General features: G+C 37.6%; 9 protein-coding genes across 19 annotated transcripts in view; 5 read left to right on the plus strand and 4 right to left on the minus strand.

Moving 5' to 3' along the window:
* Nucleotides 1–3,865: 3,865 nt before the first annotated feature.
* On the minus strand, nt 3,866–35,567 carry usp13 (ubiquitin specific peptidase 13). Of its 3 annotated transcripts, none has more exons than XM_044129474.1 (21): nt 35,240–35,567; nt 33,328–33,453; nt 31,828–31,888; nt 28,676–28,797; nt 27,217–27,359; nt 26,174–26,358; nt 25,551–25,648; nt 25,175–25,365; nt 24,190–24,261; nt 22,872–22,944; nt 21,516–21,641; nt 19,429–19,582; nt 18,832–19,006; nt 18,648–18,736; nt 18,170–18,292; nt 13,093–13,116; nt 12,584–12,727; nt 9,668–9,837; nt 7,501–7,690; nt 7,126–7,210; nt 3,866–6,993 (listed from the first exon to the last, which is right to left on the minus strand). In XM_044129474.1, the coding sequence occupies exons 1-21, from the start codon at nt 35,348–35,350 to the stop codon at nt 6,897–6,899; spliced, it is 2,559 nt and encodes an 852-aa protein (XP_043985409.1). In that variant the 5' UTR covers nt 35,351–35,567; the 3' UTR covers nt 3,866–6,896. The 3 variants fall into 3 exon arrangements, with proteins under 3 accessions (XP_043985409.1, XP_043985407.1, XP_043985406.1); XM_044129472.1 differs by having other exon boundaries at nt 22,851–22,944; XM_044129471.1 differs by having other exon boundaries at nt 22,839–22,944; nt 35,240–35,566.
* A 902-nt stretch (nt 35,568–36,469) lies between these two features.
* ndufb5 (NADH:ubiquinone oxidoreductase subunit B5) lies at nt 36,470–40,293 on the minus strand. Its single transcript, XM_044129481.1, has 6 exons — nt 40,136–40,293; nt 38,710–38,792; nt 38,064–38,130; nt 37,882–37,943; nt 37,359–37,465; nt 36,470–36,679 (listed from the first exon to the last, which is right to left on the minus strand). The coding sequence occupies exons 1-6, from the start codon at nt 40,251–40,253 to the stop codon at nt 36,559–36,561; spliced, it is 558 nt and encodes a 185-aa protein (XP_043985416.1). The 5' UTR covers nt 40,254–40,293; the 3' UTR covers nt 36,470–36,558.
* A 163-nt stretch (nt 40,294–40,456) lies between these two features.
* Nucleotides 40,457–43,094, plus strand: mrpl47 (mitochondrial ribosomal protein L47). The gene is made up of 7 exons (XM_044129480.1): nt 40,457–40,602; nt 41,391–41,539; nt 41,769–41,829; nt 42,076–42,172; nt 42,312–42,442; nt 42,621–42,716; nt 42,811–43,094. Exons 1-7 carry the CDS (start codon nt 40,469–40,471, stop codon nt 42,920–42,922), a joined length of 780 nt encoding a protein of 259 aa, XP_043985415.1. The 5' UTR covers nt 40,457–40,468; the 3' UTR covers nt 42,923–43,094.
* A 66-nt stretch (nt 43,095–43,160) lies between these two features.
* Nucleotides 43,161–51,331, minus strand: actl6a (actin-like 6A). The gene is made up of 14 exons (XM_044129479.1): nt 51,127–51,331; nt 49,370–49,446; nt 48,565–48,739; nt 47,108–47,208; nt 46,731–46,828; nt 46,463–46,557; nt 45,451–45,557; nt 45,260–45,349; nt 45,104–45,165; nt 44,826–44,940; nt 44,556–44,636; nt 44,093–44,188; nt 43,891–43,977; nt 43,161–43,800 (listed from the first exon to the last, which is right to left on the minus strand). Exons 1-14 carry the CDS (start codon nt 51,149–51,151, stop codon nt 43,720–43,722), a joined length of 1,290 nt encoding a protein of 429 aa, XP_043985414.1. The 5' UTR covers nt 51,152–51,331; the 3' UTR covers nt 43,161–43,719.
* On the plus strand, nt 51,297–54,612 carry aldh7a1 (aldehyde dehydrogenase 7 family, member A1). 4 transcript variants are annotated; one of them, XM_044129478.1, is made up of 3 exons: nt 51,315–51,401; nt 52,368–52,400; nt 52,506–54,612. In XM_044129478.1, the coding sequence occupies exon 3, from the start codon at nt 52,511–52,513 to the stop codon at nt 54,137–54,139; it is 1,629 nt and encodes a 542-aa protein (XP_043985413.1). In that variant the 5' UTR covers nt 51,315–51,401; nt 52,368–52,400; nt 52,506–52,510; the 3' UTR covers nt 54,140–54,612. The 4 variants fall into 4 exon arrangements, with proteins under 4 accessions (XP_043985411.1, XP_043985413.1, XP_043985412.1 ...); XM_044129477.1 differs by having other exon boundaries at nt 51,326–51,413; XM_044129476.1 differs by lacking the exon at nt 52,368–52,400 and having other exon boundaries at nt 51,297–51,401.
* Nucleotides 54,613–61,132: 6,520 nt separating this feature from the next.
* On the plus strand, nt 61,133–78,232 carry LOC122838672 (guanine nucleotide-binding protein subunit beta-4). Its single transcript, XM_044129483.1, has 10 exons — nt 61,133–61,378; nt 66,080–66,261; nt 66,362–66,400; nt 68,369–68,475; nt 70,249–70,312; nt 71,191–71,353; nt 71,521–71,587; nt 71,794–71,995; nt 72,140–72,356; nt 73,226–78,232. The coding sequence occupies exons 2-10, from the start codon at nt 66,205–66,207 to the stop codon at nt 73,330–73,332; spliced, it is 1,023 nt and encodes a 340-aa protein (XP_043985418.1). The 5' UTR covers nt 61,133–61,378; nt 66,080–66,204; the 3' UTR covers nt 73,333–78,232.
* Nucleotides 78,233–79,247: 1,015 nt separating this feature from the next.
* Nucleotides 79,248–91,656, minus strand: mfn1b (mitofusin 1b). Of its 3 annotated transcripts, none has more exons than XM_044129484.1 (18): nt 91,495–91,656; nt 90,929–91,086; nt 90,720–90,855; nt 89,376–89,538; nt 88,621–88,745; nt 88,395–88,503; nt 87,424–87,531; nt 86,912–87,065; nt 86,525–86,592; nt 83,891–84,012; nt 83,487–83,613; nt 83,288–83,392; nt 82,710–82,812; nt 82,106–82,332; nt 81,848–82,021; nt 81,138–81,334; nt 80,807–80,941; nt 79,248–80,148 (listed from the first exon to the last, which is right to left on the minus strand). In XM_044129484.1, the coding sequence occupies exons 2-18, from the start codon at nt 91,074–91,076 to the stop codon at nt 80,079–80,081; spliced, it is 2,271 nt and encodes a 756-aa protein (XP_043985419.1). In that variant the 5' UTR covers nt 91,077–91,086; nt 91,495–91,656; the 3' UTR covers nt 79,248–80,078. The 3 variants fall into 3 exon arrangements, with proteins under 3 accessions (XP_043985419.1, XP_043985421.1, XP_043985420.1); XM_044129486.1 differs by having other exon boundaries at nt 91,610–91,654; XM_044129485.1 differs by lacking the exon at nt 91,495–91,656 and adding an exon at nt 91,328–91,381.
* A 5,382-nt stretch (nt 91,657–97,038) lies between these two features.
* The window catches only part of LOC122838677 (chloride channel CLIC-like protein 1), a 71,472-nt gene continuing 25,713 nt past the window's right edge, over nt 97,039–142,797 (plus strand). For both annotated transcript variants that reach the window (XM_044129494.1, XM_044129495.1), the window contains exons 1-6: nt 97,039–97,495; nt 99,451–99,545; nt 111,570–111,657; nt 111,733–111,786; nt 112,612–112,758; nt 112,845–112,944. In XM_044129494.1, the coding sequence (XP_043985429.1) occupies nt 99,451–99,545; nt 111,570–111,657; nt 111,733–111,786; nt 112,612–112,758; nt 112,845–112,944 (484 nt within the window). In that variant the 5' untranslated portion in view covers nt 97,039–97,495. The remainder of the gene's footprint in view (nt 97,496–99,450; nt 99,546–111,569; nt 111,658–111,732; nt 111,787–112,611; nt 112,759–112,844; nt 112,945–142,797) is intronic.
* On the plus strand, nt 113,353–132,076 carry LOC122838676 (phospholipase A and acyltransferase 1-like). Of its 3 annotated transcripts, XM_044129492.1 has the most exons (8): nt 113,353–113,418; nt 113,581–113,727; nt 113,817–117,536; nt 123,762–123,823; nt 124,539–124,588; nt 125,134–125,290; nt 126,027–126,295; nt 127,169–132,076. In XM_044129492.1, exons 5-8 carry the CDS (start codon nt 124,562–124,564, stop codon nt 127,268–127,270), a joined length of 555 nt encoding a protein of 184 aa, XP_043985427.1. In that variant the 5' UTR covers nt 113,353–113,418; nt 113,581–113,727; nt 113,817–117,536; nt 123,762–123,823; nt 124,539–124,561; the 3' UTR covers nt 127,271–132,076. The 3 variants fall into 3 exon arrangements, with proteins under 3 accessions (XP_043985427.1, XP_043985425.1, XP_043985428.1); XM_044129493.1 differs by lacking the exons at nt 113,353–113,418; nt 113,581–113,727; nt 113,817–117,536; nt 123,762–123,823 and adding an exon at nt 123,465–123,701; XM_044129490.1 differs by lacking the exons at nt 123,762–123,823; nt 124,539–124,588; nt 125,134–125,290; nt 126,027–126,295; nt 127,169–132,076 and having other exon boundaries at nt 113,817–116,538.

Raw genomic sequence — 142,797 nt, forward strand, 5'->3', positions numbered from 1 at the left:
AATAGCTTTACTTACTTTTAGAAAAGACAAATATGTTCTTTGTAATCATTTTATACACACAACTTGTTTCCATTTGTCCTCTTTCTCAGCAGAACTGTAGAAAAACTCCATGTTTTGGAATTTTGTTTCATTTTTCAAATCACACCTTGGGCCTTGACTTTTTTATCCTGTAACTTTGAAACAAAAAAAAAGGAGAAAGCTTTAAGGTCTACCCTTAAAATCAAGATTTTTGTAGAATTAGGTAACTCCTCAGGTGAACTGAAGTAGCATAGCGCATGCTTCTCAGAAACATCATGAGGAGATAGCATGTTAATTATGGCACAGTATTATACCTTCATTTTAATGCATGTAGGTGCTTGCTTTTGCTATCACTAATATATGTAACATTTAGGCTTATGAAGAGGCTCCCTTGCAATATTTCTACAATGTACTACAATCTTAGCATTAAACAATATCTATATATTCAGTATTTATTCAACACATGGTATGTTTTATGGCATAAAAGAAGAAGTGCAGGGCTCACGCAGAATAATGAGGGTACAAAAAACATTTTTATAAAAATCTAGACCAACATCATTTCCCTGCAGTAGCAGGTGATCAGAGTTATCCCATTGAAATTTTTAAACTGCATCAGGGAGTAATTGATGTAGTGAACCCAACCTATAAAACTTTGCTTTTTGCCTCCATTACTTTCTTATCTTGCCATGTTTGTTGCCGTATTTAAAAACACTTTTTGCTTTGCTATAAAGTTTGCATGCTGCTTTTGCTGTGACCTCTTTCAGTGCAGTGCAAGCACATCGGGACGAAGGGTGTAAATTACTACTGTTATTTATTTTTATTTTTCCTACTTAGCTCTTGTTTGAGGAAGCCCATTCCTGCCTCTGATGAAAAAGCAAATAAACTTGTATCTCATTATATTGAAATGCCTTGAACTGGCTCTGTGACATTATAAAGAAATGAGTGAAACACGTCTGGCTTAATATAAAGAAATTGATGTTGCAACATCATGGAGTAATACTTGAGAAGTGATTTTATAAATCTCATAATCCCACAATGTCAAAAAAAAAAAAATTAAATGAATGTTTGGCAGTTTGGCAGAGAAAAAAAAAACAATTAGGTGATAAAGTTGTTGTTTTTTTTGTTTTTTTTATCAAAGTGACAGAAATGGGCTTCCCTGCTTGTCAATCCCTCTGGGAGTAAAAGTTAAATTCTCTACACCAATATGTGACTGACTCGAAGTGGCCAAATAATTATTAGCTGATTTTTTTCTGAAAATAGGTCATACCATTTAGCTGTTGGAGCCACTTGAACCATTATGCATGCTGTAGCATAGTATCACTAACATTATCTTGCTGAAACCTTTAAGCAGCATTTATGTCAAGTTTGTAGCACTAGTGCCTATGTGTGTCATATATGGCATCTCTTAGTTGCAAGGTTCATGTGAAAGATTTTTTTTTTTTTTTTTTACTTTTTCAAAAGCTTTCTGACATTTCTTTGTTTAACTGGAGATGAAATTACACTTTACGGTATCAGACGGGCAGGAAGCCACCAGTTGGAAAAACAAGGCAGATATGCCATAGTGTGACAGGGATTAGGGATTTTAAAATTGTTGTACTAAATGTAAAGTAAAACTGCAGAGCAGTTTATTACAACTATTTGAAATAATTTTACATTCTTACATTTACACCTAACATCATTGTTGCTTATTCTACTTAAGAGATTTAGCACTTTTAAACACCTCTGTTTATGCTTTTCACAGAAAGAACAAAAGTTCACACATGTAACTAGAATAAAATTAAATGTCCAGAAAAACATTTAAAAAGCACCTACTTTAAGAAAGAATGCATTATAGTACAAGATTAAGTTATTTTTTTACCTTTATTAAATAATGCATTTTCTCATCTTAAATGTTTATTCTATATTTTATTAAGGCTCAAATGGATTTTATGTCTCCATAGATGTGAAGAATCTGTACTTTACAGATGTAATAATGTATTTGCTGGTTTTGTTGCAAAGTAACTTTAAAGCATTTAAAAACAACTTAAAGCTGCCTGTAGGCCGGGGCTCATGAACGTCATTAACCCATGCTGTTACTTTGTTGCAACATGTATAGTGATAGTTTGCTTTAGCAAATTTAATAGAAGCATCACATTTGAATAAAAACTATATTTTGATGACTGAAACTAGAAATTATATACTTTCTATACATGCATCCATTTATTAAACCACTTATTATAATGCTTGTTACTGAACTTGTATAATCACAAGGAAAGCATTAGCACCTTTAACAACAAAGTATGGAAGTAACCTTTTAAAATAAACTATTGTTATATATTTTCTGCTTGTCTGTCTTTTTTGGGGTACCTGAAGAACCTGTTATAGGGCTACCTTTAATCTAACATCATCTGATGTCCGGCTATCGGTCTGAATGTCCTCTAGCTAAATGCAGATCAGACAGAAATCATGTGAGGCTAGAAGCAGCCACAAAGTTTTGATGGACTAAAAGCTGAGTTTCAACAAAATTCAACAAAAAAATAGAGAAAAAAAAGAAATCAGCCTAGTACCATTTCAAAAATATCACCAAAAAATATGATTTCTTTAAGAAACAAGACTAAAAAATCTGGTTCAAGCTTTTCAGGTTGTTATTGTAATTGTGCATAGACTGTACAGGTCACTAAATAATCTTTGGTAACAGCTTGTTTGAAGGGGTGTGTAGAAGACTGACATGACACCGTCATAATCATGACATGACAACAATCTTGAAGATGAAGGAGTTCTCATCAATCTTTACAACTGTTGTCATGAAGTCTCATTTGGTAAAAAGTTACCATTATGCACGTTGATTTTGAAAAACATTAGAATATGAGCTCTTTACTCAAATCTTCATTGTGGTAAGATCATGTAAGAGTTTCTTATACCGATGAAAGCTCAACATTATGTATGGCCTGTTAGTTCAACTGGTCAGAGCCACTTGCTAAGAATGCCAAAGTCATGGGTTCAATCCCCAAACAGGTCAATGGAAACATAAAGTGTTTCATAAAGTCAACTCTTCAAAGTAGCAGGCAGCTTTAAATTAAACCATATTTCATGTTGATTTTGAGAAACTTTAGAATTTCGCTGCTTTTGTCAAGATCATGTAAGTTTTTTTACATCAATGAAAACTCACCATTATGTGTGGCTGGTTAGCACAACTGGTCAGAGTAGGGTACTTATAATGCTAAGGTCATGGGTTTCATGCCCCACTGGCCAACGGAAATATAAAGTCTTCAGGAGGCTGTATATTAAACCATGATGCACATTGAATTTGAAAAACAATAGAATATGAGCTCTTTACTCAAATCTTCATTGTGGTAAGATCATGCAAGTTTACTTAAATCCATGGAAACTCAACATTATGAGTCATCATGTATGTAGGAAAACTCTGTCCAGCTGAGATTAGCTCAGCTGCACAAGGTGTGGTGCTAATGCAACTTTGCATTAAAAGTGTCATTATTTACTGAATGACACTTCATAACAACAGTCGTAAACATTCATGAGGACTCCTTAATGTTTCAAATAAAGTGTTACCTGGTCTCTTGGGTAGCAGCAGTTTATTCAAAATGGTGCAGCCAGAGTCCTGAGCAACACTAGAAATTTGGATAACATTATCTAGTCCTTAAACTGCTGCACTGGTTCTCCATCAGTCAAATGGCTGGAGTTATTACTTGCCAAAATTGTAGTTTTACTTTGTATGTAGTTATGTTATCTTTATGTGATGATTCATGTTCTTAATGTGTATTTTTATTCTTATTTTTAATTTGAATTTCCCTCCGTTTGAAATGAACTTACAAGTAAAACTGCCCCGGTTTAAAATAAATAGAAGTTGTTTCAACAAATGTGGAGTTTATTAAATTACCCAAACATCATAAAGTAAACAGTGCCACTGGATATACTGTACGGTATTCACGTACATTAAAGCCACATTTGGATTAACAGCTACATTACAAAAGAAAAATAATCCGACGAATAAAAACTAAGGTGGTGGCACAGACCTTTTTGCAAAAAGGCAGCAGGGAGAAAAACAATTAACATGTTTGACATGGAAGTGAAAAACAAAATAGAATAAAAGCTGCAAAAGTACAATTGCACAGTCCAAATAACTACATGTTGACCTTTAGTGCACATGCTGAATATGAAACTTTTTCTTGTAACAAATTGAATAAGAAGAGAAGAAAGGAGAGAGCAGAGGAAAAGCTGAAACGAGACAAGAATAAAAAATAAATAAATAAAAATATCTATCCAGGAAACAGAAGGGGCAGAGAAAAGACAAACTTCAGAGCACAAGTGGACACATTTATAACTGACCACAGCTGAGCGAGACAACAACCTCATCAGTCATCTGTTGATGAAGAGCAGCAGAAATGCAGGACTTGCATAGAGACTTGGAGTAATATTTCTTGCTGCATAGACGAGAAACACAGCAGCAGTTTCATTGAGAGGTGGAGATTTGATACGAGTTAAGATTTGTCCAGGGAGGTTTAGGCACAGAGTTGTTAATGAGGAGCACAGTGAAAATTAAGTGTATCCAATAGATTGAGTATTTGCTAAAATAGCATTTAATCTGCAAAGACAGAATAGAAACATCCTTTAGGTGATTATGAATGAAAGAAGCGTTTTTGTTTTAATTCCGTCATATTCCAACTACCAGCTAAAAATAAGGTTTTTGTTGCTGTTCTTGTTCAAACTACCTTTTTTTTTTTTCTTTTTTACAAAACACTACTTAACATTGGTTAGTTGGCATCCACTTTTTTCATGGGAACCATTATGTCAACAATTAAATGTAAAGATGGACTTGAGTTTTGGAGGACAAAAAAAAACATTACAATCCACAGATGCCAAAGTGAAGTTCTGCAAAGCAAACAAAGACATGTGACCAGACAAGAAATACATTCACCACTAGTACGTCAAATAAAGAAGAAGAAAATTAGACCTTCCAAACTCTAAATACTGAATTATCTTTTTATATCCAGGATCAATTTGAGAGTAAACTTTGAATTCTCAAGACCTCCAGCTTCAGGAGCCACTGAGTTGCTGCTAATCATGTCACTGCACAAAACAAATGGCCAATGCTTTGAAATATTGCATTGTCTTTGGCGTGGATGCATCAAACAAAACCAGTTTACATTCCAGTCCAAACTAAAGTACAACAAACCAGCGTGAGCCGGCATGAGATTCTGCTGGTTTGAGAAGGTTGCGGTAAAACGTCATGGCTTCATGTGTTTAAAATAACAAAACATAAAATTATTACTAAAATAAATTATACTGATTTATCGTTAAATTATTTATTTACTGTCATTTTGATTCACAGCAAATTAAATTTAAAAGATGCCCCTTAAATGTAGTTTTTAAGTACTTATTGCACAACATATACCTTCTAAGCTGTTCTGCTCTTTATACTCTCTAAGTATAACAAGATGATATTAGCTGGAAACTAACCTTTTGAAACCTTGATATATAAATCCCATGTCTACCAGTCAGTGCATCCTGAATATTGAAGACATCCTAGTTGGATTAAAATGAGTTGAATGATTTTTGCTGGTTTATGGTTTTTGAAGAGGAGGTTCTGTCCACAATGAGCACCATAAAGATTTACATTCGGCAACGTAAAAGCGTGTGCAGCGTGTGCACTGCGGAGGAGACACAGATCAGTGTGCAGCCTTCATCCCGGATTTAGTTGCAGTGCATATTTCTCCAGATATGCTGCTCTGGAGTCTGGACAACAGTCCAAAAAATAACAACAAGAGTCCTGCAAATTGGCAACAACTCAATGAAAACATTCACATTCATTTCACCTTTTTGGGTCACAGTCTCAATCTGTCGGGGTGATAAAGAAACCAAACTGCTGCAGGTGCAGCTGGGTTCAAGTTTGCAGAGAAAGCAAATAATTTGCAATTTGGGCACAAACTGTTTAAAAAGTTCAGGACTGAGAACTTTTATACGAGATATAGCTGCAGCGCTGACCTGATATTAATTTATACAGGCTTATGCATGCTCCAGTTGGGTATTCACAATATTAAATACTGTCATGGTTTAAGGAATAATTTAACTTCACTTGTTGGTGAATAGATATGTTATTCCACTTCTTTTGCATCAAGTGCAAAACTTTTCTTTTTCTAATTTAAAAGTGCTTTTGGGGGTTTTGGAAATCAGTCAGCGCAGAAGGAAACAGAAACATCTCATTTCTGGGGCAGTTTTTAGCTGTAATCCAGCAACTAATTCTGTGTATTTACAGCCTAGATAACATTTTAACCGTCCTTGTGCTTTCCTGAATCTGAAAGCTTAAAAGGTGTTTGGGGCGTTCCCTCAGCATCCAGAGTTGCCCCACAGGGACACATTTGTGGTATTTCCTGGCAAAATGCAAAGCCACCAACAACACAGACATCACTTATGTTTTGTTGTAGAATCTGAGCATTTGTGGAGTGGAAGTGTAGCACTGCCATCTAAGGACACATTTATAAAATGTAGCAGTGTGAAAGTACAGCACAGCAGCTGAAGACAGAGAGGAGGAACAACCTGATTTGATATGTTGCGTCGTTTTGTTTCCAGACCACTCCAGAAGTACAAATTGCATTCATCCCTGTGTACTTACTTCCCCCCCCCCCTCTTTATCTCTCCCAACATAAACCATAAAATATACGTTCAAAGCACAACAAATGCACAGAAAATAAGCTCATCGCTTTCCTTTTTGGATCGTTATTCCTAATTACTCCTGTGTGTGATGAGGATAAGGCAAGAAGCTGGTCTGTGAGTTTTCTTCCATTGTTTCTGCTGTGGCTGTCGTTGCAGGTGTCTGCCAGTATTTCAGGGTAAAAGACTGAAGCTATTTAAAGACTGCAGGGAGGAGGGAGGCAGCGATTTTAACTGCTCGAGAGGCGACGGTAAAAGTAGATGTAGCCCAAGTCCTTTGGAGGCCTTTCTGACAAACACACTTTGTGGTCATTGTAGATCACCCACCTGAATGAAGAGGAGCGAAGATTATTCATTATACAGACTGTTCAGAGCCATGAATACCACAAGATTAAATAAAATAAATAGAAAAAGTGAATAGACTTTGTCTAATTTTCTGTGAGACAGGTTGCTACTGACCTTCCCTCTTTTTTGATGTGACAAACATAATGTCCAGACATTGTGGAGGCTCCCATGTGGCTGATGATGGCAAACACCTCATATCCTTAAGTGAAGAAAAGCCGCAAACATGATAAGAAACAAACTAGCACAGAAATGTTGCAACATTTTAATTTAAAAAAGCCATTTCAAGGGTCATTAATGTCAGATTTTCTTGTGTATGTAAAGGACGTCAGGAAAATGATCACATTACTCCTACTATGCCAGAAAGCTTTTGCAGAATTTTACAAAAGAAAAAATTAAGATTTCTTAAAAGATGCTTAAAAAGTCCAAAATTTGATGGCCTTTTCTTCACAGAAAGATCAAAAACAGACACAGTAAGTGTGAAGCGCTTACGTCCTGGTCCATCTTTGACTCTCGGGCCTGACGTTTCTCTGTCTGGGGACAACGTGGAGTCGCTGTGTGAGTTCATGTCAGAAAAGGCGTTGTCGTTGGGCTCCGTGTCCGCCATGTCAGAGAGCCCGTCGCTCTCCTCCTCCTCTGGGTGGGTGAAGATCCAGTCGAGCGCTCGCTCAAGATTATTATTCTAGAAAATCATAAAAGGAAGCCAAGCAAAGAAAAAAAAGTTGATATCAAGCTGTCTTTTTGTTAGCCAATTTCACGGTCGCTGCAAACAAAGCTGGTCATTGGATACAGATTTTTAAAACACTTTCTGCACAGAAACTGAGCTACCTCTAATACAAATATTAGCAGTAGCTAGCATTAGTATTCGTGGAGGGGTTAGAACCAGCAACCCTCTGGTCACAGGACCAACTCCTCCCTCCTGAACCACCATCACCCACATACTACTCTTACAAAGAGCTGCAATCTTAGAGCATGCTACAGAAACCAGGATTAGAAGTGTTTACCCTTCTAGTTTTGCCTATTTGTTGAATGCCCCATGATGAACACGATAAATGAGCAATCGTTCCCTAGAGAAGTGGGAGGCTTCCATCTGTGATAAACTTCCCCCTGTTTGTTTTGAATCCAAAGCAGAGGTGTGACAGGTGGGGAATGAGAGTCTGGGGAACACATGTGGAGACGGATTGGCTGATGGCATCTGTTTTTATCCCTTAGAGAGGTCTATGGGGTCAGATAAATGTGCCTCACGCTCAGTATGGTCCGACAACAATCCAGCAGTGAGACCCCTCGCTGTTTCACACCTCCCTCCATCACTCCATCCCTCCCTCCCTCGGGAGGAATATGCATTCTTTGTTTTCTCTCCACTTCAACAACAGCAGCAGCAGCAGCATGTCTGCCAGCGAGCTCTGTGGCTTTACTAATGATAAACAAGAAAGCCCAGCATCTATTTTTGCTTCCTACCAGCCGTCTGCTGGGCTATTTTTGCTGAGAGGGGCAGTTTGAAATATGAAACATGAAATGTGAGAATCAGAGGCCATTTGGAGGCTGGGGGAACTTGGAAATGGAGGTGGCATTCTCTTTGACCCATAAAAGAAGTAAAAACATTTAATTTATTTCACACCATTTGTGATTATGAACTGCTTTGCCAGTTGTCTGACATTATCATGTGTTTCTCAACCAGAAAGTCTGTGCAACATTGAGGTGAGGGGAGGGGGCATTTGTGTGATGTAGGGACTATTTGTAAACACCATGTAGAGCAGACATCTTTAATCACTCTGACATGTAGGACCGAATAAATCCGCACCTTGGAAAGTGAACAAGTAGGGCAGCCAGAGCCTTTTATGACTTACAGAGTTCGCTTTTCATTATCTTGCTCCGTCTTTGCCCTCTTTTCAAATGCCACTTCACTTCCTGCCCTCCTCCTGCTTTTTTCCTCTTTAACCTAAGCTCCAGTTTCTTTTAAGTTTCGGGAAAGTGTTTCCTTATGGTGCCAAAAAGTTGTTACAGATGTGCTTTTAGCCCTTTGTTTCCTTGAGACACTCAGCACACGGTGTAGGCGGTCCCTTTTCCATCCTCTCTCTTGCTCAAATCTGACTATTTCCACTTCCTTTTAAGCTATCAACAGTCTGCATGAGAGGCAGACGAAGGACCATCCACCTAAGATTTCTCCTCTTTAAGCAGGTCAGATGTGGCGGCTGTGTCTGCCCACGCTGAGACAGCTCAGCTCTGCGTGTTTCCAGCTAAAATAACTCACTTTTCACATCACACTGCAGAGATGTGTAAAGCTGATGGTCATAGCACAAAAGACTTACAGCTATTATCGCAGAGGAAAGTGGTTCTACAAAGTATTGCCAACTGAAGGCTGAATACATGCTTGAAACTTTTTAGAGATTTTTATTCTCAAAAATATATACGGTACTGGTCTATCACACAATATCCCAATAAAATACATTCGAGTTTGTGTTTGTAACATGAGGAAATAATGGATACAAAAACTTTTCTAATGCCCTGTATTCCCAAAGTGTGGCTAAGAATGTGTCATCAGTCTCTATGAGGTTTGTTTACAAACAATATTAGTCCAATATGTGCAAAGAAAGAATGTATTATTTAAGTCCAGTAGGAGCAAATGAAGGACAAGAAACACAGTAAGCAGATGACTGACCGTGGCTTTGAGAGCGCGGATGCTGTGATTGCGAGGAAAGCCCATCGAGGTGAGGATGGCGATGCTCTCCTCGGGAGGCAAGTTGTCCAGTGGCGTCGCCCCCATGGGGCTGTCACTGGTAGAGGGAAGAGGATCCATCATTGAGGGCAAAGTGAGAGGTTCAGCAAAGTCTGCAAAAACAGAGAAAGATCACTTCAAGTCCTTGATGAAAGCCTGCCAGAAGGAGGAATAAAATAAAGAAATAAAGAAGTAAAAGGAAGGTGGATAAAAAGTATCAGGAGGTAACAGTATAGGGAGAATAATCTGCTTTGTGAATCTGATGACAAATTAATCAGACAGCACACACAAAATGTGTGCATAAAACTGAGGTAACTGCGCTCTCCTGCATCATGATGAAATGACAAACAAAACATAAGGCCTGTCATTGCAATTTCCAATGAGACTGCATCTGGGCTGCACAGTGGCAGTGTTGCTAACAACTGGAAGCCAGGAAGTCAGAGACCCCACACATGCACACAGTCCAAAAACATGATAGGGAGGTTAATTGGTCTCTCTAAATTGATTTTAAGTCTGAGTGTGTGCATGATTGTTTGCCCTCTTTGTTGCTCTGTGAATAACTGGCAACCTGTCCAGGTTGTACCCCGCCTGTTGCTCAATGACTGGCAGAGAAAGCCACCAGTCCTGCAAAACAAGCAGGTGTAGAAGCTGGATGGATGGAGATTTCATGTTAGGAAATTAACATTTTCCTAATGTTAATGCGGCTCTTTGCGGCACCCATCATTTTTTTCCTGCCACTGTGACCCTTTGTGGTTGTTGTGCTTGTGTGTTGCTTGGAAACCAATCTGCAAAATGCTCTAGTGGTTATTTTTTAAATCAAATTATTTGTGAGGAAAAAGGCAGCGATTTGGCCCACCTGGAATAATCTGGTAACCATTTCAGATTTAACCCTGAAAAGAACAAATCATGGTTTCCAGGTCTTTTAAGCCAAATTAAATCACACCACAATATCCTTCAACCATAAAACAAGGACACTTCTAATAGATACTCTTGCACTGGTATTAGACAGAGCCTCTATTATAGTCATTGCCATGAATGAAAATGCAGAGCATTATCTTCCAGGACCATTTTTTATCTCGCCCTGGTAGTCCTGCGTCCACACAATAAGCAATAATCAAGTTGTTTTTATTCACATGAAAATGGGCATCTTCAAGATGTTATCATTATAACTGGATCAGGAAACCATACTTTAATGGCCCATTGTAAACATGCTTCAATATTTTCTAAAAACTAATTCAGGATAAATAAAATATAACAGACTGATCTTGGCTGAAAAATATTAGAAGATGTCACTTTTCTGTGACTCACAGAACAATCATTTAGTTATCTCTGAGGATTTGGTCATCCACTCCAAAATGTTAGTCAATAACTTGGATACTGCTTGCCTACTGATGCTCTTGCATTGTTTTGTTGAAACATCCATTTTGGCAGCATTTTTTTTTTTCAGGTATGAGGCAACGTGTATCATGATGTTTTCAAACTGATCCACGATACCTGCTGTGCGCAAAAAATAAGCCTCGACATTACAATCTGGAGAAAAAAAGTGTGTGGAAATAAAAGTTAATGTGATTAAGTATCTTGGTAACTAACAATGCTTTCAGGTTCTAAAAACTTGTAGAAAGATGTATAACTTCCTTCTGGCAAAACATTTAGAAGAATCTGAAGTAATAATAGTGAGAAAAGGCTAATCAAAAAAAAGAAAACTGAGTAAGAATAAAACTTTATGAAGCACACTTGAACAGCTGAGCCTGCTGATTTTACGGCATCTGAATGCAGCCATTTTGCAGATGCATTAGTCCCATTTAAAGACTAACTGGCAGGAGGCTGTTCTAATTTCCATCCACTGTACAAAGGCTCTTAACATCCAGCAAGGGAAATAAAAAGTGACACGCGTCGACGCCTTGGGGAACAGCTTCACTGCTGAGCGGCTCAGATACGCTGGGTCGATTTCCACTAAGTTTTTGTTGAGGATCAGTAATATACAGTCATGCACAGATAAACACTTGCAGCCCAGAACTGGAGATTGTCTGAAACAGTGTCGGGTTTCTATATATACAGAGCAGAAAAACATTAGATGTGACGTGTCTATCAGTTTAAATTACCTCTGTGCGCAAAAGGTCCCTAATAAATAAAGTTCTGCCTTTTTTTCTGCTCCTTTCTGCACCCTCTGAAACCCTGTAGACCCTGTTTAAAATTACTGCACAATAACTTCAAACAGAGTTTTAGATGCAGTTGTTTGGGTCTTTAGTTCCTCAGGCTTCAGTTTCCCTTCAATACTAACTCAAAAAGTACAGAGAGATCTTTTGCAGGCTTTTGATGTTATGATTTCTTATCTAATTTCGATGGTGTTTTTCCACATATTTTCTGGCAACAAACTGCATAAAGACTTTATTTCTTGAGTTGCTCTCAAACTTGGATGTTCATAGACCCCACAATATGAGGATAAAAGCAAATGCTATGTTATTAGTGTTCCATCACTTATAGTGCCTTTCATTAACAGAAGAATAAAATCTACAAAAAGATGGATGAGGTGGAGCCTTAATTTAAAACATAAGAGAGCTTATAAAAATCTATGCACAGACTTAGCAGAAAAGGAAATTCATTTTTTATAAAGTCAAAAATAAAGCAAAATTTCTTGTTTTTGTGTTCATGTATTTGTTTAATTAACTTGCCACCTTTAGAAAGGTTCCCTCTTAAAAATCTCATATATGAGCAATAATATCTAGGCTCACTAACTTTTGAATTATGTCAAAAGACTTTTTAAAAACTGCTTTCAGCCTAAAGGAGCTTGCTCAGTTTCTGTCCAACACCCCCCCTCAGCAGTAGGCTGCCAGGCTCTGTGAGACATTGCTGCCTTACCAGGCTCCTCCATGTGGGCTATGATCCAGTTGAAGGCCATCTCTGGGCCCATGTTTCCTGTGTAGTACACCGCCTTCCTGCAGGCCTCCAGTGGAAAACCCATCTCTGCCAGCTGCATAACGGCGCCTTCATCTATCTCTGGAGCTGTGGTCGAAATAAACCAACATCAACAACACCTTAGCATACACTCACCAATTCAGCAGTAACAGTAACCCTCTCTCTCTGGGACTCATTAGACAAAAGGACCAGAGGAGAATCGGGTCCGGCGAGGCATCTTTGCCCAGGTAAGATTTATCAGAGAGAGAAATGAGCCCGGCTAAAATAAGCAGAGCTACATTCAAAAAAAGTTAAGTGTGCCTGAAAGTACAGAGCACCTGCAGCACCTGCTCAGGTAGTGGAGGCATTCATCACAGCTGTCTAAAGGAAAATACACTTTCCAAAGCAATAACTTACATGCTTCTAACACATTTGTTCAAAGAGTGTGAGTCAAAAGAAAAATAAATACTCACAGTCAGTTGAGCTCATGGAGTTATCTGGAGAAAAGGAGAAGAATGATTGCTTAGAGGTAGCAGCATACAGTGAGATCAATAATCACAAGTTGTGCTTTTTGTTTCAGCTCAGACTATGCCGCTGGAAGAGTAAAGCTTTAAAGGATTTACAGACGTTCCCTAAACGCCTCACGTCCATAAAGCTGTGTAAGATCATCACAAACACGACTCCTAACTGCTTTAAACACTGCGTGTTGCATTAGATTTTAGTGCAAATATCTTATTACACTTATAATAAGACAAATTAAATTAAAAGTAACTTTTCAGTATAAGCTTGTTATATCTAAGCTTGTTTTAAGTAAATAATTCTTTACTATTGATGCAAACGTACCAATTCCAGTGGCAGATAATTTAACTGATAACATGAGGAAAATGTCTTGTTATAAGTTAAATAATCTAACAATGGAACAAGTTTGTTTTCATCAATATAAAATAATTATTTCATTAAAACAAGCTTATAGATCTCACTGAAAAGTTCTTAAGTTAGTTTTGTCTTATTTCAGGTTTGCCAACATATTTTTACTAGAAACTACAACAAATTTATTTGGTTAGATTTTGTGCCTTTGCGGTGAACGAGGCTACCTGTAAGAAAGCCAAAAGGAGCATGTCAGTGAGAGTTACTGCAAACACACAAAATTCCTTAAACAAACATTTAATGAGGAGCAGCCTGATTTTAAGCTGAGGTGATTTTTTTAAGCAAAATGTTATTTCCTAAAACCAACACAACCAAAGCATTATGTGATGAGAAGCAAATATGCTCAAATTCTGATGCAATGCTTCGTCTGCACAAAGCAGACGCTTTGCAGACGAAGCAGTCCCTGCCTTATTTTGTGTGATTTGTGCTCATTCACTCCAGAGAAAGTATTTACTTTGACAGTCATTTGTACAGTAAAGTACATGCACTCAATAGATTTTAGGAAGAACAGGTCCTTCAACTAGTCTTCTGCTTAGATTCTCTGAAGTTTAGCTCAGGCCAGCTTGGTGGCAAGCTAACGCTGGTGATGGTCATCAGTGCAGGCATTGGTACCTTTAGCACTTTTTGGCAGGTGCCAAGTCCTCCTGGAAAATGAACTCATGTTCTCCTCTAATGAAAAAGCCTTATGGAGATGCAGAAGTGCCCTAAAGTGCCCAGGTTGATTGTTCTGCTGACTTTGAAAATAACCCAGTGGACCAGCGCCAGCACATCAGATGGCTCCCTGAGTCATGACTGGATGTAGAAACCTCTCTCTGGACCTGAAACAGCTTGTACTACATGCCTCTCCGCTCTTCCTCCAGACTCTCAGACCTTTTCCAGTGAAATATAAAATGTACTTTCATGTGCCTTTTTCCTCTTAGCTCACGCAGAACTTCAGCTGTAGTCTACATTATTTTAATCTTCTCCCAATCTTCTTGGTTCAAAATCCGCTCCAGATTGTAGTTAACCTTTATGCTTTTGCAGCTCTTTCCACTTTTTCATTCAATCAACTTTCCATTAATATCCTAACACGCATCACTCTGAACAGCCAGTTTCTTTAGCAATGACCTTGTGTGACTTACAAGGTGTTGCTGACTTAAGCTGGCAGTCTTCCCAATAATTGCACGGCCCATCACATGATGCAAAATTTCTACATGAATTGTCTTTTTTTTTAACCAATATTTGTGTTTAAAATTGTAACTTTTAGAGAAACAGAATTTTGGGTTTTTGTTAGATGAAATATATAATGATTAAATTATCACAATAAACACTTAAAAATTATAAATTTATGTAATGACATTTTTCATTTTTAAACTAAATTACTGAAATAAAATAACTTTTTATCATCGTCACATATTTTCCTGTTATAACTCATTAAAAGAAATTAAGATTCCAAGACACATACAAAAAAACATTGATGTTTTGTTCCCATCTTCATGTGTAAACAAGTTGCTTTGTACATGTTCTTCCTGTGTTAAATCTACACAAGTAGAACACATTTTCCTTTTAAAAAGGAACTATTGTTCTCCTATCCTCTGCTACATTTTAATTTAGTTACAAATTAAATATTAGTTATAACAAAACAGTTTACATATTTATTCTTGTGGCTTATTTTCATATTTAAATGCAAAAGAAAAGGAAAAGGTGAACTCAGAAATCAATATCTTAAGTGTGTCCTATCCAAGGTGCTTCCATTAGTTTGATGTATTAACACAAAAAAATTGAAGCAAAACAACTCATTTCTGTTTTTCTGCCCCTAAATGGTCTGAAATATTTTATTACACTACTGATTATCAGATTGATGAGCAACATTGTGGCTCAGTCAGGCTACAAGAAAACACATTTGTGGGCTGCAGTGTAATCAGTGCGAAGCATTGATGCATTTGGAGACAAAAGGGTGACCAATCATTCATCACTGCCAACTCCAGCCAGATGGAATAACGAACCAGCGGTTCATTGGCAGCAAATAAAAATTCAAGATATTAATATGAACTAAGCAAATATAGGAGCAAATATAGGATTCAGAAACAGCAGGTTGGTTGCTCTGACCACTTTTCATTTCACAGTTTTAATCAGATTAAATGCAAGAAGAATGTTATTGTAACCATGCATAAACACATTTGAGCAGAAAACTCTGAGAAAATATCACTAAAATAAACTTAATCGAATGAGAAAAATGTTTTATAAGTGTGGTCACCATTTTTGTGGACCTGTTGTCAAACTGCGAGATTGGTTTCTGAATATGCATCCATTGAATTGTAAATTTGGTCAATGTGAGGCAAGTAAAGGCTGTATAAATATTGGCAAGAATTAAGGCTAAAAGTATTTTGTGTTTTTAAATCCAGCTCGGTGAGAAATTACGGTTTGTGCAAATCTACATTTTCTTTTTGAACACTTTGATTGGTCTCAATCAGTGCAACGCATAATAAGTGAGCCAAAATCTGCACTTAGACATGTGAAGGCTTTTAAACACATTCTGTTTCTACAGAGCTGTGAATAGAGAACAAATTTCTTCTGTTTTTGTTTTTTCATCACAAATATATTTTAAATAGTTATTATATCAGACAAACATAATCTGATTAAAAACATAAAGCCTGGTTCAAACCACTTAATTTATTAAGGGGAAAAATTATCCAACTTTCTTTGAAGAAAGCAACTAATAAATAAATTGCTAAAGGTTTAAATATTCATGGCAGTGGATCTCCAATTAGGTGTTGCAAAAAAAAATACCAAAAACTAGATCCTAAAAGAAGGATACGTTTTCTTTTCTTAGACATTTTACAACATTAGAAATCTTGATTAAGAAGTACACAACATTTTTGGCACAGTTTGGTGATCGAATATAATGACCAACATAGATATGTTTAATAGATTCTGAATCCAATTCAGTGTGTTCAGTACAAGTTGTTCAGTTCTGAAATATTCAGGCCCACTCAAAGAAAGTCCAATTAGTCGTTTTTGTTCTCCAAGTTTCCTTTACTGAGATGTAGTAATCTAAAGTATTTTTTTAAAATATCCTGGTTTTGTTCTTTCTATGAGTCCTGCAAGTGTTGCCGTCAGCTCTCCCTCTATCTGCTGTATTTCTTCTAAAATATTAGGAACACACCAACGATTTGAAGCAGATTAACTTTTCAACAGGATGTGGATTGAACAAAGACAGAAAAAAAGATTAAATTAAGTCTCACAAAGTAAAAGACTGGTTAAGCAAAGTTTCTAGAAAAGTGGAACCAGTATTTCCTCTAAAACATAGCGGCATATTTCAGTATCTGTTCTCCAAAAGCTCAATGATGTACATTTAAAAAGTCTCACATGAAATAAACACAACTTTCAGCACAACAACCTTAATTGACTGAGCATTTCCCTCCCCTGAGATTCTCACTGAATGTGTACTTAAGAGAGAACTGGGGTGGCTTTGAGCGATTATATTAAAGACAATTTCACAGATGACTGGGCTCAAAAAATACTCCACATGAAGAATCTATGGTATCTGCTTTTAACAACTCTCATTGACGTTTCTTCTCAAAACGACTGGAAGTTGTGACATTGTTGGACCAAAAAAGTCACAACGTGTGACTCAACAAAGCCACCTAAATTGGTTTGGCCAAACAGAAGCGCAGGCGCTCAGAGAAAACGCTGCCCTTTAACATCACGAACAGGACTGTGAAATTGAAAATGCAGGGCCAAAAATGCCCCAAGTTGTAAAGAATGCCATTTAGCATTTTCTTCAACGAGTTCATGCATCACCACCGACGCTGCTGTGGGCCACTGCTTATAAATCATGGGAGACCCCGGTCCGTGAAGTGAGGCCGAAAAAAATGGGCTACTATTCCACAACTCTGCTCCACGAAAAAACTGGTACATCGTAGGAGATGTATAAACTTGAACATAAAGAGTTATATATTTTTTATTGTTCAGTTTAAAACTTTTAAGCAGACTGTTGAATCACCCATCGCATGTTTAAATGTTTACATTCTGTTAAATGTAAATATAACAGAATGATAGAAATATTGGCTACTTCTACCCATTTAAAATAGACATCAGTAACAATAAAAACATTGAATAAAACACCTTAAAAATGTTTTTTAACTAATATATTGCAAAACCATATTCTGCTTGCTTTACAGAAGTTTCCAAAATGTCAAACTGTGGTCTACATGAATACATAAGGATATATTTTTCTAATATGCCTATTTTTTCAGCAATACTCTCTGTAATACAACAGGGCTCCGTTGGCTTTCTTTTTCTCTGAAGACAGTAGAAACAGGTAAATCTAAAATAAATATTACTCAGAATCTATCTCACTGCAATCATTTTTTCTGTTTTTCAACATTTTATCCACTACCACTGAAGTATTTTACCAAAAAAAATTTTTAAAAAGCATCTGAATGATCCAGAATTATATTTGTATCCTTGATTATTTGCATTCTGTACTTCATCTCATTTGTTTCTTGGTGAGAAGGTTTTAACTGAGCCAGGACCAAATACTAGAGTTTGTATTTATTGTAAGTGTACAAAGCAACTAAGAAAGGTTTTCTTAGCTCAAAACAGAGTAAAACCTTTTAGCCATATTGGTCAGTGTCATACCTCTGGTGTCTTCCGGTAAAACAATGGGAGGCATGAGATCCGGCAGCTCCTCTTCGCCCGCCTGCAGCCCTGTGGCTCGGAGCCGGCTCAGGTCCAAGAAGTCTGGAACATCGATGGCCAGGTCTGTAAAACCCAACATGCACACGTGTGTCAGCTGAGGAGATTCATTAACAACTATGCTTGGCAAGTCACTAAACACATTAAATAATTTCACACGATAACAATAACAAACATGTCTGTGTCTATAATAAAATTTATGCTTTCAACAGTGTTGATAAATATGGATGATGGGAAAAAAATGGTTTATCTTCAAACTGCAGGTGAATTATTTATGAATTTGCATTAGTTTGTCAGACATGTAAATGCTTTGCGAAATGCAGTTTGGTGCTGCCCTCCGCTGGTTATTTTTGGTATTACAGCACTTAAGGAATGTCAGTTTCAGCTCCCATTAATCACTACAAGGCTATAGCTTAATTACCAAGCTTCTTTGGCACCCAGTCAACACCGAAGGTGAATTTCTTGATCTGCACAACAAGATACTCTGGGAACGAGGAGAAGCGGGAAGTTCTGGGAACGAATGTTTAAAAAGATTTGGATTAAAAACTAGCAGTAAATGAAAGACAAAATAATGAAGTGATTTCATAAGATGCATGTCTGATTACTTGACTCCAGCTGATTTGGCCTGCAACGCTGAACTCCAGAAATCGGGGACGTTTTCAGGCTCTGTAAAGGCCTGAAGGCAGGCTGTGAAAGGGATCCGCGCTCGCACCGGTTCAGGAGGAGCCCGCGTGTTCTCCTCGGCTTCTTTCCGCTTGGCCTCATGTGCAAGCAACTCCTCTGGAAAAATCGGAGTTCAAAGTGAGAGGAATTGTTAGCAAATATATAACATAAACACAGAGATTCAAATATTGTAAAACAAAATTTGTTATTACAGTGGAAATTTGAAGTTAGTTACATAAAACGGCACATAAATGTCCGCCTCAATTCAGAACCAAAGATCTCTCAATCCTGCATGTCTGCATGTAAGTCTGTAAGACTTTGTATAGACCCTTCTGCTGTGAGATTCTTAAAATTTATATGCATCTTATACAGTATACACCTTTGGTTTATGACATCAATTTTCGAGTATAGTGTGAGTAATGAATTGCATAGGCAGTTCAAACCAGAACCAATCATTCCTTTTTGCTTACGTATTTTTGAAAGCCCAAATGAAGTTTGATGGAAGGGCTCATTGATGCAAAAACAGCCACTGTCTCTACCTCTATTTGTCGCTGCTTCTATGGGAGCCGGTAGCTGGATGCAGTAGTCGACCCGCTGAGTGTAACGAACCCGCCGAGTCTGACAGCACTGAATTCTCTCCTCCACCAAGAAACGAAACGAGTCGCTTGGATTCTCTGAGCCAGCACTGTTCCTCTGAAAAAAATAAATCAAGAAAAAAAATATAAACCCACTGAGACAAAGCTTTACTAATATGTAAAAGCTAATAAGCTGGAGTCGCAAAGGGAGCTGTTCAAAGCACTTTGCTTTGTTTTACCAATAATTGGCAAGATCATCTGGGGTTTTTTTCTCAGTTTCTGAACAATTAATTGACTTCAGAGGTTGCCTGATTATTTTGACTTCCTCCTTAGTTTGAAGTGACTTTTTTTAACAAAATGTTATCAGATTGATGTTTGACAGCTAGATGACAGAAGAGCAAGTTCCTCATGAGTAAAACCAGGTTGGATAATGCATAAAAAAGTGGCACAAATAACACGTGGCACCATAATATCAAGTATGCTAGTGACAGAGTTTGCAGAAAGTCAAAGGCTAATGAAAACAGAATTAGAAAACATGTATGAGAATGCTTCTGCTTCAAGTCAGTGTTTCCTTTCTGTAGTCATTCCTCATTGTGGTGAATTGCAGACAGACGCGTCTCACACAGAACACTTTTAAATCCTTCCATAGGTTGCCGGTTTGTTAAGTTTTCAGGGTACTGCACCCACACAGCATTTATCCTGACTTCCTCCTCTCTGGACAGATCTAAATTATGTTCTCAGAATGAAGTAAAATTTTAGCTAGAAACTTTGCAATTACAACACCTAACATCACACTTCTGCTCCTTTTGGCTTAATTCAATTTTCATGTCATGCTCCATCGCAGACGTAGAAATGACTATAATTATTGTCCACTACAAGTCTGGCCACAATTGAGAGGGAACAACTCCTTGTTCAGCACACCTGAATCAAATGAATAGTTCATTACCAGGCCTCCTCAGACTAATGACATGCTGAAGATGTAATTTATATTTCTGCTGTGCTGGACTAGGGGAACATCTAAAACATGCAGGTGTTTTAGATGTGCATGTAAATACTGTTAGTCTACTGTACTTAGATAACAGAGCAATATCACTTAATCTCAAATTTATTTTTAAATTTTGACAGACTTTTAGAAGCACCACCACATTAATTATTTTCCAGGTGCTGCTCACGTCTCCAGTGCCAACATGGGCTGGGGTCACTGGGGGTTTAATTTGAGGGCTGTATGAAAGGGAAACCAGTCTGCATGGCTGTGGACTATTGGCAATGCAAGCCTTCTATTCTAAGAATCTACAGAAGTACACAAGCTATAATTTCACCCAGGCCCAGCTTGTAGGGTGACTGATGGTTGTGGCTTTAGTCTGGTTATCTGCCTGCATAAACCAGGGAGTTGTTTACAGACAGCTTCAAAACATATCAGCAACTGAATTAAAAGGAGAGTTCAGGAATTGTTTAAGAAGTTCTGCATATACTGAGACAACATGAGGATTTTTAGCAAAGGGAGAAAAAAGTTGATGTATTTAATTAATGCAACAGGACAGAAGTGTCAGGTTCTTCTTGGGGGACTGATTATGTCTGATAAACAGGATATTTAAGAAAGCATTTTCTCACCACTACATGTAACTGATAGCACTGAACATAAATAAACCCTGCATCAGAAAAATCCATTTAAAGATTTTTGTACTGCATGTGTGAGCTGACTATGGAGGTTCTGAACTCTTTCGTTAAAACCAGCAAGAACCAGTCAAAAAGGTTTCAGACGTCGGAACAAAGTTTAGTTGAACAACTTTTTCAAAAAGAAGCATGTTTTTTGTTCAATTTGTGAAAAGAACAAAATGAAAAAAAAAAAAAATAGTGTATCTAGCCGACTAGATTTTGAACTGTTCATACCAACATAATTTTGCATCAAAACCTCTTTGTGGCGTCACTCTAGTGGCAGTTTCTGGTAATGCTTTGTTCCGTTTGTCCTCTACAGCGACGGACAGGAGGTTAAAATACGATTGCAAACACACTGTATATCCTGAATATGCAGAAGGGATTGATTCACTTACTTCCACCAAGTTGATAAGGTGCAGGAAGAACTCATGGGCATCTTGTTGTCTGTTGGAGGAAAACTCTGGGTGGCCCCTGCTGACCAGTGCCTTGAGCATTCGGGGAGAGATTCCCCTCTGTTGGTGCTGCAATGACAAAAAACTAAATAAAGAAAGAGTCATACACAACGACTATTTATGAGAAGTCACCTTTCTCAAAGGCGAAAGTATGACACCAAAACTAGCTAAAAAATAAAAAACAACCTAATTTGGTTAAACTGTTCTCAAATGAGATATAGTCTGGATAAGGTGACACCAACTTTTGTGTGGTAATTAAAATTCTGGTTTTGGATGCACTCACAACTAAGAAAATGTGACAGGATGCAAGTATTCAATCATAGCCTTAAAGGTGAAAACTGAGTTCAACCTTAGCTTCTATAGTAATCCTTAAATACTCTTTTCACCACATTAAAAAGGGTGAAAGTTTGAATAATCTTTTAAGTCAACCTGATAATGTCACAGGACATATGGTTCACTTGTCTTCTACTGTGGTGGGAGAGTACTTCTGCTACTCAGGTGGGTTACATTTATAGTACTGGTATATATTTTCTGAAAACAATTAAATACATTTCATTTGCGCTTATAATGTTGCTGCAGATTTAAAGTTAAATTGCTCACAGCTAGATTCTGTTTATTAATTCGGTGCCTCATGAAGGCATTGGCTGGGGTGTCAGACAGATTCTACACATTTCAGATTTTTATTTATAAAAACAAGTAAGGATATATACTTCCTTTATCTTCCACTTAATTTTACACTGGTTTATAAAACACATTGAAGTCTGGGGTTTCAAAGTGACAAACCAGTTCTTGGGGCATTGAACCCCGACAATCATTCTCACAGCAAAAAAGTCCATATCTCAGCATGTCAAAATTTCCCATCATCATCATCGTCATCAATAAAATTAGAAAGACAGCTTAATGATATATATGTGATTGCACTGGTTAAGAATCCCTCTGTGCAAACTGAGCACAGCGTGTCAGCACAAGTCCACTGCCGTTTCCTCTCAGCTGTCAAGACGTGTCCAAACTTGACTCCTCTGTCACATTTAAGTTCAGGATCACAGCTTTGCCCAGTCAGTTACTGGGAGCAATCAGGCTAAAAACAAGTCATGAGGTCACATAAAGTCCTGGTCTATGTAATACATCAATTCCTTTATGCTTCTCACATCAAGAAACTGCTACATTCATTATAAGGAAATTACTTTATAATGCCACGACCACTGATTCTGTCACATCTCATTTTCACCATTGGCCATGGTGACTCAGTTATGGAGCAGGACATACCCCGTTTAATACCTTGTGTTCTTCTTTCATCACCTGTTCAATGAGCTCAGATTTCATGGGTGGTTTGGAGTACTGGCCTGAGAGGAGCCCATGTCCCAGTTTAGCCCTGATGGACAAAAACAGGCAGAAAAACAGAGTCGGTCTCATTTCACATTCATTTGGCCTCATTTCCTGCCCATCACACTCTAAAGATACAGTAATTCTCACATGAAACAAAAATATGGTTTCTGCAGGAAGCTACTGTCAACATCAGCACAAATGAGTTTTAGTTAGCATACAAGTCTTTCTTAAGTGAGATTTTTAAAACATCTAATCATACTGAAAGTGTAGTGAAAGCCCCCTTTTCAACTCCTCTGAAATTTCGCAGTTGCAGTTCAGGTATTTTTGAGCTTTTGAGATGCTGATCAGTTGCTCCGAGTTGTAAAAGGAAAAAAAAAAAAAAACACCTTATGGCCATAGTTATACAGCATAACAATTATCTGAGGGTAAGAGATGAAAACCACAAATCTTTCCAGCCACACAACATTCAAAACCAGAGGGGATAATTGTTCAAACCTTTTATTTATGAAGATAAATATGCATGCTGATATCTCAAACATAATACATGTATTTGTTTTATATTACACCTTGTTCCACTGATTGCTGCTCTGATTCCTGTTGAGGCAGTGGAAATATGACACAGGGCAAATTAAGAAATTAAGAACCAAATTTTTATTTATCAGAGTCAACAATAAAACTAAGACTACATCTATAATTACTTTAAATCAAAATACCCCTTTGCACACAACACCAAAGTTAAAAAATGGGGATGAGGCAAACTTATAGTATTTTTTCATTATAATTATCTGTGCACACTGTGCATCCTCTTTATTGGGTACCACCACACAAATTATTCTTGTCATAAAAGGTAATCATAGCAAGAAATAGATTAATCTTTGAAATAAACATTAAAAAAAATAGATGATCCTTCTCATCTAGAGATGGGTTGGGTTTAACCATTACATTAAAGTAAGTAAACAACTTTTTCAAATTGCCAAATACCATTTGCCTTATGGTATAAACATGTTTATTTGGCCACCTGTCTGATAGCTGCTGTCAGGCTCTTGATGCCTATCTGCATCTGGCCTCTTGCAACACATGGACTTCAAGAACAAAATGGTGATGGTTTTATTAAAATAGAGATAAAATAAATGGGTTCTACGATATATACAAATTCTGCAATTTATGTTTATGTAATTTAGGTTATTTCTTAATGAATTTCTGTTTTTAAATATCAATAACAGTGACAGAGGGAGCTGAAAAACACCTTCTCTTCTGTCACTGCATTGCATAACTCTCAGGAGTCACTTACATCTGTGTGGCGAAATCCTGGGTGGGGTCCAGGGGTGAATAGTCAAATATCCTCTGAAGGTTACCTACATACCTAAGAGAGAAAACATATGGGGGTTGATATGTGGGGTGACACACAGACGTTGCCTCTAGAGAAACATGTGAGGAACTTAAAAGACCCGCTGCAGGTCAGCGAGTTATTTAATTATCATCTTTGATCATAGACAGCCAAATTTGTTTTGGAGCAGCCAAACAAAGTGTCGAGTGTCAAACCATGATCAGATATAGAATCTGCAGAGGAAGCTAAAGATTAGGGTGATGTTACATAGGCCTTTCAACTATAATGACCTGGAGTTAATCATCAACTACATAAAATCTGGTCGTATAGAAAAGAGCTTGACTGCTTTAAGTTTAAAAATAAAAACTTTTTTTTTTTAAATGATACTCCATTTACTCTATTATGTTACCATTTACAAATAATAACAAAAGTAAATTATGTTTGGAATGATATCAAAAGCAGTACCTATGCCATTGTGGAAGCCCAACTAGGAGTGTAACCATGCTGATGTGCCATGATAACACCATGGTATGTCAGAGAAGGAAAGTACTAAAAGGCAACAACACATTTTTTAATTTAAATTTAATATACCGTAGTAATGGACCACACCCATACCAGATACCTTGTAGTTGGAATCGTGTGTGTTTAAGTCACCAAATATTTCACACACTGATGTAGAGAACTACTTGACACAAAATATACAGAGATACCACCCTTATTTCCAATCAGAAATTAACTTCTTGGTTTAATGAAAATAATTTAAGATTTCCATCTGCTAAATGAGCATCATTACAATTAAAAAATGTTATTAGTTGATAAGGCTGTCAGGTTCAAGATTTTTAACATGACCAACAGTGTGAGTATGTCAAAAGTTATGTCATTAGGGATTGCTGTAGTTAAAAAAACAAAAACACTACGATATGAACGTGTCACAGTATACAACACTCACATCCTCTGGAAATCTGGGATGCTGAACAGGACCTGAAGCACTGTGCTGAGGTAGCAGCTGTTTCCCAAGTTTTTGATGCCAGTGTAACCTGAACCAAACACCGTCTTCAGCTTCATGCCCGACTCTTGGATCACTTCCCACTCACTGACTCGCGGTCGGGGGTTATTGTCTGTGTGGTGTCCATTTTCTGTCTGAAATGGGAGGAGATGGAGATGACAAGGACAGTTTTATGTGAAGAATTTTCTTTGCTGTGTAGAAATGTTGACAAAACGTCTAATATAGCGCTAATAAAATATATTTCTGACACATTTTCTGTAAACACTGCAGCTGTTTCAAATTAGATTGAGTTCATGTAAAGTGACATTAGTCCACTTACTCTCCTCTGCATTTGGAGCATGTCTATCCCAAAGTGTGATAAGTGCTCTGACAGGTGGGGGTCCAAAACAGCCTCTTCCTCCTCAAACGAATAAACATCTGTAATAAAAAAGGCGAGTAAATTAATGTGGCAAAATTACCAATAAATAAATAAATAAATTAAATTAACAATATGTAGCCATAGCCGTACAGACACAAAATCGGCTTCTAATAAAATATACTCATTATCAAAAAGCCTAGCTTAGTATATTTTATTATCATGTGCTATTTTATCAATAAACAGCACAATAATTGCCATTAGTCATATTTTTTACTATAATAATAGATATCAATGTTCACATGGCAGTGTAGAAAAAAATAATCAAAAGTAACAACTACACTTTTCTCCGGTTTGTAAACATCACTATTATTGTCATGGTAAAGATACGATAATTGCCCAACACTAAACATACTGGGACACTTCAGATTAGATAGCATAATGGTTATTGTACAATTAGTAATTGTACAATAATAATAAAAGTAACTATCATTACTTTTGCAAAATAATGATAGTTTTGGGATTTAAGACACACTGTAAGAACACATATCATACACCGTAGATGCTGTGTTGTGTTGTTCCCAGACCTGCTCCGTCTGGAGTGATGGTGTCCAGTTTAACAGCTAGTGGGTAGCTGGTCTCTCTGTAGTGCTCCAGAGCGTGTCCGTTGCCCCCACTCCCATCAAAGAACCACTTCCCACACAGAACCGAACCATCAGTCAGGTTCAGCCACAGGTTCTCTCTCATCTCGCACTTCTGACACTTCCAGCCACTGACAGCAAAAGCACAGAAACAAAAATCATCTAACAATTTCATCAACTTTAATAATAACTTGACAGCTGTTCATTTAGTGATACATGTGAAGTCAAGCATACTAAAAGCTGTAGCTACACTACAATCAGAATATAGCAATCAGAGTAAAACTAATCTGTTTCGATGGCTGGATCATCAAAATCAGAAATACGTTTATATTTTTTCAAATTAAATCTTTTTTTTACCTAAATACAACAGTACCAACTCATGCTTTTCACAACATTAAAATAAGATACAATACCATGTATAAAGGAAACATATTTAGAAATATAATTTTTAATGATTTCCATTATGTGCTTTTTTTAAAGAAACAAAGAATATCACAGAAATATTAGGCCATATGCTTTATTGATGTGTATTATTTATAAGCAACAAACACCAAGCTGACAAAAATTTGCTCAACACTTTCAGAAACAAAGATTGACCTGAATATCCAATGATAAATAAATTACAATATTATCTTTTTATCTTCCACTTTTAAACTCAGTGGACACGTTTCGCTCTGATTCGTTTTACAACAATTCTTCAGCAGTTTGATATATTTTATGACTGAGTAAGAAGAGCAGTCATCCTATAATTAATAAAGATTAGAAGTTTAACTCCAAAACTTCCAAAACCTTTATTATAATCGTCTTTATGCAAATGATGTTTGAGTATCGATTAAAACGGAGCATTTTCAAATTAAAGCCTTGCCAGCTAATAGTTTGTTTTCCACAAAAGTTGTAAAAAGTGTTAATAACATCAATTTCTAATTGAGAATATACATTAATTTGTATTTGTTGATTTGCACATGATTGCACTATGTTAGGTCTACTACCTGGGTGGGATCCGGACTCCATTATCCAGCTGTCTGAGGCTTCTGGCATGTCTTGACACCTGGATCTCTTCCTCCCAAGACTCAGGCTCCTGTTTCTTGTAAGCTGAAGGTGCATTAAGTACTGCATCACAGGCTATGGTCACCTGGCGTCAGACAGCACAGCAGAGCGTGGACACAAATTAATTCAGGCAGTACAAATAAACTACATCTCCACATGAAACAGTGCACACAACACATATTAGCCATGCAAGGTTTATGCTATAAGTGGTATAAATGTGATGCAGTGTGTTTGATACGGCGTGAAAACAGAAGGGGTCAAATCAAACTGAGGCAAAATTACAAATCTGATTTGACATCTACTTCAGACCTGTATAGAAAATTCAATCCTTTTGAAGGATTAAAATATAGGGAAAAGAATCTCACTTTTATGCAATTTACAGACAATTACAATTTACCACAAATAGACCCAGCTGGATACAAATCTGGATTCTCAGTGTTTATGCTCATCCTCAATCACACGCAAGTTGTTTCAAATTTATTTCTCCCGCAGATCCAGATTCAGATTAAAAATCAGTAACAATGCCTCTTTTAAACTACAACATATAACAGAATTCATCCGTAAATTCTATATCAGGTGTTCTTAGAAAAATAGCAACAAAACAAACAAATAGGCATGCCAAAGTGAAGCTTTAAGAAGAAAAACAAGTAGAGAAGTATCACAAAACAAGCAAAGAACCGTCCCCCAAAAAATTAAAGAATCAACATGTACAACTTGTGGTTCCCCAGAATCATGTTTTACTGAAAACACAATGTTTTATTAGATGCTGTTTTGTCAAAATGATTTGTTTTATTGAATCTAAAAGGTAACAGATTGTAGCTTCTCTAAAGGGATCATATAGATTTTTTTAATGAGGAACTTTAAGGTACTCTGTATCTCACCTGCAGCGCTCATCTTAAACACATTTGGAATAATCACATGAATGTAATCTGAAAAATCTATGTTAAAGGTCCTCAAAAACAGGTTTGGCATCTGGAGTAGATGTGTTTAATAAAAAAAATTATTGTTTTTGCTAGTATAGGCTTTTCCTTACAGTGACAACTCAGTCATCAAATGAATTAAACCATGTTTTGTTAGTTAATTCAGATCTCTCAAAGATATCTGAATTTACATTGAGGCAAGTATCAATAAACATTTTTCAAGACTATGCTTGTTTTTATATATTTAATTTATTTTTTAGTTGCTTACGGGTCGAAATTTAATGAAAAGGGAACATCTCATTCAACCAAAAATATTCAAAAGCTGCAGGTAAGACAGACACGGTTGTTTCACAATTCATTTCAAAAACGCTAACTATCCCTTTTTGCAATTCGTAGGCCTGCCTGTCCTGAAGCCAGGGAACCACTAAGTGGACGTTTCCCCTCCAACATGCACAGAAACACACAGAACCAACTCACTGACCAGAGCGGGCAGCTCCTCAATATTTGGTAAAGGGATCTCGAAGTGGTCTGGAAAAATGACGAGCTTTGCCTCATCCTCATACTCATAGTCCTCTCCGTTAAAATCTCGGTTTAGCTCTAAATCTTTAAGGGAGGAAGTAGGATTATTAGTTGTAAGAGTGATCACAAGTTTAAACTATTAAACAAAATTAAAATAGTCAGAGAATGATATTCAAGCATCACTATTAACTTAAATTAGATCTATAAGTGGAACCCTGTACAACACAGGTGTTAAACTCAAGATGTGGGGTCCAAATCTGGACCACCATAGCTTTTTATGTGGATGTCTACACCAAAAAGGGAGACATAAAAACAGTTGTGTGCTAAAACATTATTTTATTAATCACATCAAAGCAGTTTTTACCAGTATACTGCCAAATTACATCAACGTGAAAAGAGATTCGCTATTTTTTTAAGAAGCATTTATCAAATTCAGACAGTTATTTATCAACATTATGACCGCTTGTTAAAGGATTTTATCAATACAATTATGCACAATCATCTTTTTGAATGAGGACATATAGAATACGTTCGACACGCCTCCTGTACAACACGAAGAAAATTGTGATGACATTTTCTTACTGAAACCGTTTTTGTTTTTTTCTGGCTTGAATTTATAAATAAAGTTAGGTTAAATCAGAAGTGATGCATAGTTTTATATATATATTTTTTTTTTTAAAGTAATTGATTTAAATAAAAACAAAAAGAAATAAAATCATTAAACATTTTTAAGCAGTTCAGACTTATTTTATTATTGACCACAAAACAAAATACATTTCTTACCCAATAATCTATAAATTATTTTATAAATTTGTTTGATCAATCACATATTTCATCAATTAAAAACTTTTCCTTGACGTTGCTACTACTAATAATATTATGGCAACTGGTTGGTTAAATGGAAACACATGATGTTTGCAGCCAGCTGTCTGATTAGATCACAGAACCGGTATGGATACGTTGAACCGGGTCAAAGATCTTAAAGGGACAGCGAAAAATGTCACAAAGAGTAAAACGTCAGATGTTGGTCAGACAGGAGAAGAAACACATGGCAATTAACCAGAGGGGGAAAATATAAGTATAAAACAGAAATATGAATATAAAATGGAGTAAGAGGAGGTTATTCCTCAAACAGAGAGGTTGAAGGAAGCCAGACACCTGGGCTTTGCCGAGATGCGTCATCGCTTCAGTTTGATGTGTGTCTGCCTCAGCAGGACACTGACAGGTGGTAGCAGCTGAGAGGCCGGCACATGATTGGAGGAGGTGCCGGGGTACACTTGCCACCCCTCCCCAACCCAGAGGAAAATAAGAAGGAGGAGGAGTGGGTAGGCCAAGCTTTGATTTAGACCAGTTAGCAACCACATATACAAATAAATAGGCTATTATTAGAGGACAAGGATTGGTGGAGCGGGCTCGTCAGTGGAAATATCTAATGGTTATGGTTGAGGCTGGTTAGAACGGCAGCTGGCTGACAGCAAACAAACTTTAACAAAGTCGTAGTGGATGAACTTCCCAAGGTGACAGATGTCTCTAATTATCCTACTGACATAAAAATCACTGGTTCAATGAGAAAACTGTAATCAGACTGAAGCTGCACTACTTTTAACGATCTTCTGAAAGAAACACATCATCCAGCCCAAGCTGTTCCTAATAGGCTAACACAAATCTGGGTTGGACTTGTTTTAATGGTTCTTTGGGATGTTTCTCATTAACAGATGCTTTGCAGTTGTGGAACCAGGGATGGTGTGTACAGAAAACTACTTTAGACTGACGCAGAAAGTAATGTCAAAACAGTTATTAACTACTCTTTAATTATGCATGTCTGATAAGAAGCTTATAAGCAAAGTCTGGACTTGTCTCTGAACCCAGCAGCAAAAGCAAAGTACACACTCACTTTGAGCAGATGTCTGATAGAAAACAACAACTATGTGCTAATGCCAAGTACCAACTTATGCAAAGTGCCAGCAGCAGCTGATTGCTGGTGTACATCTTTTTTTGCCTTCTGTAGCATTTTTCACAATCTGACAGATTCCTTTTTCTTGAACATACAATAATCATCTACATGCACACACCATAGCCTCAATAACATCATTCATTAACAACAACAACAATAAATAATAATAATAATAATAATAATAAATGTGATCTGAAGGCCATGTAAGCCTTAAACAATTAAACTGAGCCAGTTTACGCAGTGTTACTATGGCACAAAAGATTTTACTACTGCTGAACCAGGCTGTGGTAAACAAGATATAGTCAAAAAATATATACTGTGTGAGAAATTATTTAATTTTTTCTGATTTTAATGGAAAAGAAAACAATTAGGGAAAATTACACAAAATATGAAAAAAAGCTTTAATCAGATTTGTGAAACAATTCTTCTGATACTGCATCTGTTTTGTTTTGTTTACGTTTCTTCCTATGATTTCACACCAGGAAGCCGTGTGTTTGAGGAGTTGCCTTAAAATACTGTCAGAAATATTCATCCTTTTTATCTCCAGAGTGGTGAAATCATCATTAAAATCAGAAACTTACAAAGTCAAATCAATAGGGGTTTTCCACATTGTACAAACCCAGTGTTTGCAACAAGGTTTTTGTAAAAACGTTTTAAAGAATAATATTTCCTCTGTCATTAACTTGAGCATTGAGCAAATATAAATTACCTAGGTAATTGTAACAAACCTTAACCTGACTGATTCTAAACAAACACACACACACACACACACACGTACCCGCACGCAAATGCACACAGGCAAATTCAAGACAGTTAGCGAAAATTTGAATATTCTAAAAACCGGGCATTCCTCAGATAGAAGCAGGCCAGTTAGGCTGCCAAAAGGTCAAAGATGATAGTAAAAAAACAACAACAATGTGCAAAATCAAAAGAACATTGAAGAGTTTTCTTTGTCACACTCCAGTGGGTGGAGATGATGAGAACGGAATAAGTTAAATTGTCCTCAGCAGCTGAAGACAATTTAACTGCTGAGCTAAATTGTCAATCTTCTCATTTTCTATTTGTTTGTCACAGCAAGCCAATAGATTTATTCAAAATATTTTTTCTAAGATTTTCACATTGCAGTGTAGAAGTATGTTACTCTAGTGAAAATAACGTACCCAGAAACACTTTTCCATTTCTTCGTCTGGGGATGGCACCACCAGCAGCACCTGTGGTTTTCTGCAAGAAACAAGTAGTAACAATATATATATGCAAAAAGATACATATAGAGTATCTTGTACATGTATCAAGATTGTTGGCCTGTATTTTTTTTAAACTAAAGCAAAGATTAACTTATATGCTCCCCTGAATCAGATCTAGCCTGCTGCTCTTGTAAAGGGAAAATTATTCATCTGGGTTTACCCTCAACTGCAAATGGCTTTTCTAGTGTGACAGCAAAGCAACTTTTTTAAAAAATAACTTAACAGATTAAAACAAAAAAGAAGACATTTTTATGAAAACATAAATACGCAGCCTTAGTCCCTTGTCAGCTAAACAACAAACTGTCGCCATGCAGATTTACGTCCGATTTGACTAGTTTTAGATTAATCTGACCAGACAAAGTTGAGAAACTGGAAATATTGACAGACACAGGAGCCTGCAGAATGTGCAGCAGCTGTTTGCGGTCAGATCCAGGCATGGAAATAGCAGCTCTTTCCAAAGCAGAGCTGATCTGATAGCAATTAGAGGTAGAGCGGAAACACACCACCAGCTTGAAGCAAAAAAAGGGGTTTGTTTGAGTTTGCTGTCCTTAGGAAGAATCGACTTGCTAGTTACAGTCAACAAAACCAAAAACTCAAACTGCGACACTGTCAATTTTAAAACCACCATAAAAATAAAAGACGTGCACAGATGACATCTAAATAAAAATGGAATCATAATACATCTTACAATTTGTGTTTATTTGTTGTTTAAAACAATAACAAAGCAACAAATCAACATTGTTCAAGGTATTACTTAAAATGTATTTAATAATATAAATAGAACATGCTTATTTGGACATTTTTCCTTAAAACCCCGAAAGACACATTTTTGTAAATGTATATTTCCACCATTGGGTGGTAATTTATTGTATGTATCCAGGCATGTATGTATATGGATACATAATATGTGCATCTTTTACTAATTTATCTATAAAGCACAAGGGTCATTTATTGAAATAATATGGAAAATAGGAATGGAAATAAAGTTTGGGCATGCAAATGTTTCTCCATATTTATGCACATATAAAAACATTTAAATAAATTGACAGTGTAGACACTTTATTTTAGAAACTGTTGGAAGAACAACAGTTTCTAAACTACTCTTTTTGAAAGATAATTATTTATTCATTATTTATTTATTTATTTTTGTTTAAAATTTAAAAAAAATTAAAAACTAAATTGAAAACTACGTATTCTTGAATATGATAAACATGACAAAATAAAATAAAACAGAGACAACAAAACATCATAATTGCATTATGGTTGTATTTGACCTTTCTTGATTGTCTATGGTGTTCAAATGTTTTGTCATTTTATATGTATGTTTGTATATATATGTATATATATATATATAAATAAAAACAGAATTATTGAAAGTGCATTTTTTAAATCTACAAGGCAGGGGACAAAACATACCACTTTAACATGTCGTTTGAGGTGCATGTAAACACTCTGTCCTGTTTTGCGATAATGTCTCTCCACATGTTCCCGTCCGAAGCCCAGGAATGTGTTCATACACACATACAGGCCTCCCTCAGACTCCTGCACACAAAAGGAAACAATAACAATCAGCTACAGCATGAGCTGAAGGCCAACAAGACCAGATGAGAGGACAGTCTGTGCAGCTTCACATGAATGTAAGAATTTGTTATTGTTTTGGTCAGCATAATAAGTTATATCATACTCTTTAGCTGTGCGTTTTTTATTATTTGTCAGCATATGGTTGGGTTACTCTGACCACACAAAAGAAATTACATTTTGCTGCATTGATGAAAGTAGAGTCAAATTGGTATTTGGTATTTTACCCACTTCCATGTTAGGACACCAGAGTGGAAAACTAAAGCCAAGAATCCATCTTCAAATTCTATTCTTTTTTGTTCAAATCAGCACAAGCTATAGAAATGACAACTAATATGTAGGAATAAGTTTAGAACTTAATCATCTGTATTCCAGCCAAATTTCAAAACATTTAAATGGAAAATCTGTTAATCAGCCAATAATCCATCCTGGAAATATATATTTTATTTGCAAAAACCTGCTTCTGAAGCAAATAATTTTGCTGTAGAGATTTTAAAAAGGATCAAATCATCTTCAATTATATGCAAGTCAAAGAAAGAAAGGAAGAAAAATTGTTGTGATCTTAAATCTTAAGTATGTAAAAAACATAGCATTTTTATGCTACAGTTTGCATATAGTATATAGCAACAACAATTTTTGGACCATCTATGTTTTCAGACCCTGCAGTGACTTTACTTAAAAAAATACTATTTTTAAACAGGATGTCATATATTAACATAGTTTATTTAATTTGATCCATGTATAGGTTGCAGCTAATAACTCTGGTTTAGTTTTAAATGTGCCTTTAAAAAGAAGCAAAAGAAAAAACATACTCCTACACCACACACATGGGCTCTAGGGACAAAGCACATGGAAAACACCTCCTTCATAAACTAACCTCAAATCTGTAATCAGTGTATAGGCTTTATAAACCCCAGTGTTAAACCTTTAAGTGGTTCAAAGTGACATATGAGCCTCAACAGTCCAAGATAAAAATAAACCAGTCTTCAGGCCAGCATGATGAACTCCAGACAGCTGAGTCACCTTTAAAAACGGTTTCAATCCAGATAGTCGTATAGGAAAGCTCTAGGAGCAAAGGGAACGCTACATTCAGGTTAATCACAGACGCTTTAGAAACACACACAAAAAAGAATCAAATCTATGCTTCAGTCAATATATTCTGACATTTACAAATGTAAACTTTGTAAATTTTGATTCGCCCACCAATTGTGAAAATAATAAATGAGGACTGGTTTAAAGAACTTAGTTTAAAACATTTAAATATTGGCCCTACTATTTGCTCCTAGGCATAAAAAAGAATAAATCTGGGTTTCAGATTGATGTGTTTTTTAAATATTTATTAATCCCCCACATTTTGAGCCTAATAGTGATTTGTATTAAAATGATTCAAACGGCTAAACAGTCCACCTATCATATTGAACAACCAGTCTGTTTAAAACAAAAGATGTAGTTAGGAGGAATTATTACCCTCATTATAAATATTAAATGGCTCACTTCAAGTGTAGTGTTTCTAAAACGACAATGAAAGCTTTTGGGAGGTGATTTGGACGTGAAAAGAAAAATAATAAGCTTGCATCTCTCTCCAAAGATGAAAACTGTTTTCCTTCACGTCTACAAACACATCAGGTTACAGCCGAAACACGTGTGATGTTCAGTCCGCCTGCGACGCACCTTTCCTACCCCTCATGTCCCTCATGTCCCGGTGTGTGCAGGCTGCGTGTGTGGGTGTCTGACAGGCGGACACACTTACGGGGGAGTCGAAGGAGAAGGCGCACTCGCTCTTGTAGACTCTGTCTCCTGTTTTGGGGACTCTGATGGTGGGCATGAAGGGGACCAGCAGCTCTCCCAGGTCTGCAGCCATCTTCGCATTCCTGCTTCTCCCTGCAGAGTGCCGCGGAGCCTCCGGAGCGGCGCTGTCAGAGCGGAGGATGCTATTTTTAAAGCTCCTCACTCTCTACATTCCTCCGGCCAGGCCAGGGGGGATGTGACGCTAGAAACGTAAAAATAAAATGACAGTGGGGGAGGAGGCTGGCCTCTTTGAGTCTGAGGGTAAGGGCACGGAGGGTAAAGAGCTGCTCTTTTGTTGTTGATTTTTTTTTTTTCCTTACTGAAGCATGGACCTGCGCAGAAATTACAGCGCTGCTGTTGACTGTAGTGACGTCCTTTCACATTTACCGGAAGGACCACTCCCACCTCTGAGGGAGGACCCAGAAACACATTTTTTTCTTCTTCCATCATTTAAATTAACGATTAACAGAAAAATAAAATAAAATACACGAGGGTTAAAAAGAAAGCAATGCATTGAATATGGAGAGTTTTTATTTTATTGTACGAATAAATAAAATTCTGGTTCATATCCACATGTATTTATTAACCTTTTATTTGTTAGACAGTAGTCAGTCTACGGAGCTCTGCCACCCAGTGGAGAATATGGTTCAGTGGATATATCAGCATACCCGTTTATGCAGTGGATATTCTTGCGTTTGACTATTAGCCTCTCCTCTCCTTCAGAGGAACTCTTGCAATAAAGCACATTGGGCTTTATTACAAAAGTTGTGCAATCAGACATGAGAGCACTAAATCAAGTGACAGAAATTGATGTAACAATGGATCTCGATGAATGCATTCTAATTTATCTAGAATGCATTCATCTATTTCATTTCAATTTGATTCCTTTGATTGAATGAAATTATTTGAGATGGATGGACAAAATCTAAATTAGTTTAAATACCTTCGGGTAAATTTGAGCTGTTTAAATATAACCAAAATTACTTTAAAATAACAAAATAAGGCAGTAAATATACAATACCTTCATGAAGTAAGAATTACTTCTTGTAGGGACACTGTCACTAAGCCAAACCAACAGATGGCAAGCCACACTGATGTAGTGGAGTCTATTCACTTTATGTTTCTGGATTGTGATAAAACTGAAGAATTACATTTTAATGTCAGATGTTCAGTAATTATACCCAAAACTGGCTATTAGACCACATAAAGATACTTTATTTAATCAACAAGGGAAAAATTTACAGTCAGACTGATGACCACATGTACTGCTAACACGGTTCGTTAATCGTCAGGTAATGACTTGGGGCTGTTGTCAATCAGCCCTTTGTCAAGCGTCGGCACCTGGAACCAGGGGCCGTCTCCGTGATGTCTCATCTGCCGACGAACCTCCAGCTGTGTCAGTCTGTTCAGGGTTACAAAACAGTAGTCAAGAAACAAGCTGTGAATTTGAGAAAAGTACATCTATGACTATTGAACTTAGTCACTGTAATCCTGATGATGGCTCATCTCTACAATAACACCACCAGCAGGAACAATATCTGCTTCTCTTAGAGGATGCAACATTTACATCCTACAAGAGAGGAGTGTAACAGCAGTGAAGATCCAACAATCCCTCAGAAAACATAAATACATGTGTCCAGACCTCCAGTTTCTTCTTAGAGTGACATCCATCCAACTAAAGTTAATTTACTAAGGATTCAAGAAGGGACCAACTAAACTCCACTATGAATGCATGGCCGAGATAAATTCAAAATCAGTAATAATAACTGCAAGGTCCAAACACAGCCATATCGACTCAGACATACCATCTTCTTTCTTCTTAAAAGCTCCATCCCTAGCCTCATAAGTATTCTCCATTTAGACAGTTTTCATGTTATTCTAAGTTAAACAGCTCAATAGTTGCTTTCAAACGACTTTGGGTTTCAGCTTTGAGAATCTCTTGAAATCTCACTCTTAATCGGTTTCATTCTGACATGTAAGTCAGACACTTTGCAGGAAATATTAAAGACCACACATTTTAGTTTCCCTTAGAGACTTCAACATTTTGGTCTTAAACCGGCGACAGAAACTCTAATAATCACCTCATGTCAGCTTTTTCCTTTTCAATTTGGATTGCAGCCATCACTTTTTCATAGTCCTTCACTGGGGAATCATAAATGTTCCGTACAATCCACCTGGTAATGGGGTGCTGAAATGAAAAGACCCAATAAATGATACAAAAAAAAATATTGCTTTCAAAAGAGCAATATGTTTGCTTGATTAGAAATTCTTAAAGAGTTTTTACAAGCAGCGCCTGTTTTTATTTGATTTTGTTGTGGAACAATAATGCCAATTCAGAACTTCAAAAAAATGAAAAAAAAAAACATGTGCAGATGGAGGAAAAAAAATTAAACTCCTTTGTGGAATATCATAATGTCTGTGTGTGGGTGCATCTTTATTTTACAGATGAAACCATCTGTAAAATAAATGTTAATCTGCCAAATGCAAAGCAATGTATGTGCTGTGACCTCAATACGTAAATATATGACAAGCCTGAACCTAATTATCCTGACAACATTGTTTAAGAGCTGACAACCCAATGACAAAATGAAAGAAGGAACGCACTTTGTAATATTCCCAATACTCAGGTTCATAGCCTTCAGGAATCTCAGCAAGCTCTGCCTCACCTAAAAAAGTAAAAGAAAAAAATAATAATAATTCATTTAATTATTCCTAAAATGATATCATGGACCAAAAGTATACATTAATATATAATACTTTAAAACACCAAGAACATGTGTACTTACCAATGAAGATATTCACAGCTGTGACCAACACAGCTACTGGAATACCAGTCAGCAGGATGTAATATCGCTGCAAGAATAACAAAAAGAAAAATGAAAAACTGACAGCTTTTACAGCTTTCAGTCTGCCACCAGCAGAACTAAAAATGCAATCAAGGCGCTCTTCACGAAATGTTTTGCTGGATGTACAAAATATGTAAATACTGTAGGGTTGCCACTTAATAGTATGGCTAAATCAAAATGCATTAGTGAATAGTAGCTTTTGAGAGCCACTCCATATTTCATTTATTTATTTCAAACAGGTTTTTAAAATCAAGAAAACAAGCAATCAGTAGGATTGCTTGATAATTATCTTATCACTGCTTTTCTGTTTGAGAAGGATTGGGAAGAAGTGAACATTTATGTAATCCTACCCCTTATCTGTTCTTGGTATTACATCAGCAAGCTTCAATGTATTTTGCAGGTACTTTATGTGACAGACCCACATAGATCAAAGCATATCTATAAACTGGCAGGAAAAGGATATTTGGTTTTCAAATGTTTTTCAGTTTCAAATGTAAATTTTTTGCCTCATATACTGCAACTATTTGCTTTCCTATTTTTGAAAATGACCTAAGCGCTGTAAACTGAATTTTGTTATGATACATACCAATAAATGCAAAAATCTTCTGTCGTAATATTGAGATGGGTTGACCACAAACATCTTCTTTCCATGGCCCCAACGGGTCGCCACTGAAGAAAAGAACAATAGTTGCTGTCACAATAAAGTCTCTGCCAATGGAATATTTACGACTGTGTTTTATGAGATCAAACAGAGTATTTCTTTATTTTAAATACATTTAAAATTTAACCATGTCATACAAAAGAGTATTATAGCCATCGAAAACAAAGAAAAATAATAATATGGTCACAGAGGAATAGATTTCTACCAGAATTTTTTGGGATTAATTTCGCAAATTTGCAAGAAAGGAAAAATTTGATATTCTCTGATGTTGAAAGTTTGGAAATGACAATTTTCCATGATTTCAAACATAGCTTTGTAATATTGAAAGCAACATATTTTCTGACGATATAAAGTCAGAAATTTGCAACAAAAATAGCAGAAGTCCTCTAAGATTGAAATGATAAATTAAAGGAAATGTGCATTGGGATAATTTCCAAAGTATAAATGGTAGATGTGGGGTGTAACCCAGTATCAGAATGAGATCTCCTGCAGATTCACCTTATCAATGAGGAAAAAGCTGCAACACAATTTTATCAAATCTGCACTCTGGAGATGTCAATCTGATACAAGAAAATAGTAATTCTTGTGTTAATAAATTTAAGTTATTTTTTTCTGTTAAATTTATGACTTCACAATTTTTTTATGGAAATTGTGTCCTCCAAGGCCACATTAAGGCCCTAGCAAAAACAAAGTTTTCTTATCCTTACACAATAGTGACAGCAATGCATGTTATTGCTAGTAAGCAGACTATAATAAATCTGAGATAAATTCGGTTTAAGAGCTTGATTACGAAATAAGAACTTTATAGAATTACCTTGTAAATTGTACAATGTGGACTCTTAAAGGTCTAGTAAGGTACTCCATTATATTAAAATACAGTGGGTAAATCATGTCTGCGACAGACTGGCGACCTGTCCAGGGTGTACCCCGCCTCTCGCCCGGGACGCAGCTGGAGATAGACACCAGCAACCCTCCCGACCCCATTAGGGACGAAGGGTGTAAAGGAAATGGATGGATGGATGGATGGATGGATGGATGGGTAAATCATGTGTCCATCCATTTATGCTAAATAACACTTATATCTCTATAGGATACAAATAAACGTATAGAGGATACAATATCATAACTACTCATTACACTCATAAGGTCAACAAATATGAAATTACAAGATCTAACATACAGAGTTTTCATCATTAAACTTGGAGTTGTTTCCTCTTTGTTGACACCAGGGCGAACGTTACCAGTTAGCTGATGTTAGCATGCTAACAAGCTCCGGCGCAAGGTCATAGCAGAAAGGAGCCGATTTTAGAGTCGAAGGTTGATCTGTCCGAACCAGCAGAGAAGCTCTCACCTTTATTTGTCCGTGGGATGTTTCGAGCAAGTATATTGGCAGCATTATTCCCAGCTTTCAGAGGACCTAACCTGGCTGCAAAGGCAGCAGCCGACCTGAGAAGGCTCATGCCCACCATAGCTGCTGAAGGGACAGTTCAACAAGCCGCGCTGTGATTGGTTCAAGGAAAAGTAACGCACCCTAAATTTATACTTATCTTGTCAACTTTTATGTTATTATTATGCCATCAATGCTAAAGGTGTTCCGATAGTTGTAAAATAAAAAAAATATTATTTTTTGGGGGAAAAAAATATTTTTTACACAAAATGCATGTTGGGTAATTCTAGGTAAAACATGGCGTCGTCCTCGTCGTTAGGACGTGTTTTGACTCTGTGCAAACAGTTACAGAGCGTCTTCAGGATATCTCCAGCGATAAGCGCTCAACACTGCGCTGTAAATCTGAAAAGATGCCAGAACAATCTTCTAAGGTAGGGCAGTGTAGCAGCAGACATGGAATTTTCTTGTTTTCGTCTGGTTAAACTACCACATAGCCATCGTCCCTTCAAATCGGCGGCAGTGCACTTCACTTTCTGGCCTCTGAGCCCAACCTCAGTATCTATAACCTTAAACATTTTACATAATTGTACATCTTGTAAGATGTAAAATGTGCTCGTGGTTCTTTCAGTTTAGTGAAAATGAAGCAATTGCACTATTATCTAATCTCTGCATCAAACCATGCGGCTGTAGTCTTTATCAGACTATTAGCCAAATTCAAATTGCATAAAAGTATTATAAGTCTATGTTTCTACTGATGGTGAAGGGTTTCTTATTTGAGATACATTTATTAAACAGAAAAAGTATTATTTTTTTTTCAGTGTTTGATTTATTGATCAGTCAGGGGCAAATGTGTCAATTGCCTTTAAAAAGGAAATTATTTAGTATTTTTACAAATAAAAACATCAATAATGAAGATAAATTATCTTCTGAAAATCCCAGTCCCAGTCACTGTTTTTTAATCCAGTCCAGTCCAGTTTGGTGTCCTTCACAACAAATTCATTATCATGTTGGTTCATGATTACTTAAACAGACCCATAATAAGGCTCTAGAAGGTAAATGTTTTGCAATCTATTTTTTCTTTACTGATTTGGAGGCTTGACATCCCAATAGAACAATCTGAGTGTTGGGACGTTTAATTAATTACATTCTCGAGTAAAATGAAATTATATGTATAAAATAATAATGCATGAATTAGATCTCTTTTTTTTTTTTCCTTCAGTGAAAAATCCTCCCAGTTTGCCTCTTCTTGGATCACTCCCATCAGCCTTGTGGGTCAGCATCGAGCTTTGCACACGACCATCAGCAGGAGAGGGTTGGAAGAGTTCTTTGATCAGCCTGAGAACTGGGGAGAGCCCCATGTGAAGTCTGGTAAAACATTACATTTATTAAATTGTATGTAAAAGTTGTTTAAACGTTGTTTAAATATCCAAGTGACTTTTAGAGTCAGAAAATAATTATTACATGCTTAAGTGATTCAGTATAGTTCACAGCAGATGTTAGGATTTTTTTTTTAAATTGCAGATTAGTAGCTACACAATGTTCATGATCATGCATAATGCATTTTAAATGTCGTATGTCAACATTTGTTTCATTACAGGAGCTCCATGGACAGCAAAACAGCTGAGAACAAAGAGCAACGAGGACTTACACAAACTCTGGTGAGCAATGTCAAGACTATGTGGCAACTCTGGAAAATATTTGAAAATCTAATATATTGTTTTGATGTTATGCTGTTGCTCATCTTTATCTAGTTGTACACCTTGAAGAAATTTTGCCAGACTGTTTTCTTGTCTTTTTATGTAAGGCACTTTGAAATGTCTCATCGCTTGAATGGTGCTAAGTAAATAATTTAAAAAAGAAGTTCTGCATTTACTGTTTCTTCTAACACCTCAGTTTTGTCTCAGGTATGTGTTGCTGAAGGAAAGAAACATGCTGCTGACGCTTGAGCAGGAAGCAAAAAGACAAAGGCTTCCGATGCCGAGTCCTGAACGGATGAAGAAGGTTGGTGCAACGCTGAAGTGACAGCTCCAGCTCCCGCACTTCAGAGGGATTCTTTCTAATGTGTTGTTTATATTTACAGATTATTGTTGATGGTGAAGTAAAAACCCAGGCTAAAGGGATTATGTCTGTGTTTTCACAGATTGAACGGTCAATGGTCAGGCTGGAAACGGTGGTGACAGAACGGGAGACCGCACTGCGCCTGCTGCAGACGGGACAGGAGAAAGGCCGGCCAGGAGACTGGAGGAGGAACGTGTTCGGATATGAATACTGGTACGGAACGTTTCTGTGAATTTATACTGGATTTGTAATTAAGCAACTTATTGGACTCTGATGCCAGTGGGGGTTTTTTGTACACAACATTTGGTAAAATGCAACTCTGGGTTTCGCCTGTCTCGCACTAAAGGCAAGAAACATTTACTCTTAGTAAATAGTCCTTTCTAACCTCCAGGTATCGCTTCCAAGAATACGCAATTCCCTGGTACATAAATGAAAGATACAAGCGCAAGAGGTTCTACACTCCCTATTTTGTCCAACCTCATATAAGGTAAGAACATTCATATGCTGCAGTGCAGTTTTCTTCCTTTAATTTTAATATATAAAGATGTTGCAATAGGGTTCTTTTTGTTTGTTTCTGGCAGGTTGCGCATTGAGAGATTCCTTCGAGAAAGGGCCAGGAAAGCCAGCTTAAAGAGGAAATCTTTGGCTAAATTAAAAGAGAGATTTCCCCAGATGAAGCTTCCATCTTCCTGAATCTTTGATTTTGAGTTTGCTACAACTCAGCTGCCTGAATCAGCTCATGCAATCTACTGAAGTTTGAGCAAATTCGTATCCAGCTGTTATTTGGTTTTACAAGATGAAACTATGTTTTCTCGATTGGAAATGTGTTCTGTTTTGTTACTGTCTAATAAACCATCCTGCCTAACTACTGTTTGGACATCTTGCAATTAAAGCAAACTCAAAATTACTTTTAAAATGACGAGTCATGTAATCATAACAAAATTGTCTTTATTTTTCAGAGGTCATATGTAGCCAATGACAAGTAAAAATGAAAATTAAATACAGATTTTTAGTTGAAATATGAGTAACCAGGGGCAATAAATGACCGGCAACTGCTCATGAAATTACCAAGTACACGAAATGACAATAACAAAACACATTCACGTCCTGCTAAATGATGCTTCCTCCAAATAAAGACCCTTATACAACATCTTACCAGTTTTCTGCTGGGATCCTGTACAGCCCTAATTACTCATTTCTCCCAGTGTAATTGGAAACAACTTTTTGATGACCCAACGTTTCCATCAGCAGGTAACAGAGAAGGCAACAGTCTAACTGTTCTGGCTATTAAAAAAAAGGATCTTGAGTTGACTTTTTTTTTTTCTATTTGTTTTGTTTTTTTAAGATCCTAACAGGCGACCAACTCAGATTTAAAAAGAAATCATACAAAATGAGAGTTGACTGTTCCTGAGTCTGGGTCAGAGGTTGACTCCTCGTGAAGTTGAGCTAGAAGAAGATGGATAAGGAAAGATTGAGGCTAGATGTCGAAATCAAGGACACTTCCTGTCCACACACTGCTTTCCTCCTTCTTCATATTCCTGTTTCGAGATCCACATCTGCTGAAAGGTTCCCTGGAAAACATCAAACATGCTGTCAAATACGCAATATACATACATATATAATATGTTTCTCAGTACTATAGAGCCTCTGAATGTTCTTACAAGTGATGCCAGGATGGAACCTCCTATCCACGCACTGAACCGGCGCTCCACCGTAGTGTTGTTGGCAATCAGCTTCAGTCTCATGCTCTGTAAATTACAAACAAGGGGAAATCTAGCATTTAACATAATGCAGCTAAACTGACTTTCCTGTCACAACTTATGATAAATTCAAAATTGTTTAGAAATGATAACTGTTTCTTACTGGAGGGGTTTTCTGGGAAAGTTCTCTGTTTAATCGGTCAGTGAAGCCCTGGATGAGTGTGTTTCCTCCCGTCACCACCACACTGCCGTACAGACCCTTAGATACACGTCAACAATCACAAAAGTTAAACAAACCCGGAGCCAACCGTTTTCCTCACCACAGAAAATAGCTTCTGATCCAAATTGGCTGATTTTCAGCTGGACAAAACAGTGAAACTCAAATATTCAGTCATTTTCTAATGAACTAACAGGCCATGATAACAACTCTATGATGTAGAAATAGTTTGCAAAGGAGGAAGTCTCAAAGTTAGCCATTTGCTAATTAAAATAAGCTGATATAGCTCATCCCTTTGTTTTGGAAATTGCAGACTAACTCAAAAACTTGTCCTGCAATAAAATTAAAAAAGAAAAAGAAAATAAATAAAATAGGTGCAATAAAACTTTAAAAGCTGTCCACTACTCACCGGTCGAATGTCAATGTCACACATTCCTACACTGGTCGTCACCACATGACCAACTCCTAACATGGTGTTTCCAGACAGGCCCTAAAAGTGAGCAGATTATGTATCGGTTTTATTTACAAAAAAGGCTAATTATGCAATAATAAAAATATATGAACACTTATTTTTTTTATTCAAGGTATCAATGTACTCACTGCAGTTTTTTATACCACTGATAACTGTTAATTTAAAAGTACATTTAGTTTATTATCGCCTCACAAACTTAGCACCAACCTTGGCATTAGAGGGGTCAAACAGTCCCTCTGGGATCTTTAGCCTCTCCGCACCAAAGTCACAGTTGTAGCCATTAGGGAGTTCATAATGGACTGTGGGCATCTGAGCAGCAACTCTGATGAAAAAGGAAAGATGAAGTTGTTTAGATAACAAAATTAGCATATCTACTGTAAGTTTTAGAATAAAGGCAGGAATCATTGCTAAAAATAACTCAATTTTCTTAGATTTTGATAATAGAAAATCATTTTGAACTCTAAGAATATTTGCTAGTAACTCACTGTTCATCGTATGGAGAGTCTGACACCTGCAGGACAGACGCCTGGAAATCCTGGATTACACACTGCGATAAACAGAGAACGGAAAATGGCACGTTTAATTCCAGCACTCCACAGAAATCCTGAAAGTGCTGCACAACAAATGAACTCTTTCTTTACATTACACATGTAGTTGTGCCAAGACCGAGTGACTTGAGGTAGTTTCTCCTTTTTCTTCCAGCTGGCCGGGGCTCCCTCCCGCACCGGATCCTGTGACATATTCACACAGCAGGCAGCAATTGGCAAAAATGGCTACTTAAAAATGTGTCAAATTAAATTTAAAACAGGTTTCAAATTAACCAAAGGTTTACCTTCGATGCAATCATGTAGGGAGGGATTATCTCCACACTTAACTCTTGAAACAACTCCCTACACTGCATGCTCATAAAATCACCAGCCAAAGGCGACTTTACAATACCTGTCATAAACAAAAACAACAACAAAAAAACAGCACAAACTTAGCTTTAAGTTGGGAAAGTTAGGAGTTCAATTTTGATAGTAAATCTTTAGTTTTTGTATAATACACCAATGGCTGTTTCCACTGTCTTCGTTGAGTTTAGCTACAGTGTTTGTTCACAATTTGCACCAAATTAAAGGATCAAAGTTTTCCCTTTAGACTCTTCACACAGATTAATGGTGCATTCACACCAAGCACGTTTTAAGCGTCATCCGCGTCTAGTTTACACTCAAAGTCTCTGTGGAGGCGCATTTCAAGCGTCTACCACAGCACAATTTGAACTGTTTGAAGCATTTGACGAGTCGAGCGCATTCAACGCTCCACATAGACTTTGAACATCAACCAGACGCCCCTGATGCTCAAAATGCATTTGGTGTGAATGCACCAAAAGTGCACATGCATCGAACTTGAAGCGTCACATGCTTTTGGTTTGAAGTGAACGCACCATAAATGTATTCACATTTTGTGTTGCTGGATCGTAACAAAATGTGTGAAGGTTTGAGGAGTACTTTTCCAAAAGTACTATAATAATTTAATCACATTTCATAAACAAATGCTGGGGTTTAATTATTTAAAGAGTCAACCTGTAAGAATGTGAACAGTATATAAGACTATGGCTTTGTTTGAAAATGTCAGCACATTTCCAAACAAAGACTGCTGCATCACAAAAACTCATTACCACAAACTGCAGAAATTGCATAAATGCAGGAGAAGCACATGACCGAGACGAGCTTCAACCAGCAGATGGCATCAAGTTGCCAAGAAGAGACCCGATCCACATAATTCAGCTTTAGATTCCAACCATTTTTTCAATTTGTCTTGTATTATAAATTAACCCTAGGGTTACATGTGAAACCATTCTTTACCTTGCTGAAGGACATAACCATCATGCACTGGGATTGCTGTTGTGTGTGTGGCTCCGCTGTCCAGGACCAGGCCTGTGGACCGCCCGTTAGCAAAGCTGGGATATTCACAGTTAAGGGACCAGGAAAGGGATTCAAGGTGCAGGAACAGAAGTTATAGTAGCACTTTGCAAATAAACATAACTGAAGAGAAAGGGCATCATTAAATTAGCCCAGTAGTTTCTGTCAAACTGTTCTCTTTACTGGATGAAAAAAAAACTGTAAAGGATACGCAGACAGTACAGCTGATTTACAGAGGAAGAAGGCAGGAATGTTGTAATGCTCAAACATCAGCTCTGTAAGCTTCTCTCGTTTTGCTCGCGTGTTCCACTGCAAACAAAACAGATACAGTTACTCACTTCCAATAAATGGTGGCTGTCAGACACCCTTAAACAAATGCACACCCCCGGTTAATGACGAGCACCAGCACAGGAAGCAAATTTCATACTTTAATCCCCATCCAACAATATTTTTCCAGAGCCTAAAACAAAGAGCATCTCAGAAATCCAGGTTGCTGCCAACTTGTGTTGAAAGTACATGAATGTGGTTTGATTACAGTACGTATTAAAGATGACAATTATATTTAACATTAAGCAGCAGCAAACTCACCGATGCTTCTGACATGAGCACAGGATGTAGGCTGGGTTCAGACTTGAAGTGCATCTTATACGTGTGATCCAAAATTGCCTGGAAACTGTCCCAGTCCTCAACTATAGATCAAATAAAGGTGAAAGTAAAGCAACTGTTTACTCTAACCTGTCTTTTTAAAACTAAATCCAGCCATTTAGTTTTTACAAACGGTGCTTAGTAATTGAAAAAAAAAAATTATGTCTATTAAAAAAAACAAAAAGACATCTTAGATACAGTAAAATCTCACTGCTGGAAGAAAAGCTAAACATCACATACACTAAAAAATATATCTCTTGCTTTTATCTGACCCAGCCAAGATAATGACAGAAGAATTAGAGCAATGAAGAGTTATTTTTAGATAACAATTTGAGCACCAGACGAGCACCAGTGTTCCAGGTCAGGCCTCCACGGGAGCCAATGGTCCCACTGTGCTGTTCTGCTGCAATTAGCATGGGTGTCACACTCAGTTCTAGGTAGCTGCAAAGGTGGTCAGACCACCATAGTGACTTGCATCATCATCTGCTGAAATGGTACATTGGGACGCATGTTTTATTTCCAATCATGCTGATAATTGTGAGAATGTTGTGGAATGAAATCCTAAAAATTATAATCCTGATATAAGAAAGGAAAGGAAATGCAGCTTATTACTGTTCAAAAAATGAAATTTTAAATATTTTGTCAATGTTTTTGAGTTCCCTATTTAGATAACTTAGGGAACCAAAGAAGACTATATTTCTAATGTGGAACATAGCAAAAAAATAATATTAATAATATTATTTAATGGCCACTACAACACATATCTTAAACATCTCACAGTACATACAACAACGCATGCTAAGAACATTTGCACTCGGCACAAATTAGTTCTAAAGACCATTTTATGGAAAATCTGCCCAAGACTTTACTTCTCCATTTTTCAATTGCCACTGCAGGTTAATGGGGCTTAAACTCAGTTCAGTACCACAGATAGTTCTGGACATGTGACTGCGTTCGTAGATGCTTGAAGTAACAGATTACACCGATGAAGAGTATTTTAGCATCCATGGTTTTAAATCAAAATCAAAGAGAGACACCTGGGTTTAACTGGGAAAAAAATATATGTTTGGTGAGTTTAGTGTTTTGGCTCAAGATAGTCTTATAAATATTCATAAACAGAACTCATATGTCAGTAAGGGTTGTGAGGAGCTCGCCTACAAAGTTACACTGAAAGTCTAACTATAGATCAAGCAGTGCAATTTCTAAATAGGTATTCCTTTTTGTCATCACTGACCACAGTATTTTTTTAAATAGAATTACAACATGTAAATAATGCAGCACTGAAAAACTAAAAAAAATGCATTCACTGAGAAATATTCCGCCTGTATGCGAGTTAAGTTTCATTTGCACATAAATTGTCAGAAAAACATTTAAAGACTTCCAACAGACTGAATACTTACTCATGCCGTTCTTTAGGGGAGACATGACCTCCATGCTCTCTCTGGGAACCCTCAGCTGATTGGTATCGATGTAGTAGGTGGTGCCGCTCTGCTTGCTCTTGTCTCCGTCCGTTTCCATGGGTGTACTGCCATCATCCCGGTCAATAGTAACACCGATCACTGTTGGGAAGTCCGCCTAAGCCAGGGCCAAACAAAGAAAGAAAAACACATTGCAAGTCAAGGCACACTTTTACATTTACTTTCTGTTGGTAAAAGATGTTTTGCTGAAAACTTAGAGCTAATATTCAAACTAATGTGTTACTTATGAAATAACACTGTACTGAAAAGTACCCAATTTTAATCTTATCTACATTCCTTTCAAACCAACAGAAGCTTTTTAGAAAGATTTTTCTATACGTCTAAGCTAATTTGTATTTCCCCACAAAGGAAATTCATTGCTTCAAGGTTGGTCAGAAATTATTCAAACTAGCATCGCAACAGTGTCATACCAATAAGCAAACCCTGAAGACACAAAAGCATGCTACTGTGTTATAAACAAGGTGTTTTGAAATAATCACAATGAACAAATACAACATTTGATTAATGAATCAATGCTTCATCTAATTTCCACTACTAAGAACTCCAACAAAAGCACACAAAAATCCAAACCAAGGAAGTGTTCCAAAATGATCTGAACTCAATTTACTCAGCCTGTCTCCAGGGTGACAGCCCCAATTTCCTGACACTGGCGTCCCCCCAGAGATAACATGCACACACTCAGAGGAAAGACACACAGTTAATCAGGTCATTTGAGTGATTCACCTACCTTGGGACAATCTTCTCCCGCATAGCCAGCTCTTACAGAATACGAACCAATGTCAAACACCAACGCTCCCACTTCATCTGCAGAAGGGAGCCATACACAGGGATGTTAGAATTTAAACCATGCATTTACGTTTATTTGCATATATGTATTTGCAAAGAGAACGAGTACAAGGGCACTTAGAAAACAACAGTTAATTAATAAAGTGAATTTTGGCAAAGAAATATAGATCGTTTTTCTGTTGGTGTTTCCAGCAATACATTTTTGGACTAAAATTTGTCTATTTAGATTTTTTTCTGTTATATACAACTTTACCACAAAGTGGCATAATGACAACAAAAACCTGAAGACATTAAATTAATTTCAAAAGGAGTCAACTACTAGCAACTCAATGTTGCTTTGCTAACTCATCATCACAGAGCTATTTAAACCTGTGCCTACAGATAATTTATTCTTTACATCTTAAACACAGCTTCATGACAACAATTAAGGATATCAAAACTCTCAAGAAAGATACAATAAATTTTTTACTTTTTTCAATTCAGAATACATTGTTCCTTTACTGACAGAGGTCCACAGCTCCCGTCCTCAAGAGCTATGGTCCTGCAACTTTTACAGTTAACTCTTTTTGACTTAACTCTTCAGAATGCTATCAAGTTTAGCAGAGGCCATTCTTAAGTAGCTATTTATTTGATTCAGGTGTGTTGGAGCAGGGACACATGTCAAATTTGCAGGACAGTAGTTCTTGAGGACTTTATATGGAGACTCGTGGTTCAGTGTATAAAATGTAACTACTTCAAATATTGTGGCAAACATAACAACAAAAGAGTAAGGAGTATGAATATTGTAAATGACTGCTTGGAAACAAACAAATATTAGTGTACATTAGCAAAAAAAAAACTTCATTATCTGTTTTTAATTGTGATTTTTTGTTTACAACATAAACCTTAAGACTTCCTGATATACAACCTTAATGTCAACACATTTAATCAAACTAATTTGGAGCACAGTACCCATATGATAAAAATTAAAAGTAAATATGTACAGTAAAATCAAATAAGATTATAATATTATAGATTTCAGTGTTCTAAAGGTCACCAGTTATTTAAATGTACATTCAATAGTTTATAATAAGTAAAACAAAACAGATTTTATTATATTGATATATTTAGTGCAACGTTTCTCCTAATTATTTGTCAAAACAAATTAAATGAATGGTTTATACTGGGAAAGTAATATTATTTTGGTAACAAAGACAAGACGAGCGACAGATAAACTAACTTTATGTGTGTTTTTAACAGACAGTTCAGATTACTAATAAACGAAATGACAGTGAGGACATTTAAATTAGGTTCTGAAATTATTCAAACGAGGACTTTATCGTTATCTCCGTAATAGGGTTTGGCATTCCAAGTCAGTAACAGCGAAACAATATATTGTATCCTAACTGATGCTTTAATCATATAGATAAATGGATGCTTCGGAAAGCACACTTCCATTCATTTCCTTTTAGCAACTATGGTTAGATGTATGATCGAAACGTAAACAAGGCTGCAAACACAACATGGTGCATACAAATAATATTGTAGTATTGATATATTTAAATCAGAGACTATAAATACAAAAAACGTCGCATATTTAGTCTTCCACTGAGCTGAGCGTTAGCGCATCTAGCTAACTGTAAGCCTAGCTAATGGTAGTGCTAGAAGCGTCACTTGTTCTAAAGTTTAGTTCCATTTCAATCAAAAGCTTTTACTTACCGCCTCCATACACTCCACCACTCATTGTGCAAAGTGTTTCAACGAACGATTTTTTAAAATCGAAGCTACTGGACTAGAAATAAATCCTTCAATCTTCAATCACAACAAAAGCTATCTGCTAGCATGTAGCATCGATCGCTCTGACAAAGCAGGCGCCACTGTGCGTCGGACCAGCCGTCCAATCAGAATTCAGCACAACCGTGGCGCTTCCGTTAAGTAACTGTGAGTACTTCCCTGTTCTGGAGTGGACGTGGCCTAGTCGACTTTATATCAGCGTGAGTAAAAAGGTGATAACAAACAACATTAACTTGATTTTTAGGGATTAAGGCAATGTGCAAATGCTTCATGTGCAGGACTTGTAGCAGTACAGCGAAGTTAGAGTTTGTTAACCTGGAGACCTTTGAGTCCACGCTGTACTACGAACTCGCCTCATGGCGCATACGTATCAAGTCAACAACACATGTTGGAGTTTAAGACGCACAAATCGCAGCGTTATCTTGCAGTTAATGGTTGCAGTTAAGCTGTAATTCCTTCACTTATTTAGTAACAGGAATGCCTTCGTGTCAAAGACTACATTTGTTGTAACCTCGGTACATGTTGGACTAGGTTGAGTAATTTGGTGCGTCATTAAAAAAAACAAAACAGGTACGGTTCTATAACCCGGTAAAAGGTTTCAGACAACGAAAGAGGCGTTTTGCAAATATGATAATGCAAACTCTGAAATGAAAAATTTTAGAACTATAATGTTCTACTATCATGTAAATTTGCTGCATAAGTGGTATAAAAGCAGTAAAATTAATTACGTTACATTCACTTTAATATACTTTTAACCCTAATAGCATCTTTAGACATACGACATGAAGTTGAAAATATACTGACATTATGCAAACATTATTGCACTTGAGTCGTAGGAAAGTCTGGTTTCCATTGGAATCTAGATCTGCACAATTTACTGCACAGCAGTGTCATTGAATCTGCAAAGAACGTGTGTAATTTTTAGTGGATTCCTCATCCTTTGCGCTCCAATAATATTCGGCTTGTTTGATTGACTTTTATTGTCATTTATAAACCTGATCTAGATCTTGGTGACTGATATTTTAATACTTAACAAGATTTGTGAGTTTTAAAATAAGAAATAAAATAAAATGTTGCAACTTATATTTTTATTGTGACATGGCAAACATTGTCTGATGCTTTTTTTAAAAACATGTACAAATTTTAACCTTAACTTTCAATTTTAGGATTTCGGATACATAATTTTTCTTTTGGACGTTGTGAGTTAAATCATATCTTATACATTGATTGTTCTCATAGATGATTTACTTCTGAATGCCATCCGACATGTTAAATTAATTTTTAACTCTGATCTTGTTTTTCAGCATCCATGCAGCGCTGCTTCACTCTGACCCTTGCCCGGCGCAGCAGGCTACTTTTAAGAAATAAATTTGCATCTGTTCACTGCCACCAGTCAGCAGCCATGTCGAGTCTCCTCATCAACCAACCCCAATATTCGTGGCTAAAGGAGTTGGGTTTGTCTGAGGACAACCTGGGTGTTTACAATGGGAGTTGGGGAGGCAGCGGGGAAGTGGTCACGTCCTACTGCCCTGCCAACAATGAGCCTATAGCCAGAGTTACTCAAGCTACTATGGCAGAGTATGAAGTAACTGTTCAGAAGGCGAGGGAGGCCTGGAAGGTGTGGGCAGATATTCCAGCTCCAAAAAGAGGGGAGATTGTCAGACAGATAGGGGATGCATTAAGAAAGAAAATCACAACTCTTGGAAGTTTAGTTTCTCTGGAGATGGGTAAGATCTTTGTTGAAGGAGTGGGAGAAGTTCAAGAGTACGTTGACGTCTGTGATTACGCTGTCGGTCTGTCAAGAATGATTGGTGGGCCAATCCTTCCCTCTGAAAGACCCGGACATGCTCTTCTGGAGCAGTGGAACCCTGTCGGGCTCGTTGGCATAATCACCGCCTTTAACTTCCCTGTGGCTGTTTATGGCTGGAACAATGCTATTGCGATGACCTGTGGCAACGTCTGCCTTTGGAAGGGTGCCCCAACCACCCCTCTCACCAGTGTTGCAGTTACCAAAATAGTAGCTGAGGTGCTAGAACAAAACAATCTGCCCGGAGCCATCTGCTCATTGACCTGTGGTGGCGCAGATATTGGTACTGCCATGGCAAAGGATGAACGTGTGGATCTCCTGTCATTCACTGGCAGTACCCACGTTGGCAAGCTTGTGGCCATGATGGTGCAGGAAAGGTTTGGACGCAAGCTATTGGAGCTTGGTGGGAACAATGCCATTATTGTGTTTGAGGATGCAGACCTGAACCTTGTGGTTCCCTCTGCGGTCTTTGCTTCTGTAGGAACTGCTGGCCAACGTTGCACCACAACCAGGAGGCTGATGCTCCATGAGAGCATTCATGACACGGTGGTTGAGAGGATATCTAAGGCCTACAAACAAGTTCGAATTGGAGACCCTTGGGACCCAAAAACTCTCTATGGTCCTCTGCACACCAAACAAGCTGTGGAGCAGTATCTGGCTGCCATTGAACATGCCAAGAAACAGGGGGGTACTGTTGTTTGTGGTGGAAAAGTGATGGATCGTCCTGGAAACTATGTGGAACCCACTATCATTACAGGTCTGCCTCATGACTCACCCATTGTCCACACAGAAACCTTTGTCCCCATCCTCTATGTCCTGAAGTTCAAGACAGAAGAAGAGGCATTTGCCTGGAACAACGAGGTCAAGCAGGGTCTGTCCAGCAGCATCTTCACCAAAGATATGGGCAGAGTTTTTCGTTGGATGGGGCCTAAAGGGTCTGACTGTGGTATTGTGAATGTCAACATTCCCACAAGCGGCGCTGAGATCGGAGGAGCGTTTGGTGGTGAGAAGCACACTGGTGGTGGAAGAGAATCAGGCAGTGATTCCTGGAAGCAGTACATGAGGCGCTCAACCTGCACAATAAACTACAGCAAGGATCTTCCTCTGGCTCAGGGCATTAAGTTTGAGTGAAGCCGTCAAGTTAATTTTAGTAACACTAAATCTGTGTAGTTTTCACGATAACTACTGTGAAACAATTGTCTTTGCATTTAGAAAAGTCTGTGTACATTAACCAAAACTTCAGAATAATTTTGGGGCAGTATTTAGCTGTGAATTATGATACTAATTTTGGATAAGAAATAATTGTTGATAATTTTCAGTTAAAGGTCAAACGCTGTTCTCAGAAAACGTTTGTGTGCACTTTTTCTACAAGTACTTAAATGTCACCTTGGTAATTGAATGACTGTATGAGATTCTTTATACTGTAAACAAAAAACTGAAAAATCAACTATTATGGAAGAATAATGTCTGGACCTTAAAGAGCTTGTGATTGGTTAATGAATGTAGTGAACAAAGCACTTGCTGTTTGGTCTATTTACAATATACAATGAATTAAAAAAAAAAAGCTATTGAAAAAACCTTATTAAAAACATGATGAATGTAAATGTGGTTTCTATCCTTCTTTTAAGTTTTAAAATGACATCAAACTAAAAAAACTAGCATTGGCCTGGCCTTGTTTAACTGTGTTTCAATTTATTTATTAGTATTAAGAAAGTAGTAAAACGTACATCTGTTGCAGTCTTCTTATAATTCATAATAGAGGAAATAATTTGCTTTGTATGGAAGTTAGATTTACCGTTTAAACCTTTGTTCTACAATTACCTGCAAAGTTGCCCTAAAAACCTTTCTTTAAAAACAAAAATACACAGAAACTTTGCAAACTATAGACATTTTAGAATCTGCTTTTTTTCTGAGGTTGGTTAGCACAAATTTAGTCTTATTGTTTTTAACCCCTTAAATAGATTTTTAACACACTCCTAAAGGTACTACTTGTTCAAAATACAAGTAGTACTTGCATCCTGAGCAAGATATTACTTGGTACCTCTCCACCTGAGGTGCAGGAGAGAAGTACATTTACAATGCACTTTTTAAATTCCTATTTAGGTGTCATATTACAATGTGACACCTGTTATAGCCAAAGATGTGTACTACCAGAGGGAAACCAAATTAAAATCCATCTTGTTTTCCTGATGGGAAATCTGCAATGCAGACTGAAATAGGACCAATATTGGTCACAGTTATGGACTGATTCAATAATCAAAAGGAAATAATTTACATACAGCTGACTTATAAAGGTAAAATTCAGCTCAAAATACATTTAAAGATTTTTGCTTTGGCTTATTCTTAATATAGCATTTGGTACATTTTGCTTGTGATCATCAAAATTTTGTAATCTTCAAGATAAGAAATTCATATTGTTAATTTCACAAGTTATCTATCCTAAGTTTTTTGGAAAAGAAAATATACTTAAGTTTGTATTTGTGAGATAATATTAAATAGAACTGATGAAATCAGCTCTGTCTCTTTAATAAAAATACTACTCCAGCTCCACTCCCCATGTCCCATTTCCCACCCCCAGTTTGCTCACCCTCCCACTCAGCTGCTCTCCACTCATACTCCAGCTCTGCTTTTACTCTCCATTTATTTATGACCTCTCCTAGCAGCATCTACTCCACTCACAGCTGAAAAGAAGAAGCGAAACCACAGCACTGTGTGCGACTCACAATCCATGTCATTCAGGACATATGCAGTCCACTTCCTCTGCGTCTCATCTTCTCTGCAAAAAGGTAGAAAAGCCTCAACTATTTTTGAATTATCTAGGTTTTCTGCAGTTTCAGTGTGAGTAATATTTTAGTCATCTCGTCTGTACTGGCACGGCTTAGAGAAACACATTGTTCTAAAATATGCTGTCGTAAAACCATTGAATTAAAACGGAGACGGATTAAGCTTAAACAACTGCCAGTATGAGCTCTAGTTGTTATAGGAAAGGTTGTCCAATTACTTGATTTATCTGTTCTGAAGGCTTGTGTTTGGCTTTCAGGTAGTTGAGAGATGATACGCTGATCTTATCCCATGTTCACAACCCGTGGTGCACCAAAATGTCAAGCAAAAATAATTATGAGCTCATGGTAATAAATTAATGATCATCTCATAGTGGTGCAGCAGTGATGGGAGGCATTTGAAAATGGTGGCATTAGCACACCAGGGTTGTTCCTTACTTCCTCTAATTTCAACCCTCTGTTCACAAGTTGTAAAATTCACTTTTTTTGAAACAGACCTTGTCATGCTTTGCGTTGGCCGTCGATCTGTGATTTTTACAGAAGCATCTGGGATTCCCCTTGCATGAAATAATTTCACTTCTTCACTTTGTTCATTTCCTCTGCAGCTTCTCATACAAAAAAAACTTCCATCTTCGCTTCACTGACTCCTTCCAAGTTGTAGCATGAGGCATTTTAGAAGAAACACTAGGAGTTATAATAGATTTTAATTGTAAAAAAATATTTTTCCTGTGTGTTAAAAAAGAAAATTCTTAATCACAAGGGCTAATTTTCTTTCACATATACAACATATACACTCAAACTTCATCAACTTGAGGCCTAGAAGTACTTGGAAAAAGCTGACTTTCTTTGTGAAACAAGGAGGTTTGCTTCTATGACCCTCCCATACACAATCAAATTACAGAAGAACTAAACCTATGGTTCTTGTAGAATAGTTTTCAGTTTATTTTGTTTTTAATTTATTCAACCAATTTCCCTTCAAGAGTCTCAATTTGGACGGAGAAAGCACATTGTTACAAGCTGAAGTTTTGACTTTAACATCAAAATATGTTAACAAACATAAATAATGTATGTACATATATATATGGCGTGTGTGTGTGTTTGACACAAATTGTACATTTTCAATGAGATATAGTTAAAGGTTTGATAGTCGGCAAATACACTCCTGGAACTGTCATCTCCCATTTTCCCCATCACGGATAAAATGATGAGAAGACGGGTGTAGAAACCTCTGCAAGGCACGCATATTTTAAGTCACTTTGCACACTTCAAGAGGAACCTTTCTTCAATAATCCATAATGCATAGCAGCTCCGGCTCTCCCTGGTGTTTCTCCCACCTTCTTGACGTCACTTGCCATTTATGATGGTTACTCTGGCAACGGCCAACCTCCCCGAGAGATGTCTGGCGGATAAGACGGCCCAGATAAAGCCTTTTAAGGTTCGACTCTTGCTCCACCTTTTAATTGTCTTTGATACACTGGAAGCATTACATGAAGGCGCTCGGACAGTGTCACCACGAGTGGAGAAAAAAATTATAAAAACATGCACTGAAGATGTTCCACTATTTCTATTTGATTTGGTCAAGTATGAACTACGGTCATCTTTGAATATTCATAATTCCTAAGATATTTGGTTAGGATTTGCTCTGAAGATCAGTGACATCAAAAATGCTAAGATGTTTAACATGTTAGATTAATACCTGGCTCTTAGAAGTTCTTCAAGTAAATACGTAATTAGTAAATCAAGTGAAAATACCAGGTATTAAAATAAGCCTATTCATGTGAACAACCAAATCCTAAATTCCCCTTTGACTTGCAAACCTGTTCATGAACAAAACAACTGTTAATGAATTCTAATTTGCAAAAGTTTCTTCTTTATTTTTTTGCATTTATGCAAAGCAGCATCTAACAGTAGGATGCCTCAGAAACCTTTGGTCATCTTCTCAAGAGAAAAATAACTAGATGCTTCCAGTGAGCCCTACAAAAACAACCTTCCTATTCAAATAATGTAATGTTATCCACAGTACTGTTGTCGCTGAGTTCTACTACTTGCTAAATTTGCATTCATGCAAATAAATTGTCTCACATGCAAGCCGCATTACAAATGGGTTACTGTATACAATCCCCGTCATGGGTTCCACTCTGCTATTAATAGCTTTCCCGACGTATTTGCTTTTCTTTTTTTCCAGACACAAGGCTATTGATGGGCTATTTTTATATTGTCAAGTTGCCCTACCTCCTTTCCTTTTGGTTGCCAAGCAATAGAACAGGGAACCTGATTGGCCAATGAGATGCTTTTGCTGACTGTGACACTGACTGGCTGATGAAATTCACTCTTATTCTGCTTACTGGACTCTGAGAGCACAAGACGTGGTGTCTTATTTTGTAGTGTATTTTTTAAAGTATTTAAGTTAGTGCAAAAACTAAACAATTATTCTCCATTTACTAGTTTTCGCCAGTGATGCGTGCAAGGAAAAGAATCACATAATCCAAGATGCATTAATAATAACCCCATTCTAACATAATCTGCTATCATGTTAATTCTAATCCTCTTAATCTGTTTAGGGGTAAATTGGTGAGACACACCTAAACCACCGCTGTGTAAGTGAATTCAAATAGACTTAATCTGACCCCATGCATCTCCCAAAGGAAACCAAGGCCTGGTGAAACTTTCATCCTCCCTCAATTGATTATGGCTCGTGCAGAGATTTGGAAAAGCCTATCCCACTGATCCCTTTCATAGGCCCTATAAAAAATTCATCCTGTCTTAATGGAGAGAGAGATAGAGAGAGATCCTTTTGAATGAGGCTGCTGCAGGCTAAGCACGCAGCGGCACAGCTGTCTCCTGGCACCATGCAAAATTAGACATTTGCATGCTTTGGATGTTATCCTAAAGCTAACTTATTAATGACTTTAGGTATTGATTTTTATTCTTTTGTAACCACCAGAATATCTACACGTGGATGAAGAAGACTAATAAGGTTTTTCTAATTCATTGCAGATTAGGTAAAAACTTTAGGTTGCATTTTATGTAAGTCTAGGGCTTATTTTATACAAGACAACTGAGTTAAAAGGTTGGTGAGGTTTTCTAAGCTACATATAAGGTCTGGCTTATGTGAGTTGAAGCTACATCTTATTTAACTCTTTATTTTCACATTTCAGATGTCTGTCTAAACTAATGTTTAAATATTACACAAAATATAAATCTAAAAGCTTCTTCTGCTGAAGACTATCTTTAAAGAGGCTGAAACCCGAAAAATACTATCCATAAAAAATATCATTCATGGCGGAGGCTGGTATTGAGTGTTTGAATAATACGGTGGTAGAACTTGAGAAAATGCAAAGATTTAAATGTTTCGTGACCTGAGCGGACACAATGAGGAAGTGTCATATTCATGGAATAACTAGAAGTCTATCAATAAACAGAAGGTGGAGATGGGGTGGGAACAGTAAAGAGCAGAAGGAAAAAGTCCTGGACCGGGCTTCCATCTGTAGGATTATAACTACAACCATTGTTTTAAAAAGACAAATATTAGCTGCAGTAATAAAAATGGAAGTTACTCAGTAGGGAACCACTGTTTCTTGTTTGGGACTGTTTGTCTTTACAAATGTACAATGAGATTATAAAAACTCCAGGGTGACAAAGGGAATATGGTTGCAAAAACAGGTAATTGGGCAGAATTTTAATATTGATTTGATTATTATTATTATTATTATTATTATTATTATTATTATTATTATTATTGACGTCTTTAAGGGTGACCATTATGAGAGGTTCAATATAAGATGTTCGCACTCTCTTGCTACTATAATTACCTAATAGGTAAAGGATCTCAATTTTAAGACTGTTGCTGTGAAATCAATCCTTTTCTATTTGTTCTGCTCTTTTTTTCCCCAAAATTTAGGCTAAACGTTCACATGCTTCTGATAACATCACACAAAGTATTGTATTTTAAATCAAATTCTTCCCTCAAAAGTCTCCCCTTCTACACACCAATCATTTAGCCAAGTTTGGATAAAAAGGAAATGGTCAATATGTTGTATTAACATGGTTTTGAAGTCAAAGCATATATATCACATCGTTCCAGGTAACACCTGTGGAAAGAAGTAAGGCGGAAAAAAAACATCACTCTGCAATTAAAAAGAGAAGTTATAGTCTGAGGTCAAACAAACATAACCACTCTACTGGTAAAATGTATAACAATTTGACATGATACAAGAAGAAAACACAATTTATACATTTCTGTAGTTTTAAATATGCACAGAAACAGTATTGTTATTTATTATCATCCACATTGGATGGTTCCAGCTGTTGGTTCATTTACAGATTAATTTCTTGCAACTCAAATATTTTGTACCTGCTTAAAGCAGAAAGGATTTAAAGTAATTTCCCATTTTTTATGGGGTACGGAAAGAAAAACAGTAGTTAGCAGCAGGAGGTCACTTAGATTCCAATTATAGATTCTGTAAGGGTCAACTTACATAGGAATAAGAACAAACGTAATGTAAATAGGGCATTATACTAATTTGTGACAAAATAATTTTATTTTCACTCAAATTATTTGTGAGATTTGAGTGTTTTGTGACTGTCTCAATATGTCATGAAAATGCTTAATTACAAAGAAAAATAAACATATCAACAGGTTTAACTCTGACTATAAAATAGCTTATTTACAGCCATGAAAGTGGAGTGGAAAGGGTGAATAGTATTAAATAGTAGTATCATTTGTTAAATGGCAGAATTCACCTGGAGCCACTCTATTCTTCTGCCTTGTGTGATGTCACTGACTCAAGTCAGCATAAAACGCAAAATGAGCAGTGATTTCTTTCATGGCCTGTTTTAAAACTTCTCATTTTGTGAAATTTGGCAGTGAAAATCTGTCATTGCCCAGTTGTGGTCTTACTGTGTGTGATGTGATCACTTATTACAGAAAAAAATACACAAACTTAATATTTAAATAAATAAATGTGCCGCAATTTTAAGGATTTTCTTTTTGTATTTATGAATAAATAAACCACAAGCGTTGCAACATTACAACTGCTCCTACTTTAATTGCCACTTTTTATTTTAAAACAGCTTTAGAGTTCTACGATTTGTTTCCCGTATCTCACTCGGTTCCTTTTTGTAGAGGGGCTGGCAGACTGTACCATTTTAGTGGGAGGGGACACAAACGCTTTCAGACATTTTCCAAGTATGCTTAACAAGAAAAAAACATTCGAATCAAAAGCCTGTTTTCATTACTGACTTAAATATACATAGATTTAAAGGTAGAACATTTTTTAATTTTGATTTTGTGATTAAATAAATTAAAATATGAAGCATGTAGACCAGCGTACACCCCTCAATGTAGGCTGTTGCCAGGTTCCCACTTTCATGGGTGTGGTGATTAGCCTGCTTGGTGAAAATTTCAGTCAAATCCGATCCGAGTGGGTGCTCCCTACTGACCCCTAAAGCGGATTAAATTGTGTGGAAATTAACGCGGCTCCTCTCCACGGTCTCCCCCCTCCAGCTGAGGCCATGGTTGTCGTGTGAAAACATATCGGTGCGACTCGGACCGAAGGAACGGGACTGAGCCAGAACGCCTCTTTTTCAGGTGAGGACGTGCAGCCTCGTATTTCGTATTTTGGTTGTCTGTGTGTGCGTGTGTGTTTTTTAAGGCTATTTCCTGTTTTTGCTCGGAACGGGTTTATTTTTGTTTTTGCAGCCTCGGTGGAGTCCAGAATTGTCCAAAACCATGAAATGTCCCAGGCCGCAGCGGTTGTGGCAGTTGAAATAACTGCTCCCAGTCTTTTTAATGGCTCAATTCTGTGTTTTCCCCCTCCTTGAAGCTTTCCATTGCCTACAAAATCCTCACTATCCAAACGCGGCCTTTTACCGCCTGTTGGGCGGAAACTACGAGCAAGAAAACTGTCACTAGTTTTTTGTTGTTTTTTTTTTTTACTTGTATTTACGTTTTTGTTTCCAGTTTTTCCCACAGTACTTTAAGTTTTCTTGTTGCGCAGTCCTCTACGTGGCTTTTCCCCTGTTTCTTAGTAATTAATATACAGTCCGCCTTCCTATCAGTATCAACTGGTGGTGTGACAGGGGCCCTGCCTCATGCTCCACAGACGCATCTCCACTACATCACCCTGTAAAAACAACACACTTTATTTGTCGCACAATCTCTTAACATGATTTAACTACGTTTTGTGTCGGTGTTTGTCTGAAACTGTGAAGTAATACAGTGAATCATGTCATCAATCTACTGGTTTCATCATGTCATCAACAAGTGGTAACTAGTTTTGGTGGGTCTAGTATCGAAAAAATAGCCGAATATGGCAAATTTCAAGTTTCCTGTTTAACAACAGGTTCTGTTTGTTGGAGTAACTGCTAACTATTTATATAAGAAACATTTAAAAAAGATAAGTGGGGGGGGAAAGTAGTTTAAAAAAAAAAGATTAAATGTAGAAAAGAAACAACAACAGAAAAATGATTAAAGTTTTCAATAATTTTAGATTAGTTTGCTTTCTGGACTGTTAATCAAATGCTCTGATTAGTCTTCACACACAAAAAGTGGTTAAATGTTCTGCAGGTTTATTGATTTCAGGTGGTAAACAAATTGAATGAATTACAAGATTACACCTGTTGATGCTACCCAAGTATACGTCTTAACCTTTTATGTAATTTTAATGACGTCAGAAAACAGCCATCTATGTATAAGCTTTTGTTGATGCTTACATAGCTCTGCAACAGGCAAACGTTGTGATTTTTATTTTTCTACAAACTGGGGGAAAATTGTAGGGTTTTTCTTTAGCCAACTGACAGGCAGTGTGCAGCATCTTGCTTTGGCTTCACTTGCGTCTAGTAAAATTAGACTCTTGTGTCAAAATTTTATTAGATTCAAGTAGATTAAAATAGTATATTTTTGTATAAATGTCTGCAATCAAGGCAGTTTAGGTTCCATTAAATTATACAGACTTTGTTTAAACCAAGGTCTGAAAAAAAATAGCTTTTGTGAAATTGAAACCTTTGACATGACTTCAGTGGTATTAGTCTATTTTTTTTATTACAATTAAGAATAAATTAGGGTTTTAAACTAGATTTATGGTTCTTTAAATAAATATGATCTCAGGTGGTTTAGAGGCCAAACATTGATGTTTGGCATCTAAATATTGTTAAGCTATTGCAATGGGAAGCTACTATTGTAAAAGTAATTTTTCCATTGACTGACCGCTATCACAGTTCTTAATAATCTGTGATGATGTTGTGTGGGTGCTTCAATAATTCAGCACCATTATGATGGAAATATAGAGGACCAAACAGGGGAAACACAATATCAGATACTGTATTCTTGGTCATTGAGTGATAAACATTTAGAGTGAAGTTCTGTTCTTGTCTAATGTAACTGGATTGAAATGTTTATCTAAAGTTAGCAAATTAGCCATAAAATGCAGTCTCTGATGTTATAATTACGTTTTTGAACAGTCTGGACAAAAGCTAAAAGTCAGTGAAATTCCAGTAAATATTGATGCTTCACATTTAAATGACATTAAGTGGTTGACCAGAACGAAGATGATTAATTTTCACCTTACTTGAATCTTGATATCACTTCCTCCATTCTCCAGGTGTTTAGTCAGTAGGAACAAGTTCACACCTGGCAGAGACACCCCTTTGATTCTTTAACCCATGTTATGACATACCAAAATGTACTTGGTTTACTGCTCTGTAAGTGGGAGATGTTTAAAATGTAATGTAGAGTAAGATACTGGTGGAAGATAAAGTCAGGGAAAAAATCATCAAGAACAAATGGAAATTAACTACAAAGCTAAGTTTTTATTATTGCAAATGCGATTTACACTTGTTTCCATCTATACAGACAAAGCATTATGTTTTTTTTACTTCCTCTGTTTTTGTTGTGGGTTTTTATTATACTTAAGGAAACTATTTAACATTTCCTTTATCCCTTTTTAAATGGATCCTTGTTTGTCTTTGTTTTTTCCGGTATCACCAGCGTCCTTTGACTACTCTTTGCATTTCCGTAGGCATTAGAGCGACAGATGCAGGAAGTAACTCAAATCTGAAAAAATGGATGCTCCCTAATTAAGTTGTAATGCATACAGGAATAAAACAGACAGAATGTTAAAAAGAAACAGAAGTAAATGTAATAAGAGATGAAAGGGTGAAAAAAAATTATACCTAAATTAATTAAAAACATGTAGGACATGTTAAAAAAAAAAAGAGGAAAATTCCACGTGAAAATGGGTTTGCAAGAAGTACGAAAAATACAGAGAGGGAAGTAAAGGAATACATTTATAATTTTCATTTATTTTAGGAAAATATTCCATATTGGGGTTATATATATATATATATATTTGTATAAATATCTACAATCAAGGCAGCATAGGTTCCTTTAAAAATGTCCAATCTTTTATAAAACAATCAAGAATACCCACCTCAGGGTTTCCCTCAGTCTACTGTAAGCCTGATGGGCCAACAGGCTTTACTTGTGCCCCCACCATGTTAAGCATTGCTTATTTATTTCAGTTTTTTCAAAATGATTTCCTCTTTTTAAGATTTTATACTTGTTATTTAGGTATTAATCTTCCAATAATGTCTTCCAAAAATGCATAACTATCAAGTGATACTTTCAAATTTCCTGTCAACTTTAAAAAAAATTTAACTGAAAAACATGGTGGCTGGCTGGATGAATGACTGCCCTGGTGCCCCAAGCACAGGGCTTAGCAGGTTTTCTGAGGTAAACCCTGCACCTATATTCTTTAACTTTACTTATCTAAACTTTATTTAATTTTGGGGGAAATTCTCTGTGATGCCCAGCTTTATTCCACCACTTCTGAGTGAACTCCTGGAAATACAGTGGAATAAAAACATTCAGGGTTGACAGCATCCTGAATCAAGAAATATAGCCAGCAAACTTTTTTTAACAGTACAATAGTATAAGATTTATCTTTACCTTTGCCTTTCTCATGTTATTCCCTCTTTTTATGATGTAGAGCTATTATTGTTAAGGAAACTACAGCTTACAACTTTCTAGGATAATTCATCTGACGGCTCTTCTCAAAATATCGGCCTCCTTCCTGTTTTGATTTCTGATTGAGCAGTAGTTTCTTCATAATGTGAACAAGCCCTTTCATGTAGATTTTGAAATCAGAGGATGTGTTGCCTAAAGTCCCTCTCCAGTATCAGCACCATCTCATTTTACTGTTATGTTACTCATTGCAGTATTGTTTAACAAAAGCGCTTTCTAAACCCATTATGAGCACAAGCAGCCCTGTGTGATGCCTCGGCCTATGGAGGCATATAGCATAACAGATGGATGGCTGTTTTAGAGTAGAGATGCCTCTGATTCAGGCTGATGCTGAGCTCCTCTTCGGATGCGTCAGAGTGACGTTGTCATGGGCAGCTGAATGCATTGCAATGCCTCAGCAAAGGCTTAAATAAATGAGCTCACAATGAGCAGTCCGTTGAATCCATCTTGTCAGCTGAGAGGAGCAACAGGCTAGATCAGTGGATTTTAGACATTTTAAAAATGGCTTATCCGGACTCATTTTTAAAGAATTGTGAAAGTATTCATAATTATGCTATTCTATAATGAGCAAGTGTTTCAATATGGACATATGTAGGCCTGTGTTGGCCCTAATATTTGAATTATTGAACATGGATTTAAAAATTTAATCTGAGTACATTGGATTTGTGGATTGCAGTAAAATGGGGTGGAAAATCAGCAGACTACGAGGTCGGGGAAGTGCAAACATCTCAGAGGAATCTCTGAGTGCTTTGTGACCCACATTCAGGCTCCCCAAGGTAAAGGAAGTGGCAACTTGCACGTGCATAAATATACAAGCATGCGTTTGCAAATGAAGGCTTAATCTGACACACTTAGATCTGCTCACATAATGTACTCTCACTCTCAAATGGTTTCTGTTGTACATATTGCCTAATACGCCGTCCAGATCAGCCCACACGATGCGCAGACACTCGTTCGGAGCTCGCACCCACAGCGATGGGCCGTGCCAGCAGCGCGACGCGACGACACAAAAGGCCGATTGAGTAAGGAAAGGTCAGGGCCCAGTTCAGATGACCTTTTGAACCAGAGTGAGGGTGTTTGAAGAGATAGACCACCCTCCAAGCTGCCACCCAGCCCCTGAAATCCCCCTGGTGGGCCTGGATGGCAGCATTGTACCCTCGCAGCTCTCCCCAACCAAAACAGGGAACCATTGTTTTGTCTTATGGAAGTGCTGCTATTCTTTTTCCGTATACCTGTTGAACTCGCATTATTTCTGTCTCTGTGTTGCAGGTGTCAGCTGGTCAAGTGTTTCGTGAGCGTGTAAGTGAGTGTGTGTGCGCGAGCAGGCTCGTGTTTTTTCCCAACCCAGCCAGTATTCACAGAGGACGGTGTCCTGACCGCATCTCACAGGGACAATGAGTGAGCTCGAACAGTTGCGGCAGGAAGCCGAGCAACTACGCAACCAGATCCGGGTAAAACGACTAAAAAAAGAATAACTTGGAAATGACTTGCACAGTTTCAGCTGAAACCATCACTCATTGAATTTCCTTCAATCTTGATTTTTCCTTGTAGGATGCCAGGAAAGCCTGCAGTGATTCCACTCTGTCACAGGTGAGGGACTTGCTTACACAAAAAAACCTTTGTTTATTTTTTTGTTTTTCATTTTATTGCTGTTTTTTGAGATGATGTGTAATTTTGTCAACCATATTTTCTTACTGAAACAAGCTGCGTACAGGTTCTTCGACAATGCATAGAAAAACACATTTCTTTCCCTACAAATGAAGATGAGTTGGTTGTAAGAGCTTTGTTCTGGGGACAGGTGTGGCAAGGCTCTAAATGTTACAATTTTCTAACTATTTACTGCAGGAAAAGTCTAATTCTACTTATGTTAAATACACTAAAAGTGAGCATTAAGCATTACTCTTAGTGAAACTCTGTAAAAACTGGAGACTACTACTCGGTTTGGAAAAATCTGGTATCTGTGCATCTGTACTGACAAATGGCTTGCCATTTAATCTACTGTGAATTGCTAAAATATTAAATATCTTACAATTGATGTTAAAATGTATACTAGAGCTGACCAATGTTGGAGTCAAATGAGTGACAGTGAAACAGCCTAAAAACACAGAGTCACAAAGACAGTGGAACGACACAGAAATGATAATAATGAAAATGTTTTGGTATAGCTGTACAAAACAAACTAAATTAAAACTTAAAAACTAAGAAAACAAGAATATTTTAGCACAATTTAAAAGTTATTTAAAAATTTATTTGACACATCTTCGCTACAGATGTATGCAAATTGTAACCAAGATGCTCAACATAGAACATTATGACAACTTATTTTATTCAGTCAGACCTAAAACATGTCTATGTATGATTTGTGTATTAACTACAGTTTGTGAACAAACTCAGTGAAAAAAAATTGCCTATTGAGCCTTTGTTTTCAAATAATGCCATGAGTAAACTCTGTGCCCAATGTATTGTTACAGTTTGCAGTTGTAACAGCTTAAAGTAATGAATTACTCATAAAATATTGCTTTGCTGAACTGGATGATTTATCATTTGTTGATCAGAAAAATATCACAAGTGAAATTCTCTGTTTTTCATACTTAAGGAACTACTTTGGTCTGGATTTCTTTATTTTACATGATTACGGTTTTACTACAGGTATAATTGTGTATTTGTACAGAACACTGAAGACTTCTCTAGCCGTGTTTCTTTGACATCCACTTTAACTTCTAGAGTGCAACACTGATCAAAAGATCAAAATCTCAGAGTAGCGAAAGATCGTATCAGTTTAACATGGTAACTCTCTTTGTTGTAGGCTGCTGACCTTTATTTTAATTTTTGAAACAAACTTTGTGCACATGCGCCTCTGGTATCTCCTCCACCTTTGCGTATGTTATAAATAATCATGGTCGGCCAAATTGGAACCACATTGAGGTCATTTTTACTTGACATGGATCTAGCACCTTTTGTTACTTGCTGGTTTGTCTTGCTGTTAAGCACATTTTTGTGCTCTTTAAAGATCATTTTAATAAACATTCAGCAATATGTTATGATTTAATTCTGATCAAACACACAAAATAGATTAAGACTCTGAATATTTTTCTTTTTAAGCCCTGGATCAGGCAGTAAGTGCCAAACCAGTACCACCAGTTGCCTGCAAAAGAAGCTGCTATACTTCACTGGCTTTTATGGCAATTCGTTGAAGAAAACCTCCTGAAGGCAGAGAACTGCTTCAGACTGAATGTTGGACTGGCCCAGTCAAAGGCCATATCTAAATCCAATTTAGACTTTGAATTAAGTCTTTTGGTATCTGGTGTTCCAAAACTAAATTTACAGCGATTCATTAATTGATGCGTATTTTATTCATTCTAATTGAATATTTGAAGTTTGTGGTTTTACCATTTAGACTTCACTGTACATAAATAAAAGTCCAGGAAATCCTGATATAAATGTTTTTGGGGTGTTTTTAAGTACCATCCTGTTTTTGCTGCCTCAGCTTGTGTCCAGTTCTGGCATCAGTCTTTCCCTCCAGTGTAACCAGTGACCGGTCTTCCTGTGTTTATGCAGATCACAGCTGGTCTGGACTCGGTGGGCCGGATACAGATGCGGACACGACGCACTCTCAGGGGACACCTGGCCAAGATATATGCAATGCACTGGGGGAGTGAATCCAGGTAAGCACTCTCTTTGTCATTTGTAGAAATGTATGTTAATCGGGTTTTTTGTTTGTTTGTTTTTGCAAGAGTTGTTTATTTAAAAAATGTCATTTAAAAGCTGTGATTTGGCTGTGTTTAGATTTTTGCCTTTGCAGTATCTACTTCCTCCATTTGCTGCTTTAATTTGTTCAGTCAGCTCCAGTGTAATCTATCTACAGTCAGTTCCAAAGTAAGAAAAAGAACAAAAAATATTCTATCGTCTTCCATCTATATTTATGATCCTGGCTGCAGTATTGAATACTTTAGCTGCTGTAGAAGCACCAATGAAAAGTTCTGGTTCAAGTACTTTGTAGTGCAGTATAATTTTAAAGCAAATATCAATGATATGTTTTTTTTTGTAATTAGTGGTAATAAAATATTTTCCTTTTGTTCTATTGTGTGTTTGTGTCACTCTTTCTTTCTCTATCGATCCAATGTGACAGTGACGACAGTCCCAGGTCTGGGGCTGAACAACAATCAGTTCCATCCGTTCTCCCACTCCTCTCTCTACTAATATGACTAATATTACCATAATCACCTTTTACTATCACGTTAACAAGGCACCAGCAATGTTTTACCTCTTCGCTATGAGCACAGTAGCGACATTTGGCAGAAAACGCTTACCTTATTACAGATGCAGTTTCTAAGATCTCAGTTTTTACTGCTGTTTTCTTGCAAATCGAACATGGCAAGATTCTGTAGTCTACAGACGTTCATTAAACTAGATCTTATAAACTGCTTTTTTTTTTCCTTTTCTTTTTTTTACAATTTGCTGCAAATATGCACACTGAGAGGCACCAAGAATTAACAGTTAGGATTATAGTTCACAATAAGTATGCATGCAGTGCACTAATTTTGAGCCATAGAAAGTATTTTTTGTTTCCACAAGCTGCATATACTAATTTGATCTGGATCAAAATTACACAACTATATATCTTTTCAACTAAAAAAGGAAGGTAAAAAAGGCCTTTGCCTCAAAAAAAATACAAGAATGTCAATCATCAAGACATGCACAACCAGTGATTTTGATCCATTTGTTGTAGGTGTTTGATATGAGGGAAATCTTTACAGCTGTGAGAATAGCTTTGGCGTTTCTTAATGAATCCACCAAAGTCTCATTAATGTAATACAACAGGATATTTTTACGCTTTTGAAAGATGCAATGGTGTTTAATGCCACACTTGGACTTATGTAAAGCCCTGATTTCTGTGGCTGCTCCTTAAGATGTCGGTTCGGTGGAAGGTGTGAGTGTGCATAGGCGTGCCGAGCACCTTCTACATGACCCCCCAGGGGACCAGTATTTGTTTTGTATACAGCCACTGACATTTGAGGACTACGGCTCTCGTCTTGATTGTACTGCAGCACCATCAAACCACTTCCTTTACCCGGAGAGGCGGAAACACCCCATCAGGATGAGAGGGAGGGGTTCCAGCTGTTCCTGCATCTGTGGCATCTAGAGCCCCCACCTACTCAAATTTTCCTCCCTGCTTAGATTAAGTAAACCACAGTTTTGGCTTTTGCATAAGTGAGGGTTTGAATATTACTTGGGTTGGGACATGCAGAGGAAAAAGAGGAATAAGAGATTGGTGACGCTAAATGCTTTTTAACCTCCAGGCTGACGATCCAGCACAGCAGTGTTTAAGATGGCTGCCACTCATTGCTTATAATAAACAAGGTGCATGTAGCTTATATTGTGCTTGATAATGTGAATATGAGCAGAGTGTCATGCTGATGTGCTTCACCTGCCTCCAGGTTACTGGTCAGTGCCTCGCAAGATGGAAAGCTGATCATCTGGGACAGCTACACAACAAACAAGGTTTGCAGGCTTAATAATGGCTGACAGCTGAACTTATTTAAATATAATCTGAAGTGTCTTGTGATGATTTGTTGCAATAACTGTGTGTTTAGTCATTTTTGGAAGAAAGGGGGGGGACTTTTTTATGTTGAGTGGACAGTTTAATTGTAGTATAACCTTAGTAAAAGTCTGTTTAAGAAAAATAATTTCCTTTATTGCAGTAGCATATGGTCATATGGAGTATGGGGGGAAAGTTTGGGTTACCAAATTCCAAACTTTAACATTTATTTATAGTTGGATTATGGATGATCTTTCTAACCAGACCCATGACATATTAGGATTTAGTCAAATTCATTTAGCAGTTTTGGTTTCAGAGTTGCTAACAGATAAAAACTTATTAAAATAAGTAAATATGTAAAATTAAAAAGATAATCATTTCTTTCTTTTCTCACATTGTTATTGCAGTGAAGAATGAAGCGTTTGCAGTATACTATACAGAAGTGTTTTCTAGGAGGAAAGTGTAGCAGGGTAAAGACAAGAAAACATGCTGTTTAAATGATGAGTTTTACAAGAAATAACTATTCACTTTTATATGTCCAACTCTGCAGTAAGAGGGATAAAGTTTATAAAGCTGTTTTATATTTTTGCACTATGCACAGGAATAAGAATCAGAAGTTAATTAGAGGTAACGTAGTGAAATTATGCAAGTGCAATAAAACCTGATTTTCATTTACTGTTGATGAAGCATCATTTGGAAAGCAGATTTAGTGATCTAGATTGTGGTGCAGTTGTTGCAATGAGTGCAAAGCAGTTTGTATAAAAGACACAAGCCTTTATTTGGACCCTAAACTTTGTATGAAATCTGTAGTTTTCTGTCACTAACTCTTGTTTGAATTTAGATGCATGCTATCCCACTGCGTTCTTCATGGGTGATGACGTGCGCCTACGCCCCCTCTGGGAACTATGTGGCCTGCGGAGGCCTGGACAACATCTGCTCTATATACAGTCTGAAGACCCGTGAGGGCAACGTGCGGGTCACCCGAGAGCTACCTGGACACACAGGTAGGAGGGATTTTTAATTTAAAAAAAAAATTTAATTTAATTTTTTCCACCACTTAGCCACATTTTGTATCGTCTCCCCTGGTTACAATGGCATTAAAACTTGTTTTATATTGAGTTTTCAGGAAAAATGAGTTCTGTTCTGATATAGGTTCTCTGTTTATGTTCAGGTTATTTGTCTTGTTGTCGCTTCTTGGACGACTCCCAGATACTAACGAGCTCCGGAGACACCACCTGGTGAGCAGACTCTACATTAAACCCTGCAGAGCCCATTGAGTACAGACAGAGGATACTTCAGGATTTACATGATAAAACTGCAGTACTCTGTGCATTTATTTAGTGCTGGTATATTTTGGTATCATTGGGTTTGTCTCTTTAAGAGTAAAAAAAAACTGTCACTAGTGTAACATTCTTTTACTTTTTTTTTTCTCTCTGTTTTAAAGTGCATTATGGGACATAGAGACGGGCCAGCAGGCCACCTCCTTCACCGGCCACACAGGTGATGTGATGAGCCTGTCTCTTAGCCCAGACTTCCGGACTTTTGTGTCCGGCGCCTGTGACGCCACCTCCAAGCTGTGGGACATCCGTGATGGGATGTGCAGGCAGTCTTTCACCGGCCACGTGTCTGACATCAACGCCGTCTGCGTGAGTTCTGCAACTTTAGCCTCAGACAAACTCAAGTTTGGAGGATTGTGCGTTTTTCTGGACAAAAACCCCCCAAAAAAAACAAAGCAGGCACAACACTATCTGAACAGTTAAAGTTTAAGCAGTTTCTTTTTCTTTCTGCAGTTTTTCCCCAACGGTAATGCGTTCGGCACAGGCTCGGACGACGCCACCTGCAGGCTGTTTGACCTACGTGCCGACCAGGAGCTGATGACCTACAGCCATGACAACATCATCTGCGGCATCACCTCTGTGGCCTTCTCCAAGAGCGGCCGTCTGCTGTTGGCCGGCTACGACGACTTCAACTGCAACGTGTGGGACACTCTGAAAGGGGACAGAGCAGGTATGAGACAAATGACCAGGCTTCAGCTGCCACGGCGTGATGTCGATGAACAAAGTCTGTCTTTAATTGTAAATGCTCTTCCTGTTTAGGTAGCCAGGTAAAAGTATTTGTTTCTGCTCTTATTTCACCCAATATATCTGGTTAAATAAGAAGCAAGAATTCAGTAAAAAAAAAAAAAAAAAAGAGCTTTGTAAGTTGGCAATAACTTCAAATCAAATCTGTGAGAAATGGAAAAGGATTTAAAGTCAGATTATGTGATTTTTGAATTCCAAACTGGATTCCAAAAACTTTATTGGTCAGCTTTGAATTGATATGCTCTGTAGTCTGTTAATGGATCACTGTATCAGAAAAAGTATTTTTAATGTGGAACAAAGGTAAAAGGAGTATAATGTAAAAAAGTTTAAATTTAACTGCCAGGAAACGCATCTAAAAACATAAGTTTAAGACGGATGTATCATGGAGAAACTTCCAGAAACTTGAGTCCATAATATCTAAAAGCAGCCTCTTATTTTATTTCTTCATTTGACTCGTACATTACAATTTTTCTGTTATTTCTGTAAACTTCTTGCTATTGCTATACTTTATGTTTGATGAATGCATGTTTGACTGCATTAGGTGTGTAGAGCCACATTATATGTACTCAACTTGTTGAAATGGGCTTTATTTAGTGGAATCTGTAAAAGGAGCTTTTTTCCTTCCGCTGAAGTTCTGCTTTACTTTGCGTTGATCAGTCACATAAAATCCCAGTAAAACACTTTGTTTCTAACTTCAGTGTGACGAAAACAGATGCATGAAAACCCTTGTAAGCCTCTGTACGTACAGATTGCGTGACCAGCCTGCTGCTCTGCTTCGTCTTCCTCCTGCTGCAGGCGTCCTCGCCGGCCACGACAATCGTGTGAGCTGCTTAGGAGTGACCTCTGACGGCATGGCCGTGGCCACTGGATCCTGGGACAGTTTCCTCCGGATCTGGAACTAAACTCAGCGTCTCGCCCGATGTACTCGATCACTGCCCGCCCCCCCCTGGGTCTGCAGCCCCCCGACTCACCCGCTGGGCTGGACCGCAGGGAGCGCATTTCTGAAGCCCTTCTCACTCCTCCGAGCTGAAGACTTTCTCGACCTTTTTAGTTTTTTCTCAGCAGAGCTGTCACGAAGCCACAAAAACCTCTTTATAAAAAGTCGTCAAATTGAAACCATGAAATTATTTCTAATGAAAATAACTGAAAGATCATTTTAATTTCCTTTTTCTTTCTAAGGGCATTAAAGTGCATTTGTGGCCGTGAGTACAAAACAAAATTAGTATCAGTGTGTAATATGTAAATGTATATATAAAGGCAGTATATATGTATAGCATTATGTGTGTATATATGCATTATATATGCATATATAATGTGTGTATGTATAAATTTTTGTAGTTCATTTGCTTATCGAGGTATTTTTGTTGCTTTTCATTTTTGTTTTACGATAAATAGACATAACCGCAGAATGCCAGAAATATTATTAGCGAACTTTAATTAAAGGAAAATGAGAGTAAGCCTTTTCACTCAGTTACGAGTCAAAATTTAGCCTGGCTACATTTTCTATTATTAGGATTAAAGGCATTTTTAGGTTTTTATTTCGGCGTTAGTCGAGTCAAAATCATTTTGTTTTGGAAGGGAATCACGAGATTGAGATTGAGATTTTAGGAGCTTCAATCCAATATATATATTTTTTTCTTTTTTTTTTTGTCTGGATCAAGCTTTAACTCCAAAGTAGAAACTGTTAAAGCTCAGGCTACAGTAGGCCGGGAAGGAAACGATCCGAGGCTTCGGTTTGGCCTCCGCTCTTTTGGATTGGTGGTTTCAGCTCATCGAATGCTGAATATCGGGACAACCACATCCATTCCATGCAAATCGGCTGCAGCTTGACTGGTAAACGGAGGTCGTAATAGCCCTACCTCACGTGATCTGCAGAAGATTCGTCTTTCCTTCAACATTGGGACAAGCTTCGGTTATTTATATACATTATGATGGCAACTTAAATACAAGCAGAAGCTGGTTTCTCCCTGCAATCCTGACACAACTCTGCCCAAAGACAAAAAAAAAAAAGTTAAGTTTGTCTGACCAGAGTCTACAGGAGCTTCTTGTTGGGACTGTGAAGGACCGTAGCAGCCTGAGAAAACGGGGGGGGAAAAAGATGTCAGAGCTTGCCGTGTCAGTTCAGTATTTGTTTCCCTCCTGAATGAAGGATTGAACTTCTTTTTATCATCAAGGTGTGAGAAAAGCAGCAGAAAACATGTTAGCCACTTCAAAATCACACCAGTGCCATAGCAAGCCTGCTACAAAAAATAAGGACACAAACACTTAAACTTTAGCATTTTGTTTCTCACCAAAAACGCATCATAAACTTTTAATCTTAACTAGTGAAGAACGTGCACCTAATAGAGAGCTAGAAGTGCACTCACAAGCAGTAGTATAGTACAGATTTTGTGATATTGAGGTTTTTCGTGATCCATTTTGCATTTAAGAATCTTGAAACAAAACCCAGATCTTGTGTGAGTTGGACCTATCAGCTGTCTCAGGTGCCTATCTGTGATTCTAAACTTTTGAAGCTCCTGGGCTGGACTGAGGAGGGTTTGCGACGAGGCACTGCTGCCTCCGTTTTGCCTTAGTGTGCCGTTCAAAACGGAGGGTGAAATTAGCCAAGAAGAATAGAAACGTTTTCTCTTTTATTTTACACAAACTCCCCGCATTGATCCTACGGTCTGGAATTTGATTTGTTTGTTTTCCAAGTATGGATAAATTCAGAAAAATATATTTCTCTAGATATTTTTCCCCTGATTTATTGGTAACATGGAAATGTGTATATATGTGTGTGTGTAAGTAAATAGGATGTTGTATTCATCCATCAGTCAGTTTGGACATCTGTCCATTAATCTGTCATCCTGTCAATCCATGCATCTGTTTGTCCATCCACCATCTGTCCGTGCATCCTTTCTTCCAACCAACTGATTTATCCTTCAATACATTCATCCATTTATAAACTCATCCACCAATTCCTCTACTGGCCGATCTCCAGTAGCTGCCCATCTGTCCATCAAACAATTCATCCTTTAACCCAATTATTTATAAACCAATCTGGCCATCCTTCCGTTTATCAACCCTACAAATAATCCATCAATTTCTCTGTCCATGAGCCAATCTATTAATCAGATATCTCTTCATCCAACCATCCATGTGTTCCACAGATTGTCCATTTTTTCAATCATCCAACAAGAAATCTTTCCTCCTTTTCCACCTGTATGCCATATCTAAAGCCTGTCTCCTGAGGGGAAATGTCTAAAATTTACAGTAAATGTTTGTCTTTATACTCGAACCATGGCTCAGAAAGGACTTGTAGAGTATGGCGTTTAGGAGCCGTGTGAGTGAGAACGTTCTTTCCTCCCAAGAAGAAGCAAACACTGATTCCAGTGAACACTAAGACGAACGCTTAAGAGGAAAACCACATGCAGCTCCTCACTGCTTCTTAATGCCTCACTTCCTTTATTCTTTGTATTTTTTTTATGTATAAATCTGCTTTCAACTAACACAGAAACATTTGTATTTCTGGTTGGTTCAGCCGTCAGTTATTCCCTCTTTTGAAGAGCTGTGGTTCTGGTCAACGTTTAATTTTAGAGGGTTCGTGTGATTTTACTCTTCTTTTGAAGCTAAATAACTCATCCTGAGGGAATGTTTGTGAACAGCAGATAGTTCGTAGGATATCCTGGAGAGACGTCTAGGATGTGAAATGTCTTGCATATCAGTTTTGACGAAGGCTTGTGTGTGTTGGGTAGAGGGACCGGGTGTAATCTGATGTTCAAGTGTTACTTCCTCATTCATCTGTGCCAATGTGCTCCACAGACCCTGAGCTGTGAACCGAAAACTAGTCTGTAAAATAAAAAAACCACAAAAAAACCCCATTGCTAGCGTTAATCAAGTGCCAACTTTCTCTGTCATTTTTCACCAAATCTGTTGTCTGATCTGATAGGTTGACTGCTTCTGTCTGTGAGTTTTTGTAACCTTGAGTGTCATTTCCGCTACCAAGCTCAAAAACATTCAGATGTTCATGTATTAATTACAGGACTAAAAGGTTTGGATTTAAAGAGACAGGACATTATGTTGGGTCTCGCTTTCTCTCGCTCTCTCTCTGACTGTACAACAAGAAGATGCTTGAAGAAACATTTAATGTTTTGGGTCTAATTTTCTCTTGACTCCATCAGCAGTAGATTCTTGACATTGTGGCTTTTCTTAAGCTATTAAAATGTAACTTGAGCTGCATTCTTTAGTTCTATTTTTTTTTTCTTGTCTCTGAACACTAATGCAGCAGGAATTTGTCTGCATGTTAACTCTCAAACACATAGCTGGTTTTAGTCAAACCAGTTATAACCAAATGCATACGTTCTGTTGTGCAGATGAATATTTCTACCACTTTAGGAAGCAACTGAATCTAAACTGAAAAGTGGATCATTTTAAAGTAAACAAAAACCATCTAATTAGGAGTTCCCCTGGCAGTCTGTGACGCTGCTTTGGTCAGGATGGCAGATCCAGCAGCTGCAGTTTTCTCAGCTGGAAAGCTGGACAGGCTAGTATCTGGACCATTGCTGGGAACTTTGAGCGTTCCAGTGAAAACACATTTGGACTCCTGGACAGCTAATCATGGAATGATTGAGGATATCAAGCTATACCAAAGCTAAAAAATTTTTCAAAACTGTTCATATCATTTACAACTTAATTGTTTTATTCTTAAAAAAAAAAATAATCCTGCTGAATTGACTGCCGTTTTCTCCAGCTGTGTTGACCATAAAGCAGCAGCAACCTTTTGCTGTGGGCTGCTGGTCAGCTTGCTGAAAAAGCACCAGTGCTCTTCTTCCTTGCTTATTAGAAACAGTAATGATGGGGAAACTATGAAGAACTGTTTTAAAATGATTGTAATTTTAACGCATGTAACATAATTCATAACGGTTTATGATTATTTCCTATTACCACTGTTTGTATCTTTGTATCATGTTGGATGTTTCTTCTCATCTTCCCTAAATGTTGAACATGTCAGTTTCTCACTGTGTTGCTGTATGAATCTTAAAGAAACACAATGACCCTTAACAGCTGAGAGACAGCCAGTATGAGATAATGATGATGATATTCGGTAAACAAACCTTTTATCCCTGTGTATTTCTGCATTGTTAGCCGCTGGAGCCTGGAGTAGAAACACTTTCATGTGCCTGTGCAGTTCACTCATGCAGGTCGAACAGTAAACCTGTAAATCCAACAACGGTGCTTTTCGTCAGTGTCGCTTCCCCGAATGTTTGGGTTTGTCCCCCCCCCCCTCCAGTTTTCTGACTGATCAGGTCGGCTGATGTTACAAACTGATCACATGTGTGCGCTCAGAGCCAGAGGTTCAGTGTTGAACACGTAACGTCTTTTATGTGTTTGACAGTTTGGTCCTGTTGACGCTGCATGAGTTCAGTCTGTAATCGAGCTCCCGTTTTATTTACAGTACGACAAAAATTTTAACATTTTGACATCCCTGCTTCTTTTTTTCATTTTTTTTTTTTTTTGTTGTTGTTGCACTAACACCTCAAAACTGCACTGCTCTTTGACTACAGCCTACTGTCCTGACATTCTGGTTTTTATTTGAGGTTTTTCCTTTATTTATTTGTTTGTTCGAAGCCATTAAAGACCGGGGACTTGGTGCCATCATAACTCTCTTTACAGTGCTATTGTGAGAAATTATAATCACTTGTTATGAGATAATTTTTATAGTCTTTTTCACACCAGACCTTTTTTTGTATTTGTACAGTGGCTTGGTGATACTGATATGTTGCCATGAGTTATTGTAACCAATAAAAAGCTTTTAATCAACAATGTCAATTCTCACTGATTTTTTTATGTTATTTTTTGTTTATAAAAGCCTTAAAGCACATTGTACCCCATTTGACCACTTGTAAAATGATTTTAAAAATATTACTGCATAGAGTAACTGCATTAAAAAACCACTCTTAGTAGGACACCCTTGCTTTATTTTATTTGATCCATTTTTATGTTATCTAATGCATTCGATAACCCCAGCGTACTGCCCTGTTTTGCTGCATATTATTTGCTTTAGAATGAATGAGAACATTTGTGATTTTTTTAAAATTATTATTTTGACAGCTGCAGTCCTCCTAACGGCTGGTTTTGAATATTTGCCTAACTTTGGGTCCATTTGCAGCCGTGTATATCAAGACAATTTGAACAAATTTATTTATTTTTGTTGGCCGATTCCCGAAGATCAGCTCACATTTATTTAATTGAATGGCATGTTCTCGTTCTTTTCCCACCTTTTTTTGTGATATATTTATAAACCAACAACACAAGAAATAAGTTAATTTAATTTAAAAAAAGTCTTAAAAGTTCAAATTAGCTAAATGTAAATGTATTTTGTAGTCAGTTTTTCATCCCATTGGGTGTTTTTGCTCAAATGTTTAAATGTAGGATTCCTGGCCTACATCTTGAGATGGTTGGATATTTACAGTTCTGCTTATTAAAAACTTCAGGTAGTAAACAGCATATGGTGGTTCTGCTTTTGATATCGAAATGGATCCTGGACATAGAGAAGCAACGTCCCAGTGGCCGCTTTAGCTTCCCTCATGTCAACGTCACGATGTCTGCAATGTAGAAAACGACAGACATCACAGGATGAGATGCAGTTCAGTAAAGATTATGTCCCAATAAAAATGATAAATGTTTCAATCTCCACCCATTGACTGTGTTGTGGTTCTGAATATGTATCGGTTTTAATTCTGGTTGGGAGTCACACAAATTAAGTCAAAGTGTCACAATTCGGATTTTTGACACCTCCAAGTTAAATGCATGTAAAAACATGAATACAAACACAAAGTCAAGTTTTAGATGATTTCAGGTTTAATGCAACCTAGCAAATTTTGAAACACATTTGAGAGGAAACACAAAAGTTTACAAAATGCAGTGATGTGTAACTGCAAGCCCGTTGTATTATGTATAAATAAAATATAATATAAAATATCTGATCATTAAATTCTTTCAACTATACAGTTTGGATTGTTAGAAAATAGAAATAAAACTACAGAACATGCTTTCCTTCCAACTCACGATTACAGTGCATATATTTACTATTTCCTTACACTTTTAATATAACGCGTTTATTTTCTTCACTTACAACTGATCCCGTTTGAACAAACGTCTGCACAAGTCTTCATTTTCTCCATAAACAGTATAGTAAAAAAGGCATCTTTACAATTAAAGTCACAAAAGGTTAGTGTCAAAAAACTGAATCCAACCCGTGGCAACCTGACCAATGCATGCTGCCCCCTGGTGGAGAGAAATTTCACAACCACTGTTCATTTAGGCAGATTTTTCCTTTTTAATTCAACTGCTTTTTTGTGAGCACCTGATGTTTCTGGATGGATTAAGAACAGGGAAATTGCTTAATTTTTCCTGTGAAACCTACAAAATTAACAAATGGTTTTTCTGAGCAACAAAAAGAATCTTTCACAAACTAAAAAAAGTCTTAATATCTGAGAAACATTGTAGGTTCATTTGTTCAGAGGAGCATCAGCTTTGCCCCCGGTGGTGTGCAGAAAGAGTTCCATGTTTTGGTTGACTCAGTTTCCAGCATCGCCACCAGCAGTCGGCATCGTGAGCAGGACGACTCCAGCAGAGCCAGACTGCGGCGAAATGAAGAGGGGCGGCTTCAGTCCTGAGGCTGCAGGTACTGCTTGGTAAAATCCTCCAGCTGTTTCTCCAGCTCTGTTGCTTTATGCCTGCACAGAAAATAAAAAAATGTATAAAACATGAACCAGATTTACCAAAGAAGTTTGTCATCCACTTTTTGGCAACAACTAAATGTTTTTTTGGTGTCTGAAAAACGAGCAGTTTCAAAAACCTCCCGATTATCAAGTCTCAATCAGCGGGCACTGCCCTGTTGCTTAGCAACCCCCAGCTCCAGTATGTTTGGTCAGCAGGTTTTTGAAGCATTTTTGCAAAGACAAAATGCGAGGAACACAAACCTGTCCCAACTTTCTCAAGAAAGCACAATATGTTCCCTTTTAGTTAGCAGATGCTAGTTTTACTAAGTTTAAGCTGCTTTGCAAAAAGAAAAAAAAAAAGGGCATCAGTTCTTTCTGTAGATGTACAAAGATGGAGACTGCACTGTACCTGCAGAAAAAGTGAGTTCTACAAAGTTTCTATAATAGAAAGGAGCATTTCAAGCTTTGTAAATTTTTTGAAAATTATGTTCATTTTCCACAATTACGGAAACATTTTCTGCTGGTATATTTCATAATATCCTCAAAAAATCAATTTAAGTCTGCAAAATAGTTCCAGGAGTATAAATACTTTTGCTAGACTTGCTGAATTACCTGAAGAGCTACAAACTATTCCCCTTATTGTCGTACTCATGAGAAAGTGTTCAGGACTCACCGCAGAGTCTTTGAGCAGTTCTGGACGGTCTCCAGCTCATCTATATTAGTGGTCAGCTGACGGATGTTTGCTTCCAGGTCCCTCTGCGTCTGATCCACCTGCTCACAGAGCCGAGCGAACGTCGTGGCCATTTCCCTGCAAACAGAGTCACACCGCTCAGAGGAGGAAGTCATGATGAGGGGAAAATACATTTCAATAGGTTTTTTTTTTTTACAATACTGCAAATCAAAATTATGTATATGTTTGTTGAATTTATCCAACAACACGAAACAACATGATCTTTCAGTTACCAGGTTATTGGACAGGCAGCTTCTGTAACATCAGGACTTACTGTTGGACCTGGCGGCTGCAGTTTCCACTTGTAAAACTGACGACGAGCTGCAGTTTCTCAGTAGCAAACTCCACAAACTGCCGCTTCAGAGTTCGCTCTTTCGCTTTTGTGGTCCAGGTGAGTCTCTCGTACAAGTACACCAGGCCATAGAGGGAAGCCGACAGGGCAATAACCCTCCAGCCGACTGTTTTCCACACCTTGAGAGCAAAAATAAATAAAATAAAATAAAATAAAAAAAAAACAGTCAGAAGCTTTAAGACAAACTGGCAAGTCAAATTTAAGACCTTTTTAATGACACCTTGAAGGAAATTTAAGACTGAAAAAACTATAAACAGGATGGTTGAGGGAACTTACTGCTTTATAGTAAGTACAGGAAAAACTGTGAAACTGACTTAGTGGCCATGATAAAGGCAAAAAAAAAAAAACTAGCTTGCTAGCTAGCAAGGGTATGTTAGCAACAAGTAGCAGGCGGCCTCAACCGCCTCAAGTCAAAGAACGAAATGAAAACATCTGCATGTGATTCAAACCTCAGCTTGATAAGAAAATAAAAATCTTCATTAATTAGTCTTGCAATGACAAAATTTAAGACCTGTGGTCAATGTATTTAAGGTATACCTAAATGTTTTTAAATTAATTTAAGACATCTTAAGGTCTTAATTTTTTCCAGCATTTAGACCATAATTAAATACACATGGTTCATAAGGACATACCACTCCTCCAACAACGATGATGCCCATTGAGGTGCGGGAAGTGATGGATGCCAAGTTGGTTGCCATGGCTATCATCAGGTCTTCCTGGGTCATCAGAGCCTTCTCGTTGTTGGGCGGTGCTGCGATGGATGGGGGCTCAGACGAAGGCGTTACAGGAACTACAGCTCTAGAGTTCTACAGAATAAAAACTTCAACTTTAGGCTGGTTTACCCCCAAATAGACAATATGACATTTCATCATGTTCACTTCAGAAGGTACCTGCAAGTTTGGATCTACCAGTTTGAGAGCTCTCTGTGCATTAACAGAACCCAGGTAGCGGTGCACTAAAGCCTTCAAGCCCAACGAAAACTGGAACTCGATGTTTTCCTGGAAGTCACTGCAAATGGCAGCACAGTTCAGGTCATAGCTCAGGTCGAACGTCTTTTTGGGCACCAGCATGTGGACTTGGCTCTGAGCCGTCGAGGGAAGCAGAGGCACCATGCTCTCTGAAATGTTACACACACACACACGCATAAAAAAAACATTCATATTTGAAAGAAAACAAAAACTTACACCTGTCTTAATTTCTTCCAAAAAAAAAAAAGACTTCATGGTTTGGTTTTATAACAGCACCCTGTATATTTTATCATTGACCGCATTACCAGTTTACCTGCATCAGTGTCACAGAGGACAGTCTGCATGCAGGTCTGAAATGGTGATGCATTTGTAGCATAATGAGGCATGTGATGATGACATTCAGCAAGGACTAATATAGTACAGTCAGGTGACCAAATGCTTCTGATTAGGTGTATTCACAATGATCCAGAAAAATAAGTTTTCCATCAATCTGTTGGGATTTCTTGTCATGTCAGTAGTCAGTTACCCATCATGTATTGCTGAGAAGACTGGACAGAGACGTTGATGGCATTGGAGCAGCGGAACGCCAGGTTCTTTCCCATTCCCTGTTCCACATGCCCCAGCAGATGCTGCCAGTGACAAAGAGAGAAGTTCAGGTGAGCTAGAGAAGAAACACTTTGTTGCTGTTGTTGTATCAACACTCCAGATCTCTCTGATTCTGGTTCAGAGCAGAACAGAACCAGAAGACCAAACACGGAGAAGCAGCATTCAGTTTTTAAGCTCCACTAATCTGGAGCAAACTTCCAGATTAGTGGAAGTTTGCTCAACTGCAGAACAGCTGAAATTCTGAGATCCTTTACATCAAAGTTAAAAACCCACAGGTCTAAAGTTGCCTCTGATTAATAATAGCTGGAACATTAATTAATATATTTGATATTTGCTTTTGATGATGAGATTTCACAAAATGTAATGCTTAGTTTATGTTTCATAACGGGTTACTGTATGATGTTTCATTGTGTGAAGCACTTTGAGTTGCCATGTTGCTGAAGTGCGACAAATAACCTCGACTAGAGCGATCAGCTGTTTTTACAGAGTTTTACTTACAGCCTTGTAGAGTTTGAGGACTTGCTGTGAAGGGTGGAAATCACCGCGGAACTCGTCAACGATCACATGAAGACGGTCGATCTCCTCTCCCATAGCAATGGACACCTGAGTGTAACACAAGTACATAAGTCTGACAGCTTATTTACTGGTGATTCGGTTGCTGTTACAGGCAGGGTGAAGTTATCCCACTTCTTGTTACCTTGGACTCCACATCGTCGCTGATGGCTTTGATCTTCTTTTTTATCTCTTCAGTGAGTAAGTTGAGTTGATTCCTGACAAACTCCAGCCGGTCTCTCTGATACTCTCTGTCCTCCAGTGCTGCCACTCTGAAAGTCCAAAACGAAAAGTCATGGCGGATACAAGCACCCAAGCAACTGAACAGCCAACTGTGTTTGCTCCATTTTCATTTCACCTGAAGTTCTTTTTAAATTGCTTAACCACATTACGCTTAACTTTAACTACTCAGAAGATTCCTATTATCTAGTTTACCTGTTAAAACCTTTAAGACATTGATAAAAAGACTATTAGTTCATTATGAACTGTAAAATTCCTAATAGCTATAAAAGAAAAACAAGAGTAGAAGACATGCAGAGGGATGCTCACCGTTTCTCTGCTGCTTCAATGTTGATGGCATCCATGATGGTCTTGACTTTTTCTATGATCTGCTTGGCCCTGATAGTGTGCTGCTCAAACTTTGTTTTCACTGCTGACTGCGAGATACACTCCTGCGAGGCCACAACACACAAGTTTACTGTGACAGGTACGCTGGGTGCTGCCGGACCGCCTGCATGAGTTAAGCATGCGGTGTGGAGACAAACAGGACAAGATAGACACCTGCTGCTTTTAACTAAAGATAAAGGGGGAAAAAATGGAGACACAGGCATGAAAATGACAGCAGCAGAGTGTGTACCTTGTGTCGCACAGCCCGCATACAAAAGGGTCCCACTTGTGTGTTGGCTTAGCCACAGAAAAGTTTGTAAATAATGGAAACTTATGAAAAACCAGACAAATTGTAGAAGAACAAAAAACATGTCAAAACAAGAAAACATAGGAATGTTGTGTCCTTCGGTTCTAGAGTGAACATAAATTTATGGACATAAAGATTTGTCTTGACATTACAGCTATAGGAGGAAACTCATCTGTTCCTAATAGGATGTTAGTTTAGACTAACTTCAAATAAGAATATTGCCTATTCTTATTTGATCAGTTCAATATTAATCAAATTTAAGCATGACTTTTGTTATGAATAAATACAATCTGGAAGTAAGCCCAATTTCCATGATGTGATGCACTTACACATTAAATGTTATACTAAAATCTGCAGGCACTTGTTGTTTATAACTGATTACTGGATGGCAAAGGGCAACTGACTTCTTTGATTTAGATATGGATCAGCTAAACAGAAAAGCTCTAGCTCAGGTTAGTTCATAACACAGATTAGGTCAGTAATTACTGATGTTTCAAGGTTCTAACTTCTAAGTAGTTTTGCTGATTTTCTCAAAGATACAACTACATGTTTGCTAAAATGGTGTATGTTAAGGTGAAATAAAATAAAAAATATTAAACTGAAAAATGCAAACAGATGTCAAATGAAACCAAACAACTGTTCACCTCACCTAAGTGAATCTAGACTTCAGCAATGAAGACGCAGGTTGAAGAACAGGCACATATCTAAAGGGACCTACCCTACAGGTGCCTGCTCTGAGTGGGGAAACATTACAAAAACTGACCAGGAGTTTTTTCCATCAGATTAGTCCAATGTTAACTTTTTTCTATTGTTTGCTTAGCACCACTTTTATGCATTTCCACAAGGTTGAAAAAGAGCAAGCCACCAATCAAACCTTTTGGTCAAAGCGCTGTTTAAAAGTTCAGTCAATTATGTATATTTTTATACACATAAAGACAGAAAATACAACAATGAAACCAATTTTTGACTCAGTTCTGCTGCACCCATCTTGGTCTTCAGACAGAGTCAATCAATTCTGAAAACTTAGGGTTTTTCTTTTTAATTGTCCAGTGCTGTAATTCTTGAACATAGAACAGCTTCTTGTGAAGTGTTTAACGGGCAGCACTTAAATGATGCATCAAAAAAGCGTTAATGCATCACTTAAGACATCATACCGAGATATGACGTCATCTGTTTGTAGGGATATAAACATAAATAATATGATCTCAGGGTTTCCTCCAGTGTATTATAAGCCTGGCGGGCCACCAGGCTTTACTTGTGCCCCCAATGGGCTAAGAATTGCTTATTTATTTAAGTGTTTTTAAAAAGGTTGCATTTTTAACACTTTAGTGTTCATGTATTAATTTTCCAATCTTCCAATAACGGATAATTATCAAGTGATATTTAAAAATTTTCTGTCAACTTTAAACAGTTTTTAACTAAAAAAAACCCAACAAGCTGCTGGATGAATGACTGCCCTAGTGCCCAACCTCAGGGCTTAGGGAGTTTTCTGGGGGAAACCTTGAATCTGTGTTATTAAACTGTTTCTCTGCACTGCAATCCTCCAATAACCTCTGAATGAAACAAAATCAGTTCAACCATTCACTGGAAGTCTACGTTTACAGCAACATAATGACCTGGCTCTGAGCTAGCTCTCTGGTTACTGAAAACCACTATGATGAAAACTCTAAGTTGGGCGTTTCTATTTTTGCAGCAGGACAGATTTGATTAGTCCAATGATGGAAGGAAAGCCAGTTGCAGGTGTTTATCCTGCTCTTATGTGGTTCTCATTTTGATAGGAGGGAAAGGTTGGTGAGGAAAAGGTGACAGGTGAAGACACTCATAACTGGGAAAAAAAACAACAATAAAAAGACATTTATTACAGCAGCAGAACTACTGCACTTTGTTTCCTGAAAACTTCACAGCCTAATATTTGTATCATGTATTTGGTCATTGACTCACATCATTATGCTGGCTGCTGGTGAGTCTCTCACACAGACTCACCAGTGATTTAGGATAAAAACATAGATTCTGTAATAAATGCTTTTTTTAGGCAGCTGATAATTGAACAGTGTAAACTAACCATTCTAGATGCATAAAAAAACTTCAAGTGATTATCTATTAATCAACTTGTATCCCTTCTCTGTTTGCTACAGAAAGGAGATTCAATGAAGAGACAGGATGACTGTTATTAAAATAGAAGTCGGTTTGTAACATAATCATCATGCTTTACTGGTAATTATAATACCAGACTTTAAGCCACATCCTCAATATAACACTAGTCTGTGTACCTCAAACCTTCTCTCAAAACTTTGGAACTCCTTTAGTCTCTCCTTGAAGCCCTCAGCCAGAGCGCCACCTGTGGGATAAAAGTATAACATAATGTTACCTAAACTCTTATTTAAAGACTTCACCTAAAATATAAATTATTTAAATCTTTAAAAAATATATGAAAAAAATAAAAATATAACTGTTTTATTGTTAACTTGTATTCATTTAATTTAGCATCAAATTTTTTGTTTGCTCTCTACATTTTTTCACTAAGTAAAGATAGAATACTTAACAAATTAGACACAAAAATCCAAAGTAAATAAACAAGAGCCATCCATGAAACTACAGCACAATCTTTCTCTGCCCTGGTTGAACAGAGTAACGAATAAACTATATTTCACGCTCACCTGTTTCCGGCATGCCCTGCGCTCGCTGCATCCGGGAGTTGAGCACCTCTTTTGCAGAGACAAAGAAAATACGGTTGGGTGCCTGATCACGGTCAACAACTTTTAGTTCCTCCACAAGAAAGTTCACACAGCGGTCTGTGTGCTGCTTCCTCACCTGCGAAAACCCCCCCCCAAAAAAAACCACTTGTATCAATATTAACAGGTTCGTTTTCAATGAGATTTCATGATAGAGTTGCAAAAAAACCCCACAAATATTACATAAATAAGTAAGGTCATCATACAAAAGCAGTTTCTGCGAATGGATTAGAGGGGCAGAAAATCAGAAGATATTTTAATACATTTTTCATGACAGTCTCATCTTTCTTCTCCATTTCTACTTTTTATTGTCTGTTTGAAATAAAACGAATACAAAAACATTTGTAGGGTTTATTTTACTAGCAGTAATAATTTGCCTAATGTGTTGAAATGTCTTCGTTTGTGGCTTGAAAGCTACAACAAGAGTTTTAACTCACGTCCTCCATGTACTCAGGTTCATTTGCCGAGGCGTCCCAGCGATTGTTAAGGATGAAGATGTTTGGCTTTGAGAGACGCTCGTTCACTTTGTGGAAAAAATGTTTTTCCTAAATAGAATATAAACACAAGGTCAATAATATGCTTCAGAAAACAAACTCAAGACAAGTCAGGATGTATTCGGTACATCGTTTTCAGAAATGTTCCAAACGAACACTGCTATTCAACAACAAAATATATTTATTAATCTTCTGCCATGTCAGAATTTGGTTCAGGTCCAGTGGACAGCCAGCATGGGAATGAGAGTCTGCTTTCTCTTTATGAGCAGCAGTGACTGTGTTTAGCTTCACATTGCATGAATGCCTGAGCAGACAGAGACAAGTGGAGCCTTTCTGAGGCTGCGTACACACAGCCGATGGCAGTCTAACCAGCTAAGGATGGAAAGTATGTAGAACGGCCTCTTGAGTAAACATAAGTGACTGAAAAAACCGACACTTGCTTGGAAATTAAATAGTTGCTGCTCAATTAAACCCTAAGTGACTACTAAAAGCATTTTATATACTTAGAAAAACAAACTTTTAATGATCCATATGTTTTCTAAATATAAGAAAATTTAAAAATAAAAAAAAATACCAGAGATAAATCTGTATTTTAATTATGCACTTGTTCCATATCATAGAACATATCTTTGTCAAACATTATAAACCAAGAGCTAAAAAGAAAAAAAAAGCCATCCCACTACCATCAACAACACATAAAGCAGTTACACCGTTAGCACAACCCTGCTTCCTAGCTAAGGACACCAATCCTGCATATCTCATGATGACACAACAGATTTAATAGACAGCACTAGCTAAATACAGGAATGACTAGGTTATGCCCAGTTTCATAATAAATAAAAGACTTTAAAACTTATCTAACCTGCTTAACGCCTCATGCAAAATAAATAAATCCCACAGGTGTGAAATAATACCGTGTTCATAAGTGTTGATTCAGAGTTTGCCACGAGCACAAAGACATCAGCGTCCAGGCAAAACTTGTCAATCCAACTGTCCAGCTGCGTTGTGACATCTGTCCCTGGACTAGAGGGAGAAAAATGTCCAAATAAATGTTAAAATGGGGAAAAATAATGCATTTGTATATTAAAATAAGCTATATAAACAGTCACACAGGTTTTCCAGATGTGATTTTACGTCTACCTATCCACAAGGACCAGGTCGTCTCGAAGCAGAGCACATTTGGTTTTTGGCCAGAACACCCGGACCAGACAGCCGGCGTCCAGGCTTTCATCCATGTGCAGAGCGTGAGCCAGCTGGTTTACAGTCTGCAGACGGGTCGGAAAAGATGGGATGAATGTTGAAGGAATAACAAACACATATAAACATGTGTGTTTCATTAACGTTTAGGGAAGCAACCTCTGATAATATATTAACTCCTAAACAGAAATACGCAACAGGCAAGTAATCAAAATCATTCCTGAAATACCTGACCACCAGTGGATCAAACTATGACGAGGAGAAACAGTTTCTTTTTTACTTAAATCCTAGGCCTGTCTTTAGGAATCAGTATGAAATTCTCAACTCTTATCAAGTAATAAATTCAATCAAACTGTGTTCTTAACTGTCTGACCTACTTTCCTAACTCTTTCACAACAGCAAAAACATTGCAGTTCATCCACATTTTTCCTGCCCCTTTCATCTTATCCGACTAAATGCTGAGAAGTGATATGAAAACAATAAAAAGTCAAAATGTGAACATACACTAGTTTTATTCCAGTCTGAAAACCAGATAAAGGCAGGAGAGTTAGTCTAGTTAGAAGGAAATAATTATGTTGTGGATTTGGGTTAAAACTTTACTTTAATTGACATAGTTCTAATGTAAAATGTGACAAGGATTAGGCATATTTGCAATAACAAAAAATTTACAAAAATAAAACAAAAGCTAAGACATTTACTTTAATGCTCTTCTCCTCTTCTGAGCCCTCAGTTTTAAGGTAGGCCTTCTCTTCATCAGTGCCTTCAACGCTCAGGAAGCAGTTAGTGGTGTGACCAATCCCGCTGGGCAGGACTCGGTCCCTCAGCATGGCATTAATCACCGTGCTTTTACCATTACTGGTCCTGCAGGAAAACATCAGAGGTCAAACAGGCCTCTTCCTGTTACTCAACTCAAACCAAGATGTTGTCAGTGATTTCAGTTCAGAACCAAGTTCCTACCATCTTAATTTAGGAGATAAAGCAAAAAAAACAAAAAACAAAGGTGTGCATATCTTATGTTTGTGACCTTTGGAGTTTATTATCTTTAAAATTATGGTGGTGGCACAAATACACTTACTACAAATATCTTTAAAACGACAGTCAATAATCATTTTAAGGTCATTTCACAAAGTTGAAGAACACAAAAGGATGAGTCTTTTGCTCATCGTTCTCCACCACCCAGAGACCCTTCCTCAGCAATCTTATTTAACAAAACCAGCATGTTTTCTATGGGATTCAGGTCTGTCACCGAGACAACCCTGAAACAATTGTGACCCATAAATCTAGTGCTGAGGCTACCAGATTTATATTGACCATGTCCTCATATAATAACTCATTCTAACAACATTCCTAGTAGCTTTGTAGGAGAAATGGAGCCACAGGATCACAGATCTTATGCCATACTCAACAGTGTACACAAGGTTTTTCCACATATTTAACACTTATTTTTGTTGATAAAACGTTCAGTCCTATGCTGACCAAGGCACACATTTGCAGTTGATTTCTCTGAAGAGTTCAACTAATAACATATTTATTTGTGGTGGTAGATGAGGAAATGCTTATTCCAGGCATGTCACCAAAACAACTAGTTGGCAAGTAAACATTACGGAGTGTAACATACATCACTCTTAGCAGTTCTCCTTCAGTGAGCTTTGAAGGGTTTCCCCCCATTAGATGGATAGATGGAAAGAAGATAATAATTTTGGTTGGTACGACTTATTTACTAACAAATACAGTTAAAAAATGATAACAAAAAAGAGCAAATAAGCTACATATCACAGCCAAAGACCTTCATGTTTTGAGATGTTTTTGTTTGATTTTTTGTTGATTTTTAATTGTTAATTTAAAAAAAAAATCAGCCATATACTTGTAAACATGAATTAAACTTACTACACTCTTACATAGTGTTTGTTGCATGACATTGCAAAGTGAAAGTGAAACACATCTACCCACGCTATTGTATTTTACATCCCAAGTAAGAACAATAGGAAGGAAAAATCTCTACAGCAGGATATCAAGCCTCAGGTGAGGAGTGACGCATTTACCTGCCAAAAAACGCCACCTTCATGTGCCTGCGAGCCAGGACCTCCTTAATGACTGCAAGCTTGTCGGCATAGATTTGAATCTCCACCTTCTGATCTTTAGTCGCGATTGTCCCCAGAGCCTCATTCCCACTGATGACTGTCAGCACAGAACAGTTTAAAAAGTTAAAGACAGATGACAGGTCTAGTTAGTCATAAGTTGACAAACTCACCTTCGACAAACTCTGATGTCTCTTTCACGTAGCTGAGAAGCTGTTCAAACACATCGCTGATCTTCTTCTTGGCTACAACAAAGTGCTTTAGAGGAGAAAAGTCCCCCCGAGCTGAATCTGTCCGCATGAGTGTTGGAGTAGCAGCCATGGTGCTCAATCTAGAGACACGGGAGGTGTTACACAAACTACATTTAATTTATTTACACTTTTATAGACAGCGCGCAAAAAGCCCACCATCGTACTATTTAGATTAAAGCCTAACAGGGCTAAAGTAACTCCACAATATTGTGGCTACTCTGAAGAAAAACTATCTTTAACCCAATTTAATAATTATTAAATCCATAAGATAACTGACGCTTAAATTACTGATAATATAATGAATATTAAATAATTACTAACTGACAGAGATGTTCCTGTTTTCTAGGCTGCCTGCAGGCTAGCTACAAAACTCGGAAGTGTAATATTTAACGAGCCGGTATGAAGCTAGCACGAGTTAAGCTAGGCTAGTGAAAGTAGCGGCAGCGGCAATGTGGTAACATTAGTCAGAAGTGTAAATATATCCTCACCACAGTCCTAAAAACCGGCGTCCACTTTACATAATATAAAAAAAGATGCTCTACCCTGACTAGACTAAATATCCTCGCACTTCGTACAAGATTCGTCGCTGTCAACCTGCCTAACCTTCTGTTTGTATCCAGCACCGCTGCAAAGACAAGCTAACCACCGGAAATACAACTTTGACACAAGTTTAAAAAAATAAAAGCAGTCACATTGCGGAAAATGAAATATTAACGTGAAATGTATTTTAGGTTTAGTTTTTTCTTTGCTAAAACAATGCTTCTTGACAACAAATTATATAATGCTGAAGAACTTGTTTATTTATTCTACAATAGTGCCGTATTTGAAAGAAACGTGATTGATGTTTAGTAGATGAGTATTTTGTAGCTCAATGTCTGAAACGATCTCTGCCCATAAAATCCAGAACAGGCTGCTAATGGCCAATCTCTGGCTTACCAGAATTTCTCTTGCTTGCTAGTATTTTGTGCATTAAACATGACTTAAGCTCATACATGAACAACAGAAAAGATTAGACTGCTACCATTAAATTGAAATTGTATTATCATACTATATCTATCAAGTAATAAAATAGGGTTTTTAGAATATAAGGATAGAAATGAACAAATTCTATATTTATAACTTTTACATTTCATCTTCTTTTTGAATCTCAGAAGAATGTGACATGTTTTAAACTAACTACAATACATTTTCCTGACTGTAAATCTTTGTGGTTATGTGTCAAATTATTTTTTAAAAAAAGATTTTTTTACTCTTTTAAGTTTGACTTCATATATTTTCAATACAAGTTAATGTGAGTATTTTGCAAAGCAATGGCAGGAACCTATTACTCTACACCCAATAAGGTGTCTCTTTATTATTATAGGGGCCTGTGAAAGGGGTAATATCAGGGATCCCTGTTGGAGAAAATTTGGAAGAGCTTAAGAAAGTAATGAAAGGAGGAGAGATTATAGGCATCAAACGATTGCAAGCTTTCAGGAATGGGGAGAAAATGGACAGTACATCTGTTCTATTAGATTTCAAAGATAAAGTTCTGCCTGATAAGGTGATGGTTGGTTACATGAGTTTTAATGTAAGAGCTTATATTCCACCGCCTCTCAGATGCTATAAGTGTCAAAGATATGGTCATACTGCGAATGTTTGTAAAGGGAAACAGAGATGTGGTAGATGTGGAGGTGAACACTCTTATGGTGAGTGTGGAAGTAACCCAGTGAAATGTTGTAATTGTGGAGGAAATCATACTGCAGCATATGCAGGATGTATGGTTAGGAAAGAAGCAGCTGAAATTCAAAAAGTTAAAATTGATAGGAGAATTACATATGCTGAAGCAGTGAAAGAGGTGAAAAATATTGGAAATGATCCAAAAACAAATTATGGAAAAGAAGAAGGGATAAATAAAAATCAGTGTAATGTCACATTAGAAAAACTAATTCCGCTTTCTTATGATATCATTAATTGCTCAGAACAAGCAAGAACTAAGACTGAAAAAATAAAAATTATAGTTAAGGCAGCTACAAAGTTTTTTTAATGTCAAAGATCTGTCATGGGAAAAAATTCATGATGAACTTAGACATGGGGAAGGATCATCTGAAAATGAGGCTTCTCTAATTGTTGCATAATTCAAATTCTACAATGGAACGCTCGAAGTTTAATAGCTAATGGACAGGAATTTAAAGGTTTCATAAACAATTTAAATACAAAACCAGACATAATATGTATTCAAGAAACATGGCTTAAATCACAACTGCAATTTAATATTCATGGTTACTCAGTTTTACGTAAAGATAGAATAAATGGGAATGGAGGAGGATGTGCCATATTTATAAAAGAAAATATTAAATTCATTCAGCTTCAAATAATAACAGACCTAGAACTTATTGCTGTAGAAATTTGGACAAATAATGGAAGTATCAAAATAATAAATTATTATAATCCTTGTAAAAAATTGGAAAAATTAAAACTTGAAACAATCCTAAGACATTGGAGAGGGAAGATAATTTGGTGTGGGGATTTTAATGCACACAGTACTTTATGGGGAGAGCAAGATGATTATAATGGAGGAGTTTTAGAAGAAGTGATTGAAGAAAAAGAATTGGTAGTGTTAAATAATGGTGAAGGCACTCGGGTGGATTTGATAAGAGGGAAAGAATCAGTTATTGATCTGACTTTGGTGTCGCAATCTTTTGCGGATAGTTGCAGCTGGAGGGTATGCAAAAAAAGTACAATAGGAAGTGATCATTATCCAATTTTTGTTGAGGTAGAAATTGATATAGAGGAAAACCAGGTTAAAAGTGAGGGAAAATGGAGATTTGGGGATGCAAATTGGGGAAAATTTAGAATAATAAATGAGATTAATATGGTAAATATAGATACAAGTAAACCAATAAATGAATTGAATTTAGAAATTAGTAAAAGCATTATTAGCGCAGCAAAAATAGCCATTCCTAGAAGTAATGGTACTAAAAAAAGAGAATAGTTCCTTGGTGGACATCAGAATGTTCAGTAGCAATTAAAATGCGAAATAAGGCTTTTAAAACTCTTAAAAAAATTATTTGTTTCCAAAATTTAATAAATTACAAAAGGAGACAGGCAGAAGTCAGGAAAATTATAAGAAATGCTAAAAGGGATTATTGGAGGAAATATTGTGAGTCCTTAGGGAAAAATACTGCATTAGATAAGGTTTGGAATACTATAAAAAAAATGTCCGGTAAATCAAGAGAATATTTCTTTCCAGTATTAAAAGACGATGATAAAATTATAGTAGATAGTAAAAGTAAAGCAGAATTATTAGCAAGAGTATTTACAAAGATACATAGCACGGAGAATCTAAATAGTAAAGAAAAAAAAGGACGTGAAATTACATTACAGAATCAAAATGAATTATTGTATAATGATGAAGATAATGAGGACCTTATTAATATAAATTTCTCTTTAATAGAATTGAATAAAGCATTGAAAAATTCCAGTAAATCAACTCCTGGGAATGATCAAATTAGTTACAGTATGCTAAGTAATCTTAGTGAATTGAGTAAAAAAATATTATTAGAATTGTATAATAAGGTATGGAAGGAAGGAATATTACCTGACAAGTGGAAAGAAGCAATTGTTATACCTATTTGTAAACCTGGTAAAGATCCTCACTCAGCTGAGAGTTACAGGCCAATAGCTTTAACATCATGTATTGGTAAGATTATGGAAAAAATGGTAAATAATAGATTAATTTATTATTTAGAGTTGAAAGAGAAGATTAAATCCTATCAATTTGGTTTTAGAAAAGGTAGAAGTACAATAGATTCTGCATTATGTCTGGAACATGAAATTAGACGGGCTCAGATTAATAAGGAGAGTTTAATAGCAATTTTTTTAGATATAGAAAAAGCTTATGATATGTTATGGAAAGAAGGGTTGTTAATTAAAATAAAACAAATGGGGATAAGGGGCAGAATATATAGATGGATTAAAAATTTTTTAACGGAAAGAAATATAAAAGTAAAGGTAGGTGGCGAATTAAGTTCAAGGCATCAAATCGAAAATGGCACTCCCCAAGGTAGTATAATAAGTCCTATGCTATTTATTATAATGATTAATGATATTTTTAATAATATAGATAAATCTTTTGGCGTTTCATTATTTGCAGATGATGGCCTTATTTGGAAGAGGGGAAGAAATATTGAATTTGTAAATAGGAAACTACAAGAGGCGTTACATAGTGTAGAAGCTTGGGCTTTAGAATGGGGATTTAGAATCTCAATATCTAAATCTAAAGTTGTTGTTTTTACTAATAGAAAGTTAAATATTATTACAAATCTCAAATTATATGAGAATGTTATTGAAAGGATAGATCAAATTAAATATTTAGGATTCTGGTTTGATAAAAAACTTACATGGAAGACTCATGTTAATAAAATAGTTGGAAAAAGTAAAAAAATCTTAAATATAATGAGGTGTTTAAGAGGAAAAGAATGGGGAGCTGATAGGAAAGCTTTAAAAACAATTTACACTGGTCTAATCAGGTCAGTTTTTGATTATGGATGTATTTTATATAATTCAGCTTCAAATAGTTTACTAAAAACCATAGATAGAATACAATATCAAGCATTAAGACTTTGTTGTGGAGCGATGAAAAGTACCCCAATTTCAGCTCTACAAGTTGAGATGGGTGAGATGCCGTTGGAGCTCAGAAGGAAACAATTAGCCATAACTTACTGGGCAAATATTAAAGGACATAAAGAAAGTTATCCTCCATATATTATGTTACAACCTTGTCAAGAAAAAGAAAAAAAGCAAATAAATAGTTTTGGATGGTTTATAAAAAATGAAATAAGAGAGATAGGATTAAATCATAGTTTAATTAGTCCTGTGATTGTTATTCCTGTTATTCCACCATGGATAATTGGACAGGCTGAAGTTGATTTAAGCTTACTGGAAAAAGGAAAACAATTAGAAAAGAAAGAGGTGGAAAGTTATATTGGAAATGAATATGCGGAATATATACAAATATATACAGATGCCTCTAAAATGTCAAATAATAATATAGGAATAGCTTTTATAATTCCGGAATTAGATATTATGAGAAATAAAAGAATAACAGACAAATTGACAGTATATACAGGTGAACTAATGGCTATTTTAATGGCTCTAGAATGGGTTGAGGAAACAAGAGAGAGAGCGGTTGTAATCTGTTCAGATTCAAGTAGTGCATTAGTAAGTATTGTAGAACAAAATTCAGAATCAAGGCAAGATATTATAGTTGATATTAATCAGTTAATGTTTAGGATTAAAAGTTATGGATCTCTGGTCAAATTAGTTTGGGTTCCTGCTCATATTGGAGTAATAGGAAATGAGTTGGCAGATAGTTTTGCTAAGAATGCAGCAAAAAAGTGTATTGTTGATTTAAATATTAAAATGAGTAAAAATGAGGTTAAAAATATTAGTAAAATGTATATTAAGAATAAATGGCAGGAACAGTGGGATAAAGGAAGCAATGCCAGATTTTATTATAGCATCCAAAGAAAAGTTGGAGAATTTAGGAAATGTAACAGGAATAAAAAAGAAGAAGATATTATATCTAGATTAAGGTTTGGACATACAGGTTTAAACAGTACTCTTAAAATAATTAATAAACATGATACAGGTTTCTGTAGTTATTGTGGGAAATTAGAAACAATACAACATTTTTTTTTAGAATGTAGTAAGTATGTTCGAGAAAGGGAGGAGTTAATTAGAAATTTAAATAGGAATAAAAATAAATTAGATATTAGAAGTTTGCTTCAAAGATCATCGGGGGATGTAGTTTTTAATAGTATTTTTAATTTTCTAAGAAGAACAGGTATTATGGGAAGATTATAGTGATTTTACATCTGATCCATACTCCAGTCTAGAAGGTGGCGGTAATGCACCTAAAAGTTGTTTGCCAACCGCCATAAAAAAACAAGAAGAAGAAGAAGAAGAATAGGGGCCTGCCCATAGCAATGCATAAGGAGAGCAGTGACTGACTTGCATGGCAGGCACCTATTGTTCTACACTCAATAGAATGTCTCTTTATTATTATTCTTAACTTCTTCTTCCGCGGACATTAATGCGGCTCGCTGCGAGCCCACCCACAAAAGTGGTATCAAAACGTGCGGCTCGTTCCCGGGAACTGCCGCACGTTTTGCGGCAGTTCCCGGAAAACGTGCGGCAAAAAAAAGGCTAATGCTAATGAACTAAGCATTAGCTAAGGCTAATTAACAACCAGCATATCTTTACCTTCCGTCACGGAAGAAGATCGTGCCTTTTTAGATGCTGCTATCACTCCGGAGGAAGTTTGGGCTCCAATTAAATCTATGCCAAACAGAAAATGTCCTGGACCCGATGGATTTCCATTGGAATGTTTTAAGCTATTTTGGCCAGAGATTCAACCAATGTTCATGCCTGCTGTTAATGACATTTTGAGAAATGGCATCCCCCCCTCATGGAGACATGCCTCCATCAGTCTTCTTCTAAAAGAAGGTAAAAGTCCCCTGGATTGTTCCTCCTTTAGGATAGTTTCTTCTTTAGTTTGCTTAACGTTGATTATAAAATTGTGGCAAAAGTATTGGCCCGGAGATTGGAAAACATCCTTCCTAAAATTATAAATCCAGATCAGGCAGGGTTTATAAAAAGGAGATATGGCACAGACAATATACGACGCGTTCTTAATGTTGTTCAGTACTTTAATGTTCACAAAGAGCCAGCAGTAATTGTTTCCCTCGATGCCGAGAAGGCTTTTGACCCAGTTGAATGGCAGTTTCTTTTTCAGGTGTTACATAAATTCGGTCTGGGGCCAAATTTTATCAATCTGGTTAAAAGCTTTTATTCAGACCCAACAGCCTCAGTTAACACAAATGGTTTGATGTCTGAGCCCTTCAAGATTCATAGGGGTTGTAGGCAGGGGTGCCCCCTTTCACCCTTATTGTTTACTTTGTTTATTGAACCCCTGGCTGAGATTATCAGGACTAATCCGGATGTATCTGGAATCAATATAGGCGGTAGAAACCATATAATTTCATTATTCGCAGATGACGTTCTTTTGTATATGTGTGATCCTGAGAAATCAATTCCAGCTGTCCTGGAATCTATGGCTACATTCAGTGCTTTATCAGGATATAAAATCAATTTAGGAAAATCTGTCGCAACCCCTTTCAGCATCCCCTCCGAAAGGTTTATGCAATCTCCTTTTCAAATGTCTATCAGAGGCTTCAAGTATCTGGGTATTTTTGTTACACCTGATCTGAATAATCTTTTTGAAACTAATTACTCACCTTTAATTCAGAAGATAAAAAATGATTTAATAAATTGGGCCCCCCTGCCAACCTCCTTCTTAGGGAGAATCAATATTATAAAAATGAACATTCTTTCGCGACTGAACTATTTATATCAAAATCTTCCCTGCTATTTATCCCCTGCACACTTCAAATTACTAAATTCTCATTTATCTCGCTTTGTCTGGAACAACAAACACCCAAGAGTCAAGTTTTCTATATTAACTAAGCCAAAACATCTTGGAGGTTTGTCGTTACCATCCCTGCAGCTTTATTATTGGTCAACACAACTTAAAATCATATCAAATTGGTTTATGAATAGAAAGAACGCTTTATGGTTAGATCTGGAGTCACAATCTTGTCTCCCCAGCAAACTTAATTCTCTTTTTTTTATAAGTGGCATAGACCAAATGGCTCATCTCAGAAGTAGCTTCATTGTTTATAATACTTTGCTGGCCTGGCGATATCTCTCCCACCCTCTCTTCCTGGTCATCGTTAACTTTGAACCCAGATTTACCAGCAGAGATTAGAAGCATTGGCTTGTCTGAATGGTCATCTAAGGGACTGTCAAATATTATATATTAGTTTTTGATTCCCACTCAAGAAATTCAGCAGGCCTCCCCCATCCCAGTGGAACTGCAGTAATGATGACTTTCTGCAAACTGTCTGACATGGTCAACCATCTGCTGAAGCTCTTTCGAAACCGCGGCCCCAATGCCACTTATGAGTTTGTGCCAGTAGGTTTTGTCAGGGAGAATGATGACCCCTCTCAGGATTTGGCCTTTCAGAACATTTCATCTGTAGCCACACAAATAAGTCCAACTGCTTTGAAACCAGACAGCACCTCTGAAGAGGAAATGCCTCCTTGGCTTAGGGAAGTTGCAAGTATATTAGAAGAAACAGCTCCAACTATTCCAAATTTGTCAAAAGTGCCAAAAGACAAAAGAAAAAAAATTAAAAACAGGGTCAAAACGCAACAAGGACAGAATGTAGTAAATAAAATTAGAAAAAGTTCATCTGAAAAAGAAAGATATCTGAGATCTCCAACATTTAGAGAAAAATGCTGTGAAACTAGCTCAGATTGAGGATATACAGAAGGATTGAAATCATTATAATTTAGAAAATGGACAGAGATTAAGTCCAGTTTCTGTTGGACTCATCTAGATGCTGAAGAAGATGGAACAAGCCAAGAAGAAGGCCGAGGCTGTCGTCAACACTGCCGACATTTCTGAAAGAGAGAAGATGGCTCAGCTGAAGAGGTTTGTTTTGACTACTGTGAGACCGGAGCTGCAGTTGTTTACTGGTTGATGCTAACTTAAAAAAAATACATATACTAATGAAGTTTCTGTTTCCGTATTCTGTCAGTATCTACAAAAAAGCAGGCGTGAAAAAGGAAAAAAGAGAAGTAACATACTTGGTAGCTGGGCCGGATTTTAGCAGGGGCTTACCGGGGCTGCAGCCCGGGGCCCCGGCATTTCGGGGGCCCCGAAGGATGTTTTATATTTTTGTGAATGGATAGTGTCAGAATTTAATCAATGACTACCATGATTTTGACAGCACCGATGAAAAATGTTCCAATTTGTTCTGGCAAACGTCCATCTTGAATGCTTGCTTGTTATTGGTCCACTTTTGACGCATCTTACGCATTGGGGAGGAGGAGCGTCAAGGGAATATTATTTTACAATGGCGGACAACAGGAAATATGACAGCGGAGCGCAGAAAAGAAGGAAGAAAGAAAAAAGCATCGCGCCAAAGAGGCGACAAACAAAATGCCTAAACTGACAGGCTTTTTAAACCTGTTAGCGGAGATGGAGCAGAACATCATTATCCCGCTCCTCAAACCCTTAGCTATGCTAACACCGGCACTAAGATCCCGCCAGAACCTTTAACCGTGACTGAGTCGGTGGCTGGACTGGCGTCTGTGGAGTCAGAGTTGGTGGAAGCGGGATCTTCTTCCGCAGATGGAAAAGGCGACTGTGGATCCGTACAGTACCGATCCGGCGCATTGGGGGGAAATTGACGAGTCCGTGCGAGCTTACTGGGCTGAGCGAGGACCGGAGAGCTGTCAAAATATGAATGTTGGCTTTCAAGCATCAGAACGGGTGTACAAGCATCAAAAGCGTCACTTCTCCAAATCTCACTTTAAACACAAGATGTTAAATGGTGAGTAAGTCGAAAGACCGTGGCTGCTCTACTCTCCATCCACCGGAGCTGCATTTTGTTTTGCATGCCGCATTTTCAGCAATGCTAATACTCAGTCAAACTTTGAAACTGGTTTCAGTGACTGGAAGCACGCAACTGAACGCAAATGCCTAAACTTTAAAAAATCCTTCAGAGGGCAGCACTTTGGACTTACCTGGGTCAGGATATTTTCTGAAAACTACAGTATGCCTGATCTCTTTTTTCCAGAAGATATTGTTTATATCCATGTTCTGTCTGACTGGCAGAGAAGCACTTTTTTGACATTTATTTCCTCCACTATTTACCAAGAACTTTAAAACCAAAGAAAAAGTTTGAGTTTTGATATATTCCACTTGTACTTATATGGACTTGTAAATGCTGGGGATATTTGTATAAATATTGTTTTACTCGCTTTGCTTTGTAAAAGTATATTTGAGCATTGCATTTCTTGCACTCAATCTGTTTTATGTGTTGAAGTCCAGGCAACAATAACTATTCAGTGATTTTATTTTGTGATGCAAGCATCATATTCTAGTTTCAACCCCAACATGTGGTTTAGTCTTTCTAGAAAAGAGTTCAGAGTTGTTTGTGACAACTGGCTTATTAAAGTTGTAAGTTGTCAAAACTTACTGTTCGGTCATTTTCTGTTCATCCTCTAAAACAAAACAAACACATACAAATATATATATATATATATATATATATATATATATATATATATATATATATATATATATTGTAGGAGCTATTTACCAATTTTCAGTTAAATCTTAGAATTTAGATTACATAGTTTATTTGTATTCTTATTTGTTTATTTTCTAGTTGATTTATAATTAGAATTTTTTGTTTAATTTGTTATTTATAATAGGTTCTTTGGTTAACGGTTCGCTTAATTGGTTAGTTAATTTCAGTTTGGGATGTGGGTGTGTCATGGTATAAATGGGTAGGTCTTAGGTAGCTCAGTGTGCACGTGGGTGGTCATAAGGTTCTTTACCAGCCAGCCAGTCAGTCAGTCAATCAGCCAGCCAGTCAGTCAGTCAATCAGTCAGTCAGTCAGTCAGTCAATCAGTCATTTGAATCTATAACTTGTTTGCCTGAATTGGAATAAAAAGAATAGAACTGCATTTTGACTTCTGATCCTTTTTGAACTGCGTAAACCAGAACCCACCGTGCATCAGGTGACTATTGGCGTTTAATTCACTTTTGCTTTGATCACTTTTGAGTCTTCAGTTTTTATTTTTTATTTTATTTTGGACAAATAGTCACTACATTCAAGTAAAGAACCCGACCTTGGAGTTTAAATCTACCCTCTCAAATCTGCTGATACGCGGAAGGCCGCTTAAAGTTTGGAGGAACCGTCTCCTTTGGGCTTCGGACGCTAACAACGGGAGGAAGCTGCCGCGCCCATCAGCCATGAAGGTGCCTCACCTACAAGCCATAAACGCTCACGTCTTTCTTCAACACGGCGGTATGTACGATGATTGCTAATGCTGTGAAAGAAATGGCCAAACGAGAAGAGTTTGATGATAGCATCAACGTTACTGCACAAATTTACTAAAAATGAAGATGAATGAAGGACTGAGTTGATGCGCTGTATATTTACTCCAGCCAGTGGGTTTAAACGAAAAAGGAAGTAAAGACAGCAACAACAAAGCTACAAGCAGTTCAAAGTGTTCGCCAAAATGTCTGACGTAGCTAAAGCAGAGTTGACCAAGAGTGACTTGGAGGTTTCTTCCAAAAGAAGTGTCAAATTGACTGAGAAAGGCTTAATGTTTTACATAAAAATGTGTCAAGATAAAAGAAACGTTAAACTGAAGCAAGCAAGACGAATAATGGACGATTTGAATATTTTGATGGAGTCAAATGATAAAGTTGACTCAGTGAATTCTCTTCTTGCTACATTTATTCAATGTTGTCATGGTGCAGAGGTGTCTCATAAAAGCCTGACAAGTTTGCCACTCCCCTCTGATGAACTCTTGAAACAAAACGAACATTTTCAAAATAAAATGAAAACTTACTACGAGTTTACAGAGCTTGTCAGGGGCTGGTTATGTGAACTGGGTAAGCCCTTTGTGCAATCAAGTGCAGACGATTATGATAAAGTCATAAATGATGTTGATGACGTAATAAATCCCGAAGACAGCGCTTCCAATGTGAAATCTAAAACAGACTCTCGGATGTCCCGTGTCTCCTCCACTTCATCGGCTCGCATTAAGGCAGAAGCCGAGAGAGCGGCGCTGCTGGAGCGCGCTGCAGGACTCAAAAGGAAACATCACCTAGAAGCGCTGGAGGAAAAGCTAAAACAAGAAAAGGAGCAACTTGAACTTGAGACAAAGTTAGCGGCTGCTAATGCGAAACTCCGTGTGTTGGAAATAAATTCACAGCGTGGCTCAAAATGTTCTGATGGCATGAATTCTTATGTTGAAAAGTACAATTTCAATTCGGCGCTAAAACTTAATCCATGTGCCGATGCATTTGTTTCAGAGGAAAATAGGGACTATGTTAAAATGTCCTCTGCTATTTATGAGCAACCAGTTGTTCGGCTAAAACAAAAGCCAGCAATTCAAAGCGTTGATAAGCCACTGGTCAATGCTCAATTATCTGATCATCAAAGTCCGAACACAAACATCCAACGGCAACCAGAACAACAAATGGATCAGCAAACCAGTATTCTTAACATCATGCAGAGGCAAAATGACATCACTGCCATGCTGGTTCAGCAAAACCAAACCTCTGTCTTGCCACCAAGAAACATCCCTGCGTTTTTGATGGCGATCCTCTTCAATATAGATCATTTATAAGATCGTTTGAAAACGGGTGGAGGCAAAACGTCCAACTTGAGTGACTGTTTGCACTTTTTAGAACAATACACTAGGGGGCAGCCTAGAGACCTTGTGCATAGTTGCCAGCATTTACCATCAAAATTAGGCTACCTTAAAGCTAAAAGTCTTCTCTCTGAACATTTTGGAAACGAATATAAAATTGCATGTGCCTATATGGACAAAATTAACAACTGGCCAGCTATTAAAAGTGAGGACATTAATTCACTGCAAGCATTTTCTCTGTTTCTTAAGGGATGCTCAAATTTGACAGAACACATCACTCATATGAAAGAACTGGACTTACCGTCAAATATGAGGAGTATAATCTTAAAGCTTCCCTATAAAATGAGAGAGAGCTGGAGAAATGTAGCCTGTGACTTGCAGGAACACAGGGTCAGAGGGCATTATTCACTGATCTGGTTGTTTTTATTGAAAAACAAGTTAAAGTTGCATCTGATCCACTGTTTGGTAACATCATGGACCTCCAACAGCCCAACTCTAAAAACCCCAATAACAGCTTTATCAAACAGAAGAAAAGGGGGAGCAGCTTTGCTACAAATGTTATTGCAGTAAATAATGAATATCCATCTAAAGATAAGAACAAGTCTTCAAAAGGCCACAGCTGTTTGTATTGTCTCTTAAGTAATCATACGGTTGACAAATGCTTTAAGTTTAAAGACAAGCCACATAAAGATAAAGTAAGCTTTATTAAAGAGAAAGGAATGTGTTTTGGCTGCTTAAAGGTGGGTCACGTAAGCAGAGAATGCAGAGGTCGCTTGGTTTGTTCTGTTTGTCACCAGCATCATCCCAGTGTCTTGCACATTGACAAGGAGAGTACAGGAGTTTTCTCCAGATATCCACAGAATCCTCTGAGTACTACCACCACAATGACTCAGACCTGTGGTCATGTCAGGGTCTGTGATGAAGATAACTCAAACCTTTCTATCGTTGCAGTTCAAGTCAGGAGTCCAAAAACCAACACCACTGTGCAGACATATGCGTTTTGGACCGGGCAGCACAGGAACATTCTGCACTGAAAGTTTGGCCCAAAGGCTGCAACTGAAAGGTAAAAAAACAAGTATCCAGCTGCAAACAATGGGACATAAGGACATTGTGAGTACAAACATCATATCTGGACTCCAAGTAGCAGCACTTGATAAAAATGATTTCATTGACCTTCCAGATGTCATGACACAGAAACTAATGCCTGTTTCAAAGCAAAATGTTCCACAACAGGAGGACATCGACAAGTGGCCATACCTGCAAAGCATCAAGCTCCACAACATAGACACTGATGTAGATCTGCTCATTGGCGACGCACCTAAAGTAATGGAGCCATGGGAGCTGATCAACAGTCAGGAGGAAGGCCCATATGCAGTTTGGACACGAGTTGGATGGGTCATCAATGGCCCACTCCGGAGTGAAAGGAAAAAAACAGGCTGCTATTCCTTCACTGTAAACAGGATTTCTGTTGAACATCTGGAAACAATGTTGATTGAACAATACAATCATGATTTCAATGAAAAAACATCCCAAGAGCAGATTGAAATGTCCAGAGATGACATCAAGTTTATGAATATCATGAACAATTCAGCACAATTAAAAAATGGACACTATTGTATTGATTTGCCTTTTAAATCTGAAAGTTCCATCTTGCCCATTAACCGTTGTATTGCAGAACAACGTCTTCAGAGCTTGAAAAGAAAGTTTAATAAGAGCAGCACCTTCAAGAAAGATTACATTGCATTTATGAATGACATGCTATGTAATGGATATGCTGAAATTGTTCATGCTGATCAGTTAATGAGAAATGAGGGACAGGTGTGGTACATACCCCACCATGGTGTTTATCACCCCGAAAAGGCAAACTGAGAGTTGTTTTGACTGTGCTGCAACATTCAAGGAACCTCACTGAACTGCCAGCTGCTACAAGGACCTGATCTGACCAACTCGGTTGTGGGAGTTCTTCTGCGTTTCAGGCAAGAGCCAATAGCAGTTATGGCAGATATTCAAGCTATGTTCCACCAGGTTCATGTTCCAGAGAAACACAGAGACTGTCTTCGCTTCCTCTGGTGGCCCAATGGTGACACGTCACAAGTTCCACAGGAATATCGGATGACAGTACATTTGTTTGGAGCAGTGTCCTCGCCGAGCTGTGCAAATTATGCATTAAGAAGAACGGCAGAAGACAATGCCCAGCAGTTCCCAGCTGAAGTGGTCAGTACAATAAAACATAATTTTTATGTGGATGATTGCTTAAAATCCTTGCCTACAGAAGAGGAAGCAATAAAGTTTGCTCAAGATTTGACAGCTCTCTGTAATAAAGGAGGATTCAAGCTCTCCAAGTGGCTCAGTAATAGTCCTGCAGTTCTGCAAACAGTTTCAGACAACATCAAAGCAAAGAAAATGTTGGAAATGGATCTGGAGCTTCCAATGGAACGAGCACTTGGATTGCAGTGGTGCATTCAAAGCGACTCCTTTAAATTCAAAGCTTCACTTCAAGAGCGGTCCCACACAAGAAGAGGAATACTGTCAGTAGTGAGTTCATTGTATGATCCCTTGGGGTTCCTTGCTCCCTTCATCATCACTGCCAAACTGCTTTTACAAGAGCTCTGCAGAAGAAACCTGGGCTGGGATGATGCAATTCACCATCATTTTTCTAAGCAATGGACCGACTGGCTGGATGACCTGAAGAGGATCTCAAAGTTTGAAGTGAGTCGTTGCATTAAACCTAAAAATTTTTGTCCTGTTACAGCACAACTCCACCATTTCTCTGATGCCAGCCAAGTGGGGTATGGTGCAGTGTCATATATAAGACTGCAAAATGAGCATCATGTACATCTGGCATTTCTCCTAGGAAAGGCCAGAGTCGCTCCTCTCAAGCAGACAACCATTCCTCGACTGGAGCTCACTGCAGCCGTCCTTGCTGTCCGAATGGACCAACTGCTTCACAGAGAATTACATATTGAACTGGAGACATCTGTTTTTTGGACTGACAGCACCACTGTCCTAAAATACATCTGCAGCGAAGCAAAAAGGTTTCATACCTTTGTTGCAAACAGAGTGTCCATCATCAGAGAAGCTACACAAGGTAACCAGTGGAGATATGTGAGTTCCAAAGATAATCCAGCAGATGAAGCAACAAGAGGGATGAAAGCAGAAAATTTTTTGGAGCACAGCAAATGGATTAATGGTCCTGAGTTTCTAATCGAGTCTGAAAACAGATGGCCCACGCTGGAGGTAAAGTCTGACTTGCTTCCTGCTGATGATTCTGAAATAAAAAAGGATGTGATTGTTAATGCTATTGTTGAGGAGGCTAAAAGCCCTACCAGTTTTTTCATCTCCTACTTCTCATCCTGGATGAAGCTAAAAACATCTGTAGCTTGGGTTTTAAAGCTCAAAGAACTCCTCCTTTGGTTGTCTCAGAAAAGAAAAGAGTTTTCTGCCATAACGCATCAGTCTACAGAAGATTCAAACATTAAAGAGCAAAAGGTGTCACAAAAGATGCAGCAGTTTAAAACCATGCTGAAAATGCAATGTTTGACATCCGAAGATCTAGCTAGAGCAGAGCATTTCATTATTCTCTTTGAGCAGCATCACAGGTTTGGACCAGAGATCAGCTCACTTGGAGCCAACAAGACCGTCTCTAAAGACAGCCGGCTGTACAGACTCGATCCAGTGGTCGATAATGGAGTCCTCAGAGTGGGCGGACGTCTCAGAAGAGCTGCTATGCCATCTGAAATTAAGCATCCGGTCATCCTATGTAAAAACATGCATGTGGCAACATTAATTCTGCGTTACATTCACTATCTGCTTGGTCATGCAGGAAGAAGCCACATGTTGTCCAGGCTGCGTCGGAGATACTGGATAATCAGTGCAAATTCTGCTGCCAGAAAGATCCTGTCTGACTGTGTCACTTGCAGAAGAAATAGAGGAAAGGTTTTGGAACAAAAATGGCCGACCTGCCTCAGGAAAGGGTAAAACCAGACAAAGCACCATTTTCAGATGTTGGTGTTGATTATTTTGGCCCCATTGATGTTAAGAGGGCAGGAGTATTCTCAAACGTTATGGAGTATTATTTACTTGTCCAACTAGTCGTGCTCATTTAGAAATAGCTCATACCCTTGACACTGATTCTTGTATTAATGCAATCAGAAGATTCATCTGCAGGCGTGGTCCAGTCTCTTCCATCAGATCTGATAATGGCACAAATTTTGTAGGAGCCAATAGAGAGCTAAAAGAAAGTCTGGCTGCCTTAAACCAGAGTAAAATCCAAAGAGCTCTGGTCCAGGATGGCACAAATTGGCACTTCAATATACCTGCAGCTTCACATCAAGGTGGCATCTGGGAACGATTGATTCGTTCAGTTAGGGTGTACTCACCTCAGTTCTAAAACAGCAGGTTGTGGATGATGAAACACTACAAACTGTTTTTTTTGCGAGGCTGAAGCTATTTTGAATGACAGACCCATCACTTTGGTCTCTGATGATCCAAATGATTTAGAAGCACTCACACCAAATCACATCTTAACGTTAAAAGGTAAACCTGTTCTGCCACCTGGACTGTTTCAAAAACAAGACCTGTACCTCAGGCGCAGATGGAAGCAAGTACAGTATATGGCTGAACTCTTTTGGAAAAGATGGATCTCTGAGTATCTGCCCTTACTGCAGGAAAGACAAAAGTGGATGAGACTGAGAAGAAACATCTCTCCTGGAGACATTGTCCTGATTGCAGATGCTACAGCACCCAGAGGATGTTGGCAGATGGGGAGAGTCCTGGCAGTCAAAGCTGATGCAGGAGGCCTGGTTCGCTCAGTGCAACTTCAGACCAAAACCAGTGTGTTGGAGAGGCCAGTGACGAAACTCTGTATGCTCCTGGAGGCATCTGCAGACTGAAGACATTCTTATTCTTCCCATTCTATTCTTTCTTTCTTCTCTTATAGGTTCATCATTATAAAAATGAAGAACAAAGAAGAATTAATATCTTTGCATTAATGTAGGATATTATTGAGGTTGTTGTTAGAATAGCTCCTTTAGTTAAAGATGTAATTGTGATTTAATGCACAATTAGGGGCTGGAGTGTAGGAGCTATTTACCAATTTTCAGTTAAATCTTAGAATTTAGATTACATAGTTTATTTGTATTCTTATTTGTTTATTTTCTAGTTGATTTATAATTAGAATTTTTTGTTTAATTTGTTATTTATAATAGGTTCTTTGGTTAACGGTTCGCTTAATTGGTTAGTTAATTTCAGTTTGGGATGTGGGTGTGTCATGGTATAAATGGGTAGGTCTTAGGTAGCTCAGTGTGCACGTGGGTGGTCATAAGGTTCTTTACCAGCCAGCCAGTCAGTCAGTCAATCAGCCAGCCAGTCAGTCAGTCAGTCAGTCAGTCAATCAGTCATTTGAATCTATAACTTGTTTGCCTGAATTGGAATAAAAAGAATAGAACTGCATTTTGACTTCTGATCCTTTTTGAACTGCGTAAACCAGAACCCACCGTGCATCAGGTGACTATTGGCGTTTAATTCACTTTTGCTTTGATCACTTTTGAGTCTTCAGTTTTTATTTTTTATTTTATTTTGGACAAATAGTCACTACATATATATATATATATTGACTCTAGCCCAGGGGCCCCCATCCTGACTCCAGCCCAGGGGCCCACATCCTCCTAAATCCGGCCCTGCTTGGTAGCCAAAAAAGGAGTTAGTAAGAAGGTGAGACGGCCTCGTGGAGTGAAGGGACTCTTCAAAGTGGTGGACGGACGCATGAAGAAGGACATGCGGGGGGCGCAGAGGAAAGAACAGCGAGGAAAAGGAGGAAAAGGAAAAGGACAACAGCCTAAGGGTGGTAAAGGGAAGAGAGGAAAATAAATGTGAACTTTTTCCTCCTCTTTTCCACATACGCATCAAGCTTCTCTGTGACAAACACATGAACTGGAGATTATTTTTAAATACTGTTTTCAGATAAATGTGACTGAAAGAGTATTTAAGCCTTGGAGACTTTGGACCTGTTCTGGTAGTGTTTAGGCTGATGCAACTTGTACATCTTTTTTAAAGATGCTTTTCCTCCCAGCAGATGAACTGCAGTTTATCCTAACTACAATAAATGCATACATGATGTTTTGTAAATATTTAAAATTTGACAATAAATGTTTTACTCTGATTAGTTGGTAAATGCTTGTTTTTATTTATATCACGTTTTGTTTTATATTTGGTTTAGACAGATCTGTAGGTCCGAGGTCTGTAAAGGTTTGGAAAAGTATGGCGTTAGCAATGCTGTAAAAACAACAGTCTCTTACAGAATTCTTCAGTTTTTACTTTTTTGTCACATTTGTTGCGGGAAGTGCCTCCACTGTATGTGAAGATTGCTCAGTAAGTCGTGTGTATGCTGAGTGTGGCAGCCGTCTTCCGGTCAGAAAGGGGGCGCTGCATGCAAAAGAGAGAACGGGAAGGCGGAGGGAGGTGGGAGAGACTGAGTGTGAGCGTAGCTGACGACCGGAGCAGCGGTTAGGGAAAAGTCTGTGCAGTTTTCTGTTAGCTGGCGCTATTAAAGGTTAACTTCCAGCCACCTTCGTGCCACTGTGTGGTTCATGTGCAAGGCGTAGAAGGCGTTAACCCCGAAGTAGGTTTTTCACTTCGGCCCTGGAGAAAGAACTCCCCTGTGTCTCCCGACCACGGTCAGAAGGCTAAGCAGGAACGGTTAACACTGGCGACCACGAAGGGACCTCCTCGCCTTGCTGGACGAGTGGTGAGCTTTCAGTAAGAGAGATAGTTGCGGCTAGCAATAAAGCCGAGAAACTGCATTAGCCCGTTGCTGAGCAACCGCAATATGGATGCCGACGCCCGTCACTCCCGTGAAAACTATGGGCTCGAAACTGATTATTCCAACCCGTTTATGACATTGGATATGTCTTCCGAGGGTGCAGAGTGTAGAAAGGCTACTGAAGAGGTGGCGGTGGAGAAATGTGAACATTACAACCCTTTTCTGTGTAACGAACGCTGTTTCGGCTCGTACGCCAAAGGAGGGGACATGTTTGCACCGCACTACGGCCCCACTCAACCACAGGCTAGCTCTACAAACACATTCGTTGCTACTGAATGTCAAGGTTATGCCCATGGGGGGAATGCAGACGACGGGATGCATTACTACCCAGCCCTTACGTTTCAAATGAAAGATAATTATACCGATACCAACCCGTTCACTTCTGCTCATGTTCGAAGCTTTGTACACAGCACGCCGGCCCCATTTAACACTGCCGTTGCAGGAAACATTACAACACATTGTAATGTTTCAAATCATTGAACAAACTTGAATTCAAGGTAGATAATCAGATTCAATACAAAATACAGTTTTCAAATAATCATAAAACTATTTTTTGTTACAAAATATTGCAGATAGTCGCCACAGGTAGTGATTACATACATTTGTTTTTGATGATATATAGTGATATTTATATTCATTATAACTATTACAAGCGTAAACTCTTGTAATAGTTAAGTGGGTAACACAGTCGACATGTTTATCTGCGCGTGAACATGGGTTATTACGGGAGGCGCCTAAAACATGGCAATGCGTTTTCTTGTCCGACAAGTCATTTTAGGATGTAATTTATTAAAGCTAATTCCGCTCAGATATTACCTATATGACATTAGCACCACAGGCACAAAGTTTTTTACAACAGTTAATCCTCAACAGGTGACACGATGATGTCTTTATGTTTTTGTTCTTTTTATGTGAAACTAGCAAAGTTCACTTTTCAGTTGGACTATCTGGAAAAAATAAAATACTATACATCTACTGTATTTTATTGTATTACTTTGGAAAAAAAATAACAGTAAAAAGGTCATACAAACCAATGAAGTATTTGGGCGAGTAGCCTATATCGTAAATAATGTTTATCGAGATCATTTAAAAGAAGGCAGAGCTCATAGGAATCTATATCGGACGGCTCCTCCTCAAAAAGTCTTGGAGCCTATTTACGTAGTACACTGGGCATTTCGACAACAATATCTTAGCCGCCATTAAATCTCGATATTTCACTGTGAGTTTTTATGCTTCGTCTCTCCTCACCACATTTTCTGGACACCTCTTTGTTTTTTCGATAAATAAGTTTGTCGACCGTGCTTTCACTTTCGGTTGATACTTGTAGGTTTGAGTTAGAGTTGCTGTGACGTCCGAAACATTAATGCCATTTATGTTATTTTAGGTTGGCTGAAAGTCTTATGTTGTGAAAACTGGATTTTTGCATTATCAACCAGCTTTTATTGCTATTTTTCCAGGCGTGTTCAGATGGACGACGAGTGGCTAGACATACATGACATGCTCAACTATGATATAGTTGCCAAAAGAATGCGACAGACGACAGAGGTCAGTTTATATCTATATTTATTCTGAAATCTTTATTTACAAATGTGTCCTAGCGTTCATTTTCTCTGTAAATAGACTGAGCCACACTGGAGATCCAGTAGTCAACATGTGGAGGATCTGCAGAGACAGGTTAGTGTTTCAACAGGGCACATGCAGAAACACATTTTAAAATGCTCAAAATAAACAATTGTGATCTAAAATCTGCTGGGGTGTACACACATACACACACAGCTCATCAATATCAAAATGGTTGACATCAAAAATGTTTGAGGGCTGCATGGTGGGGCAGTTAACTATTGCCTAGCATCATAAAAGTCCTGAGTCATAATCTTGGAATGAGGTCTGACTGCATGGATAGTTAAAATGTTTTTGCAGTAGTTGCCTTTACTCATCAATCAAATGTGGGACAGCAGCCTCCAGATCTATATCTGCTGCACTTGCTCTTACTCTGAGCCACTTGGTGAACCTAACACATGGAATTAGCATGTTTATTTGAGAAGAATTGTGAATGAACATTATTAAGAGAAAGGAAAACAGGTGAGGAATAACCTGAGGAAGCTATATCCCACATTTTGACTATCACATGGAGCACTGCTCAGTCCATCATCTGGAAGCAGAAGAGCAGGGATGCGTTTCCTTATGAGGGACAGGGAAGCTAATAAGAGTTGAAGGTGAGATGGATAAAGCAAACATAAATGAGCAATCCTGCTTTCACATTTTTATTTTGCATAAAAAGAAGTATAAATTATAAGTGAATTTAGGGATTACTAAAAGAACTACACATAAAACATTGTTTAAAATGTATTTGAAGAGTTTTAGTTTTTTACTAAGCATAGTTTTTAAAAACACCACTTTAAAGTCCAAGCTAAAGTTGTTGTCATTTGTCCTTTTCATGTCTTAAAGAATAAATGTTCCCCATCTCGTTTACCTGCTATTACCACCCTCTTTTTGCAGATCGGGATGCTTGTTTTGATTCTGTTAGCCATCATCTGCATCAAGAAGTCTTCTGGTGCTCTAATCTTTTGGCCCTTGAAATTCATCTGGGTGCTGATCTTTTACTTCGTTGTCAGTATTCTTTGGAGTTGGTTATGTGTGTACCAGGTAATCCAGAACACCTTTGATACTCTAGCTTTGTCTTTGGCTGTCATACAACATTGAACTGTTAAATGCTTTCAATATTTGTTTAGGTTGCCTTCTTTGAGCATCAAAACATCATCAGAAAAACCGTAAACCTCAATGAAGAATGTAAAGGAATACAAGAAATGGATTGGACCGATGGTTTGAAAGGTATAATTGCACTTATGAATGCATAGCAATGCAAACTAATTAAGTTGTATTGATTTGTTATCTTCACTTGTTTGAAAGGTTATTGAGTGTTATAGAGTTTCTGTATCTTTGAATCCATCCTCTCTGTAAATGGTAAATTCACCCTGGAAATGGTATTTCACAGTTGAAATTTAGCTAGCCCTGAAAATGTTTTTGTATTACCTTAAATGTCGTATCTTCCAATTTTTTGGTGGGAGGAGATTTTGTGATAAAAGTCAGGTTTGAAAGGAAAAACTGTTTTTGAATACATAGTATTTAAATGGTGTAGATGATGTGATTTGAAGTTTTGTAAGATCGTTTTTCGTCAGGCTAATTAAACTATTTTCATGCTAATCTGCAGAGGGGTTCAGAACCAGCAGGCCTCTCCATGACCCCTGTAAAGATTACTATGCATTTTTTTGAACCAGTCCTCTCCTTCTTGTATGTCCAACCAAGGTGGGTCACCTGGTGTGTGTCTTTGTGTGTCTGTTCTGAAAAAAGACAATAAGGTCCATTCTTACAGCTATGACTTTGTCCTGCTAGTTGCCCGTTTTGGAATAGTTCTGTCTCTAATTGGATAATTATGTTTATTTGTTCTTAACATTATTTTCTGTTTAGGTAGTATCATTTACCTTCAGGATTTTAATGAAAGACCCACTAAGACACTTTGGGGAGGGGATAAGTGAGCTTCATCGAGCAGTCCTAAAACATCTGCCAGTTTCCCTTCAGTTTCCAGTCTTCATGATCATCATGCTCATCATTTTGGTAATGAGAGGCTAAGGTTTCATGAACACAAATACTCAGCTCTGGATATATGATCACTTCACTAATATTTGTGCTTTATTGATACACAGTGGTTCATGAATGAAAGTGTAGAGCCTGGCTCGCAACACTACACCAAGACACCAATGAATAAGCTGCAAGACCCTCCTTCAGGAGTGAAGGATGGTGATCGGATGTCTGCATCTGACCAGGATTGTGACCAAGCTGTTGATAGAAGTCTTGTCGATAACGTGGGAAGTAGCATCACTGCAGAGACATTGGGCTTTGTCGAACCTCAACTTAGAAAAAATGCAAACAAAGAAAATGTTGAGGCGACTGAGAGTCCCTCTGTTAGTTCAAGGTTCACAAACCAGCAGAAGACACCTGAGAAGCCTGCTGCCAACACTGATGAACCAGACAGCTTATGCCCAACATTTAGGAGCAAAAAGCTACAGGCCTTAAAAGAAAAATACATTATTCATCAAGAACAGAGAAAGGATCAGTTCAAAAATAGATATAGGACAGATGCATCATTCCGGAAGAGACAAATAAATTATGTTAAGTACAAATTCAACTTTGTCCCCAGCTTTAGAGCCAGTCATAAAACCTACATGGCTGATTATATGAGGAAACTGTTCAGAGATGATCCTCTCTTTAGAAGCAGGCAAAAATCTTACATTAGGAATCGATTCAGAAACGACCCAGTCTTCAGAAACCAACACAAAAAAACAATGCGTGGATATATGAAGGCAAAGTATCACAGTGAGCCTGGCTATCGAGTTAAACATAATAAAAAATGTGCTGCCAACAGAAGAGGCAGACTATCAAGACAAGTACTTTCCAAAAATTTAACACTGCAGCATGCTTTGCGAATCAGAAGGAAGTACAAAATAAATGTAGGCTTCCACCTTGAAACTCCACGCCCTCTGATGAGTGACAAAAAACGGACCCACATATGTTTGCACCATGTGCCACAGAGCTCTTTTCCCCAATCAAGTAAAGCACTGCAAACGAGATAAATATACCAAGAATATGCGTGTGGTAGCTGATTGTCTAACAGGTGCGTATGTTCATGTGTGTGGATCTGCATGCTCTACCCCATGTTCTGTACCCGAAGAGAGGATGGGGGAGTGGATCTGCTACACATGTGACAGCCATCTAACTAGAGGAAAGATGCCATCGATTGCTGCTGCCAATAACCTTCACCTGGCTTTGGTTCCCACAGAGCTTGCGGAATTGAATGTACTTGAAAGGCAATTAATTGCAAAGATTTTATCTTTTGCAAAAATTGTTTCCTTGCCAAAAGGACAGCAAAGGGCAATACATGGAGCTGTTGTTTGTGTCCCTTCTGACATGGAAACAGTTGTAAACAGTCTTCCGAGGCCCCGTGAGGAAGCCCAGCTTTTAGAGATGAAGCTTAAGAGAAAAACCAAATATAAAGGTTACCAATACTTTTACACAGTCAACATGAAAAATGTCTTGGCTGCACTGAGAAAGCTTAAAGAGAGTCATCCAGATTACAAAGACATTAGTATAAATGAAAGTGCAACATTTGAGGGTTTCCAAGACGACCAGCAAGTTGAGGACTCGGATATGCAGGCAGAGGAGGCTGAAATGGATGCAGCAACAGACCAGCAGCCTGACCACACAGGGGCAGAGCATCAGGCACTTCGCCCTGGTCTGATCTTGGACACCTGCATGCAGCCTCCTGACATAGCACAAGAAGTATTGTCATATGGAGATGGAATTTTCAGCATTGCGCCGGCCCAGGGAAATGACCCCATCTCCTTCTTCAGTGTTCCGAGACTTGAAGCCAAGGCTTACCCTGTACATTTCCCAACTGGAGTAAACACTTTAGATGAATCCCGTCGTGTTGCACTTTCACCGAGTATGTATTCAATGTACGGCTTTTCTCAATAGATACTCGGTTTGCCAAAGACCAGAGTTACCTTTTCTTTGCTCAGTTTGTGACAGAAACTCATATTGCCAATGATAGTATGTCCATTCAGACAAGAAAAGGTAAACCAAGCACCAAAGATGGAAAAAATATTTCCAGCAAAATGCTCCAGAACAAAGAGGAGTTGGAAAAACTGATCCAAAATAAAGAGGCCACCCGTTTCATGCAACCCTTGAGAGGAACTCCCGCTTATTGGGAGAAAGGATTACGGGATTTGCACGCCATGGTGAGGCAACTTGGAAAGCCCACTTTCTTTTGCGCATTCTCCGCTGCTGAAATGAGATGGCCAGAAGTCATTGAGGCCATCAAAGGTCAACATGGGGAGCAGGTAAGTTTTTCTGAGCTTGACTGGAATGCAAAGTGTGACATTCTTAGAAGTAACCCTGTCACCATCATGCGCATGTTTGAAAAGAGAGTGGATGCACTTTTTAGAGACCTCATTCTTTCCCAAACCAGAATCCTAAATATTTTATTTGATCTATCCTTTCAATAACATTCTCATATAATTTGAGATTTGTAATAATATTTAACTTTCTATTAGTAAAAACAACAACTTTAGATTTAGATATTGAGATTCTAAATCCCCATTCTAAAGCCCAAGCTTCTACACTATGTAACGCCTCTTGTATTGCATTATACAAAGCTGACAGCAGGTGGTGCCATCTTCTCTGAACGACAGGGAAACACTAGAAGAAGAAGAAGAGAGCATGACGTTAAACATCTGCACAGGGACAAACACACAACTGGATCCATTGTACTTCTTCCTCTTCTGAATCCACTTTGACATGCAGACAAAAGTCCTTTACTTTCAACGTAATACGTAATCCTTTCCATTATCTTTCTTTCCATAATCTTTCCTAAACATAAGGTAAGTGCAATTGGTCTATAACTAGAAGGGTTTGTTGGATCCTTTCCTGGTTTAATAATTGGCACAATAATTGCTTCCTTCCACTTCGAAGGTAATCTTCCTTCTTTCCAGATCTTATTATATAAACCTAAAAGTTTTTCCTCAGCTTGATTCCCTAAGTGTTTTAACATAATATAGCATATCTGATCTTTTCCTGGTGCTGTTAATCCTGTTTTAGATATTGCTCTCTTCATTTCTTGCATAGAAAAAGAAACATCCATGACATTACCTGGAGTTGTTCCACCCTCTAAAATAAACTCATTTGCCCTTCTAAACTCATAAACTCATTTGCCCTTCTTGTCTGCTCCCTCCTAAATTTCCCCTCTTCTGTTAAATTATCTGAACTATGGATCTTTGCAAATGTTCTTGCCATTACTTCAACTTTCTCTTCATTTGTTACTGCTGTTTCTTTTTCATGTTTCAGAATTGGGTATGTTCTCTCCTGTATATTTCCCCTAATTTTCTTAATCATTCCCCAAACATTAGCTACAGGAGTTGTTCTGCCTATTGAATCACAAAATTCTCTCCATTTTGTCTTCTTTGCTTTCTTAATAACTTTCTTTGCTTCTGCTTGATCTTTTTTATATTCAATTAAATTTTTAAAATTATGTGTTCTTTTCAATATTCTAAAAGCTCGATTTATTTTCCTTATTGCTTCACTGCACTCTTGTGTCCACCAAGGGACCTCTTTCTTTCTGCTCTTACCTTTACTTACAGGGATTGTTATTTTTGCTGCTTTCAATATAACTTCCCTAATCTTTCCCTCTATACTTAAATGATTCGTATTGCATCAACAACAAATATGACAACCACACACCTCTGCCTGTCCGTGAGATCATCCAGCGAGCTGAAGTCCTCATCAACCAGGACGTGTCCTATGACCTTCTGGGGAGAAACTGCGAGCACATTGTGACCCTTCTACGCTACGGGGAAGGGGTTTCTGAGCAGGTCCATGACTGTTTGCTTTGATTTTTTCTAATGTGCCATCAGAGCATCATTGACACATTTAACTCCCAAGACAATGCCTGATGAATAGTTTCTTCTTGCAGCCATTCTTCATTTCTTTTTTTTCTTTTTTTTTTCCAAGAAATAAGTTCATGCCTCTCGAGACATTGACTGGTTGTATTTCCTCAAACTGATCTTGATCAAATCTTTAGGGGATTTTAGGGTAGAGTGTTTGACCCTTGTCTGGACCGATCTCTTACGCCCATAATCCGGCCTACGGTCATCCTGGTGCATCCAAGGCAGTGCGCTCTCACTCGAGATCATACAGCTAGCTTGAATGACTGGACACTATCTTATGGGTGTCCATGTGCAATGGTTAACAAGGTAACCTGATCTGTAATGTGCTGTATAGGTGTTAAGTTGGTGTCTGTTTAGTGGGACCAGCCCAAACTAAACCATGAGTGTATTGTCATGTGCTGTATAGAGATAAAAAAAATAAATAAATAAAAATAAATAAAAAATATCAAAGTGAAGAGGAACATGGATGCATATCTATGTACGTACATAACCCTACAAAAGCATATCTACACAACTCTCCTAATATATAAATATACTTAAATGTAAGCACCAAAAGACCTAGACCGGCAGTCATTCAACCACAGCACTATAAGTACCATCAATAAGAAGTATCGGAAGGTATAAATAATATTCATATAAGAATATGGTGAAGGTCAAAATTCCAATTAATTAATTAGGTTTAGAGTCAACAGTTATAGCGAAATTCCAGGCCTAGTTTAATTGGTTAGGTTTAGAATCAAAGTTTATAGTGAATTTCAAAATTAGTTGGTTATGTTTTAGGTCCAAGGTCATGATAAGGTTCAAAATACAAATTAATTAGTTAGATTTAGAATCAAAGAGTAATTAAAGGAATCTTTAATTGTTTTCCTGGCCAAAAATAAGGTCATCTGTTTCACTGCTTTGACATTTTTTTGAATTTTCTTGGTAGCCTCGTTCAGTATTTTTTCTAGGTGTATTCTCGGTATTTGTTGAGTTTCTGTCAAAAGTCTCTTTTCTTCCTCAATCTTATGTTGGTTAAGTTGTATTTTTTGGTACAAGATAAACATCAGTTGTACCACAAGTTCAATCCACTTTTTGAGTTTATCAATTTGGTTCGGCATTTTCTTTGTACACAAACCTCGTTTAATAAACTCACTTTTTCTTGTTTCCAGAAAATAGAAAGTTGGAAGGTACTCGTAAGGGGATATCTTGAATCCTCACGAGGAGAGGTCCCAATATTTAGTTTAGATTGGACTCTCTCTTCGTTATAAATTTATACTATAAATGAAATGATATAAATTCAAATAATCGTAATATTAATAGTATAAAATAACAATAATGTTACAGTCTGCTTTTCCTATTACAATAAATTAACTCCAAGGTAAAACTATTGTTTCTTGAACTTAATATTAATATTTTTATATATATATATACACAAAGATATAAATATATATATGTGTAAAAAACTATATATATTTTTTATATTTTTTTTCCTTTTTTTCAATTCGTTCGCCTTTCCTTAAAACTATGTTTTCCTTTAGAAAAATTCTTGGATACACTTGTGTTAATAGTAGAAATGAACAGAGTTAGATATTAATAATTAATAAAGGATTATAACTAAAGGTCAATCGATTGTATCTAAAGAAATCAAACAATCAAAATTGATGAATTAGTAATATAATAAAACCTGTTGATCAAATCACGGTTAATCAGTATTATATACAACAATAGAAAATATATGTATCTTAAATATTTTATTATGAACTTTATCAAATAGAGGAGTATTTTTTACAAGAATTAATGAACAGAAAAAGACTTTAATTATTTTAAGTTTAAATCTTTTTGCGCTCTCACTCGAGATCATACAGCTAGCTTGAATGACTGGACACTATCTTATGGGTGTCCATGTGCAATGGTTAACAAGGTAACCTGATCTGTAATGTGCTGTATAGGTGTTAAGTTGGTGTCTGTTTAGTGGGACCAGCCCAAACTAAACCATGAGTGTATTGTCATGTGCTGTATAGAGAAAAAAAAAAACCTAACCTAACCCTAACCCATCCACAATAGCACGCAGATGGGAATCACCAACCAGAAGAGCAAACTGAAAAATAAAAACAAACATTAAGGTTTGCTTATAGAGTGTTATCATTCAAACATAGATTTGTGTATGAAATCGATAAAAAATGTACCTTCTTCTCCAGAGCCTCGGCAGTAGGCAGAACCAACTTGCAGCTCCGTCTGGTCACCCAGGAAGCTGGCCACGTCTCCACGCGATGGCGACGCCCCGTCCCACGGCCTGTTTACAGATTTGCAATTATCAAGATTAGGCTTTCATGCCTCAGAAAATTTAACAACAAAACAACAAATATTTGTTCGACATACGAGACCCGGGAGAGGTCGACTGCCAACGGGGCTCCTCGTCCTGGCGAACCACGGGCGACATCTGCAAATAATTATTTAAAAAATGTTTAGATGAACTACAAACATAACTGGATTTGGTTATTCTAAATAAATGATCCTGAACTTGTCATAAACATACCTGGTAGGGCAGGCCACCCTCCAGCAGTCGGGATGTCTAGAGACATAAAATAAAATGAGTAAAGCAAATGACTGTTATCTTCTAACAATAAGTTACTAAAATGTAAAATGACAGCCTTACCTTCGTCGGCGGAGACCAAGTCGGGTTCCAAGCGCTGGGTGCGAGCGGTGGTGTCCCAGGCTGTAAACACAGAAATGATTATAATCATGCTTAAAGTCCAAACCTCTATGGGGCATCCTGTAAGACCACAGTAAAAAAAGAAGACACCTGGGGGGGAAAGCTGGTTATTTAAATAAGTGTGTGTATGTGTGTGTGTGTGTATGCGTGTGTGTGTGTGTGTGTGTGTAACTGAATGTTACTATGTGCAAAAAAAGAACTTGTCTGAATATGTAGATAAAATATGTGTCTGTAGGATAAAGAGGTATGAGTATAAATGAATTGATAAGATGATGTGGTGATGCAGAGGTGAGAATCGCAGCAGGCAGCAGTGGAAAACTTCCAAATCGCCAAGTCTCGCACAAGAGAAAAGCTGTAAATACAAGAAAAATATATTTTTATAACTGAAAGGACAGTAAAAATATACATATTTTTTTAAAATAGGTAGTTTTTTTCTTAATATAAGGACAAAGTTCAAAATATTCTGAGGCTTCTAAACAGGACTAATATACTTTTCACAACTGGTGTAAACATCTGTGCATTTTACAACTTGGTCAAAAATGTAATTAAAAAAACAGATTAAACAAATAAATCTAACAGGTTTATCTTATGTAAATGGAAAAAATAAACTTTAACCAAATTAACCAAGTCATTTACTATATAAGCTCTTTAAAGTAAAATATAAAAGTTGTTAAAACATATTAAACATCAAAATTACAAACCGATGCAAATTAAATATGGGATTCATCCTGTGTGATGAAACCTAAAATTAAACTGCAAACAATTATTCAAATACTGAAAGTCCAATCAGTATAGTACAATAACCTCTGTGGAAATGTAATTAATGCTCCTGCAGTAAAAGTACGTGCTGAACTGCATAAACCTATCAATCATGCAGCTACTTAAGCATTACATATGCACAAAATGAAGTAAAACCCGACTAAATGTCACACAAGTGTGAAGCTTTTCACAATGTGCAGAAAAACTGCTGATCAAATACAGGCAGGCTCAAAAAAGCCTGAAAGGCTTCAACTGCGTACCGCTAGCTTTGCAAACACGCCACACATAGACTTTGAATGTAAAGTCGACGGCCCTAACGCTCAAATCAAATCGATGTGAATTCAGCATTAGTATGAAGTCGTTTGAATCTAACCACTAATGTGCTTCTGACACGCAAAATAAAAGCCACACTCTCCCAGCCGGAAAAATATCTCATCCAATCCCAATGTATGACTGTATATCACATAGAGAAATGCGAACAAAATTACGAGACTTAAAAACACTGCAACATTTAATTATTTAGCTTCCTGTTGGTCTAAAACATTTCTTCACCTTTCCAAATTCCCTTTGTGTGATTTATGGGTGTGACTTCTGCAGCAAACCGGAACCATCATTTGTTTACATGTTAGCAACTTGTCAAGGTCTTACACACAAAATAAACCTAGATATTTTATTTTGTCATTCCTGGGCCAAACATAATGATAAAATCTCAGCTCATGAACTTATTTTATTAAATTCAAATTATAATTTACATCACACCAAGCTAAAATAAAATAGCTAAGTTTGTTTAGTCCATCAGAACCAGAACCGCGATGTTCTCCGTTGCTGAGTCACGCTAAAAATCAACAGAGAAATGACTGCAGGTGCTGCGCTTCAGACCATACTACACTCGAACCGAACCGAATCACACATTAACCTGTTATAGAGAGCAACTTGCGACTGGTAAGTGACGTAAGATGCACTTGCGGAACTATATCATATATCATGAGGGCTAGGAATAAATTGACTAAATCTACAAAAATCCTGTTCCATCAAGCTAGGTATGCTATCAGAGCTACAACAAAATATTCCACAGCAGTCAAACTTTTAAAATTGAGCACATTTCTCAAAGAACACATTAAGTCTAAGCAGTTATAATAATACTGTAATCAAATGAAATATTGAAATAGTATATTTTATGGAGAGAGCACAAACACTTCTTACCTTGACCGAAGCAGACTCGGAAGCAGAAAGTTCCAGAAGCTTCCACGACTTGGTAGTACGTGGCAGCCAATCAGAGATGGTGCTTTTCCCGCTTCTAAGACTAAGACTAAGACTTTTCTATTTTTAAAAACATTGTTTTTATTTGAATTTGTATAGGAACCAAACATTTGTTATATTCTTAATAACTAGAGATATAAGTCATACATATATAGTCCAAGTTTGTATGTATTCCAATAACACATTTGTAGTATATTTGTACATGAATAAACATATGATTTAAGCATTTAGGTCAGGAACAAACAAATGACCAAATAGGTTTGCAAATCAACCATAAGAAGACAGACGAAAGGAAGAAGGAAAACACACACACACACACACACACAAAAGCTGTCAGACAGGTACAATTGAAACCAATTACATTTCCCCACACCAACAAGTTTCTTTAATCTTATTTACCAGGGTCATACACATCTTCTAATAATTTTCTTCATCTATGAGTTTTGCGTCTTTAACAAATAAATAAAATGATCACCAAAACTCCTAAATCTTTTTGTGTGTATGTTATCATTTTCAAGAGAAAAGTTCTTAACATTTGTCTAATCTAAAATGTGACACTAAGACTGTCAGGTCTTTCCCAAAAAAGTGCAATAGATTTTTCTTTTGGCATACAAGAGACACATATCTATCAAAATATGCTTGTACTGGCTATATCTATGACCACTGGGATATAGTCCCAAGATAAATAGAGCAGGGTCCATTAAAAAATCTTTTGAAGTAATTCTTGCTGTTATTTTCCTAGCCTCCTCTCAAAAAGCTGGTTTTGCTACATTTCCACAACCAATGTAATAGTGTCCCTTTCTCCACCATGCATTTTTTTTAAACAAATCTAAAATATTAGGTTTAATTTCATTCAGTTTTACAGATGTGATGTATTTTCTCGTAGTCCATTAGTACAGTCATTATCTAAATCTTGTACTAATGGATTGAATGTGAGCTTTGGTGCAAGTTAAATTCTACTTCTGAGTGGTAATTTCCACTCCTAATTCTTCACTCCATTTTGTCTGAATTATATTACAAGTTTCTCCTGAAGTTGACATTAATAGATTATAAAGTTCTGATAAAATTTATAAAAAATTATGTTTTTTTTAAATAAAAGTCTCTATTTATTTGGTTAGAATGTGCTTCTATTTCTTCTTTTATTTTCAGCCTAACATGGTCTTTATTGGCTTAGACTAAAATAGCAGTGCATTCAGCGCCTCGCATGCATGTGTCTGCCTTTTTGTGTTGTGACTATCAATGAATCTATGTGTGTGTTTGTGTCAGAGAGACAGAACGTAGCAACAGTGGCAGAAACTACAATCAGTCAGAACCGTGAACACTGAACAAGCTCCAGGAGAAACCTCTGACATCTAGTTTGGGATCCAAACAACTCAGTGAGCGCTTTTCATCCTAAAAACTTTGGATCACTCTTTTTTTGCTGTATTTTTCTGTAGTTTTGCGTGGATTTACGATGGAGAAGTAAAATGGTGAGGAAGAAAAAACTACTGGTGTTTGAGTAAGTATGACATTTCTAAGCCTTTACAATACACTACTAACATAGAAACAAGCTTATTATCATGTAAGTACATATAGTTTATATGTTTCTCTTTAAATTTTTACCTCAGTAGATTACTTTCTGAAGCTGGTAGAGTTATGCTTTGATAATTAATTCATAGCCTTTTTGCAGCTTCACCATCATAAATAAATCATGCGATGGACATACTCTCTGCTCCCCTAGGGAGATATACATTTCCCCTCATTCATTGGCAACTTTGATCCAATTTAAAGTTTTTGATCACCAAAACTTTAACACTCATTTTCTCACACTTTAACCTGGTAAAACTGGAAAAAAAATAATACACAACTGAAAGCAATTTAACTTCAGGAGGCACCTATTCCTTCAGTGAAAAACAACCTGAATTCAGCAATTTTTCCCTCAGTTTCCACATTGTGTTGGTGCTATTGTAGCAGAACAGGCGACACAGGAGCTCACATGTGTATTGTGTGTGTTTGTGTGTGAGTGACCAAGCTGCTGTGTTCTCTATGTGACCTCTGTGGTGTACCTTTTATGTAGCATTCTCTTTCACAACAACATTTTTTGTCATTTACACATTCCTGCCAAATTTAACCAAAACATAAATCAAAACATAAGAATTTTTCAAATTTGGAAATTCATTTGAAGATTTCCAACCATCTGATTGGTTGGAAATCTTGTCTTCTTTTGTCTGCAGAATTTGTGGAAGCATGATGTGGGATGGATAAACAACGACCAAACTCTGCTGTAAGTCCACTGAACGTCTGTTCGCATGAATATGTTTTTTTTTCCCAGCAGTGTATGTAGGCACATGGATGTGTGACTCGGGATGGGAATCGAGAACTGGTTCTCGATTCTCTTTGATTCTTTGGAATCGTAATTGGTTCCAATAATGTATTTGCGTGGTGACGTATTTTACACGCTTTGTATTTTGATTCAGAAAATAACCAACATAGCATCACAAAAAAAAGACGATTTTAGGGCCAGTTGCAACATGAGGCTCACAATAAAAGGTCCTGGTTATTGTTTTAACCATGCATGATGCACTTTTGTTGGTCGTGTTCCGGTAAAAAATAAAATATAATAAAAAATTTAAACTTTCAAACGTTTATATGTTGTTATGTTTTGCGGCTCTAGACTATTTTTCTTTTGTGAAGGAGGCGTTAAAATGGATCTTTTGACAGTAAAGGTTGCTGACCCCTGTTCTAGTGGTTTTATTTACCAAAACAGTCCTTTTGTGACACAAAAAGATAATTTGTGAAAATAATTGTCTTTTTTGCTCTGTGTATTAGATGGCCTCTAATCATTCTGCTGACCCTGACCCCTCTGCTGACCCTGAAACCTCTACTGAGCCAAAGCCAGGAGACCTCATAGAGATATTTAGATCAGGGTACCAGCACTGGTGTCTCTACCTGGGAGATGGACTTGTCATCAATTTAACACCTGTTGGTCAGTAGAGAGTGACAAATCCCAGTGGTTCCTATAGCTTAACTTGAGTAAAACTCTGCCCCTCGTAAATAAATGAAACACCTGCTTTTAAAAGTAGAGTTTCTCTGCATTACATACACTCAACAGATGTAAATCAATGTCTGTCATGGCTTAGCTAAAAGTTGATTTTTTGCCTGGGGACAGAGCTATGAAAATGGATGCAAAAGAAAAGAGACATAGGGCATAGGTACAGCTTCCTGCAGGAATGCAAACAGAGCTACAATGCAGTAATTTACAAAAAACAATCTTCTGCAAGATGTAAAGATTTATGTTCACAACATATCTGCACTCTATGTGATAGAGTTTGAGCTATTTTGAAAGTAAGAAATTCAGAAATGCAGAGAAGGTAACAAACCGAAAATCAAATTATGGCGAAAGTTTCTACTTTAAATAACAGATCCAGGATCAGCTATTTAAATCCATTCCACACTTTTGAAAAAAAAAGTTTCTGCTTATTGTGGATACTTGTTAAATATTATCCCAAAGCAATGTCAAATCTTTTTCTCTCCATTGTTAGTAATGGAAAACAACCATTGTAATCCTATTTTTTCCTTTTAAGTTGCTTTAACAAGCTACAAGAACTGCTTTTTTTTCTATCTTGAGATATGAGGTTCAAAATACAGTGACGTTTTGATCACTGTAACAAACATTTCTCCGTTTTTTTACTTTTAATGATTAAAAATGGTGTCTCACACAGATGAGAGCCAGGCAGCCGCCATGTCCAGCGTCAAGTCTGTGTTCAGCAGGAAGGCTGTGGTGCGCATGCAGCTGCTGAAAGAGGTGGTGGGAAACGATTCGTACCGCATCAACAACAAGTATGATAACAACCACGCACCTCTGCCTGTCCGTGAGATCATCCAGCGAGCTGAAGTCCTCATGGACCAAGAGGTGTACTATGACCTGCTGGGGAGCAACTGCGAACACTTTGTGACCCTTCTACGCTACGGGGAAGGGGTTTCTGAGCAGGTCCATGACTGTTTGCTTTTTTCTAATGTGCCATCAGAGCATCATTGACACATTTAACTCCCAAGACAATGCCTGATTAATAGTTTCTTCTTGCAGCCATTCTTCATTTTTCTTTTTTTTTTACAATAAGTTCATGCCTCGAGACATTGACAATGGTTGTATTTCCTCAAACTGATCTTGATCAAATCTTTAGGGGATTTTAGGGTCTTAAATTTCTCTTCTGAACTTCACACTCATTTTTATTACAGTGTATATATATGACACTGTATTATGCAGCATGGGCTTAAAAAACTGAAGGCGATAGACAGTGAAGAGGGGGAGAATGAGCTTTTAGGCATCTTCAAAAAATCCAGAAAAAATGTTTATCGAGGCATCTTTCTTTTGGAAGAAAATAATTGGGCCTTTGTAATTAAGTGGAGAGGTTATAATGGATATTATCCATTTGTTTGTAAGTTTACACTTTATATTTATATTAATGGCACAGAACTAATGTATACTGTTTCTCTTAATTTTAGTTTGAGTAAGTTTTATAAATGATTCTTTTAGTTTCATTTAGCCACAAGTAGTTTAGCTAATAATCATGTAAGGCAGTTAATTGTATAATATTATGGGTTCATTTTTATGTTTTTATTTACAGTTTCACAAATTTGTCCTGGAAACATTGTTAATGAAGATGAAGATAAACTGATGTCAACTTTACTTTCATGTCTGAGTTGATAAATTTTTGCAATACTCAGGACACTCGTTTAGCTATCTGTCACTTCTCGTAGCTCTATCAGTATGGGGACAGAATATGCAGTACTACTAATACAAAATAAAGGGTGCGTTTGGTCATGCTGAATCCACGTCCTGTGCTCTTCCTTGTCTCTGCAGGCTTCAAGGGCCATGGGGGCCATCAGTCTGGTGACGGTAGCAGCCAGTGCCTTCTCTGTCCTGGGACTGATCAACACACGGTCCAGAAACAGGCCTTTCTGAACTCTGAGATCTGCACTGCAGGCTGTTGTTCCCCAACGTTCATGCAACTATAATAAAAGAATCCAAAAACAAAAATGAACTGATGCTGTCATGGAAAAATTACTATAAGGTCACATTTGCTGGTCATGTCATATGATATGCTTATGAACTATCACCAAAAGAATTATTTGGGTTTCATGTAGAAGGTTAGAAGTTGTTTTTCCACTACTGCGTCAGAACCAGACTATCTCTCCCTTTGTTTAATTCTTTATCGTTGGTATAAAACTCATGTGTTGTCTCTGCCTGGGAGAGCTTAGCAAGCTTTTCATCCAGACCTGCTTCATTACTGATTGTCCTACAAGCTCTCTGTATTGTGCACAATATATGAATAAACCTGACTGAGTGATTTCACCTGAACAGTGCTTGGAAATAGAATTTTTTCCACGACAATTTGGTGCCGTGACCCGGATCCCTCGACTGGACATCCGAGGACGTCGACGAACAGCGTTAAGGCGCCAACCTGGACTAAACACCAGCCTCAAACCTCGATTAGGATTTAAGAGAGAAGAGGGCTGTTGGTCGGCTCCACGGATCCAGCGCTGGGATCAACGAACTCAAAACCACTGTTATCAGGTGGGATACTCACTCAGGCTAACAAATTAATTTTACAAATTCTAAATTATAAAATCTAAAATAGTGAAGGATCCGATAAACCTTTCACCCTGGGGAATAGAGATTGGCGTGTTAAGAAAAAAACGTTGGGTTAAAGTCCCACGAGAGAATAAATAAAAGAAAAGAAAAGAAAAGAAAAATATAAAAATAATAATAAAAAATTAAAAATAAAATAATAATAAAAAAAATAATAAAACAAACAAAAATAATAAAAACATAAGTGTGGGGTGAATGTCCCCTCGACAGCCGGTTTTTAGACCGAGGAAATGATAAAGGGAACCACTAGTTTCTAGGCTGAAGGTCCTAGTTAAAGCCCTTATCGGTGAATAAGGCAGGTATTTTCTTCAGTTTTAGTTTTTTTAAATTAGGGGAATTAAACCTTTAGAGAATCCTAAAGACCTTAATCGGAAATAAAGGCCCCTCTTAAAGGAGTAAGAGGCAGAGCGACCACAAAGCTGATTTGTTGGATTCTGCGAAGACGTTTGCAGTCTAAAGAGGATATCCCACCCAATTCAGGAAGAATGGGTCTACGTGGTTCCAGAATGCAATCTTCCTCAGGGTGAATTGTTTGACTATTTGATAATGAAATTTAAAAACAAAGAGTGTGCTTGGTGTGAATGAATGTGTGGAATGATTTTAAATGTGGAATTTTCCCTGCAAAGTCAATTAGAAGCAGAGAAAAACAAATAAGGAAAGAAAATGCTGAACATAAATATTTAGTGGATAAATTACTGGCCTTCATATTTAAAACAAAATTTGTTTCGCTTTGATTTTTTCTCTTTGAACAAAAATGATTTTATTTCTTAAAAGTATCAATCAATAAACTTATTTATAAGGGACCCTTTCTTACTAAAGGCATACTGGATGGAGATTAAATGACTAAAACTATATGACCATGCAAAAGGTTAAAATATGATTCATAAATACATACTGTATGTATAGAAAAAACAAGGAAGGTAACAAAACAAGCCCTAATCAACTTCTACTTGCTTCTCTTTCTCTCTGTCTGAGCCTCACTGCAGTGCATCTGACCTCTGACCTCAACTCCTCAAACCTGTCCTCCCATGGACCGGATGCTGTCCCTTCTACAAAACCAACTGATGAAAGTGACCAAGAGAATCAAGAAGATGAAGAAGACAAAGAAAACCTCCATCACATTCAGGGGACGACTGTCAGGTCTCCTGCTGGACATTCAGACTGAAAACTGAGTGCAACTGAGCTTTAAAATCCTCCACTGGTCTGAATCAGTGTGGAGAAAGAAAAGATAAACATGCTTCTGAGCTGTGACAGAAGAAGACGAATAACTGTTTGATGCCTTTTTCATCTTTGGACAACATGGACATTGACTGAGGGACGATTTGGACAACCCAAAGAGCCAACACGAGAACCAGTTGGACAGACAGGAAGCCGGAGGAGAGAGAGACGGAGGATTTCGCTGCAGCGATGCCAGCAGCAGGAGTGGAAAGGAGCAAAATAAAAATAAAAGACATTTAAGATAAGTTATACACACACATACAGCCACTGCAACGAAGACTGCTTGCTACTAACCCTGTACACATTTAGAAATTAGTGAGAAAGAATGTCTTCAAAAGAGTTTTGTGCCCCTGTTATCTCTGAGTCCTGAACAGAAGAACCTGTATTAAAGGTCCTTCGGGTCCATGAGCCATAGATTGAGAAACTGTGAAGGGAAACTGTAATAACTGTGCTTCTGTAATGAAATTATGCCATTGAAATATAACAAATAAGATGTTGGAGAACATTTTAACCAAAGCTATGGTTCTGAAAGAAAAGTTTTAAAATAAATAAATCATTTAAAAGCTGAACTGTTGCAGACACAGATAGTAAATATAATGTTATCAATGAGAATTACAAAGTGGTCCTATATAAAATACTGGTGTCCCTTGACTTTCCTTTCTTTTTGAAATTCTATGCTGTATTACATAAAATATTACTAATTTTTTTTCCTTTTGTGTTAAGAATTACAAAACCTTGCTACTGCTGTGTTTATAATGTTTTGGTATACCATATAATATTTGGTTGCGTTTAAATTGAACAAAGGAAAGTTTCTATAAAATACAGCTGTGATAAATTTGAACTTAGAGGTTAAAAGGATTTTGTTGTCCTGGAACTACTAGTTATGAAAAAAACTAAATAATTTAAATAATTAATGAAGCGCTTCAGCAAAAACTTGATCAATTGGTTGATATGATCCTAAATTTCTACCTTGATCTTCACTAACTGAAATCATCTGACTAAACCTGACTTGATGCAGTTTGTTGATGGTTCTGCATAATGTGACCATGCTACTGATCTAACCTTGTTTGCTGTTTTGCATACATCACCTATGTTTGGCTCCATGTTCAAACATTTTCCTGCTAAAACGTCTGTGCTAGTAGCACTAACTGATGCATGAAAACTAATTGCTTGTGTGCTATTATTCTCACTGATTCCAAGATTCTTATTATGTTGTCTTATTGCTAAAACTTGTCCACTATGCTTTGTCGAGCCTCACAGACAGTGAAAACCTTCCTTCCATTTCCTGCCAAAGTGCTGCAGCCATCAGACCAGTTGACGGGTTGTGATGAAGGATTTTCAGAGGAAGGACTGGAACTCCAAATGCTGGCAGAGGCCGTTCCAGAGGATTTTCCAGGTGTAACTGGTGACCAACACACCTGCTGAAGTCCAGGAAGGAACAACCTGAATCCACACCAACCACTGTGAAGGACTACCTGTCTGTAATGTGACTACGTCACAACTCTAAATCTGAAACAACAACAGATTGGTGTTAAGTGCTAGTAACCTCTGACACCCAACATTCCAGAAGAGGAAAGAAACGGAATGAGGGAATATGGAAAATAACAACAACCATTGGTTGCTTTTGTACGTCAAAAGGCTCCCCAACCAAAGAACTATTGCTGGTCCACTGGCGAGTGGCCGAAGTGGGGAGTGAAGACTGAAATAAATATTTAGTAAAGATCCTGAGAGAGAAAGAAGAAAAACAAGGACGTTCATTACTCATTGTTCCAGTTACAGACATTTGTGTTGGTTATTTCTAATATTTCTTGTTGTTGTTGTTTGTTTTCTTTGTAAATGTTTTAATGTTTGTTTTTTTTCTCCTCCTTAATTAGTTTTGTATTATGTTTTTATTTTATTGTTTCTTGGATTTTTATGTCTTTAATCATTGGTATGATACCTCCTCACTTTTCCTGGACAGAACATATACAGGGCCGCCTCCCTGGCAAGGAGGGGTTGCAAGATAAGTTTTCCTACCCAACTCAGAGAAAATATTGTTATGGAGTAGACAAGGTTGCTGCCGGTAGGTTTTTCGTATCTTGCGTATATGTTCCTTTTGTTACATCTTCCAGGATAGTGTTGTGTTATGACTGAGGAGGGAAATGTGTTGATTAATATTAAATATTTTCATATTTATTTATAATCAAAAGGGGGGAAATGTCATGGAAAAATTACTATAAGGTCACATTTGCTGGTCATGTCATATGATATGCTTATGAACTATCACCAAAAGAATTATTTGGGTTTCATGTAGAAGGTTAGAAGTTGTTTTTCCACTACTGCGTCAGAACCAGACTATCTCTCCCTTTGTTTAATTCTTTATCGTTGGTATAAAACTCATGTGTTGTCTCTGCCTGGGAGAGCTTAGCAAGCTTTTCATCCAGACCTGCTTCATTACTGATTGTCCTACAAGCTCTCTGTATTGTGCACAATATATGAATAAACCTGACTGAGTGATTTCACCTGAACAGTGCTTGGAAATAGAATTTTTTCCACGACAATTTGGTGCCGTGACCCGGATCCCTCGACTGGACATCCGAGGACGTCGACGAACAGCGTTAAGGCGCCAACCTGGACTAAACACCAGCCTCAAACCTCGATTAGGATTTAAGAGAGAAGAGGGCTGTTGGTCGGCTCCACGGATCCAGCGCTGGGATCAACGAACTCAAAACCACTGTTATCAGGTGGGATACTCACTCAGGCTAACAAATTAATTTTACAAATTCTAAATTATAAAATCTAAAATAGTGAAGGATCCGATAAACCTTTCACCCTGGGGAATAGAGATTGGCGTGTTAAGAAAAAAACGTTGGGTTAAAGTCCCACGAGAGAATAAATAAAAGAAAAGAAAAGAAAAGAAAAATATAAAAATAATAATAAAAAATTAAAAATAAAATAATAATAAAAAAAATAATAAAACAAACAAAAATAATAAAAACATAAGTGTGGGGTGAATGTCCCCTCGACAGCCGGTTTTAGACCGAGGAAATGATAAAGGAACCACTAGTTTCTAGGCTGAAGGTCCTAGTTAAAGCCCTTATCGGTGAATAAGGCAGGTATTTTCTTCAGTTTTAGTTTTTTAAATTAGGGAATTAAACCTTTAGAGAATCCTAAAGACCTTAATCGAAATAAAGGCCCTCTTAAAGGAGTAAGAGGCAGAGCGACCACAAAGCTGATTTGTTGGATTCTGAAGACGCTTTGCAGTCTAAAGAGGATATCCCACCCAATTCAGGAAGAATGGGTCTACGTGGTTCCAGAATGCAATCTTCTCCTCAGGGTGAATTGTTTGACTATTTGATAATGAAATTTAAAAACAAAGAGTGTGCTTGGTGTGAATGAATGTGTGGAATGATTTTAAATGTGGAATTTTCCCTGCAAAGTCAATTAGAAGCAGAGAAAAACAAATAAGGAAAGAAAATGCTGAACATAAATATTTAGTGGATAAATTACTGGCCTTCATATTTAAAACAAAATTTGTTTCGTTTGATTTTTTCTCTCTTTGAACAAAAATGATTTTATTTCTTAAAAGTATCAATCAATAAACTTATTTATAAGGGACCCTTTCTTACTAAAGGCATACTGGATGGAGATTAAATGACTAAAACTATATGACCATGCAAAAGGTTAAAATATGATTCATAAATACATACTGTATGTATAGGAAAAAAACAAGAAAGGTAACAAAACAAGCCCTAATCAACTTCTACTTGCTTCTCTTTCTCTCTGTCTGAGCCTCACTGCAGTGCATCTGACCTCTGACCTCAACTCCTCAAACCTGTCCTCCCATGGACCGGATGCTGTCCCTTCTACAAAACCAACTGATGAAAGTGACCAAGAGAATCAAGAAGATGAAGAAGACAAAGAAAACCTCCATCACATTCAGGGGACGACTGTCAGGTCTCCTGCTGGACATTCAGACTGAAAACTGAGTGCAACTGAGCTTTAAAATCCTCCACTGGTCTGAATCAGTGTGGAGAAAGAAAAGATAAACATGCTTCTGAGCTGTGACAGAAGAAGACGAATAACTGTTTGATGCCTTTTTCATCTTTGGACAACATGGACATTGACTGAGGGACGATTTGGACAACCCAAAGAGCCAACACGAGAACCAGTTGGACAGACAGGAAGCCGGAGGAGAGAGAGACGGGGGAGGATTTCGCTGCAGCGATGCCAGCAGCAGGAGTGGAAAGGGAGCGAAAATAAAAATAAAAGACATTTAAGATAAGTTATACACACACATACAGCCACTGCAACGAAGACTGCTTGCTACTAACCCTGTACACATTTAGAAATTAGTGAGAAAGAATGTCTTCAAAAGAGTTTTGTGCCCCTGTTATCTCTGAGTCCTGAACAGAAGAACCTGTATTAAAGGTCCTTACGGGTCCATGAGCCATAGATTGAGAAACTGTGAAGGAAACTGTAATAACTGTGCTTCTGTAATGAAATTATGCCATTGAAATATAACAAATAAGATGTTGGAGAACATTTTAACCAAAGCTATGGTTCTGAAAGAAAAGTTTTAAAATAAATAAATCATTTAAAAGCTGAACTGTTGCAGACACAGATAGTAAATATAATGTTATCAATGAGAATTACAAAGTGGTCCTATATAAAATACTGGTGTCCCTTGACTTTCCTTTCTTTTTGAAATTCTATGCTGTATTACATAAAATATTACTAATTTTTTTTCCTTTTGTGTTAAGAATTACAAAACCTTGCTGCTGTGTTTATAATGTTTTGGTATACCATATAATATTTGGTTGCGTTTAAATTGAACAAAGGAAAGTTTCTATAAAATACAGCTGTGATAAATTTGAACTTAGAGGTTAAAAGGATTTTGTTGTCCTGGAACTACTAGTTATGAAAAAAACTAAATAATTTAAATAATTAATGAAGCGCTTCAGCAAAACTTGATCAATTGGTTGATATGATCCTAAATTTCTACCTTGATCTTCACTAACTGAAATCATCTGACTAAACCTGACTTGATGCAGTTTGTTGATGGTTCTGCATAATGTGACCATGCTACTGATCTAACCTTGTTTGCTGTTTTGCATACATCACCTATGTTTGGCTCCATGTTCAAACATTTTCCTGCTAAAACGTCTGTGCTAGTAGCACTAACTGATGCATGAAAACTAATTGCTTGTGTGCTATTATTCTCACTGATTCCAAGATTCTTATTATGTTGTCTTATTGCTAAAACTTGTCCACTATGCTTTGTCGAGCCTCACAGACAGTGAAAACCTTCCTTCCATTTCCTGCCAAAGTGCTGCAGCCATCAGACCAGTTGACGGGTTGTGATGAAGGATTTTCAGAGGAAGGACTGGAACTCCAAATGCTGGCAGAGGCCGTTCCAGAGGATTTTCCAGGTGTAACTGGTGACCAACACACCTGCTGAAGTCCAGGAAGGAACAACCTGAATCCACACCAACCACTGTGAAGGACTACCTGTCTGTAATGTGACTACGTCACAACTCTAAATCTGAAACAACAACAGATTGGTGTTAAGTGCTAGTAACCTCTGACACCCAACATTCCAGAAGAGGAAAGAAACGGAATGAGGGAATATGGAAAATAACAACCATTGGTTGCTTTTGTACGTCAAAAGGCTCCCCAACCAAAGAACTATTGCTGGTCCACTGGCGAGTGGCCGAAGTGGGGAGTGAAGACTGAAATAAATATTTAGTAAAGATCCTGAGAGAGAAAGAAGAAAAACAAGGACGTTCATTACTCATTGTTCCAGTTACAGACATTTGTGTTGGTTATTTCTAATATTTCTTGTTGTTGTTGTTTGTTTTCTTTGTAAATGTTTTAATGTTTGTTTTTTTTTCTCCTCCTTAATTAGTTTTGTATTATGTTTTTATTTTATTGTTTCTTGGATTTTTATGTCTTTAATCATTGGTATGATACCTCCTCACTTTTCCTGGACAGAACATATACAGGGCCGCCTCCCTGGCAAGGAGGGGTTGCAAGATAAGTTTTCCTACCCAACTCAGAGAAAATATTGTTATGGAGTAGACAAGGTTGCTGCCGGTAGGTTTTTCGTATCTTGCGTATATGTTCCTTTTGTTACATCTTCCAGGATAGTGTTGTGTTATGACTGAGGAGGGAAATGTGTTGATTAATATTAAATATTTTCATATTTATTTATAATCAAAAGGGGGGAAATGTCATGGAAAAATTACTATAAGGTCACATTTGCTGGTCATGTCATATGATATGCTTATGAACTATCACCAAAAGAATTATTTGGGTTTCATGTAGAAGGTTAGAAGTTGTTTTTCCACTACTGCGTCAGAACCAGACTATCTCTCCCTTTGTTTAATTCTTTATCGTTGGTATAAAACTCATGTGTTGTCTCTGCCTGGGAGAGCTTAGCAAGCTTTTCATCCAGACCTGCTTCATTACTGATTGTCCTACAAGCTCTCTGTATTGTGCACAATATATGAATAAACCTGACTGAGTGATTTCACCTGAACAGTGCTTGGAAATAGAATTTTTTCCACGACAATGCAAATTTTTGTGCAACTCATATATTCTCCACGTAGCTACGTGTATGGGGAAAGAATAGTGAAAAAACAACATCACGTCAGAATGATATGGAAGCTTTTGGAAGAATAGAGATGCTGAGTCAGCTCATTTCTACACATATTTGATTCAGGGACAACAGACAGTAAAGGTGGTGGATGAGTATGTCCTCACTGCTGGTAAATCCTGCAGTGAGGACATGAATGTAAGGGGATTAATTTATGTTTATGAGAAGCGAGCGAATGCAGAAGAACCCCACAGTGACCACCTAAACACACCTAGTGTGACAGCGTCAAGTGTGTTCAGCAGGAAGGCTGTGGTCCGTGTCCAGCTGCTGGCAGAGGTGGTGGGAAACGATTCGTACCGCATCAACAACAAATACGATAAAATGGTGTCTCACACAGATAACCATGGATCCATCTTGTCCAGTATGAAGTTTGTGTTCAGGAGGAGGGCTGTGGTCCGTATCCAGCCGCTGGCAGAGGTGGTGGGAAACGATTCGTACCGCATCAACAACAAATACAATAACCTCCACACACCTCTACCTACCGCTGAGATCCTCCAGCGAGCTGATGACCTCATGGACCAAGAGGTGTATTATGACCCTCTGGAAAGAAACTGTGAACACTTTGTGACCCTTCTCCGCTACGTCCATGTCCAGCGTCAAGTCTGTGGTGCGCATGCAGCTGCTGAAAGAGGTCATGGGAAACGATTCGTACCGCATCAACAACAAGTATGACGACAACCACACACCTCTACCTGTCCGTGAGATCCTCCAGCGAGCAGCAGAGCTCATAGATAAGGAGGTGTATTACAACCCTATGGGAAGGAATTGCGAGCACTTTGTGACACTTCTCCGCTACGTCCATGTCCGGCGTCAAGTCTGTGTTCAGCAGGAAGGCTGTGGTGCGCATGCAGCTGCTGAAAGAGGTCATGGGAAACGATTCGTACCGCATCAACAACAAGTATGACGACAACCACACACCTCTACCTGTCCGTGAGATCCTCCAGCGAGCAGCAGAGCTCATAGATAAGGAGGTGTATTACAACCCTATGGGAAGGAATTGCGAGCACTTTGTGACACTTCTCCGCTACGTCCATGTCCGGCGTCAAGTCTGTGTTCAGCAGTAAGGCTGTGGTGCGCATGCAGCTGCTGAAAGAGGTCATGGGAAACGATTCGTACCGCATGAACAACAAGTATGACGACAACCACACACCTCTGCCTGTCCGTGAGATCCTCCAGCGAGCAGCAGAGCTCATAGATAAGGAGGTGCATTACAACCCTATGGGAAGGAATTGCGAGCACTTTGTGACACTTCTCCGCTACGTCCATGTCCAGCGTCAAGTCTGTGGTGCGCATGCAGCTGCTGAAAGAGGTCATGGGAAACGATTCGTACCGCATCAACAACAAGTATGACGACAACCACACACCTCTACCTGTCCGTGAGATCCTCCAGCGAGCAGCAGAGCTCATAGATAAGGAGGTGTATTACAACCCTATGGGAAGGAATTGCGAGCACTTTGTGACACTTCTCCGCTACGTCCATGTCCGGCGTCAAGTCTGTGTTCAGCAGTAAGGCTGTGGTGCGCATGCAGCTGCTGAAAGAGGTCATGGGAAACGATTCGTACCGCATGAACAACAAGTATGACGACAACCACACACCTCTGCCTGTCCGTGAGATCCTCCAGCGAGCAGCAGAGCTCATAGATAAGGAGGTGCATTACAACCCTATGGGAAGGAATTGCGAGCACTTTGTGACACTTCTCCGCTACGTCCATGTCCGGCGTCAAGTCTGTGTTCAGCAGTAAGGCTGTGGTGCGCATGCAGCTGCTGAAAGAGGTCATGGGAAACGATTCGTACCGCATCAACAACAAGTATGACGACAACCACACACCTCTACCTGTCCGTGAGATCCTCCAGCGAGCAGCAGAGCTCATAGATAAGGAGGTGTATTACACAAAGTGTAAAGGAGAAGTGTCACAAAGTGCTCACTTTGTGACACTTCTCCGCTACGTCCATGTCCGGCGTCAAGTCTGTGTTCAGCAGTAAGGCTGTGGTGCGCATGCAGCTGCTGAAAGAGGTCATGGGAAACGATTCGTACCGCATACGTACCGCTACGTCCATGTCCGGCGTCAAGTCTGTGGTGCGCATGCAGCTGCTGAAAGAGGTCATGGGAAACGATTCGTACCGCATCAACAACAAGTATGACGACAACCACACACCTCTACCTGTCCGTGAGATCCTCCAGCGAGCAGCAGAGCTCATAGATAAGGAGGTGTATTACAACCCTATGGGAAGGAATTGCGAGCACTTTGTGACACTTCTCCGCTACGTCCATGTCCGGCGTCAAGTCTGTGTTCAGCAGGAAGGCTGTGGTGCGCATGCAGCTGCTGAAAGAGGTCATGGGAAACGATTCGTACCGCATCAACAACAAGTATGACGACAACCACACACCTCTGCCTGTCCGTGAGATCCTCCAGCGAGCAGCAGAGCTCATAGATAAGGAGGTGTATTACAACCCTATGAGAAGGAATTGCGAGCACTTTGTGACTGCTGCGCTACGGGGAAGAGGTTTCTGAGCAGGTCCATGACTGTTTGCTTTGCTTTTTTTCTAATGTGCCATCAGAGCATCATTGACACATTTAACTCCCAAGACAATGCCTGATGAATAGTTTCTTCTTGCAGCCATTCTTCATTTTTCTTTTTTTTACAATAAGTTCATGCCTCGAGACATTGACAATGGTTGTATTTCCTCAAACTGATCTTGATCAAATCTTTAGGGGATTTTAGGGTCTTAAATTTCTCTTCTGAACTTCACACTCATTTTTATTACAGTGTATATATATGACACTGTATTATGCAGCATGGGCTTAAAAAACTGAAGGAGATAGACAGTGAAGAGGGGGAGAATGAGCTTTTAGGCATCTTCAAAAAATCCAGAAAAAATGTTTATCGAGGCATCTTTCTTTTGGAAGAAAATAATTGGGCCTTTGTAATTAACCCTTCGAGGTCGACGCCCGCCCTGTGGCGGGCATGACGTCATGCATTTAAAAGACTTCTGTATAAAGAAAAGACGCCGTGCGAAGTGTGCATTTCATTTTTGTTGGACAGTAGAGACTTCAAACTTTGTAAAAGTAGTGGTTTTATATTGATTTTGTTTTATATGCACGTCCAAATAAAACCAGGAATATGATCGATCATGTTAGCCATAGCGTAGTGCGCATTTTACGCACGTTGAGTGCAATCGGTAGTTGTTTTACGACCAAAACGTGAACGAATGCAACACGAAAGCCATTTTTCCGAGTCCATGCGTAAAATGCGCACTACGCTATGGCTAAAATGATCGATCATATTCCTGGTTTTATTTGGAAGTAAATATAAAACAAAATCAATATAAAACCACTACTTTTACAAAGTTTGAAGTCTCTACTGTCCAACAGAAATGAAATGCACACTTCGCACGGCGTCTTTTTTTTTTTTTCAGACGTATTTTAAATATTATCCATTTGTTTGTAAGTTTACACTTTATATTTATATTAATGGCACAGAACTAATGTATACTGTTTCTCTTAATTTTAGTTTGAGTAAGTTTTATAAATGTTATTTTGTGCCCATTGTTGGACACCACACAGGATTTCTGTCGGCTAAAGTGGTCACTCAGGTTTTGAAACAATCGGCCGACAGTTCTAAGATCGTGTAGTGTGCGCTGGACATTACACTAAGGGAAGAAGGGTTGAGCCTGCCTTCCGTAGAAGACAGGGGTTGCACTGGCCTTCCTCCTCCAACCTCCATCCCATTGTTGGTAGGCAAGGGGACGTTGCTGTCGTCTCCCCATGTGCCCAACCACTTGCCACTTATCATCTGGCCACATTTCTTTTTTCCGTTTTATTTTTTTCTGTCAGGCAGCTTTATTGCTTTAACAATAATATATTAATTATTTTTTATGTATTTATAATGTCTATATGTTTTTATTTTTTATATACTATGAAGTTATTAATTTTTTTGATTTTTTTGAAAAAAAATTTTAATAAAAAAATAAAAGTAAATATTCTAAATTTTTAACCAATTTTTTAATGAAATGATTTAAATGAATTTAGCGTACCCAGTCTGTGACATTTCGACCAATGTAGATCTTTCTCAGGCTTTTTAGGTATACTGCACAATGCTTTTTCAATGGTGTTGTCCCTTCTCTGGCTCAACACAGAATGAGGCAGGGAGGGGAGAGCTCTCCTATTTATAGTCTCCTCCCCTCTGAGGCACCTCCTCCTTCGTCAAACTTCGTAAGTATGCTTTATTAGGTAGATATGAAATTATTTGTTTGTCTTTAAATTTTTAACTGAATTTAGTTTTAATGAAATATATTTAAATAAAGAAATAACTTTTAAAAATGTTTTTATTTTTTATTTTACGAATAAAAAAGAAAAAAAAGAAAAAAATGATTAGTTAGGAAAGAAAAGGGTTAGGATTAGAAAAAAAGGAAGGGTTAGGATTAGAAAAAAAGAAAGGGTTAGGATTAGAAAAAAGGAAGGGTTAGGATTAGAAAAAAAGGAAGGGTTAGGATTAGAAAAAAAGAAAGGGTTAGGATTAGAAAAAAAGAAAGCGTTAGGATTAGAATTAGGAAAGATAAGGGAAAGGGTTGGGATCAGAATTAGGAAAGATAAGGGAAAGGGTTGGGATCAAGCAAAAAAAATTGGAATAAAATAGGAACTTATCTTGGGTTTCAATAGTTTTAAACCAACTTTTTGTTAAAATATATATATATTTTTTTATTTAGTCCATTAGGACTTTTGGTATTCAGCCAATATATCCATCGTCTCTCTAATTTTTTTCTTTCAATGTCTGTCCATAAAGGATTACTCTGTATGCCCGAAATTCTCAATGAATTCCACTCATGATCAATAAAATGTTTAACTAATTCTGTGTCTGTTTCTTTTTTATGTAATATATTGTATTTATGTTGCCATATTCTTGTTGCCAATGTATTTCTTGTTTCTCCAATGTTGTTTCTCACATTTAGTACAGGTAATAATATAAACACAATTTTTAGATAGCGGAGAAAATCTTTGATTAATTTGAAATATTTGTCCATTAGTATGATTTTTAACAAAATTTAAAGTTTTAAATATATTTTCCAAAACTTTTCTTTTATTTTCTTGTAGCTTTTTAGTCTTGCCCTTACTAAAATATCCTTTAGATTCTTATTTCTTCTATATGCAGATATTATAGTAAAATTGTTTAATAATCCTGATTGTTCAATGAGTTTTCGATAATTATTTTTCAAAATGAAATTTATCTTTTTATTTATTGTAGAGTAAGTAGTAATAATTGGAATAATTTTTTTCTGTTTTTTGTCCTTGTTCTATAAATGTTTTGAGACACTGTCTTAAAAAAGACCTAGAATAACCCCTATTTTTTAACCCTTCGAGGTCGACGCCCGCCTTGTGGCGGGCATGACGTCATGCATTTAAAAGACTTCTGTATAAAGAAAAGACGCCGTGCGAAGTGTGCACTTCATTTTTGTTGGACAGTAGAGACTTCAAACTTTGTAAAAGTAGTGGTTTTATATTGATTTTGTTTTATATGTACGTCCAAATAAAACCAGGAATATGATCGATCATGTTAGCCATAGCGTAGTGCGCATTTTACGCACGTTGAGTGCAATCGGTAGTTGTTTTACGACCAAAAAGTGAAGGAATGCAACACGAAAGCCATTTTTCCGAGTCCATGCGTAAAATGCGCACTACGCTATGGCTAAAATGATTGATCATATTCCTGGTTTTATTTGGAAGTAAATATAAAACAAAATCAATATAAAACCACTACTTTTACAAAGTTTGAAGTCTCTACTGTCCAGCAGAAATGAAATGCACACTTCGCACGGCGTCTTTTTTTTTTTTCAGACGTATTTTAAATGCATGGCGTTATGCCCGCCACAGGGCGGGCGTCGACCTCAAAGGGTTAATGATTGGAAAAGGATCTTAACCGCATTCATGAATTCTTTTTCTGTAGTGCAAATTCTATAATATCTAATTAATTGCGATTTTACTAATCCTTTAAAAACGTGTTTGGGATGGAAACTTATTTTGTATAAAAGTGCATGCGTATCTGTTTCTTTAAAATAAACTTTTATATCTAATTTGTTAGTAGTTGCAAAATTTTCTCCCTTGTAAACTGTCATATCCAAAAAATCAATTGAATGTTCCTTAATAACATATTTTAATTTTATAGAAGGGTCGTGATTGTTCAACACATCTATGAATTTTTCAAAATCTTTCATCGTAAAAGTCCAAATTCCCCACACATCGTCTAAATATCTTAAATAGTGTAAAGGTTTTTTATCACATTTTTGTATTGCTTTAATGAGGAAAGGAGGGTCAGTGGAGAGCAGTGGAGTTGAGCCTTTTTTCATTCAGTGTCATCAACAGAAAGAGAAAGAGGCCGGAAGAGACGATAATGGCATAATTAAAATGACGTCGATAGTTTTAATTTATCGTATGATTAATTGATTTATCGTTTATCGTGACAGGCCTAACACACACACACACACACAAAAGCTGTCAGACAGGTACAATTGAAACCTGTCATGTTCCGTGTTTTTCTGTGTTTATTCTGATTTTCCTGTGTCCGAGTCTCCATGTTGTCCTGTCTCCCCTTGATTACTTCCCAGGTGTGTCTCGTTCCCTGATTACCTCCTGTGTATTTAGTGTCACCTGTGTGTCTGTGTCTTTGTCGGGTCCTACGTCTTGTTACGTCTTCTAACGTCTTCCTACATCTTGTCGCCCAGTCCGTCTTTCCCTGCTTTGTACCGGTTGCTACCAGCGTCGAGCCCTGGTGTCCGCTCGGCCGTGCTGCCCGGCTGCTTGGATTGTTTTGGACTGTGTTTTTGCTGCATTTCATCATTAAATATCATATTCTCACCACATTCTGGGCCTGCTGCGTCTCCCTCATCGATTCCTCAACACCACTTTATGACAAAACCAATTACATTTCCCCACACCAACACCCTACCCTGCAGCAGCAGTACTTTTGACATGCACAGATTTAGGGGGAT

Source organism: Gambusia affinis, linkage group LG10 (genome assembly GCF_019740435.1).
Source record: "Gambusia affinis linkage group LG10, SWU_Gaff_1.0, whole genome shotgun sequence".
Classification (NCBI taxonomy): Eukaryota; Metazoa; Chordata; class Actinopteri; order Cyprinodontiformes; family Poeciliidae; genus Gambusia; species Gambusia affinis.

Excerpts from the sequence above, each read along its gene's own strand:
- usp13 (XM_044129471.1), bottom strand. The coding sequence starts at position 35,350 with ATGGCTGCAGACCTGGGAGAGCTGCTGGTCCCCTTCATGCCCACCATC. Across the intron at positions 24,262-25,174 it reads ATCCCAGATTTCCAGAGGAT|GTATGTAGGTAACCTTCAGA; the intron begins GTGAGTGTTGTA and ends TTTCTCTCTTAG. Across the intron at positions 22,945-24,189 it reads CAGGATTTCGCCACACAGAT|GGCTAAACTGGGACATGGGC; the intron begins GTAAGTGACTCC and ends TTTGTCCATCAG.
- ndufb5 (XM_044129481.1), bottom strand. The coding sequence starts at position 40,253 with ATGGTGGGCATGAGCCTTCTCAGGTCGGCTGCTGCCTTTGCAGCCAGG. Across the intron at positions 38,793-40,135 it reads CATCCCACGGACAAATAAAG|TGGCGACCCGTTGGGGCCAT; the intron begins GTGAGAGCTTCT and ends TCTTTTCTTCAG. Across the intron at positions 37,944-38,063 it reads AGCTGTGAATATCTTCATTG|GTGAGGCAGAGCTTGCTGAG; the intron begins GTAAGTACACAT and ends TTACTTTTTTAG.
- mrpl47 (XM_044129480.1), top strand. The coding sequence starts at position 40,469 with ATGGCGTCGTCCTCGTCGTTAGGACGTGTTTTGACTCTGTGCAAACAG. Across the intron at positions 42,173-42,311 it reads GTCCTGAACGGATGAAGAAG|ATTGAACGGTCAATGGTCAG; the intron begins GTTGGTGCAACG and ends GTGTTTTCACAG. Across the intron at positions 42,443-42,620 it reads GTGTTCGGATATGAATACTG|GTATCGCTTCCAAGAATACG; the intron begins GTACGGAACGTT and ends TCTAACCTCCAG.
- actl6a (XM_044129479.1), bottom strand. The coding sequence starts at position 51,151 with ATGAGTGGTGGAGTGTATGGAGGCG. Across the intron at positions 45,558-46,462 it reads TGGTTATGTCCTTCAGCAAG|GTATTGTAAAGTCGCCTTTG; the intron begins GTAAAGAATGGT and ends TGTTTATGACAG. Across the intron at positions 44,189-44,555 it reads GTGACATTGACATTCGACCG|GGTCTGTACGGCAGTGTGGT; the intron begins GTGAGTAGTGGA and ends CGTGTATCTAAG.
- aldh7a1 (XM_044129476.1), top strand. The coding sequence starts at position 52,511 with ATGCAGCGCTGCTTCACTCTGACCCTTGCCCGGCGCAGCAGGCTACTT.
- LOC122838672 (XM_044129483.1), top strand. The coding sequence starts at position 66,205 with ATGAGTGAGCTCGAACAGTTGCGGCAGGAAGCCGAGCAACTACGCAAC. Across the intron at positions 66,401-68,368 it reads GTGATTCCACTCTGTCACAG|ATCACAGCTGGTCTGGACTC; the intron begins GTGAGGGACTTG and ends GTGTTTATGCAG. Across the intron at positions 72,357-73,225 it reads TCTGAAAGGGGACAGAGCAG|GCGTCCTCGCCGGCCACGAC; the intron begins GTATGAGACAAA and ends CTCCTGCTGCAG.
- mfn1b (XM_044129484.1), bottom strand. The coding sequence starts at position 91,076 with ATGGCTGCTACTCCAACACTCATGCGGACAGATTCAGCTCGGGGGGAC. Across the intron at positions 82,813-83,287 it reads TCCTCAAACTCTACAAGGCT|CATCTGCTGGGGCATGTGGA; the intron begins GTAAGTAAAACT and ends TGTCACTGGCAG. Across the intron at positions 82,333-82,709 it reads TTCTCAGCAATACATGATGG|AGAGCATGGTGCCTCTGCTT; the intron begins GTAACTGACTAC and ends GTAACATTTCAG.
- LOC122838676 (XM_044129490.1), top strand. The coding sequence starts at position 114,691 with ATGTGCCACAGAGCTCTTTTCCCCAATCAAGTAAAGCACTGCAAACGA.